This window comes from Neomonachus schauinslandi, chromosome 4 (genome assembly GCF_002201575.2).
Source record: "Neomonachus schauinslandi chromosome 4, ASM220157v2, whole genome shotgun sequence".
Taxonomy (NCBI): Eukaryota; Metazoa; Chordata; class Mammalia; order Carnivora; family Phocidae; genus Neomonachus; species Neomonachus schauinslandi.
Window position 1 is genome coordinate 178,807,710 of NC_058406.1, and position 101,507 is coordinate 178,909,216.

The window sequence follows — 101,507 nt, forward strand, 5'->3', positions numbered from 1 at the left end:
AGTGTGTAAATTATGTAGACTTTGATCATGTACCACTCATCACATAGATCTACCTGCTGTAGACTATGACACTTTTTTTATACATCGCTATCCTGATAACCTTGCAAGGTAGGACTAAATTCTTTTCTGATTTACCACCTCTCCACATTTTTAAAATGTGATAACTAGTAATGGATTGTTTTTGTAGCTGTCATACATTAAATCAAACCAGGATAATCCTACAGCTCGAAAATTGATTCTTTCAATAAATTAGATGCAACACCTTTTAGAAAAATAGAGATCCTAGCTTATAGAGACCCCTAGAGAAGTCAGGAGAACTTTCTGGCATTCCTTGGAAGATCTCTAAATCAAGGCACACATTCATAGATTTTTGTTTGGAATATAAAATAATATTGTTTGCACCATCATATAATAGTTTGCCACTGTCCTTTTGATTTTTGATGAATATCATCTGAAGTGTGCAGCCCAAATTATACCATGGTTGCTTTCCCCAAGCTTTAAGTTTAATTTTAAACCAACAAGTCCTGTGGCAGAAAGCAAGGTTTTACTGCTATATCTTACAGATATTTGCATCAAGCTACAGGCAGTATGCTAACAGTTAATCGAGTATTAGTAACACTGAAAAAACCTTCAGTAACAGCTCTAAATCTTTTCAAGAAACAGATTCTGTCTACCAGTCCCATCAAAGTAACACATCCGTTCTGCAAAATAATCTGTCCATACATGTTCCTTCTACAGGGACTTCCCAGTTTCTCCTTCCTATTGATAAATAGAAGAATTACTGACGTGCAAAGTTTCCTCTGGGCGACAGTGGAGAAATCCAGGACTTAGCGGTTCTTCAGCTGAAAATAATGTCAGAGTGTCAACAGGTGCCGAGAAGTCTTGTAATAAAGGGAAATCCATTCCATCCTTCTAACAGAGGTATGCACACATCACTGTGCGCAGGAGTTTGCAGAGTTTTATCTTCAGTGGCCTCTTGTTTGTTTGGCTCTTTCCTAGAATAAAAGGGCATGCAGTTCTTGAGAAAGTCAGCTTTATAACTGCTCTTGTTTTCTTTCAAAATCAGCCTGCATAATCAGAGACTGAGAGGCAGGATGAGGTCACACTTCCTGTTGGGCTCTCATCAGTGGCATTCACACCCAGGAGTATGGTGAAGACTCGAAATAGTTTCCTGGACCAGCGGCAGGGGATGTGGAGCACACAAATCGGGCCAGCTGGATATATCACGGTCACTCGAGGGATGCTTTTCTGAGCTACCTCATCACCCTCACTGTGAGGACATAAGAAGAACTTCTGGAGAAGCAACACTTCTTGCTTGTCATCCTCTGGGCCTTTTCAGTATAGTAGTGCATAGTTGTGCTCTGTCCAAATCAATTAAATTTATTGGTGATAATGCACTGATGTTATGAAATTCAGAATACTCTTCAATACCAGGAACTGGATTTTGTGAAAATGTGTGTAGTGGCAATATGCTGATTCACCAAAGGTTGAAGCTTTACAGGAAACTCTATGGGTGGCACTTTACATTTTATGCTTATATTTTAGCTGAGATCAAAGAATTTCCTGTCAGCGGGTTCCTAAAAATCTCTGCTATTGTAAATGATAAAAAAAAAAATACATTCTAGCAACACTAAGGTGCGATGGATATGGAAAGGGTGTGGGTTTTGGAGTTACACAGGCTGAGACTCAAACTCTGTCTGCCTACCAGCTATGTAACCTTGGATTTGTGACTTAACCTCTTTGAGCTGCAGTTCTTTCAATTATGAGTAATAATATACATTTTGCAGAATGCCTTGGGGAATGACATGAGATAAAAGAAATGAGAAATAAGTGAATCATCAGCTCAGATGTGCAAGATGTGTTCTTTGTTTGTTTTCTGTAGATCAGTTTTTCTTCTGAAGCCCCAGTGGGTCAGCCTGGCAGAAAAGTCAATCTCATTCTTTCTTGAGGCTCCCTTTCTCCCTGAGGTTATGCCACAGGCTGGATCTTCTGTAGAACATGCCCCTAGCAGCAGAAGCTGTTGGGGGAGAGTGCATCTAGTCTGTGGTAGACCTCTTGCAAAGATGGCCTTCAAAGATCTTTGTGGGATCCCCTCCGCTTCAGTGTGGGCTGAAGCAAGTAACTTACTTCTCCTGCATAGACATGACACAAGTGATGGGTTGTCACTCCCATGATTAGGTTACAAAAGACCTGGCTTCTGTCTTGTTGGCCTCTCTATTACCTTCTAGGCTTACACAATTTGATGAAACAAGTGGCCATGTTGCAGAAGCACACAAACAAGAATCTGAGGGGTTGTCTCAAATGCCAGGGAAGCACTGAAGCCCTCAGTCCAATGCTGGGAATCCAGCCAACAGCCACATGAGTGAGCTTAGAAGTGGATCTTTCTCCAGTTGAGCCTTGAGATGACTGTATCTCCAGCTAACACTTTGTTTGCAGCCGGTGAACACCCTCAAGCAGAGAAGTCAGCTCAGCATTGTCCACATTTCTGACCCATAGAAACTATGTGATAATAAATGGTGTTTTAAGGCACCAAGTTTTGGGGTCATTCTTACACAACGATAGAGTAACTAATACATAGTCCTAACACATACTACTTTCTGGGCCATTTGTTTTTGCCATCTATTTTGTCAGGATCTTTTGCTGCCTTAGTGCCATCCTTAGAATACAGGCACATTTATTCCAGACTGTGTCTGGTCACATCTGCCTACACTTACCAGATAGCCATTCTGCTCTACAGCTGTTTTGGGAGTCTGGTACCCTCTTTCTTGTAATCCGTAACTCTCCCCCTTCTCATCCTTTTCCTGTTTCTCCTATTCTTTTTATTTTCATCCTCTTCCTTCCAGCCCTGGCTCATGTTTTCTAGAGGAGGAAGGACAAGAAAATCCTTCTGACTTCCTCAAAGACCCTGTGCTCTGCCTATGTCCACAAATCCCCTTTCCCAAAAGGCTGACATCAAAAAGACTTTACTTTTTGGTCTATTCCTTTACTGATCTGGAACATATTGGGACCTCATTAATGATCATAGTCATTACTCACTTTATGGAGCCCTTACTATTTGCCAGGCACTGTTTTACTTCCTTTATATATATTAGCACATTTAATCCTCATACCCACTGCATGAGGGAGGCTCTGTTATTATCCTCATTTTACAGGTGAGAAAACTGAGGCACAGAGAGTTCAATACTTTGCCTAAAGTCACAGAGCCAGTAAAGGGTGAGCTGGTAGAGCTACGATTCTAAGCTTGGATTTTCAACCTGTAAGCAATAGCGATCACTTCAAACATGTTTGAGCATTCCCTACGAACCAGGCACTGTACGAAACACTGTATGTGTGCAATCTTGTTTAAACCTCACGCAGCCCTAGGGAATATTATCCACATGCAGGATGGAGGGTTAGGGAGTTTACATAATTCTCTCAACACTACAAAGTGTCAGAGCCAGAATTCCAGTTTCCCCTTTGCTCCTCTCTCCTCAGACCCACTTTTTCCTTGCTATTACTTAAACGTCAGACTTGTGCTTGCCCCAGGATCTTTGTGCTCACTCTTCTCTCTGCCCAGAATATCCCCCTGATAGTCACAGAGTGTTCTTCCTCACCTCCCTTAGCTCTTGACTCAGCTGCTTTGGTCACTCACTAAATTGCCTTCCACACAATCTCCTTATTCTTCCCCCTGCTTTATTCTTCTCCTTAGTACTTCTGACTATATCACATACCACAGCATTTATTTTTTTGTAGTGATAAATATATTCCTCAGCAGACTGTAAGCTTGATGAAGGCGGAGGATTTGGTCACTTTTCTTCATTACTGTAGACCCAGTATCAAGAATACTGCCTGCCATATAATAGGTTATCCATTAATATTTGTAGAATCAATGAATAACTGAATTAAAAGCTAGGCAGAACTGACTTTAGCACCTTTATCTTGCATGCTAGAAATCAGTGTTTTTAACAGGATGTCCCAAGGAAGGTTCAATTCTCCACTATTAATGGAGGTTATGTGTGCAGAAAGGGAAAGGGTGAGCAGTAAATTTAAGCCCGCTCTCACCACTGGAAGTCCTACCCAGAGCAACTAGCAAGACAAATAAATAAAAGGTATTCAAATCAGAAAGGAAGAAGTAAAATTATCCATTTGCAGATGACATGATCTTATATATAGAAAACCCTAAAGATTCTTAAAAAAACTGTTAGAACTCATAAATGAATTCAGTAATGTGTGGTTTTTTTTAGGATTTATGTAAGATTTCTTGCAGCTAGAATTCCTGTCTCAAAAATGCTCTAGATATGTCCTTACCATTTGCTCAGGGTTCATATCTGAATGACATTGGGAATAATTTTTTTAAGAGATTGAAATGGAGAGAGACAGACTGAGACATGGGGTGGGGTTCAGGCAAAGGAGGGGAATGGGAAGAGACCAATTAGCTCATGAAAACCCTATCATAAAGTCTAAGTAGGAGCCTGCATTCTTGGTGGCAAGAACCGGGTTCTGTTGGTCTCTGTAATCTACAGCAGCAGATACAAGGCTGTTGCAAAGTAAGTCCTCAGATGTGTATTTTCATGGAATCACAGTGAGTGAAACTGAGACCACCCTCAGAGATTACAATGACTAAAAATATGTGTCCCTGTGACTGGTGAGAAAAAAACATCAGGAAACACCTGACATTTGTATATCAATTATAATTGGCGAAACATGTAAGACTTGTTCTATTGAGTTTAATCCTCATTACAAACCTGGGAAGTAGCTTTTATATTTCCATTTCTATGTGAGGAAGGAGAATCAGAGATGTGTCTAGTTCCTAACATTCTGGTAATAGTGTCAGGTTTAATTTACAACTCCTGGTCTCATTCCAAAGCCCTAGCTCTTCATTATTTTAAGTTGTTAATTAATTAATTAATTAATTTTTAAAAGATTTTATTTATTTATATGAGAGAGAGAGATAGCAAGAGAGAGAGAGCAGGAGCAGGAGGGAGGGGGAGAAGCATACTCCCCGCTGAGCAGGGAGTCTGGACCCTGGGATCATGACCTGAGCCAAAGGCAGAGGCTTAACTAACTGAGCCACTCAGGCACCCCTAACTTGCTATTAAAAAAAAAAATAACAAGAAACAAGTTAATGCATTTATTTCCTTTAAATTTATAGTCTTCTATGATCTTCAGAGTTAAAAAAGAAAGAAAGAAAGAAAATCAAGTGGTGTTTACCCTTATCCTGGTGAAACTGGCTCTCTTGAATGTTTTGCAAAAATACAAAAGAGGAAGTAATCCCACACCTGACCACAAAGTTGTGTTGCTGCAATATTTTTTACTGAGGCAAAACAGTGAACTGTGGCAATGCTTGGGCAGGCAAGTTCTCTGCCCCTACCCACCCCCATTCCCTCCCCCAGAAGGGCACCTTTTCATCGGAATGTCAAGCAGTTACTTTGGAGATGTTGGTATTGTGTTCTGGTCCCAACCAAGAGGACAGACACTTAGACCAGTGACAAGTGACCAGTTAGAGCACATATTCTGACCTTGCACATCCATGTGTGCTGACACATATATTGTACCCAAAGCACCTTTTTGTGTGTTGGTCTAGTTGACCGCCCCGTTAAATGCCTCAAGATCAGGAATTAAGCTCATTTATCACTATGCTCCTTGGGCCTAGCACTGTACTTGGCACATTGCAGATGTTCAACAAAAGCTTGTGGGAAGGAAATGGAAGTAGAATGATATTTTTTATCTGCAAAAGCTTGCATCAAAACTATAAAGAACTATAGGGCAATAATAATTTTAGAATCTGCACAGAACCCTTGTTTGAAGCTTACTCATCCTCAAAGCATTTTTCAAATGCCACTTCCTCTATGCAGTCTTCCTTGATTTGCTGAGTCAGAATACACACAGGAATGTATGTCTATTTCAAATGGATTAATATTTAACTGAATATTAATACTGCTATTATGCCTGGTTGTTTCTGTATCCATCTTCCCACCATGGCACGTCACCTTAGAATTGGATACCTAGTTTTATTTTTCTTCCTGTTCTCTCACCATCCATTGCCCAGTTTCTAGCACTCAGGAGAATTTCAATAAAAGTTTAGTGAGTGATTAAACAAGCCAATGAATGATGAAAGGATGCATGCACGCTGTCTGCCTTATCTGAGAATGCCAATGAATTGTGGTTAGCTCCATCCTCAAGGAAAGTAATGATCAGGAAGAGGTTAAAATTGTTTGCTGTTTGGTTACTACTAATCTGTATACTTGCTATGTTCTGTAGCCTACCCTCTCCTCCCCCAATTTTTAAAAAAAGATTTTATTTATTTATATATTTCTGAGACAGAAAGAGAGAGAGAGAGAGAATGGGAGGGGGGAGAGTGAGAAGGCGGTGGAGGGGAGGAAGAGGGAAGGGAAAGAATCTCAAGCAGACTGTGCTGAGCGCAGAGTCCTAAGCAGGGCTCAATTTCAGGACCCTGAGATCATGACCCTGAGATCATGACCTGAGCTGAAACCAAGAGTAGGTCGTTTAACCCACTAAGCCACCCGAGCGCCCTCTCCCCCAGCTTTAACAATCCCCAGCAATGTGTTTCTTTGGTGTTGAAACTGCCTCTAAAAGCAAACACCTAAGGAATCAGGAACACGAATGTTATGTCAATCTCTCACTAGATTTGCCTCTCATTTGGCTTGCTTTTCTAGTTTTGCAAACCAGGAAGAATGTTCTCAGTTTTGTTGCATGGCTGTAAGTTTTAATTTGGAGTTACAGTCAGTAGAAGTCAGTTGCAATGAATATTAGTTGTTTTTTTTTGTCCAGCTTCTGTTCCCTTTCTTTCAAGTAACAGCATCCCAATTTTCTTTAAAGGACCCACTCATTCCCATCTCTCAGTCTATGAGGTTTGGGCCAGTCTCTGCTCCCACTTGCCTGATTGGGGATGGGACCCAGATCCACGTCACGTCAGTCCAAATCACCCCCATGGCCATCATGCTTGGTTCACAGGCAGGCACCTGATTTAATTTAGGCCAATGAAAGAATGACTTCTAGGACTTGTTTTTTGTTCATGAAGATGTTGTGATGACAAGGCTGAGGCTGTTGGGGGCCTACATGTGGATTCTGAAAGTCAAGCCAACCCATAGGAAGCAGAGTAAAAGATGTTATAATTTGATCCCTGACTCCAGCTGCCCCAGAAGGCAGACTTATCCCTTCTTGATTCCATAAAGAGAAATTCCCTTTATGTTTATACCTGTTTGTATTACATTTTCTGTCACATGCAACCAAATGAATTCTAACATACCACAGTTCTGAAAGTTCATGTACATTAAGAATCATTTAGGATGGCTTTTAAAGTGCAGATTGCTAATCTCCAAATCTAAGACACAGGTTAGGGCCCAGGGACTTGCATTTTAACAAAGAGCCTAGGTGGGTCTAAAGCAGATGTTTGCTAGAGCAACGGTTGAAAATACCGCTTGCAAGTGTTAACAGTGAACAACAACAATCAGAGGAGGTACAAAAAATCAACATAGAAGCTGAAAGTTAAAGAAAAGTCCATCTTTTGTCCTGGTAGGGCAAGGAAGAAAATCCATGGAGGAATCAAGGGTTGATTCCATATTCAGTGCTTTTGCAGGTAGGGAATCTTTACCTTTATTTCTCTTTATTATTCCTTCCTGCTTTAGGGAGCATGATTATATGTCTCAATTTGTCTGGGACTTCCCAGGAATCCACTTGTTATTCTGGTATAATTATAATAGCAGTTTTTTGTTTTTTTTTTAAACTCTCATAAGTGTCCAGGCTTGGATTAAAAAATCATGGTCAGTCCATTGTTTCAGGACAGTATGTACAAAAAGGACTTCTTTATCATTCAGATCTCTTGCTGCATTTTTAAGCTTTTGCCAAGTGAAACATATTTTTTTTCTATTGTATGACCTTTACTAGCAGACAGATATTTCAAATTACTACTGCCAAGTCAAAAATTCTTAAAAATCTCAGAAAGCCAGGTAGCTTCTGAGTAGCATATGAACTTCCAGTAAAAGTAAATAAATAAAACAAAATTGTTTATAACATCTGATCATCTTTCGGGTTAACTCATTCTAAGAAAGCAGCATATAAACCCATACATCACAATAGGAATTATGTTAGAAATGTGAACAGGATGCTGTGTGGACATAAGGGAGAGATTGTATCTCTCCATTCTGTTCATACATGGCCTAGAGGTCCAAAGGCAAGAGATTAATTCTGGAACAATTATCACTTCTGGTCAGTTAAAAAGGGATAGAGTGACAGATAAGACAAGCAGTTTTACTGGCATGGGAAGGAAGAGAGGCTAGTGCCATTTTCAAAGATTTTTAAGCACCTGGAATAGAGAGTTGCCACAGGTGTCTATTCCAACTGTTTAGGTCTTTATTCAACTAGTATATTTAAATTTTTTTTTTGAATTCCTTTGATTTTCTTCTTTGGTGCTGATTATAAGATTAGAGAAAAACACACACAAAAAGGCTTTCTTGTGTGTCATATGTAACAAAGAATATGTGATATTTAGTAGTAACTTTTTCCTCCCTTAAAATAGGTATATAGAATTGTCAAATATTGCAGGAGATAGAATGGTTTCATATTTATATTTTTAATGTTGGAAGAATTTAGTTCAGTGATTTCTGCCTAAGGACAGTTGTTTCAAGATAATTTGCTCACTGCTTGTTTGGTTCCACTCAAACACAGCTGTAAGTTCTTTCTTTCTATATTTGGCAATGAAGTGACTGATGGCTAACATTAACCATCTGGATGAGGGGTGTGTTGGGTGGGAGAGAGGGGAGGGGACATAGCAATGAAGAGCTTCACTGTGTGGCTGGGGAGTCATCTCTAGACTTTTCTACATCTTATATCCCTGCCCCAATCCTGACCTTTGACTCTACATGGTCAAAAGAGGCAAAGATAGCCTATATGAGTTTTCTTCAGTTTTATCAAACTTAACGCCCCCTTTGTGAGTTAATATTATGTAATATTCTCAGGACTTTTCTGAAATTAAATTCATAGGTAGTATAATCAAGCTACACACATTTAAAAAATTAATATAATGACATAACAGTAACATAAGAACAAACTTTATGGAGATAATTTATAATAAAAATAACATGCATTTCAATATATAAGTGTTCAGCCATGACTCACAAAGAGACATAATGTAGTAGTCAAGTGCTTGCATCAAAATTTAGATTTACCTTGAGTGTAACAGCTACGGATGCAGAGTGATACAGGTACATTCTACCAGTGCCTCAAATACTAGGAGTAGCTTTGCCAATGGTGGCATGATTTTTAAAAATGGGATAAACTCTTGGACATGTTTGTAAAAAAGAACAATCTTCCCTCGTATTACACAGTTACTTCATTCCTGGAAAAGTTGAGTGTGTATTAAAACCTTGCGGAACAAAAACCTTTGTGCTTTGGTGCAAAACTGAGTTCAGGGCTTAGACAATTATGAAAAGGGTTTTGACCTACATGAATGTTTGGAGGGACATTCAAAGTCATGCACGACCTGGGGCAATTCTTCAAGATATGGGACTGCACTGTCTTAGGATGTCTAGCAGCCCTCCTCTGTCCCACTAAATTGCAGCTGTGCCCTACCCCAATCATGTGACAACTAAAAGTGTTTCCCTTCCCATTTCCAAAGTGACCTTTAGCAGATGGTGTTAAATCCATTGAAAATACTCACCTGCACAATTCACAAGCCAGCAATCATTTACATAAGACTTCATTTCCATTTTTTTTTCTTTCAGGCTGTATTATTGGTGGGGTCCCTTATTAAGTCCCAATTAATACAGGAGAATCATATTTTCAAGGTAGATTTGTGAATTCTTAACAAATGGTGGAGGGTGGATAGAATCTATGTTTATCCTTTATGTATACATTTTATTTAATTTACAAGCAATCTCACATTTTCACTGATGTTAACAACAGATACTAATTTTTTTCTCACTGGCTTATGGGTGAGCTTGGGTTCTGCCAGGGTTCAGTTAGTTAGCTCTAGGCTGAAAATCAGAAATTTGGTCCCTGGTACTGCCACTGCTGTTGGAGAAAATTTTCCTTATTTTGAACATCATCTGCAGCTTCTCATACAGTCTTCAGGGACAGAGTCTAGTAAGTGTAGCTCAGAAGAGCACTTTCGCTGGAAGGGAGACAGAGAATGGGAGCTTCTGACATTTTCATCTTATTTAGTGTGAGGTTGACTCTGCCTCCAATACTCATAAGGTGGGTGTATCAGTCAGTTTGTATTAGGTTATGCTGCATAACAAACAACTTCCAAACACTCAAAAGCTTAAAAGAATGACTATTTATTTTTCTCCTTATACTACATATCAGTTGTAGATTAACAGTGAATTCTGGGCTTATCACAATCTGTCTAGAATCTCGGTAATTAGAGCAGTTGCTGTCTCAAATATTGCTTATCACTGTTCTAGAGACAGAAATCTGGGTGAATTGCCTTTTAAAACTACCAGCTGGCAATGACAAAGTTCACTTCCAGTTTCATTTTACTAGCCAAAGCAAATCAAATGGTCACACATAATTCTAAGGAGGGCAGAAAGTATAATCCTCTCATGTGTTCAGAAGATCCTAGAAATATATGGAGTACTACACTAATGACAACCATGATGGTAAATTTTCCAAACATGGAAAAGGAGTTCAGATGCTGGGCAACTCCAGTACAAGACAAATGTCCACTAGAGACTGTCTTATTTATATCTTTTCTATATATCGCCATGCTCAGTCTAGCTCAGTAGCTATTAGTAACATAGTAAGTGCTGAATGAATGTCTCTGGAATAAAAGGATATGAATATAGTTGTTTAAATTACCAAATTTCACTATAATTAAAGCTTAAAGAGAGATACTTTGCTATTTTAACTCCACACTGTAAAGCATGATAAATATAAGTGTTATTTGTATGCAATGTTGCATTTAGAAAGCTTGAGATCCAGAGTGGTACACTGGAAAGAGAGAGGAAAAAGATTTTCATCTCAACATTGCTTTGAATGTGTTCACTTGTTGGTTTCCCCTACCGTGCGGACACTTTCTCCTGTGCTTAGTACAGAGTTTGGTACATGGTAGATATACAAGAAAAGTAGCTCTCTTATCCTTAGCTGGGTAGTCTTGGGGAAGTCACATCCATTTACCCATAGGTTCTTTAGCTGCACAACACACACACCGCTTAGTAATATGTGCCTTTTGTACTGTAAGAATCTCATGAAATAGCAGTACAATTGTGTGAATGTGGTTGTCATGTAATGTACTAACAACACAGTAACTTCCACAAAGCGTCCACTCAATAGCTGTTTGTTGACCATGGCAATAACCATTTGCTCTACTCTTATTATGAAATGGGGTGGATATCTAAGAAAGAGTGTCGTGCATTTACAAAAGTTTGTCCAAGGTGCTGGGATTGAGGAATTTTGGGAACCCGTTTCCTATCAAATCGACAATAATAATACTCAATGGGCTCTGTGCTCATCTCTCAAAGGTCAAACACTTCACAACTACTAATGGGCTCCTCGAGCCAGCTTTCTCTCTTTTGCTAATCACCGCCCCTCCCTCTAGCCATCAGCCAACTGCTGCAAAGCCCCGCCTCTCAAGGGCAACTCTCCAATCGGCTGCGCAGCCCGGGCCCAACCTTCGCCAGTCACGTGACGCGACCAGGCCCGCTTCCGGCGCGTCGCGGGCGGCTGACGTCGCTGGGCCCGGCGTCGCGTCAGGGCTGGCCGGCGGCGGCGGTGGAGGCGGAGGCAATGGCAGCGGACCCTGAGCGGGCTTGAGGGCTCGGACCTGCTACCTCCCGCGCGACCTCGGGCCCGACCCGGCGCTGCGGCCCCAGCGCGCTCCCCTCCTGCTTCCTCCCCGGCCGCTGCCTGGGCGGAGGCGGAGGCGGAGGCCCGGGCTGGCCGCCCTGCTCGTGCCCCGGCTCGGCCCCGGACGGCCCGGCTGCTGTGCGGAGAGGAGGCCGAGTCGGTAAGAGGCGGTGGCGGTGGCGGGGCCTGGAGGCCGCCTGGATCCCGTCTGGCCGCCCGGGACGCCCCCGCGCTGGTGTCTCTCTCCGGCCCGCACCCCTCTCGCGTCCCTCCCCTTAACTCGCCGCCCCTATTGTCTGGGCGCAGTCGCTCCCTCTCCCCCTCCCTTCCTTCCCCCCTGCCGAGGGCCGGACGGCTGTCAAACCTGGAGGCTTCTCCCGCTCCCCGCCAGCCTGGTCTAAGCCCTTCCTGTCTGTCTCTGTCAACCCCTCCCGCCCCGCATCAACCAGCTACCTTCTTTGGCCCCGGGGCCATTCTCTGACCTTTTCTTCTTCACTTTCTTGGTGTTGTGTCTTCCTGCTAATTTTCTTTTCCCTTCCAGTTGTCATCTCTTGCAACGTTAACCATCCAGATATATTTTTGCCATTCTTGTTTGCGTTCTTTTCTGTTTATGTTCCTCCGCGTTCTCTGTCCCCTTTTCTCTTTTTGCTTCAAGCCCCCCCCCCCGCCCCAGACTGTCTTACTTTGCCTTTTCCTTAATTCAAAAACCTATTCATCCTCCTTTCTCCACCCAGGGAAAAGGAAATTGTGCCTCATCCCGAAGTACCACTGGGAGTTTATATGTCTTAACTCCACATTTATGGGTTCGATGTTTGATTATAGAAAATAGTGTAACTGGTAAACACCTCTTACTAAGTTCTTCTTGTGAAGAAAGTAGAAAAGTTTGCTTAGATTTCTACACAGATATTTAAGTAACTGCCTAATATGTTACACGCTGACCAGACTTTTAAAAAAATATTTATGCTTTCTTTCCTTTTACACGGAGTACCCTCTGGCCTAGCGTCCTGTTAACTTTAATGAACTGGTCTTTGTTCTTGACATGGCCAGAGGATAGTCCCCCCAACCCCCCATGAGTATTTAGGTTTGACTTTACATATTTCTATGGCAAGTATTGGTGTTATTTACCCCTTACTAATGAGATTCTTTCAAAGAGGAAAGGACAGTTTGTTTTTATTTTTCCTGTTATGTTTTGTCCCTTTTGAATTTGAGCAAACCATTAAAGAAAATGCTGTAGTTGTGTATTTTCTTTTTTAATCCGGGAGAGAGCATAGTCCTGTTAGTAATTCTAAATATCAAAAAGGTTTCAGGGATCGCTCTTTTTCCCCCCAGTAACAGTAGGTTTGCATTCCTGACTACCTGTTATATTTTGATTTAGCCTGTCTTAAAGTGCATTCATATTCCTCAAGTACTAGTCCGTGAAAAAGGCTACCTCAGGTGTTCTGGGTGTCCAGTGTGGCCAAAAGGAGAGTGAAGAGTGTGTGTGTCAATGATGTAGAGAGGAATAGATACTCCTTTGTAGTTTTTTGTTTGTTTGAATATTAACGACCACTTTTATTTGTCAATGTGAGCACTGACTATATTGAAATAGAGTAGAACTAAATTTGCAGTTGAAAAAATCCACATCATTATTGCATATTGACTGTGAAGTATAAGGAAGAAATTTCTGTTGCAACTTTATATGTTAAATTAAACTTATTGAATCATTTGCTACCAAAGTAGAAAATCATAGCTAATGAAAAATCCTACTCCCAAGAATTATTGATGTTGTCACTGGCAGAGGAGTGTCTACTGCCCCTTTATATGCTCTTTAGTGTCTTATCTAGTGTTGTATACTATGAGGCACTCAAATATTGGTTGAAAAACTCCATTAATTTGTACTCTTAAGAATTTCAGTAGTCATATTCCAGAACACTCAGGTGTCTTGATTTTTCAGAGACAGAAAACTGTTTTCAGCTGGTGTGGAGAATTTTCTTGGGTATTTTCAAGTTAAAATTTGAAGGATTTTAGCCATTAGCAAGTTTTAATGCCCAGCTGTTCTTCTTTTTAAGTAGTTCTTTTTTATGTCATTTTACTTGATTCATGATCAAGATTGCTTGCAAAGTATTTAGTACTTTACATACAGATATTTGTAATCATCATTCAAATTTCTTTAAAATTTGGCAGTTATTTTAACTTCTCATGCAATGCTTTTAAAATTCTGTTTTATTCCCTATGCATTTTATGCATTAGAATCTAACTTTTTTTTTTTTTTTTTTTTCCCTCTTGAGGTAGTGAAAAGAGAATACTGAAGAATAGGATCTCAAGATGAGTAAAAAGCCCCCAAATCGTCCTGGAATCACTTTTGAGATCGGTGCTCGTTTGGAGGCACTGGACTACTTACAAAAATGGTATGGAGAATATGGAGCTCTTGACCGAAACCACGATATTGGTAGTCTTACACATGTTGGTCAGTTGCTGTTCTTTTGACAGTGGCAGAAACTTTAATGTATTCACATTTTGAATACACATAGACATTGTTTTTTAGTTTTCCTGCTCTTCAGCAGACTGTGTAAGTTTAGCATTTCAAAGCTATTTTTTCAGAATGATTTTAAGGTGTTTGAGAACTGAAAATAATTATCTAGAATATGAGGTATAAAGAGAGTGTCAATACTCTTGTGTACTTAATATGAGCTAGAGTGGTGGTGGGAGGGAGGGAATTAATTTAGATAACCAGCTTCCCAAGATTTGGCTAAAACTTGATATAAATCTGTTTTCTTGGCCTGTGTCAGAGGTGATCTTTCAAAATACAGAGTATGTTGATGGTTAGCACAGTCACTATTCACTATCCCATCTAAAATAAAAAACTAGTTTACCTCTTCTTTCCCCAGGGGGTAGTGAACTAAAGGTAGGTTGTTACTGTCCCATACTAAGTGGGCAGTATTTTCAGACCTTTTTTTATTTCTTCTGTTCTGGCCATGTGTGTTAAGTAGTGAATTTAAGCTCCTAATATACGCCTAATAAATAGTATAGGGATAAAATCACCACCTGGAAAGGAGAGAAGAGGAAACAACACACAGGGGTCACTAGGCCACAGTAGGAATGACAAGGATTTCCTCTTTCTCTTAGGGAATGCTTTCCTCATTCCCCTTAACTGCCCTCTAGTCCTTGTCCCTGGGAGGAAGTCTCTTATTGCCATTCTCAGCTCCCTACCTGAGATGGGCATTTGAGAGTTCCTCTCTGGGGAGGGGGTTGTCTCGGCTCTCCTGAAGCGCATTTATTTTGATGAGTGATCTTGTGGCTTCAGGCTTCAGACTCCAGGACTTCATCTACCAGGCTTTTTGACATTTTCTCTCACTACAACTCCTTTAAAAACACAGTGGGTATTTTGCAAATTTGCTCTTGATTGATTTGCATTAAGTCAACTTCCTGAGTTGGCAATGGCAGGCAGAGAAATCTTGTTTAGTCATGATATTTGACTTTAGACTGGTCTGGGGTTTTTGTCTCTTAATATGTGGCTTTAGAATTCTGCACATGTCCCCGATGCCCAGGTTAACGGGCTCTGTCTTGGGCGCTGCTCTGGGACATTTTGAAACTACAGTTTGACGTGGAAGGCAGTTGTTTGGCCCTATGCCTATAATGTGCATCTCAGAGGGTAGTTCTTTTTGGGGGACTTAATTGTTAGTCTCATCAGGTGGAGAGTGTACATAGTACTTCAGGTGGGGCTTGGGAAGCACCTGGGACCAGGCAGTTGCATCCCACGTAGTCCTGACGCTAAAAATTATTTCCAGACGTGGTGGAGTGTTCACTGGGGGAGCACACATGTTCCCGATTGAGAAGCGCTGCATTAGACCATACAGCAAAAGATGCCGGTTTCGTCAGTAATTGGCTATCTTTGATTCTCATTTGACCAAATAAGCTTTTCACTCAGAAGGCACGCTGTTAAATCTCCGTGTGGTATGAGAAATGATACTTCTTCTTTGATGCTAATCTTAATTAATCTTTTTTTTAATTACTGGCTTTTGAATCACTAGTTAATTCATATTAACATATATTCTTAGGCTTCCAGACTGACAAAGTTGCAATTGAAATAGCTTCCAGTGTTGGAGGAGCACACGGTTTATTAGTTTTCTTAGAGGTTTAAAGGGAAATTAACATAATTTCGGTATTAGTAAGAAATTTGCTTTCGGTGGTGAAATGTTTTCTAATTCAACAGCTGTCAAATTGATGATCCAGTAGTTAAAATAAAAAGATTATAAAAGAGAACTACTTTAAAAATCAAGACTGAATGTGCTTTTAGAGTATTTGGAATTTGAGAAAAAAAAATGATAGTTGTAGCTGAAGTTTTTTCATTGTCTTATGCTTCACACCAAGGAAATTTCTAAGTGCTTAGGTAGGGTGGTAACAGGCGTCTATACTCATTAATGAAGTTTAGCTTTCATTTTAATGACCCTAGTAGTGATGGTCTCCTTAAGGTAACATCAGCCAAAATAATCACATATGGTAATCACTGAAACTTGTCAGTAGCTTGATTTTTATGAGCTCATTGATATGAAGATTTTAACATCCTGCTACAGTTGGAATTAAGGAATTAAGAGTATTGTATATACATATTCTAGGTAGTTGAAAGAAATAATTCTTTTATTGTGACTTTTAATGTCGGTAGTTTCAAGAACTAGCTAGTCTTGAGCAATCCCTTTCATTTAGTATTAAAGTACTTTACTGTAGGACAGCTAATTACTAAGATTTATTTCGTTTTGTGTGGGCACAAGAGAAGTTCTATGAGACACCGTACTCTTAACAGGTTTTACTTTTAAATAAGATAATAAACTATATTCTTCATATCATTACATTTGTTAAGGGCCATTCTGTATTTCATATAAATGCTGCAGATCTTTTCTTTAATATCAGGTAGAAGTGTAGAAGGATTATTCGAGTGTTGAGAAACTTTACTATTTTTGTGAGGAGCAAAATAGTTAATCACTGAAAATATAACTGAAATGGTTCCTCTCTCTCTCTCCCCCCCCCCCCCCCTATTTTCTTTCCTATTCTCTTCTGTTGCATCCATAAAGAATGCTTAAACTTCCACATTTATTCAGTACAGTTGGAAAAGTATTGAGTTCTTATTTGACATGAATGTCTTTTGAACTGTTACAGGCAATGAGCAGGGAGGGACAAGCAGGAGTGCAGATAGTGCTTACTGTCTCTGCATGCAAGACATTGCCAGTAAGCCACATATCCGTTGTGAAGGAAACGACAGCATGTGTTGATAGGTTACCTTTTACAGAGAAGGGCAGAGGGAAAGTTGTGATAGTGGATAACTCAAAATGTCAACTTGTCCTATATGTAAAAGATGTTTCCTGTATAAAAAAGGAAAAGAATTTTTACTGTGTGCCCTGGAAAGAAAAGGGTAAACTCTAAATTAAGTGGGCCGAAATAAACTGAAGTTAAGCTTCCACTTTCAGATTTGGGGTAGATTTGATTTAATAGGAACATGCAATCTAATTTTCTTATGGAAAGGACATTATTACTGCTTGAGCAAATCATATGACATATTCTTCAAAGTTCAGAAAGATACTTCATCCTTGAAAATACACTCTACGTTTTTTAAAGTAGTGATTACTTTTTGTTTTCAAAATCACTTGATAGCTACGTCAGAAAACTCATTGATGGTTTGATTATTTACCGATAACTAATGAATGTGGGCCCTAAGAAGCCACTGAGAGGCCAGGCATCTTCAGGTCCAATATGTGGTTTTTGGATTTCCTATACTGACTAAACCTAACTCCTGCTAAGTAGTGTTAAGTTTCTTAGTTTTTATTTTATTTTATTTTTTTGGGGGGGAGGGTTTGCTTCATTTTTAAAAATGTTGTAGTTTTACTTAAAACATACTGCTTAATTTCTTTCTCAACAGTCTTTTTTAAAAGTCTTTCAAAAGACTTTTAATAGGCTAATGTTTACAGATAACATAATCAACCATCTTTAATCTTACCTCCATCATATTTTCTATCATATCCCTGACATTCAAATGATGACATATCACATTTATAATCTCTTGAATGCAGTGACATCGTAAGATTGAAAAAGGAAACAGATTGTTGATACAGTAGTATATTTGGGGAAAGAGAAAGTTTAGAGTTGAAGTTCTCTTAGAGATACTGTAAGTGGATTCTAAAGACAAAAGAGGCAGGTTCAAAGTCAGGCTGTCACGTGCTGGTCCTATAAATATGGGCACCCTCTGGACCTCGGTTGGCTTATCAGTAAAATGGAAGCAGTGTTACTGGCTTTTACTTAGGGGGTTATTTCAAGGATCAAATAATGTATTTAAATTTGCCTCAAATTGTATAAAAAATACATAAGTATAAAGCAGTGAGGTAAATGCAAGGGAAGAGGGAGAGGTGAAAAAGAAATCTTTGAGGATCTGAAGACTTAAGTGTGTTAAGTTTTTAAACGTAGCTTTAGTATTGACATGAGAATGGCCTGGAATGTAGAAGGAAAATCATACCATTGCAGCCTGCTATAAACCATCTTTTTGAGGTAATGATAAAATCTTTTTCTTTCTGCTTTGCAAGTATTATATCTAATCACTCTGAATATTGTTCAGTGAGAAAAGTGATCAAATCAGACTGGTTTGGACTACTGATATAACTTCTGTCTTTTGAATGAAATTCAAATAGTTGCTCTATAACAAGTGACTTAGTTATGAAAACAAAACAAATCAAGTAATGTGAAATTTGAAATATAGCGTTAATTTAAAACATTCAGATGAGTTATGCTCTTCTGACCTTTTTTGGGGAATATTTCTATTTAATTCTCTTCTAGATCTAAAGGAAAGGAAAATGAAAAAAAAAAAAATGTGGAGATGTCTCCAAGTATCAGAGTTGGATAGAACAGTGTAAATTTGAATTGGCAAATGCTGTTTGGGAGTTTTTTGAACTGTATGGAACATTTGCAAATGTGAGTTTTTAAAATGTTCATGACCAGAATTATAATAGTGTGGGAAATTTGAGGAAATTTAGATTGTAGCAAGTACACATTTTTCTAATTTGAGTAAAATACACTATTTTCTGAATAAAAAGGGTTGCTTTTTTTCTAATTGAATTTAGCTACTCAAAGGCAAACATTAATAGAAATAAGTTGTGTTATCTATATTTGGAATAGAAGAGTTCTCCTGAAAAGTAGTATGTGGATCAAATTTAAAAACCAGTCTCATTTTTAAATTACATTAGGTGAGTTTGAAATTTGTAGAAACCTTAGGTGAACACTTTTAAAATAGGAAATCTTTTGCTAATACGAATAAAATTTTTGTATATTGGGTTTTCCTAACTGTATATTTGAAAAAGATTCTTATTTTGAGTCACTACCTACCTTTGAAAACCTAATTAGAGCTGTAGACTCAGAAAAATGTACAATCATATTTATATACCAGAAATATTGAATTATATATTATGGGTAGTCACAGAAAACTTATCCGTGGACTCCAGATTAAGGACTCTTTTAGCAGAGAATTTCAAATTGAAATCTCTATGATGTGTGTGTGTTTTTTTTTTTAATTCTGAGATTTTTTACATCCAGAAACTCACAAATTTTGAATCTTAAGATCTAAGTCAGCTCTGTTTAATCATCAAGCAGGTCTGCATCAGTGCACAAACACTGTAGTTACTTAATTTTTAAGATTTTCACCAATAAGAGCCCTATAAACTTTTAACAGTAAAGATCTCTTTCTCCCTCCTCTCCCCTCAAAAAATGTTGAAAGCAAGGTTAGACATGGGTCAGAGTACCTGTATTTATTATAAAACACACCTGATTCTTGTTCTTACTCTGTTCTTCCTTTTGTTACATTGATTCATTTTCTATAGAGCTTTTTCTTTGCTCAGTTTTTTTGCTTATCTTAGTTTTCTTGGAAGGTGAGAGAAAAGGAATTTTGGAAAAAGTAAGTTTAACTGGAAGTCAGAAGATACGGGTTTAGGTGCTGTTCTGCCATGAACTATGTGACTTTGGAGAGTTAGTTCTCTGCTTTAATGTCCTTAAGATGAGGGTGTGACATACTAGGTAATCTTTCAGGTCCCTTGAATTAGAAACTCAGATTTCTTTTATCTACTTTCCATGTATTCAGGGAGGATAGATTTTTTAATCTCATTTTTGGATGGGTAAATAACACAGACTTGAGGCAGAAGTAAGACAAAATGTAGAAGTCATACATAGTTTGCTCAGAACTGCTGGTAACTGAAAGAACTTTGAGAAAAAATGAGTTGAAAAGGTAGAGAAAGGTGAATCTAGTTGGAACAAAAATAGTGTTTTGAAGGTTGGAGTATAGTGGTATTGGGCACATTGTTATCCTTTCTCCAGCCTGCTCTCCCACTCATTTAAATACTTTCATTGTTTAATTTTGAAATTAGAATCATAACTATTGGCTTGGAAAGGTATATTTGACTAGTAGGATGCTTTAACTCCCTAACTTTCTATGTGGTAACAGTTCACTAATTGATTCTTTTACAAAGTTCATTGATGGTGTCATTTTGAAAGTGATTCAGGTGAAGTCAAGAAGAGTGATTCTCAAACTTTTTAGCTTCCTGGGATTTACCCCAAAAGGTTTGTTAAACATAGGTCACTGGGCCAACATCCAAAATTTCTGATTCAGTAGGTATGAAGTGGGGCACAGTAATTTGCCTTTCTAAAAAGTTTCCAGGTGATGCTGATGCTGCTGGTCTGGGGACCACTGGTCTAGAGTATACAGAATTATTAACCCAAAGATAAAGTTTTTGAGTTGGATAGCAATGGAAATATCCAGGATTATTTTTGAATTTATAGTGTTTTTGCTTACGTTAGTTGGAAGAAGTAAAATGTAAATACTTGGCAAAGTGATGCATGATTCAAAGATCTTTTTTTTTCTTTCTGTTTTTCAGTAAAAGAGCATACTGACCTACCTGTACTTTGATATTTTTCAGTTTTCTTGCTCTTCAAATTTCTGTACTCACCACTACATGGCTGGATAGTTGGGATTTAGATCCTTGTTGGTAAGGGTGGGAAATAGTCTTTTGAATTGCTATTGGGAGATTGTAACTTCTATAATGATTCCTGATATATAGGAAATACTCAGTATGTCACTTGAATTTTATAAGAAGCCCCTCATGTATGGGATGATCTTTACCAGTTTAGAAATGACAGATCTGAGGCTTGGATATGTTAATTGTTTTATTCCAGTTCATCTGGAGTAAAAGTCAGAAAAGTCATCTGGCAGCCATGTTCTTTTGACTCTTAAGTCTGGTGCCCTCGTTACTATAACCTGTTGCCTCATATATGGACGCCCTGAAGTTTGAGCCTCAACTTCAGGGAGTAAATGGGCTCAGTGTTCATAGGCTGTCTTCATTCCTGACTTTCTCTAATGATATGTATCTATCTGGTGTATAGAAGGGCCCTGAGAGTTCCAGCATGCCTCTGTCATTCTTGTACCGTGGAATTAGCTTTTGCAAGGCAGGTTAATTTCTGGCCTGTTTGTCCTAGAAACTCTTCTTCTCAAGCTCACCTTCGAATCAAGCTTTCAAGCTGATCATTTCCTAGCCTCCTTCACAAATGTATAGTAGTGTAAAGTTCAGGAACCTCGGGCTTATTGTGTGTGTGTGTGTGTGTGTGTGCGTGCAGGTGCGTGTGTGTGTGCGTGTGTATACTCATTTAATGACAGGGGTTGGACTGAAAGAGAAGATGGTTTTATTTGCTTATCTGACATTTGGTTGAAGGTCAGTGGTTGTATATCGTATGCATCCAACTCTGTTCGTGACATTGTTCCTGCTAAATTTTATCACTGTGTATTGTGAGATTTTATACTTGCCACATCAAAGTAGAAGATGCTTTATTTTGTGATGGGGAGTTGATCAGAGCCATTAATTGGGAAATAATTTATCTGTGGTGGTAATCAACTCTACTAAAAAAATGTTCAGCAGTTCTAGTTTTGCTGCGTAGAAAGAACTGGTATCTACAGATGCTGAAAAGTTAATTTTGTTTTTAGTTGATATTTTAAGTGAGGAAGAAAATACTAAGTTTTAAATACCAGTAGTATAAAATTTTTTTCTCATTTTTTTATTACATTTTTTACTGTTATGTTAATCACCATACATTACATCATTAGTTTTTGATGTAGTGTTCCATGATTTATTGTTTGTGTATAACACCCAATGCTCCATTCAGTATGTGCCCTCTTTAATACCCATCACTGGGCTAACCCGTCCCTCCCACCCCCCTCCCCTCTAGAACCCCCCGTTTGTTTCTCAGAGTCCTGAAATTTCAAAACAAATTAACTGATATTGAAAAGACAGCTTAGTTTTGCTATTCTTCATAAGGTTCCTAGTTTTTAGTATTTTTATATGACTTTTTATTTTGAAGAACTATTGACTGTTCCTACTATCACCTTCCATAGATCATTAGTCAACAAATAGAACTTTTCTTTTTATTAAATTGGAAATTGATATACCAGTATTACATTATTTCAGTAACTATAATTAACTCAACTTTGAGAGAATTGTTGCAGTGAATTTGAAGAAAATTTGGATATTTAATACTCGATGTGTCTTAAAAGTATTTTTTCATTGCCAAAAAGCTAACCCTCTTTAATTAAAAATGAATCTGTTCTAGTTCATCATGGTTAGGTAAGGTAACGAAGCTGCTTACATGAAATGATTTTATTCCTAAAGATAGCCAGCAAAGCTTGTTGAATTTTGGCAGGTTGGTAAAGAATGAACCCAAAGTTTTGGGGATATCATGAGATGTGGTTACTATTCTAGAAAATTTTGGCAAATGAATTGTGACTTATGAGGCAAAAACTAAGTGTAGGATTATATTTGTCGAACTAGATTAGTAAGTATTATTTTTAAAGTACTTAGTGTTTTTCTTAGTTCTATAACAAATCATACTCTAGATTCCTATATTTGGGGGTTGGGAGGGGCAGAGGGAAAGGAGAGAGAGAATCTTAAGCAGGTTCCACACTCAGCATGGAGCCCCATGCAGGGCTCGATCTCAGTACTGCAAGATCTTGAGCCAAAACAGAGAGTTGGATGCCTAACCAACTGAGCCACCCAACCGCCCCTTGATTCCTATCTTAATTTTTAAATTTATTTTATAACAATTTTGAAACACCCTAAAAGTTAAGCTACTTTCTTTTCTCAGACTCTTTCATTTTAATATGATGTTTCATACTTAGGCACAGTTGAGATACAGTATACCTTTTGTTTTGAGAAATTTTAATAATAAAACGAGCCTTTTTATGTATAGGGAGATGTTTATTTTGTTCTGTATAATAAAATCTGTTTTCTATACTCTTTGGGCTAACAAAAACCAATTTTAGGCATTTTGTATCAAAAGCACTTATATAAAATTGAATTTGCAAGAAAAACATGATATAATCTGACTTTCATCTTATTTTTGTTTTCAGTACCTCTTGATAAGAGCACCCTATATTTGAAACACTGCAGTAAGTGTGATAGGAGCTGAAAATCATCAGTTGGCAAGATGCAGAATATATATTGAATGTAAGCACCGTCTTTAAGGACAGACAAACCTCAGTTCAGAGATCTACTGCTTAAATACCTATTTTTACTTGAGCAAGTTACTTAACTGTTCAGAGCCTTTGTGACCTCTCTTTAATAACTGGGAGCAATAATAGTACCTAACTCGGAAAGGTTCTTTGAGGATTAAGCAAGATGGTGCTTATTAAAAGCTTATCATGGTTTTTGCCACATCAGAGGCACTTAGTAAATGTTAGCTTTAATTAAAATAACAGCATGAATATTGGTTATTTTAAGTAGAGAGGAGTCAGTGTAAATCCTTAAAACTTGAATCAATAGGTGTATAAACCACCTATAACTACCTGTAGTAGTAAAATAATTTTCTAAGTGCTAAATATTAAGAAATAGAAACTAAGTGGATGTCAACCTGCTAGAGTTTAGAGTTTTGTGACAAAATTAAGTAATGAGGAGTTTGGTCCTGTTAGTCTGAACGAAGTATATGAAATACACAAACTTCTGGTAAGATATTGGCATTTTTTGGATAGAGTAGGAAAGGAATTCTTGATAGTCTAATTGATTCTTACGGTGGGAGATGGTAATGAGTAGAAAGGTGGGTGTAGGCACTTTGATTGGTTAGAACTGACTGAATGAATGTAGGCATGGCAGGAGATTGAGGTGCTAGGGAGATAGACAGCAGTAGGAGTTTGAATCCAGGGATCTGAAATGAAACCTTAATTTGAAAGGTGGTGGTATCAAGGTTCTAAAGGAAAACACGTGGCTAACTCGGATCTTACCCGTTCTTTCCTGCAAAGGTTGTGGACAGTTAGGCAGCAGGGTGGTCTGGCAGCTTGTACTGGACATGTGTCCTGAGGGTGGATGCCCCTGAAAAGAGGACAGGAGGGATGATGTCATGGGACGCTTAGAATTCAGTGTTGGAGAAGATGTGATTTTGACATATAAGCTATTATCTGAATGTTCTGGAAAGTCTAGATTCTTTTGTACTTCATTTTGGAATGTCAAGTTTGAATTAATCAAAAGAGTTTTGTTTTCAGTATGTTCTTCAAGTGTGAAACAAATTAACATGCAGTACCTAAAAGCACTTCCTCTAAAAATACTATAATAATACTAGATGACATTGTTCTTGTAGTTTAATCAGTAAGTTGAATGGGTGAGAGAATGCTTTTGAAAATTACAAAGCGTAATATAAATTGAAAGTGCTTCTGGGAAGCTAAAATTTTAAAAGGTTACTGTGTTATAAGAATATTATGTTTGTTTTGGATTACATTCTACATTAATTTTTATTATTTGGCAAATAATCCTCCTCCTGATATTTGTATGTGAGGGAGTTCTTACCTCTGTATTTCTAGTTCTTCTAATGTGTTTTAGTCATTTTTTATGACACACATTAGTTTCTTGCTTATGAAGTCCTTATACACAGAAGTGTCTTGAGTTGTTAATCCTAACTCCCTAAATTTCTCTAACATTTAGATTATGTGTAAGTCAGATTTCAAGTGTGTTTCACTATTTACAAATTAGAGACCTACTTTATCTAGGAGAACATCTAATTTAGGTATTCTTTCTGTGTACTACTATAATATATCTTTACTCTTTAAGCTATAACACTGTATTGTAATTGTGTTCACTTATTTGATTCTCTTTTTCTCTACCCTCCTTCCTGAATTTGAGTTTATTGATTGGAATAATACTTTTATTTGTAGCTTTATTCCTACTTTAGTGTTTGGCACACAGTGAATTAGAGACTCAGTGTTTATTGGGTTAAATGAATGAAGAACTGTCAATTTTTCAAGTTACGTATATAGAAATTTTATTCTATCAATATAAACAAATGACTGTTATTTAAAATACATAATTTGAATAACTGTTGGGACAATTTTTTTTTTTTTTTTAAATTTGACAGAGAGAGACACAGCGAGAGAGGGAACACAAAAAGGGGGAGTGGGGGAGGGAGAAGCAGGCTTCCCGCTGAGCAGGGAGCCCGATGCGGGGCTTGATCCCAGGACCCTGGGATCATGACCTGAGCCGAAGGCAGATGCTTAATGACTGAGCCACCCAGGCGCCCCAAGGGACAAGTTTTTAAAATACTTTGCCTTTTTGTTGGGGTGGGGGTCACTGGGCTGGCTCAGTTGGTTAAGCATAGGACTCTTGACTTCAGCTTAGGTCATGATGTCAGGGTCATGAGATTGAGTCTGCTTAGGATTCTCTGTCTCCCTCTATCCCCCATCCCTGCTTGTGTTCTCTCTTTCTCAAATAAGTCTTAAAATACTTTCCCTTTTGATTAATGTGGCACTTATTAGAGTGAATTCTGATGGTCTTTAGGACATTAATAATGTTGTCTGGCCTTGTTCAGTGGATTGTTACCTATCAACGAATAGTTAACAACTCTGCCTGGTGGCTTAAGTGCAGGAGGTTCTAGGCCATAAGTGTGTCAAGGAATTTCTCTTGTCATTTCCTCATGGTTGACTTTTCTTTATCAATACAGGTAAAGATCTGGATATATCAAAATAGATGACAAATCAGAATGAGCTCAAATAATCTTTAATTGTTTTAGTGTTAATATATTGAATATAATTTTTTTTTTAATACCTGCATGCCCATTATTTCTTTTTCCTTCCAAGGATAATGGAGTACCTATATTATGAGTGTTAATAGATAATCTTGCCTTCCAGAAAGATTTTTGTTTTTAATCATGGGCCCCTTTGAAAATCTGATTGAAATTGGTAACTCCCCCTCAAGAGAATACTGGTTCGCAGCTACATGAACTGTGGCATTTTGCATACAGTCTCAGGGCATTGTGGTCTCCTGATGTAAGTGAATCAGGACTTGCCCATGTAAAACAGCTGAGCTACTATAGCAATTCATCTGTAATGGTAATTCCCACCTTAGATTTCTCATATTCTTTTTGTGTTTTGACAACACTCGAGTTGATATTGTAGGGAACTCATCCAGTATATTCATTGTACAGCCAACCTCTTTGGTCAGTATTTGGTTCTTAATGGGTTGTGGATTTGGTCCAGAATCCATAGATATTGCTACTTTGAACGGTCTTGTATAAGTGGGAGATAACCAGTAACAGTGTTAAAATGCTGGTATTCTCAGATGAGGCAATAAAGCATTATAAGAGTTCAGAGAAGATGAAAATAATTTTTGTTCTTGGTAATGGATTTGTTCTACTCAGTAATTATAGCCACAGTTTAACTTGACCATTACAGGACTTTGACCACACTAATTCAGAAAGGGTCCTGAGGAGTCAATTGACAGATGATGATAGTAGAATTGCATGTATGAAAATTCTATGAAATTCAGCAAAGATCATTGTCAAATCTTCTCAATATTTCTGAATGCTATTTGTTTCCATTAAGCCTAATAACCAGTTTTAGGGTGGATTATATTTCTTGTTAAGTTTGCTTGTTACACTTGTTCGGAATCAAGTGTAAAAGACACCAGACCTAGGCAGACCTAGAACAATGAAGGCAATCCCTTGTTTTCCACACAAGTAAATATCAGTTAAGCAATGCATGAGTTTCAGACCGGGATTATAGTAGGGGATGTCGATAGTGAACATTTTACAATATTTTGAAGTAACAGATGATAAGGGTCAGAGAGCTCTGTGTAGAATTCTCACACTGAGGAATCATACTTCCGTCTCTTTCTTTTGAACCCTTAAGAAATGCCAACCACGGTGTTTCCTTTTCTTCTTAGCCCTCATTGCTTTAACTCTGAAACCCCACCCAGTCTCCCACTTCTCAGATCTTTGCCCAAATCAGTCATAAGTGTCTGGGACTCACTTCTTTAACAGTTTTCCATGATTTAGCCTTTAAAAAGATGACAAAACAAAAACATTATCACTAGATCTTCCAAATTCATTAAGAAAAATTTTACGTTCCATTCATACTCAATTATAATAAAACAATTGTGCATCAAAATAATGTCGCTCTAGGTGAAGATAGGCATTTGTGAATACATTTATTCAACAGTATTTTTCATTCACTGTGTGTATCAAGGCATTATTACTGTGGGCCATTTGCTAGGACAGAGAGATCATTTCACTATATAGGGACTCTATGTTAAGTTGCCGTTTTGTGCATTTTACATGTATAGCAAAGATTTTGATGTAGGGTTTTTTTTCCTGAGGTGTTAGTGATGAACCAAGTTAAGGGATTTCCTCTTGTTTGTAGAATGACAGGGCATTTTGTTAGTTTGCTATTACAAAGCCCTTCAGTTTGAACCTAGCTAATGAGTCCAGTCTGATGTCCCACTATTCTCCTTTATTCACCCTGCTTGTTGTATAGTTTAGCCAAAGGGAACAGGTTTCCTTGAACTGTCCCTCCAATCTTTGATCAAGAGGTTCTTGAGGACACAAACCTCATTCTGCTTCTCTCTGAATCCTCATTATTTGGCTGATTGCCTAAACTTGGTTTTAAGTAAATGAACATTGATTGGCTAACTGAAAGTGTATACACTTTACCTTTTTTTTGTACCTTGTTCATTAAGTCTAAATCCTAGAAGTTCCTTACCAAGACCAACATAGATAATGTCTCCCAAGAACATTCAGTGAATTCCCCAATTTTCTCTGAACTATTATTAATAGCATTTTATGTAAAATTTTTGTATATACTTACCAGTTTACCATATATGATATAATTACTTTGATATAGGCATTATCCCATTTCTCCTATAGGCTTTTGTGCCAGTTGGTTTTGGCCATGAATACTCTACCATGTGTATTCTTGGACTGTATTACCTATACCTTGGGGGGTTACCAGGATCCAGGCAGATAAGGTATATAAAGAGCAGTTGACACTCAGTAAGGAAAGAACATAGAGCCTACTAACATACATGTAAATATTCTGATTCTTTTCTCTCCTTATCTGACTCTAAGCAAGCTCCTTGAAGGTAGGAGTTAATTATGTTTCCCTTTTCTGTACCAACAGTGCCTAGCAAGTGCCTTAATCTTATTAGATGCCCAAATATATATGGAATGAATGAACAGAAACTTAGTCATTCTTGATAATGGTAATATTTATGGCACTTTTATTTAAGGTTCAAAATTTGATTAGTAAATGTTATAAAAATTAAGAGAGATAATCTTGGGTATTTGTGTTACTTAATTCTTGGCCTTCATCCGAAGTTTATCAATCTCTAGATACTTATGTAAAGTGTATATAACATGCTATAGATTATCCAGAAGCAGTTCCCCAAAATATAATTTTTAGTCTGGTTGTTACCTCAGGCATCCTATCAGTGAACGGAATTTGAAATATTTTCGCAAAACTCTAAGTTACTTAAAAATGCAACCCAGATATAAATGATTTGAACTTACTTGGATTCTGACTCTTTGCCGAATTCAGTCAAGTTATGAAAATAAAGATGCATTTAACTCTATTACTGTGGACCGTTCTCACTTGGAGAAATGTTTTAAATATGTGGAGTTGTTTATATTTGAATTTGAAGGAACCTAGAGAATAAACCCCTAATATTTTGATCAAAAATAAAAAGATGTGATAATAAACATGTGGAATTAGAAATTTATCCATTTTTATAATTGATAGAAAATGTCTTTATAATGGTGAAGTGGCCAGTGAATGCTGGAAAATAAACCAAAGAACATTCTTACCTTTAGGCTTCCCTCAGTGCTAGTGCCAGTTTTTATGTTTCAAGAACCGGAGGAGCAAAAACATACAATCAGAGCAACACTGCAAAAGACAATCATTAAAGCATTGATGCTCAGTGGGTGGGGTAGGCATGTTCACCTGGGGGAGTATGTTAATTCCCTGGGTTTTCTTGTGTTTATGCTTTGCTTTTCTTTTTTAAAAATTTTTTATTGTTATGTTAATCACCAATAATGTATGGTGATTAACATAACAATAAAAAATTTTTAAAAAAGAAAAGCAAAGCATAAACACAAGAAAACCCAGGGTCTCCCCTTGCTTGTCCCCCCCTCCGCTCTCCCCCCCTTCCTTCTTCCCCTCCTGCTATCTTCTTTTTTTTTTTTCTTAATGTATATATTATCTGTTTCAGAGGTACAGGTCTGGGATTCAACAGTCTTGCACAATTCACAGCACTCATCATAGCACATACCCTCCCCAGTGTCTATCACCCAGCCACCCCTCCCTCCCACCCCACCCCCCACTCCAGCAACCCTCAGTTTGTTTTCCTGAGATTAAGAATTCCTCATATCAGTGAGGTCATATGATACATGTCTTTCTCTGATTGACTTATTTTGCCATTTGCAATGACGTGGATGGAACTGGAGGGTGTTATGTTTATGCTTTTCTTTAACAAAACGTTTCTTCATCCATACTCATTCCCCAAAAAAGACTGAGAAGAGTAAGCTCTAACTTAAGGTTATAACGTCGACAGCCTTCTTAGTTCTGAAGAAATGTACAGATTGTCTTTAACATCACTTCTTGTTTGTCCTGAGCAATCCCCGAGTGGCCAGTGTGTGTCTGTCATTGGCCTAGATGTTGGGGGATGGGGGATACAAGGATGGACATGATTCTGTTATTCCTTGAAGCTCACAGGCCAGAGCATGTCCCTTAGATTCCTGCTATCACAAGAAATGTTAATAAGAGTTTTGTGATAAAAGGATTACCTATTTCTTTTACTTCGGTAATAGTAAATGTTTTATCCATGTTGACGGGACCAAGAAGCCTTTCAATAAAGAAAACAGTGTGACTTGTTATCCAGTATTTTCCCACTCTATTTAACCACCAGACCCTTTTGTGGGTCATGGGTATTAATTAAGTTACAAGGCTATAAATGCTCTGCAGCACACAGTTTGGGAACCTGCCCTGAGATGGTTATTGGCCATGTGGGTGCAGTGAGAGCAGTTGGGGCAGGGAGCTGGGAGGTCTTTACACACGGGATTACACATTAAACCAAGCCTGGAATGAGGAGTAGAAAAGGAAGGGGGGGTAGAGTTTAGGGCTAGACAGAACAGAGTGTACAAATGCACAAATGTTTGACAGAGCTCGGTGTTTTTGAGGAAGCCCCAAGTAGTTCAGTATCATTAAACTGAAGTGGGGAAAGAAGCTATACACCAGAGAAGGATTCAGGGCCCTTGAAATGTTTAAGAAGCCTTGAATAGCATGAGTGATGTATAAAGCCCGTAGTAATCAGTTCCTAAAATTTGAAGTTACGTAAGGTCTGTCGTGCTTCATAGTGAAAGCCAATTTTCTGTAGGGAGAAGAAAAGTTCCAGATTTGTCAAAAACTAGCAAAAATATGAAACTATTATGGCTGAATCATCTACCCTGTGCTGCTATTGAATTCTTAAGGTTATTTAATGATAACTTTTTAAAAATTTTTGAGTCATCTGTGAACATTTAATATGATACATTAGGAGCGATGAAGCAATTTTCCATGTTAAAAGTTTCAAGTTAATTTCTATTTTAGAATTTATAGTAGGAGAATCATCACACATAAAGACAGAACAATGTGATGTTTTTATATTTTAGAATTTAAAGTTTAACTGAGCTTTCCCTAGTTATCATTGATGCGCGTTATAAAATATTGGAAAGTGTAGAGAAATATAAAAAACAAAGTGGTTTTGTGCCATAAAGAGACAAATGTATGTGTCAGTAGTTTTTGCTAGACAAATTTGTTTTACATACTTAAAATTCTGAACACAGTGCTGCTACTTTTTTTCGTTTTCCACATTGTGTTTTCCACATGTGTAAATACCACATTTAAAGACTATATAACATACCATTCAATGGATATACCAGTGTTTGTATAGCTGTAGACAGTCTCCAGTTTTTCTAACTAAATTTTTAGATGGTTTCTATTTTCTTTGTTATCATAAATATTTTGTATATATGGTTCCAGAATTGTAATGATAGAGTTAAAAAGTGGGAATGTGTTTAAGGCTCTTGAAGCGTGTTTTCAAATTACTTACCAAAACAGTACAAGTAATTTATATTTCCATTGGGAGTGTATTGAAGTATTTATTTCACTAGGTATTGAGACCAATCATTTAAAAAGAAAAAAAAGACAAAAATAACAAACTTTGTTGGTTCAGTAGTTTAAAAATCTGGACCCATATTGTTTTGTTCATGGTTTTAATGGTAAGCAATATTTCAGTTAAATTATCCTTTTTAATACTTTGTGTAAACAAATGTAAGAATTTTCTCTTGATATGAAGCTCCTTTTTATTTTGGAGGTATCCTTCACGAATTGAAAAAATTGACTATGAGGAGGGCAAGATGTTGGTTCATTTTGAGCGTTGGAGTCATCGTTATGATGAATGGATTTACTGGGATAGCAATAGGTTGCGACCGCTGGAGAGACCTGCATTAAGAAAAGAAGGGCTAAAAGATGAGGAAGATTTCTTTGTAAGTATTAAGCTTTTTCCATTTGCTAGCTATGTAATGATACATTTCAGAAGGAATTCTGTTAAATATTACAAAAGCTTATTTTTATAAAGGAAATGCTTATTTATTATACATGGTATTGATCTTAAAAGTTGTTTAAAATAGGATTTTAAAGCTGGAGAAGAAGTTCTGGCTCGCTGGACAGACTGTCGCTATTACCCTGCCAAGATTGAAGCAATTAACAAAGAAGGTATGTATTTGAAGTAATCTGAGATTTACAATGGGATTAATAGTAAAATTTAACTGGATTTCTAATTTTAATTAATTGTGTAATTGTTACATATGGTTGTTACTTTCCTTTGTTTCACACTTAATAAATTTCCTGCTAATATTCTTTTTTGGGAGTATTTTATTTGTAAATATAGAATAACATGACACCTGATCTACTTACTGCCTAAATAAACTTTAGGAGCAGTAGATAATTGGTTAAAATTGTGCAGCATTCAGTTCACAGGCTTACATTATATGCATTTTATTTCTTCTTCTCTGTTTCTAGTTTGTCGGCTAAGTTATTTTTATGAGCAGTTCAACCAGAATGTGAGGGAAGGTTAAAGATACAAGGAAATTCAAATCAGGTCAGCTTGGAAGTAAAATACAGTACAGTGTTTTCTGAGGAAAGAGTGTGAAAATTTATCAATTTGAGGGTTTCCTTTATTGCATCTTTCCCCTGCCCCTGTTTTCTTCATTTCTATAGATAAAATTGAAAGTTAAGTTTCCTAATAGCCTTTGTGGTATCTTATATGATATTGAGCAAAAATTACTGAACTGATCAAATGTTGAAAATAACACAGAAATCAGGTATGTTAGTGTGACCGAAGACGAATACATCTGTTGGGCATATAATGTATTGAAAAAAACAGAACTTCTAGACTGATTAACTTGGAAAGGTTTGAGAATTAGTATTTAAATTAGTATTAGGAATATACTTAAATATTTTATTTTTTTAATTTCTTACTTAAAATCTCACTCTTAAAAGTTGTAAAATAGTTTACAAGTGTATATTTCAAGTCAGTAATATATTAGTATTCTATAACAAGTTCTTAAACTTGACCACTCATTCATTCTTTTCACTGAAGAGACACACATTGAGTGACAGCTTCTTTGCAAGAGGAGCATTTAATCTAAGTAAGGGGATGCTTCCTTTAAACCTGAAAGACAAACAAGTCAGCTAGATAAAGAAGGAATGAAAGGCTTTTTCAGACAGAAGAAGTGGTATATTGCAGAAGAACAGAAGAGAGGCCTTTCACTTTTTAGGAATTGCAAGACTTTGGTGTGACTGGAATGAGGGAGTCCTTTAAAGGGAATAGAATATCAGAAGAGGTGGGAGAGAGAAGCAAGGATCTGTGTATGCAATGTCTTGTTACAGAATTTGAATTTTATTTGGAGGTGATGGGAAGGAATCGTGGAAGGGATTTAAACTGAGGAGATTTAAAGTAACAAACTTGAGAAAAAATGGGAGCTAAGAGCAGATAAAAGGGGAAAACATTTAAAAAGAGATATATTAAAGAATGTTAGGTGTGGGAAAGTAAATCGTTGCTGTCTGGCTAGAAATTATGATATAACTTTACAAAGGCCTATTCCAATTTATTGCTTTAAGGAATGGAAATAACATATATGGCTATGATTTTACTACCTACCTCTAGTCACCTTACTCCAGGAAGAGTTGAGGGGCATCTCTGTTGTCAGGTTTGCCGGTTACTTTTCCTTTTCTGGTCTGGCCTTTATTTCACTGTGCACTTAGACTTCTTGAGAGCCCATATCCTCCCTGTGTCTTACACATGTGCACTCCCTAGCTTTTTGTCCAGAGCCTAACACATAGGCAGTCAATAACAGTTTGTGGAAGGAAAGGAGGAGGTAATGGATCAATTCTGTTGGATAGTAAATGGACCCACCCAAAATAAAAGAATATGAAGCACAATTAAACAACATTCTCTATTTTAAGGAAGAGCAGTTCCTTTAAGAGTGGAGAGCTTTGAGACCTTGCCTCCATGCTTAAAGCTCCTTGGGAGTATAACATATACAAGTCCACGTATACACACACATGCAATGCACTGAGAAGCAAAGGCCTCATATTTTATCCTATCCCGTTTGTCAATGGGCATAGAATACAGAAAATTAAATTTGTATTAGTGGAAGAGTGAAGACACTTATTGTAGTTTCTGCCATTTCAGGAGGAGTTTAAGTGAGCCCTTAGTGAAATATTGGCAGATGTAATTTCTTTTTAAAAAAATCTCCATTGGAGGTATTTGTTTTGTGATGTCTGTGTGCCCCACATGGTGGATGAGCCTGCCCAGCCCATGACCCCAAAGAAAAACAAAGCAAAGGAAGCCTTCAAGAGGCTTTCTGTTCACTGTAGAAGCTAAACAAAACTAACAAAAATGAACGTTTAGGTGTTTGAAATATGTCTTAGGGAAGTTGAAGAGGAGGGACAGATTTGTAAACTGGAGGAAACAGGGGAAGTGTTCATATTATGGGTGGGATTTAAAGAGCTGATCCTTGAAGAGTAGGTTGGAGGGAGGAAAGGAGAAAGGCATCATGAGAGCCGAAACAGTGTGATCAACAGTGGGGAGGGATGAATGCCCAGCTGGCGTAGTGTGGAGCCTACTCTCCTCTGCAAGGCCATTAATGAAGAAGGAAGAGAACAGTTGTGATGGTAGTGTAAGGTGCACGTATGGATTGGTATTCTCACAATTTTCCCAGTGTTTTTTTTTTTTTTTTTAAAGATTTTATTTATTTATTTGAGAGAGAGAATGAGAGACAGAGAGCATGAGAGGGAGGAGGGTCAGAGGGAGAAGCAGACTCCCTGCGGAGCAGAGAGCCCAATGTGGGACTCGATCCCAGGACTCCAGGATCATGACCTGAGCCGAAGGCAGTCGCTTAACCAACTGAGCCACCCAGGCGCCCCTTCCCAGTGTTTTTGTATCCTTGCTACTCAGTGGATTAGTTTTTTTCAGTAACTTGGGTCTACATCTTTATATCTTCAATATTGTGAATTATGCTAATTATAGAAAAGATGAAATCAAATGATGTTCAAATTAGAAAATTAAGGAAAATCTTTGTACATATATATCTGGCTTTGGTGCCATCTTCTAAGCCAATCATAGTAATCATCACACTTATTGTTCATACTTCTTTTGTAAAGGTCAAGTGTCTGTTTACTTAAAATGGCTCTCAGCCCTCATTTGTACAGGAAATGATAGAAAAATATTGAAATTTCTTAAGTATAAAATCTATGTAGTTTATACATTTTGTGGTAGTACTGACTTTTGTTGACTTGAAAGCATGACCTCTGTAACCCAAAGTGAATATACTTTGTGATTGTCATGCAAACAGGGTCTCAAACCCTAAGAGCAGAATAAGTGAGTGGGGAAGGCATGGGGTTGGGGGCGTAGTTATGGCTGTGCTGCTGCTTAGGGGACTGCTGTGGACAGAGCCTTCAGCCTCTTGGAATTCAATGTCTGTCTGCACAGCAGCACTTTCACCTAGATGGTCTGTAAACTCTTTTCTAGCTTAGAAGCCTGTGGATCTGATTCTTATTTGCCAGTTCGTTAATACTGTGAATGGAATGATCTCTCCTTGAGTAAATGATTTTTTGTCTCTATATCAGTTCTTTCTCTCTAAAAAGAAACTTTCAAAGAGAGCAAAGGATAATTCCTATAGAAATATTATTTATGTTTGTAAATAATGATTTTATTAGAGGGAAAGGGAAAATAAACTTTAACCCACTTGATGGAGTTCTTAATGGGTGTGTTTGCAGTTACTGCAATTACAGTGTATATACTTCTGTCAGGGCATTACTTGTTAGATTTCAAATGTTGCTGTAAGATTCAGTTGTATTTTCTAATGATTCTGACTTGCTCCTGTTTCAGGAACATTCACAGTTCAGTTTTATGATGGAGTAATTCGTTGTTTAAAAAGAATGCACATTAAGGCCATGCCCGAGGATGCTAAGGGGCAGGTAAGGGTGTTCAGCATTCCTAGCTACCCAAAGGGATGTCTTCTTGAATGGTGACCAATCAAAACAAAATTTATATATATATATTTTAAAGTGAACTAATTGTAGGATTATGTGCTGATAGCCCCAAATAGCAGCAAGAAAAAGAAGCTTAGAATGTAAGATAAATTATACACTTGATTTTTGCTTCTTTGGCTTTAGACCTGCTAAAGTTATAGGTCACTAGTTTCTGTTCCAGGTGAAATCCCAGCATCCACTAAGCTGGTGTTGTCCTATCGACCCAGCTGGATCGTGTAACCAGTCTATGGGAAGTGAGGTAAGTGCCTTTTTTTAATTTCATTTTGTTTTTCCTGGTATATAGTATCATTTAGAAAGTTAATTTTTAATATAAAATTTATATTGAGCTTCTTATCTTCTTCTTTCCTTTTATAAATCATAGTCATTAATCTTCTTTCAAAAGGCGCTTACCTGACACTCTGTAGGCTGTTTCAGGTAGGGCTCTCTGAGTCATGGGATGTAAGCAGTCTATTACATGCTTTGTCACTGCTCAAAGCAAGAAAGAACGGTAAGCATTTAAAGGAGAATCTGGGATGAAGTTAAAACCATGATTCCATTGGTTGAATATGTTTCCTGAAAGATTGGAAAGAAAAGGTGCCAGTAGAAATTTAAAATATTTTCTTTTATGTTCTGCTGTTATTTGGGATTTTCAGCACCTGGACCTACAATTAATTTTAAGAATTGAAAGTAATCTATAAAAATGTCTAATATGGAAATATGCTACATATTTGTTCCATACATGTGCAGTGAAAAGTATCATTCTGAAATGTGTTGAAATCATCTGGTCAGCTTCAGCCAAATGTGTACGTTTAGTAATCTAGAAATGTACATCACCGCATTAAAAAAAAAAAAATGATTCCTGATATCTTCGGAGAAGCATGATTGTTTTAAATCACCTGGTTTTCAAAAATTTAGTTTTGCAGTCCTCAGCTAGCAAATTTTTTTTCCCCAGTTAATACGGAAATGCAATTTAAAATGGAGTGCTTTTGATTAGGAAATTGCTTTGTGTCTTCTTACTTGTACGTATAAATAAAATGTTCCTTTGAGCATTCAGTGGTGTGATTTCTTGATTACTGCATAGAAAGATTGATTAAAACATTGGGAACTTAGTTTAATATATATCTTTAATTAAACAAAAAATATTTATTTATTTTTTGCTTTAAAGCTATTGTTTTATTCTGGTTATTCAAATGTTTGTGAGATGGCACTAACCCTAAAACTTCATTTTTTTTCCAAAGTGATACACTGAGCCAATTTTGGTAAAGTTACAAGTTATAAAAATTAATTTATGGGATGTATTGGGTGTTTACTTTTAGTGAATAATTACATTATGACGTATATTAACATGAAAATCAATGCCAAAATATAAACTACTGAAAGAAAATAGGAGTAACGCTGTATTTCTTTTTTTTTTTTTTTTTTTTGAGAGAGAGCGAGCTTGAGAGTGTGGTGCATAAGCCAGGTTGGGGTGAGGGGTGGGAGCAGATGATGCAGGGCTTGATCTCACAGCCCCGAGATCATGACCTGAGCTGAAATCAGGAGTCGGAAGCTTAACCAACTGAGCCACTCAGGCGCCCTGAGTTAACACTATTATTTCTTTTAATTTGCATTTTTCTTCATAATTTTTAATTACTAGCACACTAAAATATTTGTAGAATTATTTTTTATAAAATGGCCTCATTTTAGAAATGTCTTTTTTTCCCCAAAAAGTTTTTGACTTGTTTTCGTGTAGGAAATACACTAAGTCAGGTGTTGTGTGGGCAGTGCTGAGAGAATCCATCTTTGCGTGTATCTTAAAAATTTTGAGTACTTTGAGAATTCCTTTGTAAAGATACACAGTAAATTTCTTTTACTAAATTAGCAAAGGATAAATAGATGCAGTTTGGAAATATATTCTCTAAACTTTCTGTAGCTTTTTCTATCCTATTTTTTCTTTTTGCAAGTGTGCTGATCTAAAACTCACTAATGTTAAAGGTTTGCTCTTAAGGCCCTCTACTATTTATAAAACTTTTTTTGCATACATTATTTAATTGGGGTCTCATAGCAAATTCTTTGACATAGCTATGACTGATACTTCTATTTCACAGTTGAGGAATTCAGAACTTAGAGAATTGAGTGACTGACATAGAATTTTGCATAAGTGTAATGCACAGAGTGACTCTGAACTCAATCCGATTTCTTTATTGTGTATTGCTCTTTTGTCTACAGGGAGCTTTGAAGCAGATCATTAGTTCTAATTCATGAAAGGATCACACCAGTTATTTTTAATAGTGAATCTTACCTGTTTAAAAATAGAAGGGCAATATAATGGGAGAATTCTTTAATGACACAACTGCAGTGATTCCATGATTAACAAGTCATATGATCAGGAACTTTAGAAAAAAAAAATCTGATTGCACTTTTAAGAGCAACAATACGAATCTCTCCCAGTTTTCTGTTCATTGGAGAGAGAAAAGAGGTGGGGATGGAATTTACCTCTGGCATTTTTCAGCATTTCTCTAACAACTTAAAAATTTCCCCACAATGTGGAACAGAGAATTAAGCACTCTGCTCTTCATAAGACCTTACAGGTACGATCTCTGCTGAATTTGGCACTTTGCTAGTTGGGCTGTACTTTGTTTCTCTTTCTGCCTTGTTGATTACTCTCTGTCAATTTCATTGGTGGTGCTTTTTTTTTTCCTCTAATACTCAATGTCAGTCTCCAGGCTCAATTTAGCTGTAACCCTTTGACTTACTCAGACTGCTCCTTGCCCCTTGTGCCTGTTTGCGTACACTCTGATTGCCATGGCTTTGTCTAATGGTTTTCCTCTCCCTGGCGGTGCCCATTGACTCCTTTCCTTCTGCCCTTTGCCTTGAAGATTCTTGCTGCAGGACTCACCTCATCTGTCATGTTTCCTGAAGCCTTCCAGTAGCCTTTGTCTTAAATCAAGATTAATCTTTTGTTTTGTTTTCTTCCATGGTATTTTGTTTATTCCTCCACTGCCTCTTCTATCACACCGTCTTATAGTTAATTTTATTTGCCTTTCAGTTCCTTATAGGTAACAACAAAAAACATGGCTCTAAGTAAACCTGGGATTGGACAGTACTGGTTTATCTGGTTTGTTTTGTTTTGTTTAATTTTGTTTTTTTTTTTTGTTTGTTTTTTTTTTTTTTACAAACTAGAGACATAAATCTGTATTTCACAACTGTGTCTTTTTAAAGATTTTTTAAATTTATTTGACAGTGAGAGAGAGTGAGATCATGAGCAGGGCGGAGGGGTAGAGGGAGAAGCAGACTCCCTGCTGAGCAGGGAGCAAGGCGGGGATGTGGGGCTTGATACCAAGACCCTGGGATCATGACCTTAACCGACTGAGCCACCCAGGCACCCTGTGTCTTAATTCACTTTCTAATAATACATGTACTGGGGACACAGTTTAAATACTGAAAAAGCTAGATGCTGGTCATCTTCCAGGCAGGAGCAAAGGTGTGGTCGCTCCAGGGCCTTTCAGGCAGCATCTCTTATAAATTGTCTCATAAATGCTTAGCATGCTTCTTGGCACATGTAGCAAGATATTCAATAGAAAATTGGGTGAATGAATGTGTTAGGTGCAATCACATGATAGTTTAGTTCATTTTAATCATGGAGAGAACGAGACAGATTTTGTTTGTTGGTTTATTTTTAATGGCTTATTGTCTTCACCGTATATTTTCAAGACTGAGCAGCCATCAACCTAGATCACCTAATGATTGACTTCTGTTAATGTAACCTGTGAAGTAAATGCATTTGATGTTGTGAAGTAGTTTTTAGTTATGTGGGCTAAGAATTTAATGTATTACCCATTTTGGTTGAATTTCAGTTGGTCTGAAGCTTAGTGGTCTCAGTGGAAGATTAACTGTAGAGATAGTACAAATACTTGTTTTAAAAAAATCTTTTTTTATTGTGAAAATTTAAATGTTAGTACCACTTTTTAAATATCTTTTCATATTTTTTACAATAAGCATTTTTAGTTAAAAATAAAATAGTAATATTAAAAATTATTTAGCAACAAACTGAAAATACACAGGAAGAGTAAATATTTGCATCTCAGAAGAATGGTAATCAACACAAATCCTAGGAAGTTGAAGAGGGAGGGAAATTAATCTGGGGCCTGACAGCATGTATTTCACCTTGATCAAATCAAGTGGCTCTTTTTCTTTCACTAGTAATATTAAGCTGTTGCGGTAAATTCGTGTCCAAACTTTCAAAGCTTTAAAAATTAATAAAATCATACCTTGAATTCTATGAAATTGACCATACTGTGAGTGGTACATTCTTCCTAACAAGGAACAGTAATTTGTTCAGTGGAAATACATTTCTTTTAATCTTTACAGAATTGCAACGAAAGCATTTTTCTCTTCTGTTAAGGTTTGTTGTATTCAGAAAAGAAATGCAATTTGCCACTTGAATCTAAAGTACTAAGAGCATCATGTAGTGTTCCATATTTGTTAGAGGGTTGCCTCTATTATTTTAGATTTTATTCCTGTGAAAACATACCAGAGAAGTATTTGTTACTGAATATTTTCCGATTTCATGTAAGGTTATACAATCCAACTAACCCATTAGATCATTAAATTTCATAATCACCATGTTGATTTATCTTGTAAATATAATTAATTTGATTTTTATATTTGTGTGCGTGTGAGGGTAGCTTTGAAAATGTGAGACATGTTTTCATTAGTGTAATTAAATTTTGATTAATTTTTAATACTTCACATGTTTTGTGTTTTTCCTTTGGAGGATTGGATAGCTTTAGTCAAAGCAGCTGCTGCAGCTGCAGCCAAGAATAAAACAGGGAGCAAGCCTCGCACCAGCGCCAACAGCAATAAAGAGAAAGAGAAAGATGAGAGGAAATGGTTTAAAGTACCTTCAAAGAAGGAAGAGACTTCAACCTCTATAGCTTCTGCAGAAGTTGAGAAGAAGGAAGATCTGCCCACATCTAGTGAAACATTTGGTACAAAATATGTTCTTACGTTCATTCTTTGTGGCAGGGTAAACTCGCTTAGAGAGTAAGCCAGACCCCTTAGCTACCTGCAATTTGAGGGTGTGGTCAGATGATTGGGCTCGTCCCTCGCATGAATGGTTAACTTCTACAGAAGTACAGTTACAGAGCTGAAGTTTACTGGTCTAATATGGGTATTGGATAATGGGTGACCTCAGTATTCTTGAATAGAAATGAGTTAAGATTTTGACTTTTAAGTTCTTGTTAGTAGGCTTTGGGGTATTTGTTTTGTGTTTTTTTTCTTTAACTTTTTAAGTGCTTCTGCATGTATTTTGGTATGTAATATGGAAAAAGCAGTGAGTCATTTTCTTCCTGCTTTTCTTTCCTAAAGAATAACTGCTTAATAGTTCTTTATTTCTAATATATTAGTTTGGAGAAATTTGTGTTTCTTAAAGTTCTGTGTTAATCAGTAGGTTAAAAAAAATTAAGTGCAAATCATTTTTACTATTTTGCTATTTTAAAAAAAAATCATGTTTTTTAACTTTGGATTCTAGATAAACTCTCATATATGTATTCTATTAAAAGTAGGACTTCATGTAGAGAACGTTCCAAAGATGGTCTTTCCACAGCCAGAGAGCACATTATCAAACAAGAGGAAAAATAATCAAGGCAACTCATTTCAGGCAAAGAGAGCCCGACTTAACAAGATTACTGGTAAACTACAATGATTCTTTTGGGGTGGGGGGGAGGATAGGAGGGTTTGATTTTAGAATAGTCTGCTTTTAATAAAGTGAAATGTATCTGTGGTTTAGTGTAACAAGCTGGTCAACAAGAAAGACAGTTACTTTATGGTTCTTCAAGGTCAACATCCTCCAACACTGTCAGCTTTTTCTGTTGCGAAATGTGAAAACTATCACATATTTTCTACCTACCTCACAGGGTTGTTGTGAGGATTGATAGGATCAAATGTGATGAAATTCCATAGTTTTAAAATCACCTGGTAGGAGTAGTTTCTATAAACACTGGATCATCTGCCTTTGTCAACCTGTGGTGACATAATCTCTGCGGTTCTAAATATTATTATATAAACATTCTTACTCTTGCCCGGTCTCATTAAAGATGGTAGCAAATAAGGGGGGCCTGGCTGGCTCAGTCGGTGGAGCATGCAACTCTTGATCTCGGGATTGTGGGTTCAAGCCCCACGTTGGGTGTAGAGATTACTTGAAAAAATAAAATTTTAAGAAAAAAAGTTGGTAGCAAAAATGGTTGGAAAGATGAATGCTGAATTAAATTTAGTTCCTGAATATGTTAATTCCCAAAGTAAAAGTACTTTTATAAGTTTCTCAAATTTCTTACCTTCAGGTTGGTCCTTAGAAGCTCGTCTTATTTTTCTGGGCTTTGTTGTAATTTAGAAAGTAGGGTGTTAGGATGATGAAAACTCTGGAAATCCTAGCCTGGTTAGTGTTCACAGGAGAAGAGATTTAAGTATCTGAAGCAGGGCCAGTCATACTAGGCTCTCTCACTTCCAAGACCTCTTCAGTCTAATGATTCTAGTCTTTAAAAAAATTGTAAACATACTTAATTTTTCTGAATATATGTTAAAAGGGGAATTAAAATAAAGTATTTAGTCTTATCTTCTTATTTTAAGGACAAAGTGTTTCTTAGTGTCTTTGGCCTAATAAAGTTATATAAACCTCTGTTGGCATTCTTTTAAATAATATGAAGAAGCTTTGGTTTCATTGTCAGATCAAAGAATAAATGGAAATTAGACATGTTGACCATTTTCTGAAGAATAGAAGCCCATTGAAAAATGACTCTGCAGCTGAGGGTTCTTTAGGAACCACTGTTTTATTATAGTGTTCATTTTAAGTGATTATAATTGGTTTCAACAGGTGAGAATATTTAGTCTTTCCATTTGTTAATGTTATTTTTGTGCCTTTTTCTGATAAAGGATATTTTTGGCCCTAGGACAGGAAATATTTCAAATGAATTCACCCATTGCACCTTTTCCTTAGAAACTGTTAGCTTTGGAGAAAGTCAAATTGTTACCCGGGTGATTGTTATGATGGCAGCTTAAGACTTCGGTTTGGCCCTAGCAGAGTGGAAACTAGGGTTGCATACTGTGGCAGAAGAGGAAGAGCACTTCTAGCCCCTGTGAGACAAGACTGAAAGAGCGCTACTGGAGGGGCCAAGACCAAGGGAGATGAAAGTGACACTGACGCTGGGTGACTGCCAACTTACCAGCCTCAAGGGTTTTCCTGTAGTCTGGATAATCTGCTTTTAGTTTCAGGCAGTCTGTTCTCACAGGTGCCTTACTGAGAAGTTCAAGCCCAACATTTAAAGAAATAAAAGAAGAAAACAGCTCAGTGCACAGCAACGTATTATTTACCTGTGGCCTTGAAAAGACAATAGTGGGGACAACCATTTTACCGTGTGCCTCAAGGAAATTCTAATACTGGTTGCTTAGTAATACCCTACACCTTGTGTGGAGGGACTCTGTCCTCACATCCCCTTGGGAGTCTCAAAAGAACAAGTGATAGTTTGGCAGCAGTAGAAAAATGTAAGATTTTACAGATGTAAAGTCATTATGATTTTTCCCTTTATTTCCTCAGAAGATTTGAATGTATGATAATCCTTTTAATAGTTCATCTTTCTGTATTTCTGTGTTCACCTTGCAACTATATCATGCCAAAAGAGAATAGATCTTAACAAGATTGTCTTCAGTGGTTGAAACTCAGGCTTGTTTCTGTGCAGTAAATTTCATTTGTAGACCATAAAAAGAGAGGAGAACTACTATAAAATAGTGATTTTGTTACAGAATTATGGTGTATTTTAAATTTATCAAGCTCACTTACATGTGTCTTTTTGCCTCTTTACTACTGAGAGGGATAGGGCTATGATCATGGCAGCATCTTAGCCTGCTCTGATGTATTCCCCCATACTCCATTTTATTTATTTTTGAAACCATTCTAGCTGGAAATATGTGGACCAGCCACTGGATAAATTTAATTGATATATTCACTCTCCTTCTGTTTCCTCCCTCATATACACACCCTATAGAGATTCTAAAGCCTGATTTCTCTTTAGGGAATGGTAGGTATAAGATGGCTTTTTTGAAGTTTCCAAGTAAGTACATACTTGAAATGATAGTTGCACAGCTTATGTATGTTCTTCCAGAGACTTATTTTTCATTATGTAATGTACCTTATTGATAGTTATATACTTTACGCATGCTGATTTAGAATTGACAATTTTACAGAGCGATTCCAGAGTCCATACTTTGAGACAAAGTAGCTTGAAGTTTTTCAAGCGAATTTGAGTAGATTTTAAAATACAGATTGTCAAGGGAGTAAAAGAAGAAACAGCAGCAATTGGTGCATGGTCTGTTTCTACTAGTTCTAGGAGTTCTAGAATTTCAGCCAGCTTAGATATGTGTGTGCAGCTTAAGGAATTTTAAAAATAATTAAAAAAAACCCAGAGGTTTGAATGAGCCAGTACATGTTACTGATGATAATTTCAAGAGTATTTGATTCTTATTCCCAGCAAGAACGTTGTGTTTTGGAATCCCTGGTTGAAAAGTGGAGCACAAATTTGACTACTTTTTCTTTCCTCCCCTTTGCCATTCCAGGGTACTCTGGCCTCCGTTCTATTCATTCCTATTAGCAGAGAGAGACAACTATGTATTTTGTAGATGAAGTACAGTATTGAGAAATTGTGACTTTGTGGGTGTGACTCATGAATATTTGATATTCTACTTTTACCTGATACTTACATAATAATCTTGAAACTGCATAATGCATCCTGTTAAGATAATTACAGATACATTCTTCTGGAGGAGGACCTGTTAGTGATATATTGATAAATAATAAGTATTTACAGATAACTAAAATTCATTTGTATCTCTTTCACTTAACTCTTCTCATTTTCTCAGGATATTGCATTTCTCCCCAGCATGTTCGCAGGCCAAGAAGACAGATTTTGGACAGTCTCTTAAGGCAGCGACTTTCCAAAGCTTTTTAATCTTGTCTCCTTTTGTTGTTTGTATTTGGTACCTCTTCTGTAAGATAGCATGTATATAAAGTATGAAAAGCTTTTATCGATTGTACTGGACGCATTTGAATTCTCAGGATGCCACGTATTGTATTTTCTGATCTAATTTTGAGTAGTTTCTTATTAAATGCCCCATTACTTTTTATAAGAACATTACAAAGCTTTATTTTTCATTCACAAACCATTAGGTGGGAATTGCTTTTAATTAATTGGGTCTGTAATACCCTAATTTAAATTCACGAGTATGTCTGAATTATTTTGTTTATTTTAAAGCTTGTGGTACCTTATTTTTAATTTTGTAATTTGAGATCTCTTCTGTGCGTTGATGGGATTTAAGAAGTATTTCTGTCATCTATATGAAAGGAAGCAAAAGTAAGATAAATTTAATAGACCGAAGAGCAAAATATTTGTCCTGCTTGAGTAAACCTTAGAAGTGGAACCTCTACTCAGTTTCCTGCAAAAGAACTTGATTACCTCTTTTCCTTTTTATTTCAGTAGTATTGATTCTCAAAAATATTAGCTAGAGAAGAAAAACCTAGTGAACGTGGTTTTAAATGTTAAGGAAATATCCCATGCTATATCTCTTTCAGTCATCTAAAAATATGTTCAGAAGTGCTGTTAATATAACTAGGATTGAATTTATGGTTTGTAAGCTTTTTGTAAAATTATTTCTATATTGGGTTTTTCCCCCATTTAAATCTATACTTAATATTGTGTGAGCAAACTATATAGATTGTTATATCAAACTAGACCAAATATCCTTTTTAAAACCAGTAATGTATCAAAATCATTGTTTTACACTCAGCCTTTTCTATCTTTACCACTTGGTTCTAATACTACTTTAAGGGTATGATTTTATCATAGTTAGATTACTTAACATCTGTGAGATTGTTATCTGAAAAGCCAAGAGATGTCGCCACGTGGATAGCTTGATGTTATGTGGCATTTGCAGGCACTTTTTCCTCCTATTAAGTTTGCTGTAGACTGCTTCAGTAATATGGATGGTATAATTGCTGTAGTAAGTTCACTGTTAGGTCGTTGATTGTTAAAATTACTTCCTTTGAAGCCGAGTTTTTGTGTAACCAACTTTGAAATGACAGAGGTGATTTTTGGTGACCTTTTATGTGCCAGTGGTCATCAGCAAAGACATACTTGTTATACAAGTTTGGCTTCATTGAAGGTACCTGTCAGGTGCTTTGCAAAGTATCTTGACCAAGTAAATGCCTTTAATTTATAAATTAAGGCAGAGTTTTAATGTCTTGCAAAGTTATTTTATATACTCCAGATGAAATATTTTGTCTTCTAAAATTGAGAATTAGTGATACACATTGGAGAAAACTGGAATTCCTAAATTATTTCATCATTTGTAGAATGAGGCTATACTACTAAGCTCAACTGTAGGAAGGGTCTGCCCTTTTTTCCTGTTAACATAAAACAGACCCATCAGTGTTTTTGGCACTTTTGTAAGAAGATAAGGTACAGTGAGGTATAGGGATAAACCCATAAAGCTTAGGTCAAAGGTTCCAAGTGGAATTAAAAATTGGGAGTAGTTTTTTTTTTTTTTTAAGCTAACAGCAACAACAACAACAAAATCTTACATTCTAGATGCTTGGAAGGATTTCTCAGATCTTAGTATTAACTCTATATATTTCAGTTGTACAGACAAAGCCCATATTATGAGTATTTAAGTAAGCTTAGGTTTCTAGATGTTAAGCCATAGACTTTAAAATTTTTACAGACTAAATGTGTATGAGTGTGTTTTTTTTAAGGATATCTTTAGGAGTAGTATTTTTCCAGAAAACTAATTGTATAAGCATCTCTCAAGTTCTGATTTAGTCCCTTAAGGGTGTTTGTATTTTGAACAAGTAAACTTTTGAGAATGTTTGCTTCCTATATAGTAAGAAGGATGGGGGATTTCAGCTACTAAAATTTGGGGAAGTTAGAGTGAAAGTCACTAATTTTTCTAATGAGCAATTTCTGTACAATTTTTCTCAAGGTTTGTTGGCATCCAAAGCTGTTGGGGTGGATGGTGCTGACAGAAAGGAAGACTGCACTGAAACAGCTCCAATGCTGGAGCAGGTATGAAACGGTAGCGTTTGATTGTTTTCAAGGTCCCCAACTGGAATGCTCACGGAGCTAGAGTATCCACGTAATTGAAATTGCCCTTGTGATCAGATATGGGAATAGGAAGCTAATTAATGGATGATATATTTTTAACTCTGCCTTCTCCCAGGTATACAGATAAACTACAGACTTCGTTAGTGTTTGTTTTCAGTAGACTGGCATTAAAGCCTCTGTCTCCGACATTTCTTGAAGGCCCGGAGACAGGCATCCCAGGGTATAAGCTTCCAGCTGGACCACATTTAACTAGCTTACAAAAAGACCCTTACACAAATACTTTTAATTTGTGAGTTAAAACAGGGTTTTTGACATCTAATAAAGCTTCTTTTGTAAGAAGTTTCTTTTATATTGTAACAGTTGGTGTTGTTAGACTGACTATGTGTTTTATGAATTGATCAATGAGCCATACATTTTTGCTAGGATGTATATTTTAATAACTACAAAAAAAAAAGAATTTTACAAAACTATGAAGGGTCTGTCTTTAAACCACCTAATAGAGGAATTTAAAAGCGAAGGTTGCAGTTGCTAGATTTTGCCTTGGCTACCTTCAGATTCCCACAGTACCTGTACATAACGAACTGTGCATGCTTTTACATTCTCTAAGGGCTTAACTTCTTGGGCACTGTAAGACTATAAGAACACAGTAATAGCCATAAATGGATTTCCTTGGTTCTCCTGTTTTAAAATCTGAGCCTTAATGTAGTTTTAATATATCCTTTTTGTATTAATTTAATTTTCTTTATTAGTAGCCTAATAAAGAAGACTTTAAAATGAGTATCTTTTGCTCTTCTCTATATGCGTTTTAAAAAATAGTCCAAATTTAATTGATATTGTATTGAGTTTTTCAGGGTTATTTTAGGCCTGATTTGATAACAGTGCATTGTTTTGGTGCCTCCATTAATGTTGTATTAAACCAATGGTCTTTTAAATTGATATGTCAGCGAATCATGCCTTCTGATTTTCTGTGATCATCAAGCGGTTAAGTCTTTGCCGTTACTGTCAGTATATCAACCAAATTTTAAGTGATTTTTTTTTACTCTGTATTACTATATTCAACGTCCCAGATAAAACAGTATTTTGTATTTTCACCACTGTTTATGGTATTCTCAGAATGCAATAAATCAGGGACTTGGGTAATAAAATGTTTCTGGAAAATTCATTACAATGTCAATCTTTCATTATGCACAATCCTGCTGCGGTGAATGTGATTGTGAAAATTACTTACTGTTAGCGTAAAGGGCAGTGCCCATTTCAGAGATAAGTACAGACAACAACATTCTGAAATTGAGTTTAAAAAAAAAGAAAAATTGAGTAACTCGGCTGTTTCTATTTGCATAAGTAAGACATTTTTGAGAGTCCTTGCCAGTTTTGTAACAAAGAGACCAATAATCATTACTGAAAACTTTGTAAGTTATTTTAGATTTTTAAGGAACATAAGTGCTGTTCCCTCATTTTTTGTCATTCAGATTGATATCATTGTGAAAATGTTTTGTAACCAAACTCTTAATTTTTATGCTGTTTGCCCTGCTTCAAAGTTAAAAAGCCGAGTTATAAAACTCTCAATTACGAGTATTGGTATCTACTCCAGACTTAACGGAGAGGTATTGATTGTCACTAACCTCTGTTGTCTTAATGAGTAAAATAATGTCGCTCATGACATAGATTGATAACAGGCCTATAGCCAGAACTTACTGTGCTAATGGATTTCCTTTATTTACACTTTTAAAAAATTCAAAGTGTGGTTTTGAACCCCAATTCTCAGATATTAATTATAGCTTATTTAATTGTATTAGGGAATTGTCATGTTATATTTACTTTTGGATAAACCTGCATTAGATGCATAATTCAGTAAGTTTTTAAAAATGTTAATTTGTCCTTGTTTAGAAGTTAAGCACCTTATCAAGATACTAATTTAAGTTTTAAAATCTTGTTTTATAACTTTGTAACTCGAGAGTACTGGATGCTGTAGTGATGTCTCTCACATATGTGAAGATGAACAATAAAATTGTTTATTTACAAGTAATGGCTCTAATTACTTTTCTGGCAACACCTTTTATGATAAGTCTAGGAATCCTTTCCATTTATGGAGTACTTTTTCAAATGATTAATCTGCACTTATACACATGTGTAATGAGTAAATTCAAGAATAGAAATGATGACAACTGAATGAATGGGACACTTGACACCAGCCCTTTTATGTGGTATGTCTGACATGCCACATCTGTAGGGCATCCAGAGGTGCCCTACTTAAAACCAACTGTACACCAAAATTTGAGTGCCTTGTATTTTAGTGGGAGCAGAAGGCTGTTTGGTCCCCAGACAATGATCTTTCATATTCCACAGAACTGCAGACTGCTGACCTGATGGTCACCCCTCACAAAAGATCAGGAAGTAAAAAGGTTTCCTGGGGACAAGCATGTTGTTCATAGTGCTAGCAATTTGATTCTATTTTATAGAGGCCTATCTTAGTATGGATTTTTTTAAAAAGTGTATCTCCTCTTTTGCTCTCAGATACGTGTGTCAGAAAGAGATACAGCATAGGCATTCCCACACCATAGATTGTAAATCCATCCAATGTGGCTATTCTCTGTTGTCTTTGGACACATTCACATCTATTTCTACATAGGTAGGAAATTTTACTGCCAAATGAATAAAGATATCCTTTATGAAAGAACTGACAAAGTTCTGATTTTTTTTTAAAAGTATCAGTTGGCAGGAGGAAGGTAAAAATTCTCATCTAAGAATGCGACGTATTTTGTTTTTAAATCCAATGTTTTTAACTTACACTTGGTTTTACTCCTTGGTTTTTTTTGTTGTTGTTGTTGCTTGTTTTGTATTGTTTTTTAGTCTTTTAACTCTGTATTGCTGGTGGCTTTGATTTCATGATGCACTATGCTTATGAAACTCTAGCTTTCAGCACTAAAATGAGTTAAAGATAATGTTTCGTTAATTTGGTCATTGTTTTCCTGTTGAGATCTTTCTTTAAAGGGAAACTGTCTACTTAGATCTCTGCATTCAACTTGATAAAAGAGATTGTTTTATAAGAAAACTTCTAAAAGTCAGAAGCTTAAATGTATTCCTCTACTGCCCTAAAAAATGAAGATACTCTTTATTTACCTAATTGTTATTAAGGTGTAGTTGGTAATTATGGTTTCAAATGAGATCTATTTCACAGTGTAATACTGTGAAAATCTTTGTCCATCAAGATAAAATTTTATATTCTGAGAATATTAGGAATAATATATTTTTAAATAGTCAAACTTAGACTAAAAGTTGACAGCATCCCTTTAAAGATAGCCTATTCAACTTTTAGTTAATAATTTGTGGGGTTCTTTTTGGTTTTTCATTTGTAATAGAAATGTTATATGTTGCTTAACAATGTTTTTGGATACTAAAGTTGCTTAACAATCAAAATAGAATACAAGAACAAAAATGAAGAAACCAAAATAAAAATATCAATTTTTTATTATTTATTCAGGCGATTTCACCTAAACCTCAAAGTCAGAAAAAAAATGAAGCTGACATTAGCAGTTCTGCCAACACTCAGAAACCTGCACTGTTATCCTCAACTTTGTCTTCAGGGAAGGCTCGCAGCAAGAAATGCAAACATGAATCTGGAGATTCTTCTGGGTGTATAAAACCCCCTAAATCACCACTTTCCCCAGAATTAATACAAGTCGAGGATTTGACGCTTGTATCTCAGCTTTCTTCTTCAGTGATAAATAAAACTAGTGAGCACAGATTTTTAAAAAATAGTTACTTATCCTATAAGATACATTAAAAACAGTTTGATTGTAGTTATATTGTATTTTTATGAAGTTGCTTTTTACAAATTCAAACTTAAGTGGATATGATAGGGAAGGCTTAAAACTATTTCAGGGGCAAAAAGCATATACATTTCTGACTGATTTATTGTACAGAGACTGTACTGGTTGAGAAACCTTACCATTTAATAACGCAAACTCTTTAACTGTAGTTTGGCTATCCTCAATAATAATAATCCAAGCACAATGAGAGGCCTGATTCATTACAAAAAACCAAACCAAAACAAAACAGAGAGAAAGACTCACACTGGATATTTTTTCCTCAACTCCTAAGACTATTCTTATGGATAGATCTAGTTACTGTCCCCATTTGTCTGTATCCCCCTGCAGTACATTTTATTCATTCTTGTTCTGGGATTTGGAGTACAAATTTCAATTTATTTTTACTAACAAAGGAGGAAGAATGCTTCCTTGATCTTATTTTTAAAGATTTTACTGTTTCAATACCACTAATTTCAGGGTAGTTAACTTATTATTAGTCTTTATAAAATAGCCTTCCATCATGGGTCTGGATATATAAAAGAAGATGACCCTGTGTTTCTCCTGTTAGTTTAGTATTCTAAGTTAGAGACATATGAAAAACCGTTACATGGGAAGGCGCTGGATAAAGAGATACTTCCCTTTGGCAATTTATACATCAAGTGAATTAGTATCCTGACTAGTAAATGAATGTGACACATTTTCTTACGAACTCTTCCATATCATATCTTCCACAATGAAAAATGTTGGCATTGAGAAGACTTTTAGCAGTCAGATATAGTCACCTCTTCTTCCATTCAGTTGCCATATTTTCTACCAAACCATATTTTTGAATTTTTGAGCAGGCTTTGGTACTTTTCTTGGTTTGGTTTTGTTCTTTTTAATAAGTGGGTAGAAAGAATGGGAACAGAAGAGCTCAGTTGTTTCCTCATAAAGCTTCATTTCATTTTGGCATTTATCATGAAATGATGTCATTAGTAGTCACCACAATGTCATGTGACATTGATAAGTATTTTATTTTGAAATTGTTTTGTATTTTGGTATTATAGCCACAGTGTTACAGCAATTGAATTTTATTCTTTCATTTTTTCAATTATCACCATGTCTTTTTTTGTTTTGATTTTTGTAAAATTACTTTTAAATACCTAAAGCATCAACCTCTCTAGACCACTCATATTTCCTCCTTCTAAGTTAAGATAACATGAGTGTATTGGCCTGTGTAATCTGCCTATTCTAAATTCTTCTAACATGTTTACATGCCACGTAGAAAGAAGAAAACTAAAGGTTAAAAAAACCCAGAAATTTCCAAACTTTTGTGTTACATAGCTAGAAGATGTTTAATTGACCTACCAAGTTGGTTATTAAAAAAAAAAAAAATGAGGACAAGAATAGTGTTCTGTTCTTTTAAAGTCCTCATTATTTGCCTGTAAGTACTTAAAGTTGTTTGTGTTCAATTTTTTTTAATGAATCAGGCCCAAACTTATGTTTATAAAAATCCATTTGTGGGAATGAGGGTGGGATAAACTTACTTACGTTAGTTTTATTTTGGCAAGTGAAGCACTAACTCTACAATGCATGTCAGATTTTTGTCACCTATGCCCCCTGCCTTTTTTTCCCTTCGAGTTTCTAGATTTGTAATGTAGCAAAAGGAATATATATATATATTTTTAATTTTTAAAAAATCTCAGCTGTACAGAGACTATTTTCCCAAAGGAAAAATAACAACTAACACAATGATCTGCAATTAGAGAATTAACTGTAGTCTGTCACTTGGGAAACTACCTGAAATCAATGTTCCATGTTTTTTTCTTTTGGTTCTAGTAGGCTTTAGATTTTAGAAGTTTTGATTTAACTTTTTGTGAATGAGGGCACAGTTTTTGCCTATGATTACTTTTGGAACATGCTGTTCCTTGTGGATACCTTACAACATCAGAGGGCAGAATTTGAATCATTTTTCCCATTTATCTCCTTAAATATTATAAGATGATCCTGGCATGTGTCTGCTTCGTGAACATTGAAGATCTTTTTCTAGGTTCTCCACAGCCTGTGAACCCCCCTAGACCTTTCAAGCATAGTGAGCGGAGAAGAAGATCTCAGCGCTTAGCCACCTTGCCCATGCCTGATGATTCCGTAGAAAAGGTTTCTCCTCCCTCTCCAGCCACTGATGGGAAAGTATTCTCCATCAGTTCTCAAAATCAGCAAGAGTCTTCAGTATCAGAGGGTAATGTATATTGATTTCCTATAGAACCAAACATAAAAGAGATAAAGATTTTGAAAACATTAAGAATTTTCTTCTTTTTCCTTCTTACATCTTTTGGATTTATAAGCACTTGGTTTACTCGACAGATATTTATTGAGTGCGTTCTGTTGTGCCAGGCACTGTTTAACGTAGATAACATTTTAATCCACATTGGTATTAACGGAGCCAGTTTATCTGTGTTAATATTCGATTACATTCTTTATTTTGTATAGTGCCTGATGTTGCACATTTGTCACTTGAGAAGCTGGGACCCTGTCTCCCTCTTGACTTAAGTCGTGGTTCAGAAGTTTCAGCACCGCTAGCCTCAGATCCCGCTTACCATAATGAATGTCCCAGGGCAGAAAAGGAAGACACACCGATGCTTACAAATCCTTCTTCCAAAGCAATAGCTGATGGAAGAGGAGCTCCAACAGCATCAGGTAAAAAAGATTCATTTTACAAGTAGCTAGGCTTGCAGTTAGAGGGTGTAGACATTTTGATGTTTAATTACATTATTTTAATATGTAATTCCTCTTTAGAGATACTTTTATGTAACCTCTATGGGAGATAGGGTTTCTCTGTCAAAAGTTCTTTTGGGAGACCATTTACCATCACTTTCCCTGGACTGACTTCCTGTTTTGTCACTTTAATCAGAGTTCCTTCTCCTTGCTTCTTTCTTATATCCTATTTCAACTAAAAATAGGAATTGTTAGAGCTAAAAATAATTACAGGAGTTCTTGGTTTTGAAGCCAGAAAATACTTAATGGGATCAGAACTTTGGTTTAAGGATTTAATAGAATGTAGTATTTAAGAAACACATGGCTTGACTTTTAACTGTATACCTTAAATGTACTCCCACATTTGCTGTCAGAATCTCCCAAATTTAAATGTCATTTGTTATACTGTTATTTTGGGAGTCTAATGTGTAACATTAGCCAATAACACATTTGGCTGGTGGATGATTTTGATACTGTAACATATGATAAGGTTACATTGTTTTATTTGGAAGTTTTATAGAATTTTAACCTCAACCAAAGAGTATACATGATTTATAAAAAAGGCAAATACTAATTTCAAATGTTCTTCTAGTAAATTACTAATTTGGAGTTAGATGGATGAGAGAAGTCTGAATTGAGCCAGAAATGAAGAAAAATGTAAGACTGTTTCTTGATCTGCAGCCTAGAACATTAGGAGTGATTGTTTTAATAGCACCTTCCCTAGAGTCACTTTATTTACCAACTCATCAGATGAAGTGTAAAATAGAGCTTGCTCTTTTCCAGTGGTGGCACATACTAAAATAAAATGAAGTAACTTACTTTTTAGATTACTGCCTTTACCGTCTTTCAGAGTAAAAATATATTACTCAGTTTTCCACAGTTAGATTTTTACCAGTAAAGATTAAAGTTACTTTGTTTCTATATTTTGTTTAAAAAAAAAAAAAATCAGTGCCCAAATCTGAAGATTTATAGGTTTTGAAACATTTGTCATTTCCCAAATCTGATCCATTGTCTTTGACTCCTTTTCCAAACCCCTTCTATCCGTAGGGTAGTTAATTTTTTCTTTTCCCTTTCCCTACAAAATTTCTGAATTACCATTGACTTTTCGAGATATTTTTCCTGATGAAGGTCTTCTCCAGCTCTTTAATAATCTGTAGTTTTTTGTGGTACTGGTTATATGAAAAATATGTTAAAAGTTATAATGATTTGTATCTTTTGGGAAAATTATTTTTAGATGTGCATTTGAAAATATTTGCATTTTCTTTAAATATATTGTATTTTGTATATTGTAAAAATATTGTATTCTTTTTAAATATATATATAAGTAAATATGTATATATTCTAATAGTAATGTCACTGAAACATAGACCAGTATAAGCAGCTATATAATAACTAAGAGTGATGTTAGATTGTATATCCTGAAATGTCCAAGTAGTGATTGCATACAGAATGGAAATTCTGATAGAAATGATTTTGCTCCTGATCAGAGTATTAGCCTAGTCTTTTTTCAGAATTTCTACCATATTTATGGACATACTGCTCGTTATGACTGGGGCGTGGTTCTTGTTTCTCATAATAGTTAAAATGTTTTTGGGGAGAGAGAAGGCACAATATTCTTTTTGTTTCTAAGTCTTGGAAATAACTTTGATAAAGTCACAGTAGTAAGACAGTTTTCTGGAAAAGTGAATGGTAGAGAGTTTAGATTTGTAAAATGATGAATTTGTCGATGTGCTGAAGAGTGAGGATCCTCTGCATGTGATGACGACTGGCAACTTTTAATTGCTTAAATCAAGGAAATGCATGGCTTAAATGTTAATTACTGAAAGTCCGTTTATTAGAGGGTTGAACACAGTCACAGTGTTTGAATGTGGCGTGATGGGGATTCTAATTTATTTCTATTACCCCTTTTAATTTTTTATTTTTGGAGAAAGCAATGGAATTCAGGTCATATTCTAATTGGACACCTTTTTATTAAAACTTTGTGAGTCTCTCTGACTTGCATTGAAATTCTGAGTGGTTTGCATGCTTTTTTCTCCTAACATTTTTGTTATCTACCTTTTCTCAACTGCTTTGCAGTCTTTGTTGGACTTCTTTCTGCTTCCTAAGGACTCTGTACTCATGTACAAAGTACCAGGTGGTTTTGTTTTTGTTTCTTTTTTTTTCTATAATACATGTGTGTTTGCTTTGCTGGTTGGTGGGTTTCCGTCTTCATTATAAAAGTAAATTTTGTTACCTTTGAATTTTAAAACATCTGTAGAAAGCGTTATTTATCCAAACTTGTATCAAAGATATTTTCTGGGCTATTTTGTCAAATTGAAACTCTTGGGGTGTTTAGAATGATGAGGATGTTGGTCATGAGCTGTAAAATAGTTTAGCAGACTTAGATTTTCATTTTTGTGAGTGTGGAAGAGATGTGCACATTGCTGAGTTTAAAAATCGTGGTAAAGGATTGAGATTATGCAAATTATCATATACACCTGTTCTTTAACAGGTTAAAATTTTATTTTTAATTGTAGAGATAACGAGCTCGCACTAATCCTTCTACATTCTTTTACTGGGAACCATGCCAACATGATGGTAATCGAGGTGAAGAATACTATTGCTGCCCCCATTCCCCAAAGAAATCATTGGTACCCTTGTAAAAATTGATGCCTTTGTTTTCATTTTATTATTAGAGTGCTTTATCTAACAGAGCCAAGCAGTTTTAAGTGAGGATAGAACCTTAGTTTTGGTACTATCTAGAAATGTTAGCTCATTTGCTCATTTATCTGCTGAATGTATGTGTAACAAACACCGAATTGCTCTTACCTCTTTAAGGAGTTAAAAGATAAGGAAGCTCAGTGTAGGAAAGGGTGAGCCAGTAATAATCACAGAAGCTCTGACTTGTGGACTGCTTGCCTGGGCTGTGGCACTGTGCTAGCACTTAATTTTATTTATTTATTTAATTTTATTTTTTTAAAGATTTTATTTATATATTTGACAGAGAGACAGCGAGAGAGGAAACACAAGCAGGGGGAGTGGGAGAGGGAGAAGCAGGCTTCCCGCGGAGCAGGGAGCCCGATGCGGGGCTCAATCCCAGGACCCTGGGATCATGACCTGAGCCAAAGGCAGATGCTTAACGACTGAGCCACCCAGGCGCCCCATGTGCTAGCACTTTAAATAGATAGGTTTTAGTCCAGTGTCTTACCTCAACTTTGCATTTACTTTTTAAAAGCCTTTTTACGTGTTTTTCATTTTTTTTTTTTTTCCCAGAATTGTACAAAACAAAACTACAACCAGGGACTCCGTAATCTACTTCCACCCCCACACCAAATGTTCATGGCTCCTACAGAGCCTGGGGTTTCCATGGAGAGTCTCAGGGAATAGCCTTGTTTTTAGCCAGAGGAATTACAGATAATTAACATACTGGAAGGGGCTTGAGAAATCCCCTGCATTGCTGGGTTTTATGTTGTGTGCAAGCAGATGCTGTGCAGAGACCTCTCTCTCTTTACATAGCTCTGTTTGTTTTTATTGTTCTTTTTTTTTTGGTTTTTGTATTATGTATTGGACTATCCTGTAATATTTTGTTTGAAGAAAGTGTTCTGTTGATAAAATTTAGTTTAAAAATCACTATTCAATAAACTGATATCCTCATTCTTTGGCTCCCAAATTCCAGCACATGGTGAAATAAGCATAAGGTAGTGAACTTCTTATAAAACTAAGTTTTTTCTCTTGTTGAATTCTCGAATAGGTCTATTTTATTTTTCTATTTAGGTATGTTTTTAGAAGTCCTGTCATTATTGCAGTGATGAATATTTATTTTAATATCCTTATATAAAATGTTGACAACCCTTTGTCAGTCCCTCAGTTTTACTTCTGAAATTTATCAGTCAAGAAATCAAAAGGTTTGGGGACCACTGGAACACGTGAAAACTGTATCTAGACCTAGTCCTTTCTGAAAGCACTCTGGGAGTGATTATCTCTGTTCTGCACTGACCTGTGTTCTGGAGCAGTGAGCAGTTCATAGACGTTTTATTTGTCCTCCAAGTACCTGAGGGATCCCACAGGGTCCAGTGAGTGGAGGCAGCCCAGTAAGGCAGTTTTCCTTTGAATCACCTTGGATTCCATGCTCCATAGGGTTGGGGATCTGCAAGGCAATAATCACAATCAAGGGCTGCTTCTGAGCATGTCTGCTACCACTTTGGACTCAGAAGCCCCTTTCTCATTGTTCCTCTGGTAAGTGCCTCATTATTTTCAGGAAAAACGCATCAAACGTGGAATTTTCACGATGTAATTAGTAGTTAATAAATAGTAACTATTAAAGGAAGTGTTGTGGGATGCCTGGGTGGCTCAGTCGGTTAAGCGTCTGCCTTCAGCTTAGGTCACAGTCCTGGGGTCCTGGAATCAAGCCCAGAGTCAGGCTCCCTGCTCAGCGGGAAGCCTGCTTCTCCCTCTGCCTGCCACTCCCCCTGCTTGTGCTCTCTCTCTCTCTCTCTCTCTGACAAATAAATAAAATCTTTCAAAAAGAAATAGAAATAAAAAAATAAAGGAAGTGTTGCATTAGTCTTGATAATATGGAAATTTAAGTTAATTATTTAATTATATTTCTCTTAATGCTGATGTTCCTTTCATTTTGTATGTGAGAGATTTTTTTTGTCAAAGACTATCAATATTCTTACTTAATTTGAAACTTAACTTATTAGAGCCTTATTAACATTTAATTCAAGTTGAGTGGTATTTTTATATTTTTATTAAGCTAAATTATATAAAATATTCTGTATTGGAGTGACTTAAAAGTTAACAAACCTTGTGAGTGGCTGTATTAAAGCATGATAGACAAATTGTATTTTAAATGCGTTGTAATATTTTTCTTAGATTAACCTTAGATACACATAAGATATTAGCATTGGAAATGGTTGAATGTGAGTTGAGAAGCTTGGTTAAATGTATGTGTGTCAGCTACACCATTACTGAGGTGTACTGGTTTAAAAATATATTTTGGACTATAATAGTAGCCAAATGTCATGAAGGTGTATATTTTTAATGTGTAAATGAGCTTTTGTATTTTACATTTAGACAAAGACCAAAAATGATTTGTAAAATAATTATATTTTGGCTTTTATCATTACCTAACAACACATTTATGATGGAGTTCAAAGGTACAAGTTTATTTTAGGCAACAGAAATTAAGTATTAGTTTAAAAATTACATGCACATTGTTGAAAACCAATATACTTTAATATGAAGTTTAATATTTCATATGGATGACCTGAATAGCATTCACGTTGTCACAGAAGCGGACACATTACATCGGACCTACCACTGGGGTGCATTTCAGCATCTGGATTGCCCAAGGCTGTGGTGCCAGAATAGATTCTTATGGATTGCCCAGTACATTTATCTAACTTTTTAAATGTTTGGACCCGTGTTTATGCTATTTCTAGAAATGGTGTAGTCTTCAATTATTACCACACCACAGAGGAGAAAGTGAAAAAAAGCACTTACTATTACTCTGACACTGGTCTAAACATTTTATGTGTTTTGACTCACATAATACTCATAACGTGAGGTAGAGAGTCATTGCTATTAGGCGGATAAGGAAACTGAAGCACAGAGAGATTAAGTGATTTGTTCAAGGCCAAACAGCTATTAACTGGTGGAACCAGGATTTTAATGTGGGTAGTCTGAAGGAACAAAAATCATTCTTAATTTATCAGTCTTTTGAAATAAGAAATCCCACTTCTTTGTCACTAGTTCAGGAAATAAAATATGTAGACCTTTAGGAGAAAAGCGTCTTAAGTAGGGTTTTGTGAGCACTTGTAATGTAAAACATTGTCCCATAGTTTTAAACCTTTTCTGACTAAACTTACCTATTTTCCCCCCTAAATCTGCAGGACTATCGAAAACAGAAAAAAAAGTGAAATTGGAAGAAAAAAGCTCAACAGCATTTGGTATGAACAGAAAGTAATCTTTAAGCAAAAGACTATTGGCTTGGCAGTGGGAGGACATAGTCTGTCCCTTACTTTTTACCTGTTAGTGCTCCTTTAGGTGTAAGTGATCATCTGTTTTAGTATTTATTAGTGTTATTCAGCTCCAGATACATGATTTCTTAAACACATATCTTATGTGTATTTTTTTGGTTCAAGGGAGTCTAAGGCTTTCACTGAGAATTTTGTGTTTTTGAACATCTTTACAGTTACGGCTATTTAAAAATAAGCCACCATTTAATATTGTTGAGACTTAGGGAATGGATGATGAATTAAAATAGTCATTTTTTTTTTCCAGACTTTCTTCTTTGACTTTATAAAAAAGTTACTGAGTTTTCTGCTTTTTTTTTTTTTCTGTCTTCTGTGCTATAATGACGAAAAGTTTTGCAATAATTGATGATAGTCTTAAATAGTCTGTAGATTAGCTCACTGGAGCTTGGGTCCCTGAAGTTGTTTAAATATGTTTGACATATTGTAGGCTACATCATTCTGAGTTGGAGCAATAGTTGAGTATATGTGATGAACCAATTTTAAGTAAAGTACCCTGGGACACTGCTTTAACATCCATTCATTTTCTTTAAAGTACATATTGGGAGAAAAAAGGGTATTTTAAAATTTGGGGAAAAATCAGTTTAATGAAATAAGTTTTTTGCTTTGCATTGTTGTACACACTGGGAAGTATTGGAAGACTGAAGGAATTATTTATGGATTGATTTAATTTTTCCAAAGAAAAAAATTCATTAAGTTCTTTTTTTAAATCTAATATATTTTCTCATTAAATTCTCTGTGGAAATACTGAGTCTTTTCAGTCAGGTCTTTCTTAAATTATGGAGTTTATTTCTTGCCACATCAGGGAACTGAGTATATTACTCATTTAAGATTTTAACTACTGTCTGTGTTAACTTCAAGGTGTCAGGAGTTGGGATTTCTCAACACTGCTAATGAAGACCCCCTCTTAGAGCCCAATAAGCTAATCAGGAGTTCCAGACTCATGACAGGAACAGTTTAATTGAATCCATCCACTGGGCAGGTGACTGGAATAGCTGATTAAAACATAAATGCTGCTTTTAGGTTAACCACAGAACAACAACTCAGGATTGGTCATGATGGCTAACTTTGTCACTTGTGTCATTTAGGTAAGAGAAAAGAGAAGGATAAGGAAAGAAAAGAGAAGAAAGACAAAGACCATTACAAACCAAAACAGAAGAAGAAAAAGAAAAAGAAAAAGAAATCCAAGCAGCATGGTAAGTATGCTAAAATGGTGATTCCTGTTTTTTAAAATTCTCAGATTCTTTCCATTTTTCTGTGTCCTTCTACCAAAGTGAAGATAGGGTAAGATCCACATGTTGTCGAGAACTTAAGAAGTCCTTGTAGCTTTTCCTTGTCTTGCTGATTTAGAAAATACGCAGCTTTGTTTACTATAACCTGTAAATTAATCCATCTGTACACTAATTGTTGCAGCCGATTAGAGACTTGCATTGCCAGCATCATATGGTGGATTGGATACCCTTGTCAGGTGTGCTTCAGCTACTGAAGGAATTCTTTTCAGTCTAGAATTACAGTCCCTTGAAGTAGCTTTCAGAAATGAGGATGGAATAAAGGTATTTTTAGAAGAACTTGAAAAAGAAAATGATTTTTCTATCAATACCCTGTCTAAAGGATATCCTTACCCTGTACTTGAAGGCTGAAGGAGAACGATGACAAAGGAAGGTTTGAGATGCCAGAAGAAAGGATGAGTAAGGAAAATGTAAATATGTGGATAAGTCTGAACATTGATTATATAAATCATTTTGATTTGTGGGGAAAAACAAAATGGCAGAGCACAAAAATATGTGACGGTAATAATAGCTTGTAAATTGAGAGAGGCATGCTTGTATTTCAGTGTTTTTCAGGTCTTGTATTGTTGTGGAAGAGCAAAAGAAATACATTGCTTTTAGGCTCTAACAGGTGAAATCTGCCTTGTAGAATTTCTAACATGAATACTAAAAATTGAAGCTTAGGGTATAATTTCCAAAATAGATGGTAAGAAAATGTAATGAAAAAACCATCCAAAAAAAGGTGGATACAAAGAGAAAAACATAGAAAAGAAGAAAAATACAAATTAAAAAATAAGGTGGTATAAATCCAAATATATCTGTAATTATAGTAAGAGATTATCATAATTGATTTAAAAAATCCAGTTATAGGTTATTTTCAATAGATGAATCTAAATATAAGGATGGAGAGGACAGAGCAATGTTGAAAAATAAAAGCATGGAAAAAAAATGTGAGCAAATACAAACCAAAAGGAAAGTTGGAGTAGATAATTTATATCAAATAAAATAGTCACTAAGGGGAAATCATTCCTAGAGATAGGCTAATGTATAATGATAAAGGTTCAACTCACTTTAGAAGTTCCTAGATGCAAAATTAAAAAAAAATTTTTTTTGAGAGAATGTGCATGAGCAGGGGAGGGGAGGGACAGAGGGAGAGGGAAAGGGAGAGAAAGACTCCTAAGCAGCCTCACCGCAGAGCTCGATCTCACGACCCTGAGATCATGACCTGAGCTGAAATCAAGAGTTGGACGCTTAACTGACTGAGCCACCCAGGCGCCCCTAAAATTTTTAAATTTTATAACTGAGTAAATTCACAGTATCTTTCTTTTTTTTTTAATTTTTTTTTTTTTTAAGATTTTATTTATTTGCGAGAGAGAGAATGAGAAACAGAGAGCATGAGAGGGAGGAGGGTCAGAGGGAGAAGCAGACTCCCTGCTGAGCAGGGAGCCCAATGCGGGACTCGATCCCGGGACTCCAGGATCATGACCTGAGCCGAAGGCAGTCGCTTAACCAACTGAGCCACTCAGGCACCCCACAGTATCTTTCTTAGTAATTAGTAAATCAACAAAACTCAAAGACATTCTGTAAGGACAAGAGAGGTGGCAGCCACACAGATGATCTCACAGCCCTCTCACGGACACTGAAGTCAGGAGCTGCAGAGCAGACCGTTTTCTCAGATGCAAACGTGCCACAATTGCACGATGCCGCCCTAGGCAAATTCAACACATTGTAAAGACTGGGATAATGCAGACTGTGGTTTCTGACTACAGTAAAATCAATATTAAAAAGGCAAGTAGAAAAGCCCCGTGTGTTTGGAAATCATACCACTCATTTTTAAATCATTCCTGGATCAGAGAACAGTACCAAAGGGAAGGTAAAGGTTGATTTATTTGAGAAAGAGAGAGAAAGAGCACGCACACATGAGCCAGGAGGGAGGGGCAGAAGGAGAGGGAGAGAGAATCTCAGACAGACTCCACGCACAATGCAGAGCCGATGGTGGGGCTCAATCTCATAACCCTGAGATCATGACCTGAGCCGACACCAAGAGTTGGGTATTTAACCAGTTGAGCCAGTACCAGAGGGAAGGTAAATAAGATATTAAAAATTACATACCGAAACTTGAGAATGTAGTTAAAATGCCACTTTTATAAGAAGAGTATGCATTGCCATACATATTTATATTAGAAAAGAAGACTGAAAATCAGCTAAGCCTCCAGCTTAAGAAGTTAGAAATGAGGAAGCTCAAAAACAGTAGAAGTGAATAATAAACGTATGAGTAGAAATTAGTGAACGAAAAAAAAATATACTAGGAAGAAATAAAAAATGCCAAAATTAATTTTTTTAGAAAACTAATAAAATCAAATGTCTGGGAACACTGGTTAAGGAAAAAAGACAAAATGCACAAATAAACAGTATTAGGAACTAAGAATATAGCTACAGATGTTCCATATATAAAAAGAAGAAAAATATAAACAACTTTATGCCAATGAACTTGAGAGGTTAGATGAACATATGGACATTTGCCAGACACCAGACTCACTCAGGAAGAAGGTACAAACCTGAATAGTCTTCAAACCTGGAAGGAAATTTAATTAGTATTTTAAAATCTTGTCACAAAGAAAAAGTCCTGCCCCCAAAAGTTTCTGCTGCCAAGTTTTACCAAACACTGAAGGAGTAGATTATGCCAAACTTACATAAATCATTTCAGAATTTAGAGAAAGAACACTCCTGCACTGGGAAGGATGGTGTCCCTCAAAAATATATGTCCAACTTCCAACCCTTGTACCTGTGAATGTGACTATTTAGAAATGGGATCTTTGCCGATGTGATTAAAAATGAGATCATCTGGAAGTAAAGTGGACCCTAAGGCCGACGGCTAGTATCTTGGGAGGGAGAGGGTGATTTGGAGCCCACAGGGGAGAATGCCATGTGGGGGCCCTGGCCATGATTCGAGTGCTGCATTGCAAGCCAAGGCTCTCAAGCCACCAGCCACTGCAAGAGGCAAGGAAGGATTTGCCCCTTGAGACTTGGCCTGTTGACACCTAATTTTGGACTTTTTGCCTTCAGAACTATGAGAAAATAAACTTCTGTTGTTTTAATCCACCAGATTTGTGGTGATTTGTTGGAGCAGCCCTAGGAAACTAATGCAACTCCAGATTCATTTTAGATTATTTAAATAACTTTGCTCAAAATCAGAACAGTATGGGAAAGGACCATCATAGGCTTTTCTCATTTATGGGCATAGATAAAGAACCCGTAAGTAAGTGTTACAGAATTAAATCCAGCAGTGCTTTAAAACATAGGACCACAAAGGGTTGGAATGCAAAGTTGGTTTGACATTAGAAAATCAGGGGACCCTGGCTGGCTCAGTCAGGAGAGCAGGCAACTCTTGATCTTGGGGTTGTGAGTTTGAGCCCCACATTGAGGGTAGAGTTTTCTTAATGTAAAAAAAAAAAAAAAAAAATTATTTGAAAAAATCAGTGAAACTCACCACAGTAACAGATGCAGGACAATAAACATTACTATCCTTATATATGTACAAAAAACATTTGATACATCCATTTTTCCTTACATTTAGAAAAAAACATTATGACTCCCTGATTATAAAACCTGATTTAGAAACAAAGAAGGACTAAAGCATGGGAGACAATTCATGTGCACTGGTTAGTAGATTGAATATTGAAAAGATGCCAGCCACTTCATGCTAAATACATCTATAGATTCAGTGCTGATTCTACAACTTACAGTGGAAGAGTAAGAAGCCAAAAATAATACAGTCCATCTTAAAGAATAAAGAGAAAAATTACTATTCAACTATAGTTTAAGGCAGTGAGGCATTTGGAAGAATAGACGTATTGATTAAGGACAGGGTGGATAGTCCAAAGCATATACATATATCAGAACTCAGTTTATACACAGCTGGCATTCTTAGATGAGCAGATAAAGGATAAAGGATAAGCCTTTCAGTAAATGGTATAAGAAATTTATAATCCGCATGGTGAAGAAAAAAAATGAAAGTAGGATTCCTACTTTACACCATATGCAGCCATCGATTCCAGGTTGATTAATGATGAAATGTGTGAATGACAACTGTAAAACTTTGAAAGACAGTATAGGAAAACATCTTTATGATCTTGGGGCAGGGAAGGATTTCTAGACAAAAAGTGTTAATTGTAAAGGAAAAGGTTGAAAATTTGACTAGACTGAATTAGAGAATTACACTAGAGAGGGGTTCAGTGGCAACCAAATGAAGCAGAAGAAAGGATCCGTGAACTCAAAGACAAGGCGACTGAACTCACCCAGTCAGAGCAACAAAAAAGAAAACAGAATGAAAAAAAGTTAGGATAGATTAAGGGCCTGATGGGACAACATCAAATGGACTAACTTTCACATTATTGGTGTCCCAGAAAGTGAAAAGATATTCCATGCAGATGGAAACCAGAAAAAAGCTGAAGTAGCTCTATTTCTATCACAAAATAGACTTTAAAACAGACAGTAATAAGAGGCAAAGATAGGTGCCACATAGTGATAAAGGGGTCGGTCCAGCAAGAGGATATAACATTCATAAATATTTATGCACACTATATATAGGAGCACCTAAATATAAAAAGCAAATATTGCCAGATCTAAAGGGAGACGTACCCCGCAACAATAATAGGGGATTTTAACATCCCACTCACATCAGTGGGGAGACCATCCAAATCAACAAGGAAACCACCTTAAACAACATGTTAGACCAGATGGGCCTAACAGATATATTAGAACATTCCATCTAAAAGGAGAAGAATAGGGATGCCTGAGTGGCTCAGATGGTTAAGCATCTGTCTTCAGCTCAGGTCATGATCTCAGGGTCCTGGGATCGAGTCCCACATCGGGCTCCCTGCTCAGTGGGGAGCCTGCTTCTCCCTCTGCCTCTGTTCCTCCCCCTGCTTGTGCTCTATTTCTCTCTGACGAATAAATAAATAAAATCTTTAAGAAAATTATAAGAAAGAAGAATACCCATTCTTGTCAAGTGTACATAGAACATTTTCCACGTTAGATCATATATTAGGCCACAGAACAAATCTTAACAAATTTAAGGGGATTGAAATCCTCTTAAACATCTTTTCTGACCACAATAAATAATATGAAACTAGAAATTACATGGAAAAAACTGGGAACTTCATGAATATGTGGAGATTAAACCACATGCTACTGAGCAGTCAGTGGGTGAAAGAAGAAATAAAAAGAGAAAATGCCTTGAGACAAATGAAAATGAAAATATACCAAAATTTGTGGGATTTAGCAAAAAACACTTGTAAGAGAGGAGTTCCTAGGGATAAATGCCTACCTCGAGAAACAAGAGTCTCAGCTATTCATCTCAAGGAAATAGAAATAGGAGAAGAAACAAAGCCCAAAGTTAGTAGAAGGAATGAAATTAAATAAAGATTAGAGCAGAAATAGAGATTAAAAAGACAGTAGAGTAAATCAGTGAAACTAAGAACTGATTCTTTGAAAAAGCGAACAAAATTGATAAGCCTTGTGAAAGTAGATTGGATAAATAGAAAAGTCATTACATGTGTTTCTGTTTTATGTAGGGAAGTTAGTATATGTTCAGCTCAAGTATTCTTTTTTGGGATTTTGGAATTGTTACTTAATAAAAGATAGTAACAAAAAAAAATTGATAAGCCTTTAGCTAGACTTACCAAGAGAACATCAACAGAATGAGACAGGAGATGTTACAGCTGATACTACAGGAATGCAAAGAACCCTAATGCACTACTATGAGCAGTAATATGCCAACAAATTGGACAATTAGAAGAAATGGATAAATTTCCAGAAACATAACAAACTACCAAAGCTAAATCATGAAAATAGAGTTAAATAAATAGAAAATCTAAATTGACTGATGACTAGTAAGGAGATTGAAATCTGAAACCTCCCGGCAAGGAAAAGTCAAGGACTGGATGGCCTCACTGGTGAATTCTACCAGATATTCAAAGAAGAATTAATACCAGATTCTTCTCTCAAACCCTTTAAAAAATGGAAGAGGAGGAAACTCTTCCAAACTCATTTGATGAGGCCAGCATTACCCTGACAATACCCAAACTTGACAAGGGCACTGTAAGAAAAGAAAATTACAGGGCAGTATCCCTGATGAACATTGATGCAAAAATCCTCAACAAAATATTAGCAAACCAAACTCAATAATACACTAAAAGGATCATACACCATGATGCAGTGGGATTCTGGGAATACAAAGATGGTTCAATATCTGCAAATAAGTCAGTGTGTTATACCACATTAACAAAATAAAGGATAAAAATCATACAATCATCTCAATAGATGGCAGAAAAAGCATTTGACAGAATTTAACATTTATTTATGATAAAAACTCTGAACAAAGCAGGTATAGAGAGAATGTAGCTCAACATAATAAAGGCCCATATATGACAAACCCACAGCTAACATCATATTCATAAATATTCATAAGGTGAAGATGAAGGCCTTTGCTCTAAGATCAGGCACAAGAAAAAGATGCCCACTCTTGCCATTTTATTCAACATAAGTTTTGGAAGTACTAGCCAGAGCAATTAGGCAAGGGGGAAAAAAAAAGCCCTCCAAATTGGTAAGGAAGAAATATAACTGTCACTATTTGCAGGTGACACGATATTATGTACAGAAAACTCTAAAGACTCCTTCAAAAAACTATTAGAACTTACAAACTAGTGAAGTTTTGGCAAACAAAATTAATACAGAAAAATCTTGCATTTCTATACACTAAGAACAAACTACCAGAAAGAGAAATCAAGAAAACAATCCATTTGTGATTGTACCAAAAAGAATAAAATACCTAGGAATAAACTTAACCAAGGAAGTGAAAGACCTGTATATTTAAAAACTATGAGATGTTGGAGGTGCCTGGGTGGCTCAGTCGTTAAGCGTCTGCCTTCGGCTCAGGTCATGATCCCATGGTCCTGGGATCGAGCCCCGCATCGGGCTCCCTGCTCCGCGGGAAGCCTGCTTCTCCCTCTCCCACTCCCCCTGCTTGTGTTCCCTCTCTCGCTGTGCCTCTCTCTGTCAAATAAATAAATAAAATCTTTAAAAAAATAAAATAAATAAAAACTATGAGATGTTAATGAAAGAAATTGAAGAAGATGCAAATAAATGGAAAGATATTCTATGCTCATGGCCTGGGAGAATCAGTATTGTTAAAATGCCCAAACTGGGCGCCTGGGTGGCTCAGTCGTTAAGTGTCTGCCTTCGGCTCAGGTCATGATCCTGGAGTCCCGGGATCGAGTCCCACATTGGGCTCCCTGCTCGGCGGGAAGCCTGCTTCTCCCTCTCCCACTCCCCCTGCTTGTGTTCCTGCTCTCGCTATCTCTCTCTCTGTCAAATAAATAAAATATTAAAAAAAAAAAATGCCCAAACTACCCCGAACAATCTACGGATTTATTGCAATTCCAATCAAAATTCCAAGGACATTTTTCAAAGAAACGGAATAAATACTCCTAAAATTTGTATGGAACCACAACAAACCCCAAATAGCCAAAGCAACCCAGAGAGGGACAAAGCTGGAGGCATTGCACTTTCTGATTTCAAACTATAAAGCGGCAGTAATTAAGATACCATGGTATTGGCATAAAAACAGACACATGGATCAGTGGAAGATTAATAGCCCAGAAATAAACACACGTATATATGGTGAATTAATTGATGCCAGTGGAGCCAAGAATATACAATGGGGAAAGGGGAGTCTCTTCAATACATAGTGCTGAAGACTAGACCGCTGTATGCAAGAGAATGAAACTTGACCACTATCTTATATGAGACAAAAAAATTTTTAAAGTGGACTAAAGACTTGAACAGAAGACCCCAAACCATGAAACTCCTAGAAAAAAACATAGTTGGTAATCTCCTTGACACAGGTCTTGGTGATGATTTTATAAATCTGATACCAAAAACAACAAAAGCAAAAATCTGTAAGCAGAAATATATCATACTGAAACGTTTCTGCAGTGCAAAGGAAACCATCAACAAAATGAACAGGCAACCTACTGAATGGGAGAAAATGTTTGCAAATCATCTGTCTGATAAGGGGCTAATATCCAAAATATATAAAAAACTCCTACAGCTCAATAGCCAAAACACAATTTGATTAGAAAATGGGCAGAAGATCGAAATAGACATTTCTCCAGAGAACACATGTAGATGGCCAAAAGGTACATAAAAAGATGTTCAACATCATCAATCATCAGGAAGATGCAAATCAAAACCCCAATGAGCTGTCACCTCACACCTGTTAGAATGCCTGTTGTCAAAAGACAAGTGTCGGCCAGGATGTGGAGAAAAGGGAGCCCTTCTGCACTGTTGGTGGGAATGCAAACTGCTACAGCCACTGTGGAAAGCAGGATGGAGGTTCCTCAAAACATTAAAATAGAACTACCATATCCAGCAGTTCTGCTATGCGGTATCTGTCCAAAGAAAACAAAAACACTAATTTGAAGAGATAAATGCACCCCATATTCATTGTATTGTTATTCAAAATAGCCAAGTGTCCACTGATGGATGAATGGATAAAGAAATTGTGCTGTACGCAAACACACACATTGGAGTATTAGAATAAAGAATGAAATCTTGCCATTTGTGACAACGTGGATGGACCTCGAGGGCATCATGCTATGTGAAATAAGTCAGACAAAGACAAATACCATATCATCTCATTTATGTGTGGAATCTTAAGGCGGGGGCAAAAAAAGATACAGAGAACAGAATATTGGTTGCCAAAAGCAGGGGGTGGAGGTAGGAGAAGTGGGTGAAGGGGATCAAAAGATAAAAGGAAAAAAAAAAAAAAAGAAATTCCCTTACAGGGGAAAAAAAGAAAACGTTATACAGAGGATGAAAAGACAGCACAAACCATCAGAAAATACTGCAACACGTGTACCTGACAAAGGATTAGTATTCAGAATCTGTTTCGAACTTACAAGTCAAGAATTGAAAGAAAAATATCCTAATGGGTAAATGGGCTAAAGATTTTAAGGGGTATTTCACAGAATTGGAAATCTTAGAGTGCTAAAATGAATATATAACATGATGTCCAATCTTACGAGAAGCAGCATTAATGTAATTTTTAAGACCTAGTGGGATCTATTTCCTAGCTGCTATCTGCACAAAAGTTATAAGGCGGATGATATCAGATGTTGCTGAGGCGGTGGAGACATGGTACCAACCACTGTGCAAAACGGCCATTGGCAAGTTGTGCCTGCCGTGTGACTTAAAATTCCTAACTAAGCTCTCATGACCCATCAGGAAGCATTTACGAGGATGTCCTAGCAGCACTGGCAGCCCAGCTGTCCATCAGAAGTCACACATCCATTCCGTGGAATCCATATCACCATGTAAATAAATGAACTATATCCACAGGAATCTCAGGAACAAAATGATAAGCTAAAATCACTGAAGAAAACGTGCAACACGATTTTATATATGTAAAGATCAAAAAGTTGTAGTATGAAACTATATGCGAACATAGCAACAGCTTTATAAAGTAACAAAAAGTAGCAAAAGCATAAAGAACAGCAAGAGAATGGTGAGCAGAAATTCCGGCCAGGGGTAACCTCTGAAGTGGGGAATTTATCAGTTCAAATTGGAAAATGGTACAACGGGACCTTCAAAAGTGATGACAGTGTTCTCTTAAACTACGTGACAGGCACCTAAGTATTTTGTGGTATTGATTGATAGGCTTTTTGTCATACCCGGGTTTTTTTCATATTCACTAAACACCTTTAAAAACCAGTTTTATTATTATTTTAATTTTTTAAAAAGACTTATTTGTCAGCACGAGCAGGGGGAGGGGAGGCAGAGGGAGAAGCAGACTCCCTGCTGAGCAAGGAGCCCATGCTCGACTTGATCCCAGGACCCCAATGCGGGACTCCATCTCAGGACCCTGGGATCATGAGCTGAAGGCAGACGCTTAACTGGCTGAGCCACCCAGGCGTCCCTAAAATTCAGTTTTGTTTTATTTTATTTTATTTATTTATTTATTTTAAATTTTTTTATTCTTATGTTAATCCCCATACATTACATCATTAGTTTTAGATGTAGTGTTCCATGATTCATTGTCTGTGCATAACACCCAGTGCTCCATGCAGAATGTGCCCTCCTCAATACCCACCACCAGCTAACCCATCCTCCCACCCCCCTCCCCTCTAGAACCCTGTTTGTTTATCAGAGTCCATCGTCTCTCATGGTTCGTCTACCCCTCCGATTTCCCCCGCTTCATTCTTCCCCTCCCGCTACCTTCTTCTTCTTCTTTTTTTTTTCCTTAACATATATTGCATTATTTGTTTCAGAGGTACAGATCTGAGATTCAACAGTCTATTTTATTTTATTTTTTTAAATATTTTATTTATTTGACAGAGAGAGACACAGCGAGAGAGGGAACACAAGCAGGGGGAGTGGGAGAGGGAGAAGCAGGCTTCCCACCGAGCAGGGAGCCCTATGTGGGGGTGGATCCCAGGAACCTGGGATCATGACCTGAGCCGAAGGCAGACGCTTAATTAATGACTGAGCCACCAGGTGCCCCTAAAATCGAGTTTTAAAAACTATAAAGCCAACTGGGAAACTTCAGATTTTAACTGGTAAATTCTTCAGATTTTTAACTCTCTCTCTCGCTAGGCCCCATATCCTCTCTCATTGTTTCTACATTCTCTCTCTAAAGCTACCAGCGTACATTTGACGTAGGGTCAAACAGAGGATTGAAAGGCTTGAAACTACTTTCCAGAGAATGTCTTGAACATACCTGTGCACTCGTGTGCCTGCATTGCCCCTTGTCCGTTCTCCCCTCACCCCGTCCCTTCACACACAGCCCCATGGGGCCCAGACTCCAGAGAACCTAAAGTCAGGAAACTCTGGAGCATTGTGAACAAAAACCATTAATTACAAACACATTTGATTTGTGAATACCCTCCTGTGAGAGTGTATCATCATGCAGACTTGAGAAGCTTCAAACCACGGGTAAAACTGCCAGGTGAACTCCCGAGTGACCAGAGGCTGAGGGGATTTGGTGGACTCGGGTACCGCAGCGGGGCCGGCCAGGACTCAGGGCAGGAAGGGCGGGCTGTTCAGGTTCCTTTCTGCCGCGGCAGCACAAAGGTCTACTCCAGGACCCACCAGCAGACACCAAATTGGAGTGTGCTAAGATCCCCTGCATGCGGAGGGAAGGTAACAGGGAGGTGCTGACCAAGAACAGATGAGGAGTGGGCCACACTTGGTGGCACAGTAAGAGAGTGTTGAGAATGCAGGAGGTGGTGGTTGGTGACTTGGAAGAAAGAGGGCGATCCAGATTAGTAAGACTGAGAGAAAAAGTTACCAAGAAAATTGGCACCTCAGAGTTGTGTTCCGCAATTACGCTACCCCTACTTTTAAAGAGCCATTAACCCTTTAAAACATGTTAATATATTTTTATTTTTTAATTGAAAAGAACTTTATATCTTGTTTACATTTTAAAATCAGACCTATACATGAAAATCTTAACTTTGTAAATAGAATCCTAGCAAATACTTAAAGATGCACAGAAGCGTTGCTTTTTATACACAGCAGGTGTGGAGTTGGGTAATCACAGGCATCTTTGCAATTAATTATTACATTTGAGAATTTATTCTGGGTTATTTATATTCATCTTGGAAGTGACACTTTTCCAGATTAAAATAGAAGAGGGGTCTTTAAGCTGGAAATGGGTTTTAAATAACTTTAAAATTTTAAAGACATCTTAATTTTAAAACATTCACATTATTCCTACTTGAGGTTCCTAATATAATATGCATTTTATTCTACAGTTACTACCACCAGGGAGTTTTAAAAGTTCTTTCTTAACACTGACTGTTATTTTGCATATCCTGCTGGTGCTTATTATGTACCAAACGTGCTGTAGGCATTTTATATACAGTGGTTTATTTCATCTTCACATTCATTAATGCTTAACAGTGGAGCCTCTTATACCCATTTTAGAAGCCGTGAATGGAAACAAATAGAGTCGTCCAAGCTCACACGGCTGTTGAGTGGTGAAAAGCAGATTCAAACCTAGGCAGTCTGGCTTCAGTCTTAGTTGTAGCTTGAACCATCATGCTCTGTTCTGTTACTTCCTGGGCCTTAGAGAGTGTTTGCTAGATTGTGCATTCTTCCCTCTAGCAGGTTTTACTTGTCTCTACTGGCGTAGTAAGTTCTGACGGTTATCCGTACGAGAAACGGCCATGTTGGAATCTGAGTGACATCTTTGCCAGTTTTTCCCTTTGTCCCGTTGAGCCAGTCACGTCATCTCTTTGTCTTTCCTGTGTCTGTAAATATTAAAAAAACGAAGGCATACAGAGATTTAAAAGAACTAGAATGAGAAATTCAAGGAGAATCTAGAACATTGTGCTGTGAAAACAGACACTCCCTTCCAGGGGCTTGTAGGCAAGCCTTATCAGCATATCGTAAGAGTGATAAGAAGCACACGCAAATATTTACTGGGAAGGTAACGGTGATACAAAGTAAGTTCTGTCTGTAGTGTAGAGAAGCTGGAGTGATCAAGGAAGGGGCTTCATGTGGCGGATTACAGTTGATCTAACCCTGAAGCCGGCAGCGGACCTTTATTCCCAGTAGCCCCAGGGACTGGCATGGGGAATGCAGGTGTGGTGCAGAGTGCCGAGTTCTGTTCTGTTGCTGATACCCCGTAGAGAGCTTATATAATAGCAGCCTGTTTTATTTGTCACACGTAATTGAGACTTGCACCATTATTCTTACACTCAGGCTGTATTTGTGCATTTACTTTGCTGAGAGGGCAATATAGCACGTCATCGATAAAAGGGCAGCTTTCAAAGCGGAGCATTGGGTTCAGATCTTCACTGCAAAGCTTATAGCTTGGGTGCCCTTTGGTGAGTTATTTAAATTGTGTAAATGTCAGTTTCCTCACGTATAAAATGGTAATAATAGTTTCTGCTATGTGGCTTTATTTTTAGGATTCAATCAGGTAATCATTGTAATTACTTAATACAGTGCTAGCTAGCATTCAGCAGATGCCCTTTCCATGCCTGTGCCCAAGTGACAGGGCATGGGGCAAGCTATGTAGAGACTGGGGCCAGGAGAGACACAGTAGCCCCGTGCTACTCCAGGATCGCTCTGCAGTCTCATACTATCCGCAGCATCCGGGAGGGTCCCCACTCCTGACCTGCTGGCGGTGAGGCCCAGGAATCTGCTTTAACGAGCTTTCCAGTTTGCGTTGAAATCCACTGGTAACGTGTTTTGGTTAAGAGGCTCTGTAGTCGGGCTCTCTGGGTTTGAAGGCTGGCTTTGTAAAGAGAGCTATGTCTTCTTGGGCAGTTTAACCTTTTCTGTCTCTGTTCTTCCACTTGTAAAATGGCACTAGCAGTTGTAGCTTCCTTATTGTATTAACTGTGAGGATTAGAGCACTTAGAATCATGGTTAGCACACAGGGGGCGCCCAGGAGATGTGGCCGGGCTGTAGTATTCAGTGGTGAGTGCTGTGGTAGTGTCCAGTTGGCGGCCGTCACAGAATACTACGTATCAGTGACTTAAAACAACCTAAATTTATTATCTTCAAGTTCTGAAGGTCACAAGTCCAACATGGGTCTCGGTGGGCTGAAATGAAGGTGTCAGCAGGACTGGACTCCTTTTGGGAGGCTCTAGGGGAGAATCCATTTTCTTGCCTTTCCCAGCTTCTAGAGGCTTCTGCGTGTCTTGGCACATGTCCTCACCATCTTCAAAGCCAGCAGCGGCCACTCAAGTCTTTCTCATTTCACATCACTCCAACGCTGACTCTTCTGACTTTCTCTTGCGCCTTTAGAGACTCTTGTGATTACTTTGGGCCCACCCAGATAATCCAGGATAATTTTGAGGTCAGCAGATTAGCAACCTTAATTCCCCTTTGCTACAGAACCTAACGCAGTCACAGGTTCTGAGGATTAGGTTGTGGACGTCTTTGGGGACCATTGTTTTGTTCACCGCAACCACCGACTTTAGATGAATACTCACTGCACACCAGCATTGGTACTGCTCTCCTGGAAACTTACTTTCCTACTCTTGACCTTTCCTGCACCTCTTCCAGTCTTTTCCATCTCTTTCTATTCCCTAACTTGCCTCAGGTGTCCTTTGCCTCTTACTCAGTTGAGGAAATAGAAGCCACCAGCAGAGAACTTGCTCATCTTTCCACAACTATGTGCTTAGCTATGTATATCCATCATCTCCTGCTTTGCCTCTACAATAATGGAGGCAGTTGTCTTTCTGTTCTTAAAATCCTGGCATTTGTCAACCTGCCTCCCCTCATTTTTAGATTTTTGTAGACGAAGTATAGGATCACCCATCTTTAAAAAGCCTTCCTCTGGGGGTGCCTGGGTGGCTCAGTCTGTTGAGTGTCCTACTGTTGGTTTCAGATCAGGTCATGATCTCAAGGTCCTGGGATTGAGCCCCAAGTGGGGCCCTGAGCTCAGCAGGGACTCTCCCTCTTCCTCTCCCAACTTCTCTGAGCCTCCCCCCACCCCCTTCCCGGGCTCTCTTTCTCTTTCTAAAATAAATAAAATCTTTAAATAAAATAATCCATCAGTCTCCTTCAGACCCGCATTCCTTCTCTGGTTTCTCCTCCCTCTTACTCTTCAGCTCCATCTCAGAGCCCCTCTTTCTGCCTCTTGGTAGTTCAAGCAGAAGCCTGGAAACTGCCCTGCTGACGCCAGTCTTCAGATCTGCGGGTCGCTGCATCTGCCTGTCAGCCTTCAGGCCGGCTGCCTTCCTCCCAGGCCAGGCCGTGGCGCCTCCTGCCTGCACCTCCCTGCCCCCTTCCTCATTCCATAGCTCCTGTAGGCTTTGAAAACCGGAATCAGACTTGGGTCACGCTCTTTTTGCCGCATTTAGGATAAAACTCAAAAATAAGGACGTGTTTAACCAGATCCGCTCCTGCCCCTCTAGCCTCATTTCTTCTCTCTCTCCCTCACTGTGCTGTAGCCTCGGTGTCAGATTGTCAGATGCGCCAGGCTCTCCTCTGCTCCAGAGCCTTCCCAGGGCCCTGAATCCTGGCCTCTCCTGTCTGTCCCTGTCATCACACCCTGCTCTCCTGGAAGCTGCAGGTGGCTCCTCCCTGTCCTCCATCTGCAGGACTCATGCTAAGCTGAGGAAGGCAGGACTTGGATTAATTTTTTTTTCAGGAGGACCAATTAATTTCATTCAGATTTTTTTGCTGAAAAATGTATCAATTGGGGCGCCTGGGTGGCTCAGTTGGTTAAGCGACTGCCTTTGGCTCAGGTCATGATCCCGGAGTCCCAGGATCAAGTCCCGCATCGGGCTCCCTGCTCAGCGAGGAGCCTGCTTCTCCTTCTGACCCTCCCCCACTCATGTACTCTCTCTCTCTCTCTCTCTCATTCTCGCTCTCTCAAAATAAATAATCTTTAAAAAAAAATGTATCAATTGAATTATCAGTGTAATGATTGACATGCTACACATTATGAGCACCTCTTTACAAATTGCAAAAACAAAGTTAATTTCCATCTTGCAAATCTTACTGTAAACAGCTGTGATTATAATGGAGAGAGACTGTAGAGATAATCCTTTTTCACGTCTGGACTGGCTAACAAGAGTTTTTGGTACCAGCTAGAACATGGTGCTCCCTGGTGGTATGTGTGTACTGCTGGGGTACAGTTCCCCAGGTGTTCTTGCCCAGCCCACTTTATCAGATACACCGCCATCTAGCTGTTTGTGGGTAAGGGAAGAGGGGGCATGGTTATTTTATGTCTTGTAAAATGTAACTTTCTTGTTAGTTTTTTATAAAGTGACTCTTCCTGATGACCTGACACTTTATTAATACTTCTTTATGTATCTTATGTTACAGACTATTCAGACTATGAAGACAGTTCTCTAGAATTTCTGGAAAGGTGCTCTTCTCCACTAACTCGATCTTCTGGGAATTCTCTGGCTCTGCGAAGCATGTTCACGGAGAAAAATACAACATATCAGTACCCAAGGGCAATTTTGTCAGTTGATCTTAGTGGTGAAAGTATGTGTAATCATGTAATGCTTAAACGAGTCTTAAGATTCTTAAATGGGGAATTGAGCTGGAAACATACTTCAGTGAGGGCTTACCTGTTTACACCATTTAAGAAGTTACCCCGTAAACTAATATGAACATCTCAGCATTAGATAGTTGAGCTACTTTAACTTCTCTAAAGTAAAATTGGCTTTTATCATTAACTGTGGGACAGATGGTGAGGAAGCTCCTAGTGTCTCCTATGTACTGATTATGGGTGTTTTATGGGCAGATTCGGAATCTGTCAGGTTGCCCTGCAGGCCGTCCTGGCGGCTGTGGGGTTGAGCACGCTCACCTTCCGGGGCTCTCAGCAGTGGGGGGGAGACTCTCCCCATGCAGACCCTGATGGCAGTGGCTGGAGACTAGACTAAGGGACGGGGTCTTCATCTTATGTAAAACCCCAGGGATACTGACGGCTGAGCTCACTCCGGCCTTCTCCTTTCTTCTGAGGGCCCGACATGGTAGGTCCTAGGTGGTGTGTTTTCGTTTGCACGGTTACCATTTGCATTCTTCCAGGCCCAACTCCTGTCTAGCCTACTGTGGGGAAAAGCGTCATCTTCCCTTTCTCCTAAAATAAGCACATGGCACTTTTGAGATTTACCATTTTCAAACACTGAGGGGAGGGAGGAAAAAATTCCTTCTCTAACAAGCACAGGTCCTGTGTTGCCTTTTGGGCCAGTGGCTCTTCACCCCAGGTGTCCGTGAAAACTGTCTCTGTGATGCTTTGGAATGACCTATCCAGAGGTGCTGCAGAGCACGAGTGAGATTTCCAGGAGGGTAGATGGAGTTTCTGAGTGCTTCTTTGGGTTGACAATCACGTCAGGACCCTCCTGGTGGAGGCAGCGAGGTCAGAAAGTCATCACTTTACACGGAGTGCTGGAGAACGGAGGGGATATCTGGCTGGTAGTGCCGCTGGAACTAGATGCGTGAGAGGGGGCGGCAGGGGTGTCCTGGGCGTGTGCCCCCCCCGTCCTGCCCCGTGTGTGACTGAGCTCTGAGCTGGGACAAAGGACAGGTGTTGATACAGGGCGCAGGTCTTCGGCCAGAGGCTCTCAAGTGTTAGCATGCATCAGAACCACCTGGAAAGCTTGTTAAAACACCTTTCTGGGCCTCATCCTCAGAATGCCTGATGCCTAATGAGTTTCAGGTGATGCTGATCTGGAATCCACACTTAGAGAATGTGTCTGGGAAAATAGCAATGATAGTTCAAGGGGTAACAGTTGGAAGAGAATGGTGTTCCCGTGGCCACTCAGTTGGAGCTATTTTCCATGTGGTATTTCGGTAGGAGAGGGAACTTTTATTTGCTTTTCTTTTTAACTTTGAACCTACGGACCCATTTACTCAGCCCCTAGAATTCAGCCAAGCATTTATTTGATGCTTGGGAATTAGTTATTCAAACTAGGTTTTCTGGCCAATATGTTAAATTTGCATTCTAACACCTTAAAACCTGCTTATTTTGGCCATGAAAGCATATGTGAGACACACACTAATTCCTTTAATGATAATAGTTTTAAATTTATTAATTCTGTTATGATTGCCATCCATATAACGCCACATAAATGCTGCAACAATGTTTGAAACTGTTTATTCGTGTTCTAGTGTGCCATTTTGAAACATTGAACTTGCATTCCGGAAGGCCCAAGAGAAAATACTAATTTTGGATTTAAGATAGTAAGATGATGAATGAATGAAATTTCCCCTCATATTTTCTCCTCAATAATTTCCTCATATTATTATTAGAAGGATTTTATAATGCCTAATTGTTTACGCCTTGAAAGTTTTCCTGTATTTCTCTAATACCATTTCTACTGACCTCACTTTCTCCAAGATGTCCTAAGACCCTAAAGGAAAGAAAATGTTTATTTTCCTGTAAAACATTAACTTTTCATAAGTCAAAAATAAAACATTCAAAAACAGGAAAAAAATCAGATTAGAAGCTGGTAGAAGAAGCATTAAGTCTTGAAATACTTAAAATATAAACAGCATGAGTTTTTTTAGTTTGCATTTGGCCAACTTCTTTGTGGTCTGATCGTCTGAAAAGAGAATTTTCTCTGGCTATGGACTCCCTCCTTGGCTCCTCCAGAAGCATTCTGGAGCGGCTTACTATGTATCGCAGGCTTCATTCTAAGCACTGGCTATGGAACGTTCAGCAGTACAGAGCCCTTCCTGCCTCGGCCTGTTGATACCCTACAGAGGGAGGTGAGTAAGGAGCAGGTGAAGGAGTGGCACAGACTGTGGCTAGAGGCTGAGACACTGAGGCAGAAGGAGCTGCCTCTGTCACTCAGGTGCTCCGCGGATTGGCCTCCAGGTGCCTCACAGAAGCTGGCAGGTCTTCGACCATGCGGCTCCCGCCTTCCTCCATCCACACTCCTGCCGAAACTTAGTGTCCTGTCATTTGTCGTAAATAAATATTTCCTTGCGTTTGCCTTGATTTTTTTTTTCTCAATGGCCTGGACTAAATTGTCATCTTTGACATCAACACTGCTACAAATACAAACCTAAAACCTGGCATTTAAGTTGACGTATATGTAGTGGTCATCCATATGATCTAGTTTCTAGAATATACTTATTTTTAGAAGATTTTAATCAAAGTGAAATTTTGAAAATTTGTAAATTCCTTGGGGAACTTCTGATCTCAATTTAAGGAATAGTGGTGACATTATCGAGAACGTAGGCTCTGGAGTCAGGTAGTCCTGCTACGCAGTCAGCTTTACCATTAGCTGGCCGCACTACTCGAGCAAATAATCGGTCTTCTATTTGAAGTGCTTAGTGTACTACCTGCCACATAGTAAGTGCACTGGTGGCTGAAGATACTGACACCGTTAAGAATAGCAGTATTGGTGTTAGACTCCAGGCAGTCTCCTTCCTTTCGCTGAAGTGCCTTGGCTGTGGTACAAAGAATAAAATCCGTTATTTTTATGACCCCTGATTCTGGGGAGGATGAAAAGGACTAACGTTTGTGAAAGCATTTGAAAACTATGCAAATTTGAATTATTATCAACCTTAGCCATAACCTCGATAAGCACCAAGACTAAGGGATACTTTCCAAGCTACTTGTAATAGTGTAGATCTTAAGATATAAAGTCAATCATAACTACCTAGTAAGCTTCAAAAATCATTTGTTTCTTTGTTCAGAGACCTACTCTAATCCCATTTGTTTGGCCTTCCTTTCTAAATACCTAATAGCTTATAATCACTTCCTTTAGCTCCTTTCTATCTGGAAAAATGACACAAACATAGGAAAATAAATGCTGAGTATACTTTTGTGTATATTCTAGACTTATCAGATGTGGAATTCCTAGATGATTCTTCAACAGAGAGTTTGCTTCTCAGTGGGGATGAGTACAATCAGGACTTTGATTCAACCAATTTTGAGGAATCTCAGGATGAAGACGATGCTCTTAATGAGATTGTGCGGTGTATTTGTGAAATGGATGAGGAGAACGGCTTCATGATCCAGGTAACCAGTCTTCCCTGTTGTAGCAAATAATTATTTCAGGTGCTAAGCAAGTACATCAGGGCTTCCGTGTTCTTTTGTCACTCATGGTCCTATTGAAGACAGGTCTCTTGCTTCTCACGTTTAAAATCCCAGCAGTAATGATGAGAAAATCTCTTCAAATGAAGTAGACTGCTCTCTCACCTAAGGATCTGCCTCCCTATACGAGAGTGTTGAGTTTGAGGTCTTCAAGCTGAAATTCTGGAATCCATTCTTCGAAGCCATTAGGGTGGGCAAGCATCCACATTGAAGGGTAGAGCATAGCAGCCCTTTTCTTACTGGCCTGGATCCCTGTTGTTTGTAGCCTTTAAACAGGCAGGTGTGGAAATTAACGTTTCCACTAGTGTCAAAAATTGTTGCAAGGATTAAGCATCACGAACCGCCTCTCCCTGTAGGAAGGGTATCTAAGAAAAAAGCATAACCTACGTTTTATGATGACATTTGGAAGATTTGGAAACGTTAGTTACAGGAATGAGAAAGAGTAATGTTTTTCTCCCCTTTTTCAAAGATTTTCTCAGATAGGGAACTGCAAATTTATAGGGTCACCACACAGGTAATACTTTAAGAAGTCACTGCTACAGGCACTCCTGTGAACGTGTCTTTTTTTTTAAAAAGTGTCTATACTTTCATAAGCTATTTTAAGGATGTAGTTGCCTAAAATTTAGTGGGAAATAAATGAGAGCAATAGTTTTGTGTGTGTGTGTGTGTGTGTGATTTAAGTAATCTATAGAGGCACATTTTAATAGCTGCACCAAGAGGAAGTTCTTGAAGTAGCCGACTCTTTCAAATATAAAATTCATCATATATCGGCACTTGCATCGTGTGGAGTAAGAACGGAGCTGTGGGTGGCAGCAGGAGACGGCCACGGCTAACTGAAAGGCAGGGGTTTTGTGGTCATGTCTGGAGAGCAGACCTGTGACTGTAAGCACCCCTGTGTTCTCTGGCAGTGTGAAGAGTGTCTCTGCTGGCAGCACAGCGTGTGCATGGGGCTGCTGGAGGAGAGCATCCCCGAGCAGTACATCTGCTACATCTGCAGGGACCCGCCTGGTAAGCCTCCTCCCCGTGCTATCGGCCGGGCCCCTGAAGATCTGGGTACCAATTCCGTAGTGTACCCGCTGTGTAGGATACCGTTACTTCACCGGTTAAATTCTTTCTCCGTGTTGACATTTTATAATAGTTGTCATTGTTTGTTACAGTTTTATTTTCCGTGTTAATTACCTAGGCCAGAACATTAGCCTCATTTCATTAATGTAACTACTACATTACTGGAAGGACAGAGTTACATGTCTTTTTCCTGGAGAAGAATTAGCCCCGTAGTGTGTCCCTGTGTGTTGATTTCTAAATAGGTTTATGTGTGGCTATTTGAATGGAACTGTATTCTGAATGTAACCCCTGGTTTTTTGTTTTGTTTTGTTTTTTTATTTATTTATTTGATGGAGAGAGACACAGCGAGAGAAGGAACACAAGCAGGGGGAGTGGGAGAGGGAGAAGCAGGCTTCTGGCTGATCGGGGAGCCTGATGCAGGGCTCGATCCCAGGACCCTGGGATCATGACCTGAGCCGAAGGCAGACACTTAATGACTGAGCCACCCAGGCGCCCCTCATGATGTGGTTTTAAGAAAGTTCCTGACTGTGTTGCATATCCAGCTCATTTTAGCTAGATGGGATCTCCAATGATCACGGTCTGTCCCTTTATGTTACCGATGAGACAACTGGAGCACGGAGGGTTTCATGCCTTGTGCACAAGGATAATAGTAGACATGACAGAACTGAGATGAAAACCTGTCCCTTTTGACTCCCTGTCCAGTGCCTTCCTCCATGCCGGAGGTTCTTTGAGTAGCAAGGTTTTGCATATTGTATACACTTCCAGCTACCCAGGTAGAAAATAACTAGATATTCTCAAATGAAAGCCTGTCAGGTTCTCCTCTTGTCTAACTTAAAAAAAAGTAACATTAGGAAGCAGAATGATTCAGACCCATATGAATGTAGACATTTGTTTATTCATTCAGCAGCCTTTAGTAGATGCCTTCTGTTTGCCAAATGCTGGTAAGAGGTAGGATGATTGATTCTAAGCATGCCTTCCACTGTCTCAGTATAGTAGGGGTCACAGACACATAAGCAACTAATTTAATAGACATAGTATTGACATTGGTAGGATTATATAGGACCCTGTGAGATCCTGAAGAGGGGTCCTTATTCGCCTAAGTAGAACTCTGTTTCGTCCAGTTCAAAACAAATGTTTGTGAGAGAACAGGTACCCCGTCTAGTTTCTATCCGGCCCTCTCAGCCTTTCTACAGGACAGATGACAGACACATCAGAAATGCAAAGCCGTGCACTCAAGGTTCCTCTGCAGGTGTCCTCTGCCCCGAGCACATCTTAATGGAGTGTGTTCTCCGTAGCAGGCCGGAGACCCCGAGGTTGGAGGGGCTCTCCCAGCAGCAGCTCCTCAGAACGCCGTCTTGCTCTTCTTTTGAGTGTGTTCTTAGTACCAGAGCTCACCTTGCTTACTGAATAGTGTCAATAAGATGGCAGTGGAAGGAAATCTGAATAAGTGGAATCCTTTGTCCTTTTAATGTCACCTTCATCTACAGGTCAGAGGTGGAGTGCAAAATACCGGTATGATAAGGATTGGTTGGATAATGGGAGAATGTGTGGGTTATCGTTTTTAAAAGAAAATTACTCTCATCTCAATGCCAAAAAGATAGTTTCCACACACCACCTGCTTGCTGATGTCTGTGGTGTCACAGAAGTACTGCACGGGCTCCAGCTGAAGATCGGCATACTGAAGTAAGTGAGGAGCCTCAGGGTCACGGGTGGCGTGCGCTTTAATTCACAGTAATCAGGCAGCCTTTTGAAGGTTCAGATGAGCAGTTTGGAAGGCAGAAGAGATATTTGAATACATTTTAACTTTTAAAAATAGGCAGGATTAATAAACTTTTTGGATGAATAGCTGCTTCCTGCCTGTTGTCCTGGAATGAATAAGTATGGTTGAAGGTCACTACCACCTCTGCTATTCCAACAAATGTTAGTCCCTGCCCAGCTGTTTCGTGTGCTTGCTGTATGCACAAAATTAAGTACAATTGCTTGGTGAACTGGTATTTTGTGCCGGAGAAGTGTCCAGATGAAGTAGATTTAATAGTGTATTTTTAATTACCTTAAGATGGACTCTGAAGGGAGCAGGTCATAGAATCCATCCTTCTGCTGTGCACCGAATGGGTTTTAGTCATCCCAGACTCTTTTCCCTTAAGAAAACAAACAAACAAAAAAACCCAACCTGAGCCTCCCTAAGTAACATGTCTTGAGTGTTCTTGAAGTCCATGTTTTCAGTTCTTCCTAATCCCTGGCTAGAATTCTTCTCCTAAAAAAATATTTTATATAAAACAGGATGATTCACTGGTTCTTCACAAGATTGTCTTCATTTTGACTCACTTGCCTGGGCCAGAAACTTGCCCTTTCCCCTCTTTCTATCCTTGTCTGTCCAGCTTTCACCTCAGCCTACGTGTGCCAAGACACCTCTCCACTGTAATTCCTTAACACTGTTCTGTGCTTTTCTGTCTCTCTTCCTCATACTGTCCCAGCCCAGGCTGTTCTTTTCACATGAACCATTGCCACACCTTTTTAGTTCTCTGTGGCTCCAGTCTTGTACTCTTTGAGTTCATCCTTCTTCTTGTTGCCAGTATGATTTTAGTAAAAGATAAATAGGAGCTTGGGGCACCTGGATGGCTCAGGCAGTTAAGTGTTTACCTTTGGTTTAGGTCATGATCCCAGGATCCTGGGATCAATCGCCATGTCTGGCTCACTACTCAGTGGGGAGTCTGCTTCTCTTTCTCCCTCTGCCCCTCCCCCCTGCTCTCGCTCTCTCTCAAATATATAAATAAAATCTTTAAAAAAAAAGATGAATAGGAGCTTGTCTCTTTTTCAGCTTCATATCCCACAGTGTATTCCTGGCTCTGCAGCATGCGCTCTGAGTTCTTCCCTGCTATATATTCTATTGTTTTGTTGCCATTACTTTCCTCTCCCAGTTGTTTTCCCCAAACGTCGCAACTCTACCAAACCATAATCCCTGAGTGAAGCCTGCTTTATCGTAGTTACAAGCCTTTACTCACACTTAGAACAACCTTCTATCACTAGTCTTTTTAGCAGATGCCTTTTCGTGATACTTGCCTGACCAGGGCTGATCACACACCCTTCTTGACAAACTCCTTTTGCACTGATGTTGACACTTTGGTGCACTTTGTTGTCTCATGTCCATCTCCCCTTACTGAACCATGAGTTCCTTTAAGGTAGGGCTTATGTCTTATTCATCATTTTGTTCCCAGTGCCTAGTGTAGCGATAAGTACTCAGTGACTCTTGGATGTAATTTGCTTCTGTTGAATGTCATAAATCTGAATATGAATTTCTTTATAAAATGGGCATGCAAATGTTAAAACTTGAGGAAAGAGCTAACTTATTAAAAAGAAAGTCTACTTCATGCCAGAAGTTAGTGCTTTAGTATCAGATTTCACTTAATCCTTAAAATAAGCCTGAAAAAATAGATCTCCTCTCATTTGGTAGATGGGTAGTCAAAGAGAGAGAATTACTTGATCAAGCTCAGTGACAGAGCAGGACTTGGTCCATTGGACAGACTACAAAACTAGCTTTCTGCTATGCCTTTACTGTGAAAGAATTTTAGTATTTTCTGACATTAGATGTCCAAAAGATAAAATTTATAATTTCAGAACAATACTTGGTTATTATTAGAAGAAAACTAATTTGACCCCTGGGTGTTTATCTAACCTGGAAATAATTAATTCACAAACATTATTGAGCTTTCTGAAAGGTTTATGCCTCCTGAGTATTTCCCTTTCTTATCAATTCTGATGAAAGAATTCTGGTTTCACTCACTGCAGAATTTTAATGACTAGAATTAGCTGTGCAATATCACACACTATTTAGCAAGGACGGCGATAAAAGGGCATTATCATAGACTGTGGGTGAGGGCGTAATCAGTGCAACCTCTTTGGAGGGCGCTTGGACAGTACCTGTCCCATTTAAAATGTGTACCAGTTTTCCAGCAGCTCCGTATCTGACTGAAATATCCCCACTCGTGTGCAGAGATCACATGAACACGCACACATATCTGTAGGTGGGAGTGGGCTGGTGATCCCAGACTGTCGTACATGAATACTGTTCAGCTACTAGAGTAAAAGTGAGGGAAACGTCTGTGTACTGAGGGCACAAGATGCCCATGTACGTTATCTATCAAGAAGGCATACTGAGGGCCCCATTTGTATAAAAAGAGAAAATATATGCTTATCCATTTAAAAAATAATTTTATATGTGTAGAAAATGTCTGAAAGATTATACCTTAGTTTTTTATGATTGCCATGGTAGGGAGGTTTTTACTTTGTATGCATTTATTGCCTGAATTTTTTGTCATGAGCAAGTATCACTTTTTGATTGAATGAGGGTTTTAAAATATGCTCATATAAAAGTTTTTTGTTTTGTACAATTTAAAAAAATACGGTGAGAAGTCAGCAGGAAAAGAAGTGCATCTAACAAATGATGATGTGAACTATCAAGATAATTACATTTATCATTGTCTTTTTTTTTTTTTTTTAAGATTTTATTTATTTATTTGACAGAGAGCGAGAGCAGAAACACAAGCAGGGGGAGTGGGAGAGGGAGAAGCAGGCCTTCCGCGGAGCAGGGAGCCTGATGTGGGGCTCGATCTCAGGACCCTGGGATCACGACCCGAGCCAAAGGCAGACGCCTAACGACTGAGCCACCTAGGCGTCCCTGCCTTTTTTTTTTTTTTTAAGATTTTATTTAAGAGAGAGAAAGAGAGAGCACAAGCTGAGGTGGAGGCTGCTGAGGGAGAAGGAGACATAGACTCCCTGCTGAGCAGGAACCTGAGATCATGACCTGAGCCCAAGGCAGATGCTTAACCCACTGAGCCATCTAGGGGCCTCTCATCATTGCTTTTCTACCCGAGTATTATTTCTATAAAATTGTGAGAATTCAAACTTTGGTTTAAATTCTGGGGCAAGTTACCTAAAGAATACCTCTGCCTTTGTCTTGAGCCCCTGCCCTCCTTCTAGCCTGGCTCTCTTGGTGAGTCTAGGTCTTCAGCAGAGAAGTGGGGATCAGTCTGCCTGAGTCAGCACACTCACTGAACAGAAGGCATGGACAACCAGGGGTTATCCGTATCATTTTACTTTCTGAAATTTATTATGGCACTAAACTTGTTTTCTTTTTTCCCTGAATTGCTCTTTCTCCAACTTTGCTTTAAGGAATAAACGTCATCCTGACCTTCATCTCTGGGCTTGTTCTGGGAAGCGAAAAGACCAAGATCAAGGAATTGCTGGGGTGGAGAAAAAAGTAGCAGTGCAAGACACAGTTAATGTAGAGGAAAGGAAATACCACGTGCAGAACCATAAAGAACCACCTCGTTGGCCCCTAAAAATGGAAGGAACTTACATAACAAGTGAGCACAGTTACCAAAAGCCACAAAATTTTGGTCAGGACTGCAAAGCTCTCGCAGACCCTGGGAGCTCAGATGATGATGATGTTAGTAGTTTTGAAGAAGAACAAGAATTCCACACAAAAGATAAAAAACGTTCACAATACTCAGTGAAAGAAGATGGAATGCCTGAAAAGGTATAACTAGTTCATTTGTTTTGGCTTGGAAAATATGATAGACCATAGGAAAATTTTATGAAATAAAACATACTGAATTCCCAGTAAAATTATGTTTATATTTCCAAGTTCACAAATGTCTTGTTGGGTAAAGACAGTTTTTGCTTTCTCTATTAGAAAACACTGGCCATTTGAACACTGAATTATCCCCTAATTCAGAGTTGTAGTAATTCAGTAAACTTTTGCCCCAACCAAGGTTTTAGTTTTATAAGCACACTTAGATACCTCCGAAAACTATGAGCCACATTTTTTCCCAAATGAAGATGTCTGTGTGTGAGAATGTGTAAGTGCGTGTGGGTATGTATATAGTAATACAATATGTGTTTCAGATAAAAGGTGGCATTCCAGTCTTTCTTTTTAAAATTTTAGCATACTTGTTTATGCATATCAATTCCATTATATGATACACTGAATTCTTACGGCTCTTTGTACGTTGGATTTCTATAAACTTTTTTCCTGTTCATAGATAGAGATTGTCTAAGAAATATTGTTTCTTCATTTTTCATTGATTTTCAACTAACAATGCCACTTTAAAATTACTTCTTTATTTTTCGGGCCTGTTTTATCAAGGAATTCACTGTAAACAAATAAATTTGGGAAGTCTGTAGTTCATGATATTTGTGGCAAATGATTTAGTCAAATTAACATCCCTTTTATGAAATGAATTCTTTCTGGTGAGTCTGAATTCAGATTTTTTGTGTATGTGTAAAGCGTTTTGCACTTTTTAAGTTTTTAAAAGATTTTTATCTTTCTCTTGCCTCACTGATTTACCTGTAAGAGTTAATTACAGTCTGCAGTTAATTAAACTGGCCTTTGTCAACTTCCATGATTTTTCCATTATTGCTTTCTGCCTTCACTCCACTTATGTCATTAGTTTAGATTCATTTATAGAGGGGGTTAGTCTAAATGAGCTGGGCTTTCTCGTTACAGAGTATAATTAGCAACTTACTTCTTTAGCATGTCTTGTTGGATGCTCTCCACGCTGTGGAGCTCCATGCTAGGCTTTGTGGAGTGACGTGGCAAGCATATCTGCTCTTTTAAGGACCATCAGATATAATTTAATTATGTGCTAGCACTTCTTTAAAATATTCTAAGAGTCCAATTGGATTTCACTGATCATTGTGGTAATGAGGTGTTTCATGTATCTTTCCCGTTATGACATTACATTTCACCCATTTTGTTTTTTTCCAATGGTTCTTTGGAGAAGAATCCAGCTGAAAGGAATACGGTATTTATTTATAATGATAAAAAGGGCACTGAAGACCCAGGAGACTCACATCTTCAGTGGCAGCTCAATCTCCTTACACACATAGAGAATGTGCAGAATGAAGTTACCAGCAGGATGGACCTAATAGAAAAAGAAGTTGATGGTAATTTTAAGAAAGAACTAAAATACAGTGATTATAGCATGTAAAGTGTGTTTATTGTTGTTACGAAGACGTTATGTAAAGTGTTTTAAATTATGGGATGAGAACTGTAGATGCTGTCCGTGCTGATAGAGCATCTTGTTCCTTCACGTCGCATTTAATAAAGTTGGTGTTTGGGGTCTTTTAGGCTGGAAACAATATGACTGGATATTATCTCATTTTTCTTAAAGGTGGATATTTATTAAATACTGCCCATCTGCTGGGTGCAATATAGAGTGCATATGGAATCTTCATTAGTTTCATTGAACTTCGTTTTCTTTGGAAGTCAGTGTAAGGGCCTTAAGCATATTTAAAATATGGGGGAAAACATTTTGTATCTTTGCTCTCATGGTGGTCAGTAGGAAGTGAAATTAACAACAAGAAGAAACTCCCACAAGCTCAAGTAGATAAACCTTAAGTTTGCACATACATTTTCAAATGGTTTTCTTTGATATTTTTCATTTTATCATACAGGGCCCTGAGGAGTGGACAGGAAAGATTATCCCCATTTTATAGTTGAGAAAATAGAGTAAGATTACCTGATTCCTAATCCAGTGGGGTTTTCTCCTAACCTCATACATAAGATTGTATTCCCCCCCTTTTTTTTAATTTCACCCCACAGTAAGTTAGAGCTCCTGCTGCTTTGTTTTTCCCTGAGAAAAGAGGAAATGGAAACCGATTTCAAAAGCATCTTCCATTTAGTTTAAGCTAGCTTTTTGTTACTTTAATGTTTTGAGTAGATTTTTGATGGGAAAAAAATGCAGCTTGACACTATCCCTTATTATTAATAAAAAGTGTGGAGTAACTAATTGCATTCTGCCTAGACTTCTAACATGCTTACATTTTTTTTAAAGTAATGATAAAATAGTGGGACTGAAAAGGAAACTAAGAAATTGCCACCTCCTTTCCTTTGTTAAAAAGAACTTCCTGATTTAAAAAAAGAATGGTTAGAATAGCTAAGTTTTATTTAAAATGAAGTAGAGATGATTTAAGTCTAAAATAATAGACAGCTTCAGCAGGCACAGGAAACTGTTCCCTATTCCAGAAGAGAGTAGAAGAAGATATTCAAAATGAAATTAGTTTATGCCTGCAAAGGGAAAAAGTACCTAAAATAAGAACAGAAGTTACCAAGAAGGACTGGAGCTCTTGTGGGATAAGATACAATATAAAGGATGCTAAAGCCTCTCCGAAATGGCTTGAGTATATTTATGGCCTTCTAGAAGAAGGAACATGATCTCTGTCTCCATCCTTGTCCAGCCTTCCAGTTATGCCATGTTATGACTTCTTCCAGTTGCCATTTCAGTGTGTTTGTTCTGTTCTCTCTTTCAGTTCTGGAAAGCTGGCTCGATTTCACAGGAGAGCTGGAGCCGCCTGACCCTCTCGCAAGACTGCCGCAACTTAAACGCCATCTCAAACAGCTCCTGATTGACATGGGCAAAGTACAACAAATAGCAACTCTTTGCTCCGTATGACAACAGTGAAAACCTAAGGAAAGGAATGTGGGTCTCCTCAGTTGATAATTTTTATTATCCACATGACTGCTGAGTGGATAGTAAAAAAGCGTAGTGATGTTTGGTCATTTACTCATGTGTGACATCACTAGGATGGCACCTTGGAAAGGAAAATGAAGAACAGCCTTTCTCAAGGAAGCCGGTATTAGAAAATGATTATGAGCAAGCTGCATGATGATGTGTTATATGCCAGGGATCAGTGAGGTTGAATATAACTTATACCAAGGAAATTGAGTTGGCAGCATTTTTTCAATAGTTGCTTTACATGAAGCTCGAGATACGTGTAGAAAGAAATACGGTGTGTTTATATAATTTTCAGTAGAAAGATCCATGTGATAAACCAGCATTTGGCCAAAAGCAAAATTGTAGAGGCAAGGAAATTATGGAGAGTTCTATAAGGTTGCTATACGAACTGTCTTCACTGCAGTTGATCCAGCTGCACCGAAGTTTAGATAAGTGTTTAAACTTTCATGGGATCATGAGCTGTATCTTAGGTGATGAATGTTCTTAATCAGAAAACTGACAGTGGAAGCCTCACTTCTGGGGAAAAACAGTTGTGGAATTCTGACTTCATTATGATTATATATTTTTAAAAATGCCAAATAATTGGAATTTCTTGCAGGCATTAAGCTCATTACAAACAGAATGGCTTGCAGAAGGGTCAGTGTGCCAAATGACGATGACACTGCTGGAGAGAGAATGTTAAATGTCATGGGAGTTCCGCTCCCAGGTCTTGCGGATGCCGTCAGCCCATCAGAAACATGGATGTGTCATGTGGACTATCTATGTCCTATATATAGTTGAATTCAGGACTCAGGCATCAGCATACAGTTTGATCCTGAGTATGCTTGGTGTTTGCCTTCAGATAAAAATTGTAAATAACCTCAGCTGGGATGAGGAGTGACAGAAATATCAAAATGATTTGTGGCTGTGGATTTTTAACTGCTGGTAGTGGAATACTGGAAAAGCTTCATTTCTGAAGATGAATTTTATTTTTAAAAAATACATGCGCACTCAAAACTTTTAGCTTTGATCACAAATGGACAGATTTCTGAAACCAAAGGCAACTAAGTTGCTGAGTTAGCTCTTGCTGGATTTCGGGCCCAGGTCCTCCTGTCTGCCAGTGCTCTTGTGAGTTGCGTGCCGCCGCCATGCTCCATACGCAGGTATGCGTAAGCGTGTGTGCTTGTTTGAAACAAACACTCAACGTACATATGTACATATCCTACACATATTTATATCTGCACATATCTAGTTTTATTACTATAGACTATAAGAGTTGGTGGTTAACATGAAATGTTACCTTTTAACAGACAGTTTTTAAAAATTAAAAATGTATGTACAGGTTTTGAAACTTTTTTAAAAAGGGGAAAAAGACTGTTCAGAGGAGGCTATTTGATGATATAACACTTGAATATTTTATGCCTCATTCTGTTTATCAGTTCTAGCGATCTGTGTAAATGCATTTTAGAACTGATACACAGTAAACTTGAATTTATCTTTGATAAGAATACATGCCACTGTACATTCAAATATTATTTAAATTTGCAAACACACTGTTCTATATGTAAGGTACTCTATGTAAAACTCTTTATTAAAACTATTCCACATATCCTAATATTTCAGCTTGCCTTTTTGCGGCCTTATATTTTGATGTGAAGACGATTAAAAGAATGTGCAAAACCATCATTAGAAATTTTTATTGCCTTTTGACATTTTCCAACTTGACAAATGTGCCAAAGATCAACAAACATAAGATATGGTCCTGTGTATTTACTTATTATACGTTAACTTTATCAGAGATCTTACTGGGAAATGAAAAGCTTTAGTAGAGGTGATTGGGGTACTTGCTTTAATTTGTATATTAAAGTAAAAAAAAAATAGTGCCTATATTCCATGTGTGGCGTAAACTTCCTAATGTCTATATTATCTTTCATTTGTGTTAAAAAAATAATGGTTCTAATCTTTTCCCTGTTGTGGTTAAATTCCAGACATTGAATTTGTATCTTCTTTTTTTTTTTTCTTCAGAGTGGAGCAAATAGCATCCTTAACCTATGAATTGTGGAGTTGCCTAGATTCTTGTCACATACACAGAAGACCCTTTGTACCTAGTAATACTCATCTTCTCAGTCCCTGGTGACCACAGTTAGATTGATGTGCATTGTTCTTGTAGTACCTTATAATCAGATCAGTTTATTGGTTAGCAGCCAGCAAATGAGAAGTTCCATTAATACTTAGATTACTAAATTTTTGCTCCGCTTTTATGTATATGAATTGAAAGCCTAAATTTTTTAATTTAGATTTTTAAAGTAAATCTATGTCAGATTACTTTTATGTACATACCCATTTAATTTAGAGTATATCAACATATATACTTGGTTGAAGTAAGCTGAGCCTTTCCCAGTTTAAAAGTATAAATTGGTTTTTGAGAAGTAAGTCCATTGTGAGAGGTTTCGGATGAGTTTTCTTTCCACTTAATCTTTCTGAACAAATATATGTAAGTATAAGCAATAAACTAGAGAGGGTGTTTCTTGAAGAGATAACTTTTCATTGCTACCCAGACAGAACCAAATGAGCACCGGTGGGAGGGATCCTTAGAATGGTACTGATAAATATAATTTGTATTTCCTCATACCTGTGCGTGGTCCTACTGACTAACTTTTCTCAAACTTAAGGGCAATGCACTCTTTCCTTAAAGGAATTCAGTTACTCTCATAATTTCCTACCACTCTTATTTTCACTGACTTATTTCCCCTCACTTATTCCACATGTTTAAAACAAAGCACCCTATATCCCCTCCAGTCACCTTGACCTCCTCCACCTTCACTCTCTCTGCTGTGACATTACGCCGAGAGCCCCAGCTTGTAACTCATAGTCTCCCATATCTGTCCCATCACCACCTGTGCTGGCTGCTCAAAACATGCTGCTTTCCCCCTTTGCCATCTCTAGTTTCTATCACATCATGTTGTGGAGGTGTTAATACTGGCCTCCTGAAATTTTAACCTTCCTTGTAGTTCATGAAAACGGTCACTTGCCGGGCTAGAAGATTCATGCTTCCTGAGCACCTGCTTTGTGCCAATATCGTACGTTACCCGCAGAACCCCGTTGGATGCTGGTGCGGATAGTTGGTCAGACAAGATCATTTTCAAGACAGGGAAGCTGAAGTATAGAGACATTTAGAAACGTGTCCTCAGTAGGACTTAAGTGGCAGGTTCAAGACGCGAACGCTGTGGTCCTGGTCTTTTCCTAGCAGAGGTGCGTTTCAACTGATGTTGTCAGTTCAGTTGTCTTCTCTGAAACCACTGGTGACTCCCTGTTTCAAATCAGTTTTGTGTCATCCGGATCTCAAATTCATTTAAGTACAGCCTCACTGTTAGATGGCCTATGCTTGTTTCCATGTCTTGCCTCCTTAACATTTCCCTCTTCTGGAAGATTCTCCTTTGTTGTGTCTCTACAAACCTGGGCAGTTATTCAAGCTTCAATTTCTCTTCCATATCCAAGGGCTCCTCTCGTACCCTGCGTTGTTCCCACATGCAGCGTTCCCTGGTGTCGCTCCTCCTCAGCAGGAACAACGAGGAGCGACATCAGGGAACGCTGCACCTGGCACTTAGTGGGGCAGGCATGAGCTTTGCAATTCTGCCACTCACGTTTTCACTCTGGCAGATTACCAGCAGTGATCTCTCTGAGCTCGGGTTTCCTCATCTATCAAATGTTAATGATCCCTAACAGAACCGTGTTGAGAGTTAAATGAAGCAAAGTACCTAGAAGCTCTGATTAAATTTTGTGAAGTTGAAAATTAAATGCAGTGGTCACATAGAGTGTCGTCCATTTGCCAGCCATCAGGTTATGTGGCTGGATATAGAACTAATCAGGTCGTAGTCTATAGGCTAATAGAAACATAAAAAACATATTTTTCAGAGATGGGTGATATCGAAGAGTACAAGGAGCCAGAGAGGCAAAAGAATGGAAAGATAATTAGATTTGTAGGTAGTGGGGCTTGGGGGAAATAGAATATGTGCATTGACCAAAAAAATGGTCTTTGAGTGTTTTTTGACCTCTGTATGGGAATTTTGGAAAATTATCTGCTCCTGGTACCTATATCATTGGGTACCCCTAAAAGTGGATCTGAAGACAAAACTTAAGTATGTTTACTGTGTTTAAGAGATCATCCAAGGAAGCTGGAGTGAGGAAGATGAAAGAGTGGGGGAGGGGAGGAAAAGGCCAGTATAGTTACGCACAGCTGAGGACCCTGCTGTGGGCCGTGGAGCTTTGATTTTGCCATTTGAAACTGTTCATCATAAATTTAAACAATTGCAGAAGGTGTGATTTCCAGTTTGTAAATATTGGCATATTAAAATCAACCTGCTATTTTTAAATGTATGTAATAGAATCAGTTGTTTTTGCTACTTAACGTCTATTTTCAAAATACAGGAGCAAGCTTTTTCTTGAAGTTGGGAACTTTTACGTATTTTTACATTCTCTTTTTTGCCTTTCCATTTCACTTCCCAATAGAATGTTGCCTGCCTTTATACTTACAGGTCTCCATCATTCTCTCTTTTGTCCACAAAAAATTACAATTAAAAAAATGTATTTATAGGCTTTTTACTAGAATATCAAAATACATGTAGCAAACAGTAATATTACTGAATAGGAGATGGGAAAATCTGCAATTAGAATTCAGGATTTCAACCCTCCTATAACACTAGTTGATAGAACAAGTAGAAAATCAGGATATAGAACATGAAAACATGTGAACACTCAGTTTGACCTAGTTGACACACAACATTCCACCCAACAACATGAGAACAGAAATTTCCTTTTCAAGTGCATATGGAATACTCAGAAAGATGGACAGTATACTAGGCTATAAAACAGGTCTCAATACATTTAAAATAATTGAAATAATAATATGTTCTCTGATGACAATGGAATTAAACTGGAAATCTGTATTGGATATCTGGAAACCACCCCCCCCAAATGATTGGAAATTATTAACATACTTGTAAAATAACCATGAGTCAAAGAGAAAAGTCACAAGTGGAATCAGAAGACATTTTTAATTGAATGAAAATAAAAACAATATGCTAATATGTGGGCTGCAGCTGAAGCAATATTAGAGGGAAATTTATAGATTGAAATGCTTATATTAGAAAGGTACTCAGATTTTAACTAGACTTACTGTGATCATTTCACAATATATACAGATATATATACAGATACCAAATCACGTATATCTGCAACTAATATTTGTCAATTATACCTCAGTTTAAAAAACTGGAAATTAATGGTACAAAATCACTGATCTAAGATTTAAAAACTAGAAAACCAAGCAAATTAAAACTAAAATAGAAAAGGAAGGAAACAATATGTGCTGAAAATAATGACCTACTAAATGCGCAAGCAATAGGGAAACCATATAAACCAAAATGATTCTTTGAGCAAACCAATAAAATTGGTTAACTCCTACATAGACTGATCAAAAATTAGAATGGAAGAGGGAACATTACCATGTGTCCAACAAACAATTTTTAAAGATACTATGAAAAATTATATGCCAATAAAATTTGACCGCTTACATGAAGAGGAAGAATTCCTGAGAAGACAGATTACTGAAAGTGACTCAAAAATAATTTGTAATTAAAATGTTCAAATCAAAATGAATTTGTAATTAATCAAAAATGAATTTGTAATTAAAAATGTTCTCTCAAGACTCCAGGCCTGAATGTGAATTCTATGAAACATTTAAGGAAGAAATCTCAATGTTGCACAAGCACTGACAGAAAATAGAGGAGAAAGGAACACTTTTGGAGACCCAACTTTGACCTCATGCCAGACCAGGAAAAGACACCACAAGAAAAGGAAATTACAGACCAATACATGGTCCTCTTGAATAGACACAGAAGACCTCAACAAAATACTAGCAACATGAATCCGGTGATCCATTGTAAGGATAATATATCAAGATCAAGTTGAGTGTTCCACAGGAATACAAATTCGGTTAACACTAAAAAATGTAATATGTCATCAAAATAAAAATATGTTCATTTCAATAAGAAAAAGCATTTTATGTTTCAGAATTCATGGTTAAAAACTCAGAGAAGGAATGGACAGGAATTTGCATTAATATAAAAGGCAATGACCGAGAAACTTACCCTTAAAGTAATGATAAATGAATACTTTTTTCCCTAAGATAAGGAAGAAGGCCAGAATGTCCACTATCACCACTTCTATCCAACATTGTTCTGGAGGTCCTGCTAGTGCAATATATCACTGAGCAAAAAGGAAGAAAAATAAAAGGCTTACTACTTGGAAAGGAAGAAAGAAACATTTCCGAGAACCATGTATATGAAATAGTCTAAGGAATCTGCCAAAATGCTACTAGAACTAGTATTTCTACACATTAGCAACAAACTATTGGAAATGGGATTTTTTTAAATACCATTTTCAGCAGCATCAAAAATGTGAATACTCAGGGGTAAATCTGAAAACATATGCAGAACCTGTACACAGAAAAGTACAAAACAATGCCTAGAATAAAGATGAGATAAACAAATAGAAAAATACACCAAGATCATGGATGGGGAGATGCAATATTGTTAAGTGTTAGTTTTCCCAGAACTGACTGATAGATAACAATGCAATTCCGAGTAAAATCCCCACAGACTTTTTGAGACAGCAATTAGCAAGCTGATTCTAGAATTTAGAATTCATAGGGAAATGCGAAGGACCTAGAATAGCCTAAGCAATTTTGAAAAGAAAGAACAAAGGACAATTTCTGTTTAGGGGGCTTATTATAAAGCTACAGTCATTAAGACGGTATAGAGATGGCAAAGAGAGATACAGATTGATGGTACAGAATAGAGAATCCAGAAATAGACCTAAAAGGTTATGGGCAATTGAATGGATGAGAGCTTGTTGCTCCCCATTCTTGCCAGCATTTGGTCTTGCCAGTGTTTGGTATTTTAGCTGTTCTAATAGGTGTACAGCACTATCTCGTTTTAATTTTGCAGGTAGGTATCCAACTGCTCCAGCACCATTTGTTGAAAATATTATTTTCCCTTGAATTACCTAGATGCCTTTGTCAAAAATCAGTTGACCACAATCATGTAGATTTATACTTGTACTCTATTCTCTTCCCATTGATCTATGTGTCTATCTTTAAGCAACACCATGCGGTCTTGATTATTACAACTTTATAGTAAGGTTTGGAATCAGGCAGTGTAATTCCTCTAATTATGTTCTTTCTTAACTATTCTTGACAAAAATTTTAGGATCAGATTTTCAACCATTATTTTTTGGGGGGCTTTTTTCCCCCAAGTTTATGGAGACATTATTGATTGATAACACATGTAAGGTGTACATGTTGGTTTGATACACGCATGACTGCCACAAGAAGGTTAGTTCATGCCTTCATCCCCTCACATAATTATCATTTTTTTGTGTGTGGTTGTAACATTTAAGATCTATTCTCTAAACTTTCAAGTATGTAATGCAGTATGTTAATTTCAATCAGTACACTGTACATTAAATTGTCAGAACTTCTACCTACAATGTGTACCCTTTGAACATCTCACCATTTCCCCCAGCTCCTGGCAGCCACTATTTTACTCTCTGCTCTTATGAATTCAGGATTTTTATTTATTTATTTATTTATTTATTTAAATTTTTAAAAACATGCTGGGATTTTGACAGGAATTGCACTGAATCTACAGATCAGTTACCGTCTTAACATTGAGTGTTTTGATCCAAGAGCATGGTGTTATTTCTGCTTTGGTTCAGGATTTCTGTACTGTTTCCTCAGCAATGTTTTGTAGTTTTCAGTGTTTAGATTTTGTACTATTTGTTGGATTTATTTCTAAATATTTAATTCTTAATATTGTAAATGGAATTGTTTTTTTCAATTTCATTTTCAGATATTTAATTACTAGATTAAAAGTACAATTGATTTTTTAGTATCTTCATGACATTGTTAAACTCACTTATTAGTCCTAGAATTTTTGTATATTCCTTAATATTTTCTGAGGAGGAGACTAAGAAGGCTTTATAAGTACATGGAATGTAAGATCCTGGGTTGGATTCTGGAACAAAAAAAAGGATATTAGTGAAAAGCTGGTGAAATTCATCGAAGTCTGTAGTTAATAGTTTTATATCGATGACAGTTTCTTGGTTTCGTAATTGCAATATGATTGTGTAGGATGTTAACATTCAGTGAAATCGATTAAAGGGAATTGTACCACTATTTCAAGCTCTGGGTAGGTTAAAAAATTATTTCAAAATAAGTAAAAAAAAAAAAAGACACAAAGAATGAAACTTAATGCAAACTATGGACTTAGTTAATGTATAAATATTGCTCCAATAATTGTGACAAATGCACCACACTAATGCAAGATGTTAGTAACGGGGGAACCTGTGTGAAGGAAGGCATATGGGAACTTTCTGTGCTCAGTTTTTCTGTAAATCTAAAATTGTAAGGCCTATTATAAATTTTAAAAAGTGGAAGAGAAAAGAATGTGAGAAGATAATTATAATATGCTATCTTTGTAGTTTGAGAAAAGAATTCAGCGAAATTATTACAAACCCACAGGCAATTTAGAGTTCCATCCTTGAAATACTGTCTCTAGGAGTCAGGCTTGCCCAGGAAATCAGGGAGGAAATGCAGTCATTAAAAAAGTATGCTTCGATAAAATCAGCACAGGAGCATTGGGGGATTGAAAACAAACTTTAGAAGATAGGAGAACAAGAGAATATGGTGTGGGAGAAAGGCTGAGCTCTTAGAAGGCGGACTGGCCTGATTTCAAAAGGACCATGGATCTTGGAAGGCCAGAGCAGGCTGATGAGGCAGGAAGAGGAGCCCCATGAGAGATGCGGTTGCTTTGAAAAGAGGCACTAGAGAAAGCAAAGGATCTTAACTGTTACCCAATTGGAACAGACTTGAAAAGATTGGACCAGGCTGTATTCAGATCTTGGTGCTCTTGTTGGATTTCTCCAAAGACTAAGATCACGGGACAATTGACAAGTTCCATCTTAGAGCCACAAATGGAGACCCCATAGTTAAGAGTGAGGGAGAAGCATCGCTTGAATGGGCCACTGTATAGGATACTTACAGAGAATCTAGACCCATGTGAGAAGACAGGACCAGATGCATCAGTGCAGAACCACTGACCCCACAGAGGGAGGGGGTTCATTACTGCCCAGCCAGGGTGAAACTCCCACTCCCCACATGACCATTCTGTCCCCATCCTGGCAGGGGGCATGGGGAGCCTCCTCACAGTTTGGCCAAGACCGAATTCTAGGGTCCCCAGCTGGCCCTTGTTAGCTTGGATGGAGCTAGAGACAGTTTTTTTTCTGCAAGGCTTGCTGGAATAGAGCAATTACTGTGAAAATGTTTTTCAGGAATTCTGGTGATTTCTCTGCAACCTAAGCAGGAGGGCTATGACTCTGAGTCACTGGGTATGGGGGAGGTGGGGAGAAGCTGTCCCAGGCTGTGGCATGGTACCCAGCAACATGGCGGCAGGCTGGCTTAGGGGAGAGGCTGGGAAGTGAGTCTCTGTGGTGGGCGGCAGCTGATGGATGTCAGAAACAGGGACATCTGACGTTGTAACTAAACTAATGTGAGTTTGCTCCTTGGTGTGAGTTACAGGTAGAGAGGACGCCAGGTAGAGTTGTCACACAAAGAAAACTATTTCCAGCAAATAAGGAGATCACGGGGAATAACCTCTAAAGCTGTGACTTCCCCAGCAAGGGGGAATGGGTTCCTTTTATTTAGGGTTAGGGTGATTATTTAGCTAGGGAAGCCTCCTCATTGTATGTAGTGGTGGGCATAAGGTCGTGCATGCACCTTAAGGAAACATGCCTGCTCACACATTGCATGTTATGTTAACGAGGCTCGTGCTCCTCCATGGGCGGGGATTTTAGCATTATAATGAGGTAGTTGTAACTATAGGTCACTCCAGGGTCACTCCGGAGTCCTCCTGCACAGGCGTGAGTGGGGGGTTGAGCTCAAACTGGCCTGGATGGTCTGTGCAGTCCTTACTGCTCCAGGAGTTGATTCTGTTCCTATCTTGGGGTCTTCTGCCTTAGATGACAGATAAGCTGGAAAGAAGAGCTTAAGAAGAACGTGGGACAAAGGTCGGTGGGGACAAGCAGGTAGGCGGTCAAGGTCAGGTCTCGGGCTCCAGCTGGAGAGGATGCTGGCTTTCCAGCTATTTCCTCCTCTTTATTCCTGTTACTTTCCGTTCCCCCACATCTTCGGGAAGCACCCTCGTATCAGGGGAGGAAGGAGCTGCAAGGAGGGTTCTGAGGTCACATTTGGGGTCTGCCTGAGCGTCCCAGTTGTGAGCCAGGCGCGGGTAGGTTAGGAGCTGAGCAGGTGTCACTGCAGAGGTCTGCGTGTCCCCGCGTGTCCCTGCGAGGCCCCCAGCTCGTGGCTGGCACAGTGGGGGCAGCTGAGTCACGGTGAGAAGGGCGAAGAGCTTGGCGCCGGCCCCAGCTCCGTGCTCTGCTACCCGCTGGAGAGAAGCAGCTCTCCCGTGCTCCCCATGTGCACCCCTGCTGCCCCCAGGGTTGTACCAGACCCAGTGGAGCGGGGCAGTGGCCGGGCCAGCAGCAGTGACTCAGCATGGCCCGCTGCTGGGCCTCACGCTGGCCCCTCATCCAGCCTTCACTCTCGGGGTTCAGCTCCAGTGGGCCGGTCAGCCATGTTTCCAGAAGACACGACCCTCCTCCTGACCAGTGTCAGATGGGCAGTAGCAGCCTCACACTGGGTCACAGTGCGTCACAGTGCTACGTCACCCCCTCACTCCATCCCATCCCATCGGCATTTGTCACCCACATCCTCACGAGCAGGGTGAGCACAGCACGGTTAGATATTTTGAGAGACAGACCACATCCCCACATTTTTATTATAGGCTATTGCTGCGACTGTTCTGTTTTATTGTTAGTTGTTAATCTCTTCCTGTGCCTAATTTGGAAACCAAACTTTATCATAGGTGTGTGTAAGTATAGGGAGAAACACCGTGCATAGAAGGTTTGGTGCTATCTGCAGGTTCAGCCATCCCCTGGGGGTCTTGGAACGGATCCCTGGGGATAAGGAAGAGGGGCTGCTGGTTCCCCATGGTGAGGGATGTCACTTGGCCTGTGTCAGGGGGGTTGGGTGGGGGAGTTCTTCCTGTCATGTCTCCTTTTCCAGTAAATACCTACACACCTTCTCACATCATTTTTGCCTGAAATCTAAGTCCCGTTATTAGTAATCCCCTCCCACCCCCTCGACCCCCAGGGCTAGGTGGTCTTCAGTAGCCACCCATGGTCTTGACCTCTGAACACCTGTTCAGTGACTGTCCATCCTCCACCCCTGCAGCTGGAGAACAGTCTGGTGAGGACCAGGGTGGGGGGCCAAGGAAGTCGAGACAGTGAGGAGGGGTCAGGCCCAAGGCGTGGGAATGAGGGCTTGCTGGTAGGATTTGGAGGCTGCTAAGAGGTGAGTGGAGAGGTTAGGATGTCATTCAACTCTGCCATTAAAGAGATAGCAAGGCATGGTGAGGTACAGCATTGGAAGAAATGTCGAGCTTGTTTGGCGACATGTTGAATTTGAAATGTCTGTGGAACACCCAGGCAGAGTGGACTTGAAGCTTAACCACCAGTTCTGGCTGGTGCTGGGGGTGGGGCTGGAGCAGGAGCTGGGGCTGGGCCTGGGCCTGGGAATGGAGCTGGAACTGGGGCTGGGGCTGGGGCTGGGGCTGGGGCTGAGGCTGGGGTTG

The 101,507-nt window shown here is 38.0% G+C and overlaps 1 protein-coding gene across 2 annotated transcripts; it reads left to right on the forward strand.

Moving 5' to 3' along the window:
• The first annotated feature begins 14,067 nt into the window (after window positions 1–14,067).
• Window positions 14,068–91,611, forward strand: PHF20L1 (PHD finger protein 20 like 1). Of its 2 annotated transcripts, XM_044914679.1 has the most exons (21): window positions 14,068–14,171; window positions 31,440–31,611; window positions 31,756–31,840; window positions 35,520–35,608; window positions 35,844–35,921; window positions 40,419–40,632; window positions 41,209–41,334; window positions 46,667–46,749; window positions 50,270–50,522; window positions 52,627–52,815; window positions 53,067–53,273; window positions 59,204–59,260; window positions 60,433–60,540; window positions 76,465–76,629; window positions 79,938–80,119; window positions 81,103–81,202; window positions 82,747–82,942; window positions 86,429–86,795; window positions 88,042–88,204; window positions 89,570–89,739; window positions 90,374–91,611. In XM_044914679.1, exons 1-20 carry the CDS (start codon window positions 14,089–14,091, stop codon window positions 89,710–89,712), a joined length of 3,060 nt encoding a protein of 1,019 aa, XP_044770614.1. In that variant the 5' UTR covers window positions 14,068–14,088; the 3' UTR covers window positions 89,713–89,739; window positions 90,374–91,611. The 2 variants fall into 2 exon arrangements, with proteins under 2 accessions (XP_044770614.1, XP_044770615.1); XM_044914680.1 differs by lacking the exon at window positions 35,844–35,921 and having other exon boundaries at window positions 89,570–91,611.
• Window positions 91,612–101,507: the final 9,896 nt, after the last annotated feature.

What these genes read in the sequence shown, in the direction of transcription:
- PHF20L1 (XM_044914679.1), top strand. Translation starts at nt 14,089, where the DNA reads ATGAGTAAAAAGCCCCCAAATCGTCCTGGAATCACTTTTGAGATCGGT. An exon ending in TGAAGCAATTAACAAAGAAG is followed by an intron (nt 31,841 to 35,519) that starts GTATGTATTTGA and finishes CTCCTGTTTCAG; the next exon opens with GAACATTCACAGTTCAGTTT. An exon ending in AGAACGGCTTCATGATCCAG is followed by an intron (nt 80,120 to 81,102) that starts GTAACCAGTCTT and finishes GTTCTCTGGCAG; the next exon opens with TGTGAAGAGTGTCTCTGCTG.